The 144179-nt window shown below is 43.2% G+C and overlaps 1 protein-coding gene across 1 annotated transcript; it reads left to right on the top strand.

Moving 5' to 3' along the window:
• The first annotated feature begins 37854 nt into the window (after positions 1-37854).
• Positions 37855-96831, top strand: LOC124585186 (serine/arginine repetitive matrix protein 3-like). The gene is made up of 4 exons (XM_047131381.1): positions 37855-38438; positions 45005-45068; positions 57142-57378; positions 96691-96831. Exons 1-4 carry the CDS (start codon positions 37855-37857, stop codon positions 96829-96831), a joined length of 1026 nt encoding a protein of 341 aa, XP_046987337.1.
• The last annotated feature ends 47348 nt before the right edge of the window (positions 96832-144179 follow it).

The raw sequence follows: 144179 nt of genomic DNA, 5'->3' as shown, positions 1-144179 counted from the left end.
ACGGCTGTTTGTGTGTACAGCCTTGCAACAATCGTTGAGAGGGTACAGGCTGGAGGAGACAGTGTTATGGTCTGGGAAATGATTTCGTGGCTTTCTCTCAGTGATCCCGTCATTATAGAGGCACGATGTATCAACACCACGTCCGCCCCTATATGTATTTTGTTTCTCCACTGCACAACGACGCCAACCAGCAGGACAACGTAACGTGTCGTTTTTCGACTTACTGTGAGTCGGTCCGATCTTCTGTTATGTTCACTCTGTGCACATCTCTTGTAGATGAGTTTTCTCAGCCATTACCAAATATATTCTGCTGTGGTCTATTTCATGGGTAGTATAAGGGTAACGTAAGAGTTTACCGTCGTACCTGTTATTTCATCATGATAGTTATTGCGTTTCTCGTAACTCCCATGTACCAGATTTTGAATGGACAGTCAATTTGGCCTCCAGAATGCAAAGTACATCTCGATTAATAATTGGCTTGTCCCGCTATTTTTCCCTGTTTATATATTTTTCGAAATAGCGCTGCATATTGCCTTGGACCCTTTGAATGGTTCCACATGAACATTGCCTTTCGGAGAGGTTGTCGCACTCCTTTCGGCCAATATTTTCTGAGAAACAATTTTCACATCAACGCAAGTTCTACAGTTATCTGCAGCCTCAGTATACCCATATAACCACTAACAAATTTTCTGTATTTTGTCACATGAATAGGGTACAGTTCCTGCAAATGAATGAATAAAAACCACTGGATACATACTGTTTTCGTCTGGTGTAAATACATCAAATTTGTGATGCTGTGGCGGACCGGAGTGGCCGAGCGGTTCTAGGCGCTACAGTCTGGAACGGCGCGGCCGCTACGGTTGCAGGTTCGAATCCTGCCTCGGGCATGGATGTGTGTGATGTCCTTAGGTTAGTTAGATTTAAGTAGTTCTAAGTTCTATGGGACTGATGACCTCAGATGTTAAGTCCCATAGTGCTCAGAGCCATTTGAGCCATTTGTGATGCTGCGTAATGTTTTCTTCCATGGTCATATTTGCAATCAATGGAGTAATAATCATTCCATTCATGGCCTTATCGCCGGCCGGTGTGGCCGAGCGGTTCTAGGCGCGTCAGACTGGAACCGCGCGGCCGCTACGGTCGCAGGTTCGAATCCTGCCTCGGGTATGGATGTATGTGATGTCCTTAGGTTAGTTAGGTTTAAGTAGTTCTGTTCTAGGGGACTGATGACCTGAGATGTTAAGTCCAATAGTGCTGAGAGCCATTTGAACCATTTTGAACGATGGCCTTATCGTTGATTACAATACTGTGATTCGCTTGTGGAGCGGGTACGTCTCATGGTACAGACATGCAATATGGACCTGTTAAACTGTTACTGTAATTAATTTCTAATGATCTATTAGCTTCAGTCAGATGGCTTAATTTATTTCTATCCAGTTTTATGGTTTTGATTTCTTTTACTGCCTATTCAAGCCACTCCTTGAATCTGGAAGTAATTCAATCTTTCACCTCTGTAACATTTATAATTGAGATTTTCTACCAGAACACCTTGTCTTTTCATTTTGCACGAAATCTTTGGCTAGAATCTCACCTACGCATCTGTCTCGCCGGCCGCGGTGGTCTCGCGGTTCTAGGCGCGCAGTCCGGAACCGTGCGACTGCTACGGTCGCAGGTTCGAATCCTGCCTCGGGCATGGATGTGTGTGATGTCCTTAGGTTAGTTAGGTTTAAGTAGTTCTAAGTTCTAGGGGACTGATGACCACAGCAGTTGCGTCCCATTGTGCTCAGAGCCATTTGAACCATTTGCATCTGTCTCCAACATGCAGGAGACAATAAAAAAGCCGATATGATGATGGAAAGTCATCGAGGTCATATGCTTAGGAATTTATCTCTTCAGGGAGATATACAGTAGAAATTTGTCTTCCATCGTTGGTATAGCAGAAGATAATCATGGCAGGTGACACTGAAATCCTTGGAGTGCTGGAACACTCGTATTATTCCACGAGGAAAGAATCAGAAGACAGAAGTGATGAAGTTACCTGCTGACTGAGCATAGGACTCTGCTCCCTAGATGAATACTAGATCATAACTGCTGGCATGAGCCTCGAGTGGAAGATTTGGATTCACGATTTATCTGCCTTTACCAGTACGTCTGCAGACCAGTATGTGGCTGACATATTGCCCAAGACAAGGAGACTGACGTGGATGAATACCTTCGATTTTCATTCACGTTTCCAGTGCTCTCTCTTCTGACAGCACAGGAACCTTGTTGCCGATGAACCAGTGTTAGGAATGGATGTGCCAGAGGAGCACAAGAATGTAGAGTCACTTCCAGCAAGTGATGATTTATTGATCCTGCGTTCATTCGTGGGCCCCAACGATTCTGATTTATTTGATTATCGCTGTCCTTATCGTGAGGGTGACTCTGACTTTCGTTGCAACTTTCATCAACGCATGCGGTTGACATTGGGAAAGCACAAAATCCTATTGCCTCACACTGTTTCCACCAATGACAGATCATCGACATATCTTAACCCGTAAAATTATGGAACCCTCAAAAGCTGTTCATGTACATGTATTCACAGACAACCATTTTCGGTCATGTGACCATCTTCATGTCCCCCTACATATTCATGAAATGTATGAAAAATATTGTCTGGCAAAATAATTGTGGCGAACTGCTGAGTATAACGGATGCTCACGGAAAACCTCACATCAAGCTGAAAAACGTTCCTTGGTATCAAACACATACTGTTTTAGTTGCGGCATCAAAATGAACTACTGAAAATACACGTAAAACATTAAAATACATTGTACAATAATGTATACAAGTTATAGATATACGAAAGTCTAACACAAGAATCTGTCTTCAGATGCGACATGAAGTTGTAGAGAAGGCCAGCGACGAGACGTAAGCCTAAGGAGACTTTTGTCACTTGTTTTAGCGACCTATTCTGTAGTGGTATAAGTCTCCACGAGTATCTGTCAAATATACGTGAACCTTCGCTCTTACACATTTTTTATTGTCATGAAGTGCAAAAATCGTCTGTCCATTGCAGTGTTCAGGATAATGTATGGCCAGAGTCGTATCCCAAACCGACGGCCAGTTATACCAGTATATTGTAAGTTATGCATCTGTGACGAAGCTAAGATCGATTAATGTTGTGCAGCACTGTTTACAGTCAACTTACAGTTATACACTGAAGAGCCACCTGCATAATACAGTGTAGGGCTCCCGCGAGCACACAGACGTGCCGCAACAGGACGTGGTATGGACTCGACTAATGTCTGAAGTGAGATGATAATAAAATCAGACCCTACGCTGCTGACAGGCGTTGATATACATCAATGGGGACAGTTGAAAATGTGTGCCCCGACCGGGAGTCGAACCCGGGATCTACTGCTTACATGGCAGACGCTCAATCCATCTATTTTTTTTCTTTTTTGGCATTTTGTTCGCTGTTGATCGTTGTGTTTGGTCGTTGATGACGTCACATGACATCCGTTCAAGTTCGTTGTTGATCCTGTCACTCACTTTTTTATTACAGAGGCCAACCAACTCTGTGACCGAACACGCTGAGTTACCGCGTCGTCGTATCCATTTGAGCCACCGAGGGCACAGAGGACAGTGCGACTGCAGGGACTTATCCCTTGCACGCTCCACGTAAGACCCACATTCCCAACTTAGTGTCCACACACTACATTCGTCATACCCCTGCCCATTACACTCATTACAAGTGGCAGACAATCTTACCGAGTCCCGTAAGAGTTCGGGCAATACGTGTGCATCCGCACAGAAGAAGAAGGTCAATGGCTGGTTAGCCTTAACTGTATGACGATGGTATCTGTTCTTTCGGACATGTTCGAAAGAACAGATACCATCTTCATATAATGTATGAAGTAGTGCTGGAGGAAATTGACACCATGAATTCTGCAGGGCTGTCCATAAATCCGTAAGAGTACGAGGGGGTGGAGATCTCTTCTGAACAGCACGTTGCAGTCCATCCCGGATACGCTCAATATGTTCATGTCAGGAGAATTTGGTGGCCAGAAGAAGTGTTTAAACTTAGAAGTGTGTTCCTAGAGCAACTCTGTTACGCTCAATATGTTCATGTCAGGAGAATTTGGTGGCCAGAAGAAGTATTTAAACTTAGAAGTGTGTTCCTAGAGCAACTCTGTAGAAGGTCTGGATGTGTGGGGTGTCGCATTGTCCTGCTGAAATTTCTCAAGTCCAGCGGAATGCATAGTGGACATGAATGGATGCATGTGATCAGACAGGATGCTTACGTACGTGTCACCTGTCAGAGTCGTAGCTAGACGTATCAGGGGTCCCATATCACGCCAACTGAATACGCCCCACACCATTACAGAGTCTTCACCAGCTTGAACAGACTACTGCTGACATGCAGGGTCCATGGATTCAAGAGGTTGTCTCCATACCCATACACGTCCATCCGTTCGATATAATTTTAAACGAGACTCGTCCGACTAGTCCCTGGTTCCATTTCGGCGTGGTCAAGGACTTTCACCTGCCTCGACATACTGGGTGTTTGTGTTGTCCTCATCATTTCATCATCATTCATGAAAGTGGCGAGATTGGACTGAACAAAGGTTGGGAATTTCTACGGGTGCTGATAACCGCGCAGTTGAGCGCCCCACAAACCAAACATCATCATCACCATCGTCTGACTAGGCAACATGTTTCCAGTCATCAACAGTCCAGTGTCGGTATTGATGGGCCCAGGGGAGACGTAAAGCATTGTGTCGTGCAGTCATCAAGGGTACACGAGTGGACCTTGGGCTCCGAAAGCCCATATCGATGATGTTTCTTTGAATGGTTTGCACGCTGACACTTGTTGATGGCCCAGAATTGAAATCTGCAGCAATTAGCGAATGAATTGCTCTTCTGTCCCGTTGAACGATTCTTTTCAGTCGTCGTTGGTCCCGTTCTTGCAGGATCTTCTTGGGACTGCAGCGATGTAAGAGATTTGATGTTTTGACGGATTCCTGATGGTCACGGTACACTCGTGAAACGGTCGTACGGGAAAATCCCCACTTCATCGCTACCTCAGAGACGCTGTGTCCCATCGATCGTACGCCGACTATAACACTACATTGAAACTCAAATCCTGATACCCTGCCATTGAGCAGCAGTAACCGATCTAGAAACTGCGCCATACACTTCTCGTCTGGTATAGGCGAAGACGACCGCAGCGCCGTACACTGTCCGTTTACATATCTCTGTATTTGAATACGAATATCTATACAGTTTCTTTGGCGCTTCAGTGTAAATAATGTATCTGATGAAAGAGGAACTCAAACGGTTTTGCTTACATGCGTTCGATGTGTACACCATTCGTCACATGGCATACATTAAATAAATAGGCGAGTTCTTCCCAACCTTTATTAAGCATGTCTGAAGTAATTGTTGCAACGACTGCTTCATCTCCGTTTTTTAAGTCGGGTAGATCAGTTAGCAACGGGAATACATACACATGATACCTTATGGACACCCAAAATAAAGATCACATGGCTTCATATTGGGTGAATTTGGAGGCCACGTGAAACAAGCTCTGCCATTCAGTGCCTTGCCGCTAATGCAGCAGTCGTGTACAACATAGTTTAACCAATTGCGTACCGATTTACGCCAGTGAGACTGCACATAGAGTTCTGTGTTTCAGATTCTTTCAAGTGAGGAAAGAATCGTAGTTGTAGCACACCAAAATAAGAAATACGAATTAAAGTTGCTCCACGGAAAGAGAAAGGACTGTAAACCTTTCGCCGGTATGAGGTTCAAGAAACATTTAATTTAAAGGAGTTTCGTTGCAACTGTAAAACCTCGTAGGGATTTTATGACCTCCAGATGCATTCAGTTTGTGTGTTCGCTTTTCCACTTGGGTGAAATATTGATTCGTCGGTGAAAATTGTCATTTCTGTGCAGTAACATCCCGTTTGCAAAGTTGGCACACAAACCATATTATGTGGGCCTTAGAGATCGTAACAGGTGCAAATGATAAGGATGTAGTTGCAAGCATGTCCTCAAAAGTCTCCACACAGACGTCGCTGGAATTTTCAACAAAATCCTTGCCTTCTGATATAATTTCTTGGGGCTACACTTGAAAGACTCTCTCACTCCTTCTACACGCTCTTCAGTCACTGTTGATAGTCCCGTACTCTTCCCTTCGCAAAGACAGCGGGGGTCTTCAAACTGATAATGCCATCTATGGCCGTTATCATCACTTTGATGATGACAGTGTAACTTAATATGAAATGCACGTCGCACTGTAAGAACAAATTCAGTCCTTTGCAATCTGTAAAACAAAAAAACCTCTCTGTTCAGTAGTCGCTATCTTTGTTACTAGTCCTTTCTAACGGAAGATACGGGAAACAGTGCAAGCAAAAATTCTTAAGTATAAAAACAAAAGTATATGAATTTCTGTTTCATTTGACGTATTATTTGTAATTGTAATAAATGCTACAAAATCTTAAAACCTGATATTCATTTTGAAACATCCGGTATTTACCATCCCTTTCTTGGCAATGCAGCTACTTTCTGTCGTCAGGTTTAAATGCTCTCTTCTTGTAATCTGGCAACTTTAAATCAGGAACACGGCTCGCAGGTAGATACTTTCTTTCTTAATTACTGAGAGGCGTTCGATACACTTCCGCATTGCTGCCTAATGAGCAAACTACAGTGTACGGAATATAAGATCAGCTATGTGATTGGAGAGAACAATTTCGAGCATACAGAACACAGCATGTTGTTCTCAGCGGAAAGAAGTCTTCATACGTAAAAGTAAGTTATGGCGTTCCCCAAGGAAGTGTTATAAGACCATTACTTTCCGCAGTATGTATATCAATGGTCTAGGAGATAAAGCCGCAATTGCCATAAAGCTTTCCGCAGATGATACTGTTGCATGTGCAGACGTTGCAACACTAGAAAATTGCAATGAACGGAGGACGGCCTCACGGCTATCTGACACCTTTTCCACCGGTGTTGGTAGACACAGGATTGTATTTCGGTGCAGGTGCACGCGCTCTTCCGTTGCGTGGAAGGAGTGTCCACTATTGAAAATGAAGAGTAACTTGCTGACGCTATGAGACTTACAGTCGGTACGACGAGTGTCTGTGGGGTATTACCCACACGTCAGACTTCGCTGTCAACTCTCTTCATAGAATACTACACATACTTTGATAATGCGCGTTTGCAGGTGCCCGCTAGCATGGAAGCGAGCGATGTAAGCATCATTCGTCGTTCAGAGGCCGATAACTATCACTCTAAGCACCGCTTCCGCAAGAATAATGATAGTAACGGAAGGTAGTGGGAATAATTTTTTACTCCACCGAAGAGACAGCACCTTAGCGCTTTGCACTGTCAACTAGCAGTGGGCATTCGTTACCACACAGGACACTCAAGTGCAAGGACCTGCGAGCGGCCACTGCCTGGCGAGAGAGCCAGATGTGTCTATCAAGACGTTGCTACCCTCTGACGGCGGTTTTAAAAAATGTGGTAAACACCTGAATCTTTTCACCAATAGCTCTCCGTAAGGACTGTTTACGAATCGTTTTATGGTATTTTCTACGAGCACGCCAACAGCATGACTTGCGTTATCGATTTCCACGTTAGATAATTAAAATTATAGACGGACAAATTATATTCTACATTAGCTCCCACACTTGTCAAAGATAGTTCACTCAATTATCCGTAACAGTAGCAAAAACTTCTGAGTAAAGACCGAAGATGGCACCACTTTCAGTTACACTGTCTGAGTGTGGATGTGACTGCACTGTTTTATGTTTGTGCCGCAAAGTGAATAAGGTGGATGTGACTCTTTTTCTGTGTGGACGGTGTTACTCGACACACAAAAACGGATACTAATGGAGTTAAACGATTTAACGTCCCACAAGTCCACGTTACAGCAAGAGTGCAATCGCTTATTTTAAAAAATAATAACACATGACGCTAAAAAGTTATACGTTAAAACCATAGAACTATCACATGAACTTGCAGGCTAGCCGATGGAGCCATCAAACGACCCTGACACATCAACATTACAGCGCACAGCCTTCCACGCTGACGATGAGAAAAGGACAGCGTCTGCACTGACTTCATCTTCAACCATCTCTCTGAAATCTGCGTTCTCTCTCCTCTACAACACTCAGTTGTATACGTGTGGAAAGTAGTAACTGATACAGTATAACTGATACTGCCAGACAGAAAATTTAAAGAAACTTTTAAAAGCTAGACAAGTGGTTTTAAAAAATTAGACAAACGCCAAAGAACAGTACTAGGTAAAAATATAAGTCATGTAGATAAAATGTATGCTACCTGTAATCAGCAAACTTCTCGTGATTTCATCTGCAGTAATAGCGTAAATATGCAACGCGTGTTCGTTTCTGGAATCACACCACCTCACAATTCATCCAAATATTTTCACAATTTCCATTACATATGGCTTGAAACTCATATACATACATAAAAAATGTTTAGCATCACCTCGGTTCCGAGCGTTCCGGAATCTGTACAGAAAACTGGAATAGAGATCAACATAAACATCATTTCCATCATTTTGACTGCTTATGAAAACCACACATTGCGTGTTGTACCACCATACAGTGACGCCTTCAGAGGTGGTGGTCCAGATTGATGTACACACCGGTACGTCTAATACCCAGTAGCACGTCCTCTTCCGTTGATGCATGCCTATATTCTTCGTGGCATACTGTCTATAAGTTCATCAAGGCACTATTGGTCCACTTCTCAACGGCGATTCGGCGTAGATCTCTCAGAGAGGCTGGTGGGTCACGTCGTCCGTAAACAGCCCTTTACAGTCTACCCAAGGCATGTGCGAAAGAGTTCATGTCTGGAGAACATACTGACCACGCTAGTCCAGCGATGTCGTTATCCTGAAGGAAGCCCTTCACAAGATGTGCACGACGGGGTGCGAATTGTCGTCGATGAACATGAATGCCTCGCCAGTATGCTGCCGACACGGTTGCACTATCGGTCGGAGGATGGCATTCACGTATCGTACGTCTTCCATGACCACCAGCGGCGTACGTCAGCCTCACATAATGTCACCCCAAAACAGCAGGGAACCTCATCCTTGCTGCACTCGCTGGATGGTGTGTCTAAGGCGTGCAACCTAAACCGGGTTGCCTCCAAACACGTCTCCGACGATTGTCTGGTTGAAGGCAAATGCGACACTCATCAGTGAAGAGAACGTGATGCCAATCCTGAGCGGGCCATTCGGCATGTTGTTGGGCCCATCTGTACCGCACTACGTTGTGTCGTGTTTGCAAAGATGGACCTCTCCATGGACGTCGGGAGTGAAGTTGCGCATCATGCAGCCTGTTGCGCACAGTTTGAGTGGCAACACGACGTCCTGTGGCTGCGCGAAAAGCATTATTCAACATGGTGGCGTTGCTGTCAGGGTTCCTCCGATCCATAATTAGTAGGTAGTGGTCATCCACTGCAGTAGTAGCCCTTGGGCTTTGCCAGTGTATACACAGTTACGCCAAGGTGAATAATCAGCTAATGAGGGACGATGTGTAAAAGTCATCTGACGATTTAAATTACGTCCTTTACTTGAAGGTACGAGTAGCGATAGATGTTCAAGGGGTAAATCGCCAGACTGAAGGAAAAAATCCTTGATGTGGTTTCGAACGCTGGTGAGGAATAAGTTTCGGAGGTAGAGCCTGCATATCCCACCAATTTGTATGACATGTGCCACTATATCCGGAGCACCTGCTCCCGTCAAATGATTCCGTCCCGAAGTTGTTGACAACGCTGGCAAACAAGCGTAGATATATTGTGCATTACAGAAACGTCTCGCAGTCTCTCAGATGGGGGATGGAACATGCTAGAAACGACAGCGGCATCCTCTTCGAGCAGCGTTGTTTGTTGAAGGGGCACATTGATACAAACAACGAATAGATGGCTCTAGATACATGTGACTTAAGAAAAGATTTTTACAAATTTATGAACAACTCAGTTTTCGGAAAAATAATGGAAAATGTTACAGAATATCGCGAAATTCATTTAGTTTGCCGTTGGGTTGGGCTTTACGGCACAAGAGATTGCACTACCAGGATAAATTCCAAACTGTCCATCATCTTCAATGAAGGACTAATCACAGTAGAAGTGGCTAAGGGTTTAACGCAATTCAGGCAACCTGTCTATATTAGTATGTGTGTTCTGGACTACTCAAAACTCTACATGTACCGACTCCACTATGAGATTGCGAAGCGAAACTTCGTTGATCCCAAGTTATTTTAATGGATACAGACAGTTTCTTCTACTGGGTGAAAGGCTGCTGTCTAAATGGCGTAATAAAGACAATCACGAAGAATACGTCATGCCTGGATATTCAGCCCATGCTCCTTTCAAAATAACACCGACTCGGAGGAGCAACGCCTCTGAAGATGTTAGCGTAGGGACAGAAGAGTTTCATGGATCACCACCTTATACTCCGAAAGGTTCTCAAGCAGCAAGTAGGTTATTGGCCTGATAAAAGTCGAGGCGAATGGTTCGCAGATTGTGGAGTTTGTAGGGCTCAGGTCGAAACTGTACACATACAGCATAGATGTAGGTGCATCCCAGAGGTTCGCTGGAGTGTGAATCATACCACCTCAAAGACCATCTCGATAGAGGAATACAAGAGTTGCTTGTTCGAGGCCGATGGCGCTATTCCTCATATAGTGCGTCAGGTAGTCTTGCTATCGAGAGGTCATGAGGTACATACTGCACTGCAGAGAAAAGTAGGGCTATTACATCAGGACAACATACGGTTCATCTATCGGGAAGGGACTAGGACCCTCCTATACTGACACTACTTAGTGGGTGACTGAGTGGCCGGTTAATTTATTTGTAAATGATGGACGTGTGTGCGGAATAGCTCGATGAACTGTTTGTCATGGATGTGTATGTGGCAGTATGCATGTCTGATTGCACACTCTATATACACTCCTGGAAATGGAAAAAAGAACACATTGACACCGGTGTGTCAGACCCACCATACTTGCTCCGGACACTGCGAGAGGGCTGTACAAGCAATGATCACACGCACGCCACAGCGGCCACACCAGGAATCGCGGTGTTGGCCGTCGAATGGCGCTAGCTGCGCAGCATTTGTGCACCACCGCCGTCAGTGTCAGCCAGTTTGCCGTGGCATACGGAGCTCCATCGCAGTCTTTAACACTGGTAGCATGCCGCGACAGCGTGGACGTGAACCGTATGTGCAGTTGACGGACTTTGAGCGAGGGCGTACAGTGGGCATGCGGGAGGCCGGGTGGACGTACCGCCGAATTGCTCAACACGTGGGGCGTGAGGTCTCCACAGTACATCGATGTTGTCGCCAGTGGTCGGCGGAAGGTGCACGTGCCCGTCGACCTGGGACCGGACCGCAGCGACGCACGGATGCACGCCAAGACCGTAGGATCCTACGTAGTGCCGTAGGGGACCGCACCGCCACTTCCCAGCAAATTAGGGACACTGTTGCTCCTGGGGTATCGGCGATGACCATTCGCAACCATGAAGCTGGGCTACGGTCCCGCACACCGTTAGGCCGTCTTCCGCTCACGCCCCAACATCGTGCAGCCCGCCTCCAGTGGTGTCGCGACAGGCGTGAATGGAGGGACGAATGGAGACGTGTTGTCTTCAGCGATGAGAGTCGCTTCTGCCTTGGTGCCAATGATGGTCGTATGCGTGTTTGGCGCCGTGCAGGTGAGCGCCACAATCAGGACTGCATACGACCGAGGCACACAGGGCCAACACCCGGCATCATGGTGTGGGGAGCGATCTCCTACACTGGCCGTACACCACTGGTGATCGTCGAGGGGACACTGAATAGTGCACGGTACATCCAAACCGTCATCGAACCCATCGTTCTACCATTCCTAGACCGGCAAGGGAACTTGCTGTTCCAACAGGACAATGCACGTCCGCATGTATCCCGTGCCACCCAACGTGCTCTAGAAGGTGTAAGTCAACTACCCTGGCCAGCAAGATCTCCGGATCTGTCCCCCATTGAGCATGTTTGGGACTGGATGAAGCGTCGTCTCACGCGGTCTGCACGTCCAGCACGAACGCTGGTCCAACTGAGGCGCCAGGTGGAAATGGCATGGCAAGCCGTTCCACAGGACTACATCCAGCATCTCTACGATCGTCTCCATGGGAGAATAGCAGCCTGCATTGCTGCGAAAGGTGGATATACACTGTACTAGTGCCGACATTGGGCACGCTCTGTTGCCTGTGTCTATGTGCCTGTGGTTCTGTCAGTGTGATCATGTGATGTATCTGACCCCAGGAATGTGTCAATAAAGTTTCCCCTTCCTGGGACAATGAATTCACGGTGTTCTTATTTCAATTTCCAGGAGTGTACATTCAGTGCACACTGTGTGTGCATGTAAATATTGTATATATTTGTGTGCGTTTGCATATGTTTTTCAGTGTGAGTCTATGTGTGTCTTTGCATATATATACATATAGGGTGGTGCACTGATCGTGGCCGGGCCAAATATCTCACGAAATAAGCGTCAAACGAAAAAACTACAAAGCACGAAACTTGTCTTGCTGGAAGGGGGAAATCAAATGGCGCTATGGTTGGCCCACTAGAAGGCTCTGCCATAGGTCAAACGGATATCAACTGCGTTTTTTAAAATAGAAACCCCTATTTTTCATTACATATTCGTGTAGTACGTAAAGAAATTCGAATGTTTTAGTTGGACCACTTTTCGCTTTGTGATAGATGGCGCTGTAATAGTCACAAACATATGGCTCATAATTTTAGACAAGCAGTTGGTAACAGGTATGTTTTTTTAAATTAAAATAAAATGCTGTTACAGCGTGATTTCCTGTAAATACCTCATAAATGCAATAAATGCTCAAAATGATGTCCGTCAATCTCAGTGCATTTGGAAATACGTGTAACGACATTCCTCTCAACAGCGGGTAGTTCGCCTTCCGTAATGTTCGCACATGCATTGACAATGCGCTGTCTGTGGTGTCAGGTGTTGACGATGGCTCACGATAGCAAATACCCTTCAACTATCCCCACAGAAAGAAATTCGGGGACGTCAGAACGGTGAACGTGAGTGCTTCGACGACCAATCCACCTTTCATGAAATATGCTATTCAATACCGCTCCAACCGCAAGCGATCTATGTGCCGGAAATCCGTCATGTTGGAAGTACATCGCCAATCTGTCATGCAGTGAAACATCTTGTAGTAACATCGGTAGAACATTACGTAGGAAATCAGCATACATTGCACCATTTAGATTGCCATCGATAAAATGGGGGCCCATTATCCTTCCTCCCATAATGCCGCACCATATATTAACCCACCAAGGTCGCTGATGTTCCACTTGTCGCAGTCATCTTGGGTTTTCCGTTGCCCAATAGTGCATATTATGCCGGTTTACGTTACCGCTATTGGTGAAAGATGCTTAATCGCTAAATAAAATGCGTGCAACAAATTTGTCATCGTCCCGTAATTTCTCTTGTGCCCAGTGGCAGAACTGTATACGACGTTCAAAGTCGTCGCCATGCAATTCCTGGTGCATAGAAATTTGGTAAGGGTGCAATCGATGTTGATGTAGCATTCTCAGCATCGACGTTTTTGAGATCCCCGATTCTCGCGCAAGTTGTCTGCTACTGATGTGCGGGTTAGCCGCGACAGCAGCTAAAATACCTACATGGGCATCATCAATTGTTGCAGTTTGTGGTTGACGTTTCACATGTGGCTGAACACTTCCTGTTTCCTTAAATAACGTAACTATCCGGCGAACGGTCCGGACACTTGGATGATGTTTTCCAGGATACCGAGCAGCATACATAGCACACGCCCGTTGGGCATTTTGATCACAATAGCCATACACCAACACGATATCGACCTTTTCCGCAATTGGTAAACGGTCCATTTTAACATGGGTAATGTATCACGAAGCAAATGTCGTCTGCACTGGCGGAATGTTCTGTGATACCACGTACTTATACGTTTGTGACTATTACAGCGCCATTTGTCAGAAAGCGAAAAAAGTGGTTCAACTAAAACATTAATATTTCTTTACGTACTACAAGAATATGTAATAAAAATGGGGGTTCCTATTAAAAAAAAAACGCAGTTGATATCCGTTTGACCTATGGTAGCGCCATCTAGCGAGCCAACTATAGCGCCATCTGGTTTACTCCTTCAAGTTAAACGAGTTTCGTTCTTTGTAGTTTTTTCGTTTGATGCAATGAAAACTAAAAATTAAAATAGGATGAAAGGTCTCTGCTGGATTCATTTCATGTTAATTTCTTAAATCTGTTGTCATTTACGGCATAAATTCCTCTTCTAAATTTACTGTGGCGTTTCTGACTATCTGGGAGGGTACTGAGTAATGGAACATGTTACTTTTACACATAAACAAGAACGATCTGTCACACTACTACACTTTAAAACACAGTTTATACGTAATTCATGTCACACAGTCTCATACGGAACCTACATCCGCTTTCTTTTATATACTGTATGTGACAAGATACTGTCATCCCCCTTCCCTTCTGTGTGAGAGGATGAATGAGCAAATGTATTTCTAGTTGCATGCTTGAGGGTAGCAGACAAGCCTGTCTGCTAGAGAACAGTAGGACCAACGTCGGAACAGGTAGCTACGCTTTCTAGAAGCAGAGAGGTTTCTATTCTTAGTATGGTCCTGTCCGTCCCTTGTCATGTTGGTATAGGAAGCTGCCTCTCTGGCCACTTCCGTTTGTATTTGTGAGCCACACTCAGGAAGGGACCATGGCAGTCGGTCCGCGGCGAGCGTCTGAAGTGGTAAGATCTCCGGCTATGCGCGTGTTTGCTAAGTCCGTAGGACAATGGATTTCTTAAGTTCAGCCTAACTGAAAATTTAATCACCTTTATTTCAGGTTTAGCTCTAAAATATCTAATGTTATCTTAAATTGCAACGCAGTGTAATTCGCGTGTGAAGTTCAGAATATCTTCCAGTAGTTGCTTTGTCACTACTTTGTGAGTAAAGTGGAACCACGTGTTGATCAGTAACTCTAACTAAGATCATCAATCTTAAATGCGAATGTGCGTGGGATTATAACGTCTCGTCTTGACAATATTTTTCAATATAGCAACTTTTCTTTATGTTCAACCAACGTGGGGTGTACTTTGTGAGACCAGTACCACGGGCTTATACAATTGTTTGACCCATCAGGTTAATAGTAAGACGATAGTAACCAGTTCGAGGTTTTTCTTTTGTAAATTGCGTTTCGATGTAATTTATTTTAATTATCAAAATTATTGTGGAGTTACACTCCTTGTGTAAACCAAGTTGACCTCGTGAAGCATGTGGTGTAAGCATCAAAGTAGCCCTCAGCTATTCTTTTCGGGACGATTTCACGGAGAGTTAGTATGAATTTAGTATACCAGTGTGTGGTAATTTCATGACGGACAGGATTGCGCTACGAACGTAACTTCTTTGGGTGAAAATTGAATCGGTTGGTTGTGGTTAATTTCCTCTTGCATATGTTTCAACGTTATTTGTGTGTTATTTTATGAATGCAGTGTTGTATGCAGTCTCCCAATCTTGGCTCCATATTTGATGTGTTCTGTAAGATTACAAACTCACATTTTCACAATCCTAAATAAGGCACCAGTTTAGTTATGAATCAAGTTTAATATGCAGAAATTTCAATGATCAATGTTAAAATAAATTTCCATATATAAACTGATTTATTTCTTTTTATTTAAATTCTCATATATATATATATATATATATATATATATATATATATATATATATATATATATATATCACCAGTTGTCATATGACTATTAAAAGATTATAATAATGTTAGTCTGCTTGGGAATTTGGTAAGCTAGACTGGATACCAGGTGAAACAGTTGCTCAGTAATGCAAGGTTAACTTCCCCAGACAGCTCACAGCTTTTAACCCGCTTTTATTGTCTATCAGTACCGCTTTCAAAACAAAAATTAATGCAACAACATTACAAGGAAACATACTACGTTCATTAAGACAGCTATAATCAGCCACTCAATAATTCAGAAAACCTGATTGTAAGACATGGATAGCAAATTTTCCCATGATTTTAACTCGGTTTGCAATACATTCAGATAATTTTTATTAATTAGCTTGTTCTTGATCTTTTCAAATCAATGGTATTTATTTTATTTTGTAACTGGTGTACATAAATTATTTATGCTTGTTCAACTTTTCTAACTGTTGAGCCTTGAAATTATTTGATACAGGAGCAAAGTATTAGACTTTTCATTCAGTTTTGTTTTTAAGAAAAAATAATAGGTAATTTTAATTTGTTATGCTTTAATGTCTCCTGTGGTGTTCAATAAATAGCAGTTACTGGTTTTGGTACGTTATAACCATTGATTTTGTTTATATCTCTTTTTATAAACCAGTTTTTTTAAAATGATCGTAATACACCTGCATATTTGATAATCTGGCAACGACAGACCCAGGAGAATGCTTGGTTTTTTCATGTTATACTATATGTCTTTGTCATACCTGATAGTATTCATAATATAGATAAGTCTTCAAATAAATTATAACTTTGTAAATAAATTCAATGTATGTAAGCCAGGAAAAAAGGGTTGTATAAACACACCAACAAAAAATGTAAAAAGGAATTAGCTTTGCAAGGTTTTTGTACAGCAGAAAAAATACTATGCATATGTTATCAGAATCAAATAGCTTTGTAATTAAAAGAAAACAGTTGTTAATAAACTACAATAAATTTGTAAAATTTACTACAAAAACAAAATTGTTAATAATAAACTATTGGTTAATTTCATATATGATTTATTATTATGTTCCACACTATGTTACTGTAATAATTGTTAAATTGTTTAGAACAAAACTGAATCTCTCCCCTCGATACACAGACCTAGAGTGAAGACGCCTATGCATTGAGCTAGTTATGAAGGATAATAAGGAGAAGGGGGAGCTCGAATGTTATTGGTCCGTTCAAATGTGTGTGAAAACGTATGGGACTTAACTGCTAAGGTCATCAGTCCCTAAGCTTACACACTACTTAACCTAAATGATCCTAAGGACAAAGACACACACCCATGCCCGAGGGAGGACTCGAACCTCCGCCGCGATCAGCCGCACAGTTCATGACTGCAGCGCCCTAGACCGCTCGGCTAATCCCGCGCGGCGTTATTGGTCCATGAGGGAGGGGAGGATTTTCCCGCCGTTCTAATACGCTTCCTGGATTTTCCCACCCATTTTACTTCAGTTGACCAGAATAGAGTTATGTCATGAACTTGTACTCGTCTAAAGTGTGTGTGTAGAGGGTGGGGGTTAACTTGGGTGACCTAGGCCGGTATTGCTCCTGATTGTCTGAAGCCCCAGGAGTCAGGGCAAACTAACACTAAAACCTGGTGGTACGTTATTTCTGTTTTGAACTGCAATTTCCTTAACCTTTAATATAAAGGGAGTGGAAGGACTTGACCCATACAGTGACCATTTCATTTCAACACATTTATTTGCATCATAGATAAATCATTAAGATAATTACAATCATAAATCAGATAATAATTTGTTTAAGAAACGCCATTCAGGCAGACTTTACAACCTACTGGTTATATAAAACCACAAATGAATTAATCTCTTTAAACACATTTAAAAAACCGCCACTCTGGCCAAATAAATCATTTAAAATTAACTTTACATCAAATAACCAGGAAATCAAGTATTATTTCCACACAGATAAAAACCGCCCCTCCCGCGCAAGATATTACCAAACAACTTTACAAGGTTATAGACAGTTTGATCAATAATAACCCAGTTATTTCCCCATCAAAATTGACATACGCCACTAAGGCTGAATCGCACAGAAATTTTAGAAAACGGTTTCAATTAAGACACATTCTTCTAGAAATCCCTCAAAATTCCTAAGACAAATATTTGAAACATTTAACCCGGGCAACCTTGCAGAGCCACCACAAGTAGTTTTAGAAAACTGCAGCTTGTACAATAACTGAGGCCCGAGATTGTGAGGCCGCGACTTGGCCACGAACGGTGGAGGCGACTGAGTACTTATCTTCGAATTAAGATGTGGACTCCGTTTGTACTTCCACCCTGTTCAGAATATAGAATCGGAACCAAACAGCACACGCGAGCTCAGTCGAAGTCCACCGCCCGTACGCCCGCTAGTAATTTAAAAGGGGAGGCTGTGCACTTCGGTGGCCCACGGCTTCCGATCTCTGAAACATAAATCAGAAGCGACAACAGGGAACCAAAAAACCCTTCCTTCACCTTAATACTCAAACTTATACAGAAAACTACATCGATAAATTGACAATAACAAAACTGATTTCATTCCTTTAAGCAGAACCACGTACACGAATGATGCAAACGGAACTGGCTCACTAAAACCCAAGCATCACATGGGGCACCTTACGTGGGCCTGTAAAGTATCACACGGCAATCTTTAGACACGGAACATAGATCGTTCGGTAAGGCTGCGCATACGTATCAATGTTTTAGACACTTGCCAGCTGAAGTAAGAACAATACTATTAAGGAGCGTAGCACACACTTAATAAGAGGCATGAAATATCACATCATAGTCCTTGCAACGCTTTTCTGCCTCAAGAGCAATCATCATTATATTTCACTAATCGTTGGCAGGACTTGAATTACTTAACTTGATGCCAGCGGCTGGCTGATAGGAACAGCGTGTTCCTTCACGGCAGCGAGCACATGCATAGCTTCACGAGGTTGCCAAGAAGCCACAGCGCCGGCCTGCTGTTACTGACCCCAGCACGGTGAAGCACTAACTGCTGCCCGTACTCTGGCACACCGTGCTCGCTGCCGTCTCTCCAACGTCTCGCTAATACGCGCACTTCCGCGTGCCGTGCCCAACGTTGTTGTCCCTTTCCGCTCCGTACTGCCCGCTATCCTGAGCCGGCCCAGGCTCCAAAGACCAACTTCTGCCAGAGGGAATCGATAGTGCCCAACCAAATGCTAGCCCTGGCACCAGTCCCGCCACGGTTCACCTGGCTCCCTAACCCACTCCCTCCCTGTATGTCAGCCTAATGGCAGTCGTTTTTTCAAAGAGGCCGAAGACCCATGAAGTTCCACACAGCACTCGCGTAGCGACGACATGGCAGCCAAGTCAGTGGAACTGGCGAGCGGATGAAGGCACCCATGTCCCCCTCCAGTTAAGCATCACCTTCGAGAATTTCACGCTGCGGGCTGCGGGCCGGAGAGCGCCGAACGCACGCATGACCAACGCGACGTTATATTTAGCTGCCTTCTGCCGGTGTCACCAACCGGTGGCACCAGCCGACGATCTGCGCGTCGATGACATGCGCCACGCCATCCTTCGCTGCCACGATGTTGGGCCTGCGGACGTCCTCTGATGTGCGGAGATGGGGCTTGACAGTGGCGCCAAACCCCTGCTGAGCCAGCCCACGTGCGACTACTTTAGATGGCGTCATGCAGCCGCACATGGGATCTACTAGTGAGCCTGTAGCCCTGGGCGATGGGGTTGGAAGTCTAGATGGCATTACACCTCGCTTGACACTTATTCTACCTGTTGTGGACGCGACTCCTGCGAGCTCTCGAGGGCAGGGCGTTGATGTGGGTGTGCATGCAAGCCATGTAGTCGCAGCCCAACAGGAAGAGACTGGTGTCTTCAATCCAGTGGTGTTGGCCTGGTGTCTTGGCTGATGAGAGCAAGGCAGCTCTGTCAAAGGTGATACGCTGGCATACAGCCCACATCTCGTCGACCAGCGCAGCTGTCTTCAGCAGATGGCCCTTCACGTTAGATGCCACTCCAGCGCCGCCACCTCGTGCTGTACCTCCCCCAAGCCTGTGTTGATGGCACAGGGCCCGAGCTGCAGCTAGCCAAGGAATCTGTTCCCATACAGCGGGCAGACGGGATTACCAGAGCCCCCTGGGCTATAGGAGCATGAAAACAGCCCAGAGGAGTGTCCACTGGGAGATGGAACCATCTCCTCACCACAGCCCAAACGAAGATGTCCATAGCCTTGAGGGCACCGATGTGGGTGCAAATCAAGGTGAGGCCCTGGTACAGGTCTGGGAGAAGGACGCCTGAAAGTGCATAGAGCTGCTGCTGCAGCTTCAGCGGCCCCTGCATGATGACACCCAGTTGCTCCTCAATGTGGCACCTCGGAAGGAAGAGGTACTGGCCCAAAGAAGAGATCTGCAGTCCCTGGTAATGGAAGGTCCCACCTACGTGCAGTGCCTATTTGGTGGTTTCGCTGGCAGTGAAGGTAACGTCTGAATCGACCTTCCCCTCCCTTTCGCGGCCAGACGCCACCATCGCGAGGGTGAAATACTTCCGCAGGTTCACATGCAGCCCCAGCTCGTCGAGAGCTGCTGCAGCTGTGTTGATAATTGGCTGCAGACCCCCCTCGTCGAGGTGAAGAGCTGAATGTCATCCGCAAAGGCCACCACATTGACCTGGCTACCCAGCACCTTGGCACCTATGTGGGTGGGCACCCGGCCTAAAACATAGTCGACGGCGAAGCTAAAAAGGAGGCAGAGGATCTCCTTGCTGAACGCTGCTTGCTGGCCACACAGCAGGAGACACGTCCCCACCACCCACAGTGACCATTGCTCTACCGTCGTAGCATCCCTCGATATAGTCCACGAATTCGTCGAGAGGACCATGGGCCTTAAGCACAGGGCAGATAGCTGCAATGTCTAACGAATCAAACGCCTTAGACACATCGAGGGAGGCCACGAAAACAGAGTTCCTGGTCAAGGATGAAAGTATTCTCCAGCACCCCTTCCTAGGGGATGAACGCCTGTTGACGTTCGTCTGCAGCAGTCATCTGCATAAGGCGAGCCACTGGCTAACGCTGAGTAGACAGCAATGGCCTGAAAGTATTCTGGGGCGCCAGTCTTAGGCATCAAGGAAGTCATGGCTTGGAGGAGGGAGGAGGGAAGCTTATGGGAGAGGAGTTGAGTGATAATCTCCACGGGTAGACAGCGCAGCTACGCGAGTGAGAGGCCGTCAAGGGCGGCGGCACAGCCTCTAGGTGGCAAAGTGGTCGCGACCTCTTCAGTAGCGATCGGCCTCCAGAGGCGCTCTAAGTCGACTGGCTTGGAGCGCAGGAGAAGCCGATTAGGAATGGAGCCGGCGGTGGAGTGTGGCTACAAAATGATGTTTTTCAGCATAATCTCCATTCAATATCACAGCGTTACGCTATCTTATTGGGAGGGCCTGTGTGCCCGTATTGTACCTCTTTGCCAGTCGACGTCAGAGCCAACATCTTGTTGCATCAACAGCGTTCCCATCGTCCACATACTGCTTCATGCGGAGTGCATCCCTCATTTAGCCCAACAAGAGGAAGTCGGTAGATGCGAGATCCGGGCTGTAAGGTGGATGAGGTAAACGGTCCAATTAAGTTTTGTGAACTTTTCTCGTACCACTGAAGATCTTGCGTTGTCATGTAAAAGGAGAAGTTTGTTGTATTTTTATGGCAACGAACACGCTGAAGTCATTTCTTCACTTTCCTGAGGATAGTGCAATACACATTAGAGTTGATCGTTGCACCATGAGCGAAGACATCAAAAAGATTAACCCAAGCAGAAGTAGTAGGTAGATGGGGCTCCTGCCCAAATTTTCATTTCAAATTGATATAAAATTGAAATGAAAATTAATTAAATTGATCAATTAATTACCCCCACTCCCCACAGTCACCCACCCCGAACCCCAGATGACGTCATGTGTTTCCCTCAGCCTCCACGTGGATCTCTGCCCTCTCCCTCTCTCACCCTCCTTCCTTCTCCACTTATGTTATTGACGGGAATTTCGAAGTTTCGTGGGAAGATAGGCCATATTACACGCAAGGAAATGAAGAGAAGATGGAAGTAACTGATCGAAATAGAAACATTACAATAGAGCAAGAGAAATGTGCATTAATTAAAATGAAGAATGGCCGATCACCTGGTCCAGGAAACATTCCTGTTGATTTATTGAAGGATGGAGGAAGATATCTGAAGAAATGAATAACCTACCTGATGAACAACTGTTGTAATAGGATTGAAATTCCCTCAGAATGGAAAAAGACAGTCAACTGTATAATGAGCTGCTTATTTCGCAAGGTAATGTTTGAAAAAATTTGGCAAAATGTCTCCACGGGAGTAACTCCTTTTGAACTAATGTCTGATCAAGAAGAAGAAAATGAGTGGACGTGGCCTTTGCCTAAAATTAATGACCAACTATCTCGGGAAGATAGGTTGACAGAAGCTCATACCACACTGCAAAGACATAGGAAGGAACTTGGCGTTGTGCAAAAATACAATGTTGGCGATCTAGTACTAGTATGGCATCACCCAAAAACGTCAATTTTTAGAAAAGTGAACAAAAAGTGGTAACTGTTGCACACAGGGCTCTTTAAGATTGTTGACATACCACACCATGAAAGTTATCTGTTGGAAACAATAGACAACAAAAAATAAATAAAAGGAGTCTATCCTCACAATGATTTAAAACCATTTACAGGAAATGTAGAGAACCAGCTTGATATGCTGGGCGGGCTACTTGGTCAGAGTAATTAAGGATGAAAATTTAAATGGTGTTAACAGGATTATAATGTATTTCATTTATGTTTATTACAATTACCGTGTATCTCATTTGTGTTTTTACAATTACTGTGTATATGTGAAAATGTATGCAAGTGATAGCATGAGATGTATATACTAGTATATATCACTGACTACAAAGTCAAAGCATTGTTTCTGGAAAAAATAATTTCCTGGAGTCAGAGTTAACTGATAATGAAAAAAAGGACGTCATCAGGACTTAGAAGCTCTTCTTGGTAAATATAGTTAAGATAGTTAATGAAAAAACAAATTTATTTGTTTAAATTTCGCAATTTCCGTTAAAGATATTTTTTTGCAATTACTATTTTATGTTCTTTGTAAATGTATCTTGAAATTAAGTGTGAATAAGCGCACCTTGGGTGAATAAATATGCCATGCACCACAGGGGGGAACATGTTACCAATCTGGATTACGTGATAATATTACAAAGTTACATAGAATCCCATCTTGGGAACTTATAAGAATTTGAAATAATGTTTCGCCACCGCGAGCGTTTGGTTAGGGACTGGTAGCTGGTTGTACTTGGACTAATCTCCTACACACCATGAATAAACGTCAAAACATAAAAAAGAACAAGGGCTAAATCAGTAAATAATCTGGACAACAACATTGTAAACATGAACTGTTACCTCGCCCAGATGGCTATTTAGCTGATGCTTTTCTGAGACACTACGAAGGCTGTTTATTATGCGTAACGTTGGGATGACAATAAACAAACTGCACTTGATTATTGTCACTATTAAATGATTACAGTTTCAATTTGTGGGAGACTCATGTCTGCGGATTAGTGTATTTTGTAAAAGGACTGTTTCTGTTTCAAACGACGCAGTAGCGATCTGTAAAACGAACAGTGCTATATATAACTGTATTAAATGTTTTGGTTACCGTATATGACAATTTTCGGAAAAAGAAGTGCATCATCTGATGTGGTGGATCTGGATCAGTGATACAGATCAGTGCACGTTGTCATAGATGTCAGTGACGGTGTAGCTAATCACATCCGTTGTGTGTCAACATGGACTGGTGAAATATGTACAGGAAACATATATTTGACACCCACCACAGTGCCTGTGTGCGGAATGTACCCGCTTCCTTAAATTGTGCTGTGTGCAGTATGGAGAAAAATTGCTACACTTTTAAATAATTAAGTTATGTATAGACGAAAAGAACTGCACGAACTAAATACGTTCACAAACATACACGAACGGTAACTACACGGAAGGGTACACAATATGAAATGTGCTAATAGAACTTCTTTCCAGATGTAGGGTGCATAAGTGTGAATTCTAATGCGAGTGTGACTTACTTCAAAAACTTTTCATCATGAAAAATAAATAATGACTTTATTGTTTCTACAATTTTCATTTCTATGATGGCTACCTAACAATTTTCTACCTGTATTGTAATTGTGAAACGTTTCTATAATTGTACTTGCTCATATAGTATGTTACTTTTATACCAACTAAATTCATGGGAAATTAAAATATTTGTATTTGTATTGAAGGAAATCAGACGCTTGTTTAGTGCGTAGTCTGAGGCCCTGGGGTGGTTTTTTCCTGGGTTTTCCCACGCCCGGCTGGACCTGAATAGGAGGCCTTTATTCTTCTTAACCCATGGAATTTGTTGTCTTCGAAACAGACTACACGCAAGTCAAGCAGGGGAGTTGGAAAGATATCCGAAGTAACTTAGAGGGACAGGACCTGTTACTTATTACAACTTATTCTGGTAAAATACTAATGCCTAATTAAGAGAGAAATGTAATAATACAAATTTTGAATGGAATCTTGATCTAAAAATGTGGGTAGTGTTTGTAGTTTGCTATGAGACAAATAACTACCACATTTTGGGGGGGGGGGGAAGGGGCCAACCCCATGACGTTATTGTGAAAATTTACGAAACTAGTGCGACGATATAAAAATAATCGTAATCACGAAAAAGCCATAAAGACGATGTGTTGTGATTTTTGCAGTGAAATATTGTGAAAAATATAGAAAAAACAATGAAAATTACTATTAATACGAAAACTATGTATTTCAAGGATAATCAGTGAACAAAGATAGAAATGAAAAGACAGTCCTCTAACGAGAAGGAAAGAGAAAGAAACTAACGACTCTTCGATTTGTTCTTGATTGTTGAAGGACGCCATTGGCGATTCGTGATGAAAATGGTATGTGTTTGTTACTAATACTGTAAGAAAAAGCATTCTTATCATAACAATAATTAATTCTATAAATATGTCAACTTGTGATTTGCTTTCAATAGTGCAGGGAAAGGCATCCCATAATTATTACTGAATAATTTGCATATTTCATATACTGAGCTGATTTTGTTTCAAAGACGCGATTACGCTCGAGAACATAGTTTTAAGTTTTTTATTACTCCACACGGCTTAAAAATAGGAACTCGCTCGCTGATAATTATCTGCTTAAGTGTTTTACTCGAGAGTGAATTAATATTTCACTGCAGAAACAGTTTTTGTGTTAGCCTGAACCAGTCAGCACCTATCAGGTCTCACACGATTCACTACATAAAAAATAATTGTAATTCAGATGGAAATAGAAAACAGCTTTCAAAGAATTTTAATCAGTGCTATAACAAGATTTCAATGTGAACCTCACGGAAAGCCCAGAGTCTCTTCTCATTAACAGAACAATGAAGTTGGTCGTATTTTAATGTGCGCGACATTTGCTTTGCTACTTTTCATGTCTAATACGTTAAACACAAACATGATAGACTGCTTAAACCCGCAGTTGAAAAGAAATTAACATTACTTGCACAACAATCAAAGCCTTTCACGTAACCGTCAAAATTTTGATGCACTTTAACACAGCATTTCAGCTTCGTGTTGCACAGCGGCACTGCGCCTCTGCAAATGACGAAAGGCACGTGAAATATAATATTCTAATAACGACAGGCCCTCAGAAAACTAAAGTGTCTGAGGCCAAGGCGCACAGGATAAGTACATTTATTTTTATTGAAGACAGCAAAGCTCAATTAAAGTGGCTTTAATGATGTTGCACTTTCTAATTTGCAACCTTTCATATCAGAGAACATCACTACGTGTTAGAAGAATTGAGTATTCTGCATTTACAACTGCATTTATCATTGATACTGAGAATATGTCACCTTAATTATTTCTTGTGCTACAAAAACATTGACAAGAACATCATACAGTACGGAAGGTAGTACATAGGGAAGGAGCTACACATTACCTTTGTAGATTTAGCAAAAGCTTACGATACAGTCCCTAGATCTAAGCTGCGGGAAGCTATGAAAGAGGTAGGTATGGATGATCACCTTTTACTACTTATTATTGAAATGTACAGAGATAATATGGTACAGCTTAAACGAGGTTCAGAGTTATCAGAACCTATTAATGTCACTAAAGTTTTGCGACAAGGTTGCCGTATGTCACCTGTCTTGTTCAATTTATACGTAGAAGTGGCTCTCCGAAATTAGAAGAACAGCTGCAGAGGAATGGGAATAACTGTCAAGACGTGCAGATATTTTCATTACGTTTTTACTGACGATGAAGCTTTTATAGCACAAGATGTATATGACCGTGAGTTAATGATACGACGATTATATCAGGAACATAACAGATGGGGACTACAAACGAGTCTAACAAAAACAGAGTATCTGGTGGTGAATAGTGATGCTAAATTTGAAGTACACATCAATGACAAAGAAGTTATGTGACAGGTAGAGAAATTTAAATATCTCTGGGCACATATTGACAAAAATGGATTGGGCCATACAGAATTAAAATATAGAATACAGCAAAGCAGAAAAGTGTTAGGGTGTATGAATTCTTTTTGGTGGGATAAGAATAATTCCAACAGCAATAAGAAAAGAGTAGGTAAGATAACGGTTTAATCAGTGCTATGCTATGGTTCAGAAATATGGATCTTAAATGCAGATCTCAAAAGAACACCAATAGCTGTGGAAATGGAGTATTTGCGTAGGAGTGCCAGAATATCAAGAATCGAAAGGAAAACTAATGATGAAGTAAGATCTAGAATGAAGGAAAATGATACAGTGATAGACAGAATTGAAAGAAACCATTAAAATGGTACGGGCATATGATGAAAATTCCAAATCACCGGTGTCCAAAGAAGGTTTATGAATAGAAACCACCCGGAAGATTTAAGCGCGGAAGACCACGACGTTCTTGGACAGACCACATAAATGGAGTAATGGAACATCGCAGCACCGACAAGGAAGATGCGCTGGATAAAGAGGCTTGGCGGAGGATTACAGGAATACATTATGTTATTAACTGATCTTCGTATTGATTAATCCTGTAATAACAATAATAATAATAATAATAATGATAATAATAATAATAATTTCGAATTTTTGTAGGAATTTCAAAATTGGTGGGAATCTCTTTGTCCCAGGACTGTGATTTTTTTCAAATTATCTCTACCCCGCCGAAAAATACAAAGAAAAAGACTGCTATTTATGATGATCTGCTTACATGCGATTGGATAGTTGGATGACCTTGAAAAGTAGTTGAAACCATGTAGTTGAAGGCAAGGCAACCTTCGTTTCTTACCTATATGGGAAGGTATTTAGACGCCTGAAGCAAATGTACTATTTACACTTGTGTTTATTGAGTCGAGAATTAAGGAGGCGGGACGTGTTTTTGATCTAAACATATTGTTGATTATCAACTTCAGAGAAGAGCAGCATGTTTACAGGAACGTCAAGCTCAACTGCATATTTCGAAAAATGGAGTGGTCCAATTGTAGTATGACTGTCCTGCTCATCTGGATTGCTTTTCTGCTTCCTCTTCACGCCATAAACGTGAACTATTCGAGGATTTTATGTCTCCAATTTTGGTATGCCCTGAATATTTATGGGGAACTCAATACCATCAAAATTAGGGCCTCCAGGCATATCATTCTTCGGTAAATTGCATGGTTTTGTGCGCTCGGGATGGTATCTGTAATGGTAATTTGTCTCACAAGCCAGGTTTGACCATGCAAAACAAGAGTTATACTTTTCATTTTGGACGTTAATGGATGTCTTCTTATCAGTTATATCTTTAGGGAGTTCTAAATAACTGGACCCTCCATTCAACGGATCGTAGGCCTGAATATGGATGTTGAGGTGTGGTATTTGGCTGAATGCTTTAGCTGACCCTCTTACTTCCATCTCGGAAAACCAGCCCTGTGTAGCAGTATTCACGATACCACCCGGCGATTGATGGACCCCGAGATATAACGCCATTATCACCCCAGACGTAGTGCAAGCTCTCCTGTGCAGGAGCACCTTGGGTTTAGGGCGGGGGGGGGGGGGGGGAGGCGGGGAGGGGGGGGGGGGAATGAGAGAGTGAGTCATATCACAGCAGAAATGCGTTATATTTAATGGCATTACGTCTCGCATCATCTAGGGGGTTGAGGAACTCTGCTTCTAGCACCGGGAAACCTGACTGGGTCGTGAACCCCCATCCCCCACCCCCTCCAGCGAGATTCTAATTGTAGTAAATGAGATACGCCTATCAAAGGCCCTGCCAATCGCTGAATGTTCTAGACGGATCTGTCAGGGACTGATGATGATTATGCCTGCTTGCTGCTCCTTTTCTGACTTCCTCACTGTGAGGAGGTTCGGGTGGAAGTTTGTGGCCTGTTGGCCTTTACTCCCCTGGGAATCTTGATTAATCTTCTTTCTTTACTTGTAGGTTTTTCTGGACTGGCAGGGAGTGCCGATGACCTATTTTCTGTACTTGTCGGTATGACGATTTTTCTTTTTCTTCTTGGCTGTTGCTGAGGGCTCTTCCTCGGTTGGGATGTTGTGCAAAATGCATCCCGCTTTATCATACTCTCCGTTGACCAGAGCGATGATGATACAGCTCATTTGCCACTCTGTGAAGATAGGGTAGGAGTCAATCAGATTGAACTCCTCCCTAGAAAGACCAAGAAGGCCTTCTGGATACCCGAGTGGGCGATGTGGGAGTTGTGGTTTAGGATGGTTAGGTGGAACGAAAGGATAAGGGTTATCGTGGTGGGGGTACGTGCCATCGCGAAGCGATGCAGCGATCTTCTGCGTCACAGCACTTGCGCTGTACATGTCTGGAAGCGGGAGGAATAGGACTTCTTCCCACTCTTCTTCTTGCGCTGCTGCTTCGGTGTCCGTCTTGGGCTGTGTTGCCTCCCCTTCGGCAGGCACGTCGGTCTGCGTGGCCACCGTCGCGAACTTCTTCTCTCGTGGAGGAGTCATCTGGCTGGCGGTGTCGACTGCTGTGGCGGAAGCTGCTTTGGCTGAGCGAAGCTCCCGCGTCAGCTCAGCAATCTGACGCCGAGCCTCGCCCAGTTCCGCCTGCATGGCCGCCCTCTCTTCCGCCATGGCGGATTTGAAGGCGGACATGGCGTCTTGTACGGCTTCGTTAAGGCGCCTGGTGACGACGTCTTCTGTGCAAGTGACCACCTCTTCGTGTGTGGTGGTCACTTGCTTCTGCGTCTTCTTCTCCGGTCCGCGCCAGTTTCTTCTGTAGGCGCAGGAGCGGGCGTTGGCCGCGTGTGCGCCGCCGCAGTTGGCGCAGGTACATGGGGCGTCCTTCTGCTTCTTGCAGTCGCGTGTGTCGTGTGCTTGCGCACACTTCAAACACGCGACTGCTCCGCTGCAGAGCTTAGCGACGTGGCCAAGCTTTTGGCAGCGAAAGCACTGCGCTGCAGTCTTCCTCTTCTGCTTCCCGGCTGGTCCTGCTAGCGTGAGCAGCAACTCCGCCAAGGCAGCAGCTTTGCGTCCCCTTCCGCGTCCCGACATCTCGAGTAGCAACAGCGACAATCAGCTTATGCGTAACTCTCCGCGGCGTGAGCGGGAATCGATGATGATTATGGTGGAGGTTCAGCTTTATATACCATGAGACTCCACCCTCTATTTTGCAGAGGACCAGTAGGAGCTCAGAATGCCATACCAGCAAGTTATAACTTGCCTTCTTTTTCTTTAATCAGGATTGTGCAGGTGTTTTAGGAACAGAACACAGCTCTGAGGAAGAAAAAATTCTGAGACAAAGATCTTTTGTTTGCTGGCAAGCAACTGGAAAATTGACACAGTTGCTAGCCTTAGAAATATACTCTCTGTTCATTCTGAGGTAAACAGATAGCACGACACTTCTGACGTCAGCTGCATCCCTCAAAATTCATGTTTTTGTTAGTCAGGGTACAGCTGTGGGAGGATGATGTTAATCTCGCCTTCTTTTCCTTCTTAAGGCAGGCTTGGTGCAGGTGGCCGCCGCGTGGGAAAAAAAAATTCTGAGCAACAGATAGAGGCCTGCCGGCCACGGTGGTCTAGCGGTTCTAGGCGCGCAGTCCGGAACCGCGCAACTGCTACGGTCGCAGGTTCGAATTCTGCCTCGGGCATGGATGTGTGTGATGTCCTTAGGTTAGTTAGTTTTAAGTAGTCCTAAGTTAAAGGGGACTGATGACCACAGATGTTAAGTCCCATGATGCTCAGAGCCAGCCAGATAGAGGCCTACGGAACGATCTTCTGTTTCCTGGCAAGTAGACGTAAAATCAGATGCATCTGCTATCTTTAGAGAAATACCCTTTTGTTCATTCTGTAACAAATAGCAAGGAACTCCCTTGAAATACACCATGTGATCAAAAATATACGGACTAAAAATGCCTTACAAGTTCGTGGCGTTCTCCATCGGTAATGCTGGAATTCAATATGGTGTTGGCCCGCCCTTGGTCTTAATGACAGCTTCCACTCTCGCAGGCATACGTTCAATCAGATGCTGGAAGGTTTCTTGGGGAATGGCAGCCGATTCTTCAAGCGCTGCTGCCCTTAGGAGAGATATCGATGTCGGTCGGTGAGTCCTGGCACGAAGTCGGCGTTCCAGAACATCCCAAATGTGTTCTATAGGATTCAGGTCAGGACCGCGTGCAGGCCAGTCCATTACAGGGATGTTATTGTCGTGTAACAACTCCGCCACAGGCCGTGCATTATGAACAGGTGCTCGATCGCCATCCCCGAATTGATGTTCAAAAGTGGGAAGCAAGAAGATGCTTAAAACATCAATGCAGGCCTGTGCTGTGATAGTGCCAAGTAAAAGAACAAGGGGTGAAAGCCCTCTCCATGAAAAAGAACACCACACCATAACACTACCGCCTCCGAATGTTACTGTTGGCACTACACACGCTGGCAGATGACTTTCACCGGGCATTCGCCATACCCACACCCTGCCATCGGATCGCCACATTGTGCATCGTCATTTGTCACTCCATACAACGTTCTCCACTGTTCAGTCGTCCAATTTTTACGCTTCTTACACCAAGCGAGGCGTCGTTTGGCATTTACCGGCGTGATGTGTGGCTTATGAGCAGCCGCTCGACCATGAAATCCAAGTTTTCTCACCTCCCGCCAAACTGTCATAGTACTTGCAGTGGATTCTGATGCAGTTTTGGAATTCCTGTGTGATGGTCTTGATAGATGTCTGCCTATTACACATTACGACCGTCTTCAATTATCGGCGGACTCTGTCAGTCAACAGATGAGGTCGACCTGTACGCTTTTGTGTTGTACATGTCCCTTCACGTTTCGACTTCACTATCACATGGGAAACAGTGGACCCAGGGATGTTTAGGAGTGTGGAAATATCGCGTACAGACGTACGACACAAGTAATACGTTCGAAGCCCCTGAGTTCCGTGGAGCGCCCCATTCTGTTTACTCACGATGTCTAATGACTACTGTGGTCGCTGATATGAAGTACCTGACAGTAGGTGGCAGCACAATGCAGCTACTATGAAAAAGTATGTTTTTCTCGGTGTCCGGATACTTTTGATGGCATAGTGTATATGTTGTTGTTTTCATTAGGTCACAGTTGTAGAAGAAATACGCTAAGGTTCTAAAATAAAGTTTATTGTTCGTGTCAGATCCCCACCATCACCTGGAGAATGGCATCGTACATCATAAATTAGGGAGATTCGAGCGCGCACTGAGGCTTTCTGGCAGTCGTTCTTCCCGCGAACCATACGCGACTGGAACAGGAAAGGGAGGTAATGGCAGTGGGACATAAAGTGCCCTCCGCCACACACCATTGGGTGGCTTGAGGAGTATAAATGTAGATGTAGATAATCATCTGCCATTTTCCCTCTTTAGTTGCTAGCTGCTATCCCCCTTTGGCGTGGAAACTGAGGAGTGGGGGCTGCTAGTGGGTGGTCACTTCGTGGCCCGCCGGACACCTAGCCAAGCAGCGTTCGTGGTGCGGCGTGTGTCATCTGAGGCTGCTGGAGAGTTACGAGGATGTGTGATGCGGAGTGTTCACCGCCCTTTCGTGCCAAGCCCTGGAACAGAGCAGAAGGCAGGGACAGGTGGGACCAGCAATGTAGGTGAGGCGCGGCATTTGTGGCAGGTGTCATGAATGCAGCCAGTTCGAGGCAGACCCAGCCCCCAACATCAAGGAAGTTGGCTGCTACCTGATGTGGGAAAGGGATGAAGCCAGGCACACCACTAGTGCAGTCATGCCTGGCAGCACACCACGGAGTGTCTTAATGACCTTGTGATCACAGTATACATGACTGGATGTTAAACAAGAGAGTCCCTACGAGCTTCCATCATGCTGGAGTGGCTTGGGTCAAGAACTTCTGATGATCAGTAGAACGAAAAAACCATTCGGAGCTGCAAACTTGTACATTTTATTCTTCCAATGAATAGTTTGGACAGAGACCCATTTTCAAATCATTCTACAGGTCATTACATGATGTATAATACAGTCATCACAAATTTTTAAGCCAAAGATACTGAACTATCATTTCAAAACTTACGTAACGCAGTCAAAAATGGCATTTAGAAACATGTCAAAAATGTGCAATGAACATGTACGGCACACAGAGGTAACTGGCGGTTTACTCCTTCCACTGTCGTAAGGAAAACTCGGTAAGGGGGCGCCCTATGGTGTTATAGAAAACCTTTTTTATTTATTATAATATTCTCCAACCATCAAAAATACAACAATTCGTACAATAACTGTACAAGTCAACAACAATGTGGCGCTGCTATGTATTAATGGTCAGTGATTTTAAGAATTTGCCTGTGTTTGGTAAATATTTTAAAAAGTATTAATTTTATTGTGGATTTGTATGGTTATTGTATGAGTTGTTGTATTCTTGATGATTGGAAAACATTTTAGTAAATAAAGAAGGTTTCCTATATCCTGATATGGCGCCCCCTTTTCGAGGTTTCTTTATGACAGAGGAAGGAATAAGCTGCCAGTTATCAGTATGCACTGTAAATGTCCGCAGAAATTTTTGATAACTTTGGAAATGCCATTTTCGACTATGTGTAAGGTTTGAAAGATATGTTCTGTATCTTTGGTATACGCATAAAAATTTGGTAATAACTGTATTACACATGAGTGTAATTTGGTTTTCTACGCTGTATGATGATTTGAAACTAGGTCTTGGCCCAAAACTATTCATTAAATGAATAAAAAGTAAAAATTTGCAACTTGGACTGATTTTTCATTCTACTGAAGAGTTTCCCTTTTCTATGGAATGCAAATTGTATCCTCTGTAAAGCATAATTCACCGATTTCCGATCCTCTGAGTTTTTTTATTTCTATCACCTATTCCCATTTTATAAACAATTTTCATCAGCAATTATGTCCTCTGAATTGACAGTTGAACTGTACAGCCGGCCGAAGTGGCCGTGCGGTTAAAGGCGCTGCAGTCTGGAACCGCAGGACCGCTACGGTCGCAGGTTCGAATCCTGCCTCGGGCATGGATGTTTGTGATGTCCTTGGGTTAGTTAGGTTTAACTAGTTCTAAGTTCTGGGGGACTAATGACCTCAGCAGTTGAGTCCCATAGTGCTCAGAGCCATTTTTTGAACTGTACAGCGAAAATTCGAAATTGTGACCAATAGAGTCGGTGGGGGAGAGGGATGGGAAGAGGAGGATGCGGTGGGGATCCACATGCTGGCTGAGGGAAATACATGTTGGCACCAGAGGTGGGGGTGAGAATGGGTGTGAGTGACAGTGGAGTAATTAATTGATCAATTTTGGGGTAAGAGCCTCATATCCCTACTACTAGCAGACCCAGAATACTATTGCCATGACTTTACCGATTGAGGATGTGGCTTGAACATTTTTTTCGGAGGAGAGGTGTGTTGATGTAACTTCATGGGTTGCCGTTTTGTGTCCCGTTCGAAGTGAAGAACCCATGTTTCATCGCCTGTGTCGATGTTGACAGAACGTTGTCACGATGAGCCTCGTAACGCGCAAGTAATTCCTCACAGGTGGATCTTCGTTACTCTTTATAGTCTTCTGTTCGGCCGCGAAGAGCCCTGTGAGTACCCGAACTGGTGTACGAATGTGTCAGCGCTATCAACAGAGACGTCCAGTTGAGCAGAGAGATGTTCGGTTATGATCCGTCGATCATTTCGAATGAGAGTATCCGCAGGTTCCAACAATGCAGGCGTCTCAGCTGCTTGCGTTCAGCTGCACGACTTTGTTGTGATTATGACAGACGCCTCGCCCAACGACCCTCCGTGCTTTTGTTCCCTGCCACGTCACTGTTAACATTCTGCAAATAGTTATGAATGTGTGCGATGCTCTGGCTTTATTCCACAAGAAACTCAATGACAGCTTTCTGTCTGGAACACACCTCCTTGACAGACGTCATTTTGAAGACTACGTTTAGCGCTGCCTCCTATAGGAACCTCATGAAACTACAAGGGTTGAACCGGAAGTGGCTAAGAAAAAAGGTGTTGCACTTACTGAATGTCCCTCGTACAGCTCTTTCGTTGAACATGGGTGAGCTGTGTAGGTGGCAAGAATCAGTAACGGAGCGAGTGCGACCTCAATGTTGAGGGTTGCATACTTTAGAAATTAAGGCACCAGTGTTACGTCAGTCCTTTACTGACTTACTTCACTCCTCCTGTAGTATGTCGAGACTGAGTACAGTGTTAGCGTGGTCGCTTCCTACTCGTCGACTCGTGCCCCTTAGTAAAGCGTGCAGGAGTGTGAAGTCGTGACCTAACATGGAAGTTGAGTGCACAATATTACTATTGTAGTGTAGCCCTGACAGGGCGAAAGAGACCGACTCATAGGATCTAACGAAGTAGCGTTTCGAGAGACCTGGAGAATAAAATTGACACATTGGAAGCAACTGAAAATTTACTCTGTAGGAGGAAAAGCGGAGTTTACAAAAATTCGATGCTATATAATGAAAAACATACAGAGTTCGTGCGGACAAAAAGCCTGTATTCTTATTTAAATATACAACGCTCTTCAAAACATGCTAATGATCGGTCTATATATTGGTAAATAATAATCATCATTCCCAGTAGTTATGTAAGTAGTGACAACACAGCAAGCCTTGGCTATAGTTGAAATTCGTATACTCGCTCTCCTTTCTAGGCTATAATAGTCCACTTGTACCCAACAACAGACTCAATTACGATTTTTCAGTTAGCCTACATGGGCAGCAGCGGAGACAGGCGAGTGGAGTCTCCTAGCACTTGGAGACGTTGAAGTCCGAGATGACGTCACAGATCTACTGGCGAGCATAAAGCGAGTGTAAGACATCATTTCTGCTAGGCGGCACCTGTGCGGACCAAGCGTACTTTTGTCACATAAAGAATGTCTGAAATAGACGTCAGTTTGGTAGAAGCTATCTCTTTATGGTAATACTTGGACGAAACGGTAATGTGGAAAAGTTACTGTGACAACAGTCTGTGTTTAGAGTCACAGGCAGATACAAAGACTTTTTCTCTGCTTTCTGTTTCTTTTTCCTTTTTTATATTTTGCTCAGTTTTGGGGTTCCTTTGTGCCTGCGCACTTGGCAGTGGCCAATCTCGCCATCGGCTCACTGCGGCCCTGTCGCCAAGCATAAACACAGCCACTCCCTGTTGTTGAGTGCACTGCGGGTCACCACGGGGGGCAGCTAGTTTCATCTGATTCTTACCGGAGAATCACGTCAAAATGATGTAGCACATATGTCGACTGATATGGAGACTTTCCATTGACTGCAATTTCAGCAGTACTTTCAAATTCCGGCTAACCACACTCTCTAAAAGAGTGAGAGACCGAAGCGACGTAATCACCCCTGAGAGAGAGTGCTCTTATACACTCCTGGAAATGGAAAAAAGAACACATTGACACCGGTGTGTCAGACCCACCATACTTGCTCCGGACACTGCGAGAGGGCTGTACAAGCAATGATCACACGCACGGCACAGCGGACACACCAGGAACCGCGGTGTTGGCCGTCGAATGGCGCTAGCTGCGCAGCATTTGTGCACCGCCGCCGTCAGTGTCAGCCAGTTTGCCGTGGCATACGGAGCTCCATCGCAGTCCTTAACACTGGTAGCATGCCGCGACGGCGTGGACGTGAACCGTATGTGCAGTTGACGGACTTTGAGCGAGGGCGTATAGTGGGCATGCGGGAGGCCGGGTGGACGTACCGCCGAATTGCTCAACACGTGGGGCGTGAGGTCTCCACAGTACATCGATGTTGTCGCCAGTGGTCGGCGGAAGGTGCACGTGCCCGTCGACCTAGGACCGGACCGCACCGACGCACGGATGCACGCCAAGACCGTAGGATCCTACGCAGTGCCGTAGGGGACCGCACCGCCACTTCCCAGCAAATTAGGGACACTGTTGCTCCTGGGGTATCGGCGAGGACCATTCGCAACCGTCTCCATGAAGCTGGGCTACGGTCCCGCACACCGTTAGGCCGTCTTCCGCTCACGCCCCAACATCGTGCAGCCCGCCTCCAGTGGTGTCGCGACGTGCGTGAATGGAGGGCCGAATGGAGACGTGTCGTCTTCAGCGATGAGAGTCGCTTCTGCCTTGGTGCCAATGATGGTCGTATGCGTGTTTGGCGCCGTGCAGGTGGGGGCCACAATCAGGACTGCATACGACCGAGGCACACAGGGCCAACACCCGGCATCATGGTGTGGGGAGCGATCTCCTACACTGGCCGTACACCACTGGTGATCGTCGAGGGGACACTGAATAGTGCACGGTACATCCAAACCGTCATCGAACCCATCGTTCTACCATTCCTAGACCGGCAAGGGAACTTGCTGTTCCAACAGGACAATGCACGTCCGCATGTATCCCGTGCCACCCAACGTGCTCTAGAAGGTGTAAGTCAACTACCCTGGCCAGCAAGATCTCCGGATCTGTCCCCCATTGAGCATGTTTGGGACTGGATGAAGCGTCGTCTCACACGGTCTGCACGTCCAGCACGAACGCTGGTCCAACTGAGGCGCCAGGTGGAAATGGCATGGCAAGCCGTTCCACAGGACTACATCCAGCATCTCTACGATCGTCTCCATGGGAGAATAGCAGCCTGCATTGCTGCGAAAGGTGGATATACACTGTACTAGTGCCGACATTGTGCATGCTCTGTTGCCTGTGTCTATGTGCCTGTGGTTCTGTCAGTGTGATCATGTGATGTATCTGACCCCAGGAATGTGTCAATAAAGTTTCCCCTTCCTGGGACAATGAATTCACGGTGTTCTTATTTCAATTTCCAGGAGTGTATGTAAATAGCATCGAATGTTGCAGAACACATTTCTGTTACATTAACAGCAAAGTGACAGATACTTTTACGAACATGAAGATGTACACAAAAATATTTGAACCTAGCAAGTGCCGATCCTACTTCTTTCGAAGCTGTAACTGCACGCCGACCAGTGTGGCCGAGCGGTTCTAGGCGCTTCAGTCTGGAACCACGCGACCGCTACGATCGCAGGTTCGAATCCTGCCTCGGGCATGGATGTGTGTGATGTCCTTAGGTTAATTAGGTTTAAGTAGTTCTAAGTTCTAGGGGACCGATGACCTCAGATGTTAAGTCTCATAGTGCTCCGAGCCATTTGAACCATTTTTGTAACTGCACATGTCTAAATACTTCGTCACTGTTAACAATATACAAATTTTGACAATAGTGTCTTTCATCTTGGCATGTCCTGGAGGCTTTTACTGCTAGTGTTAATGGACATTTAATTGCAACAAATCATACCAAGAGCGAATCTCGTGGCATATATCTTAAATATGCCATTGTCTCGATATGGGATGCTGTCAGAGCACGCAAGTTATAGCACGAAATCGGCGAGATCTGGTATGCTGTCTCTGAAGTTCTTCATTTGTCGACTGCTATCGAGTTTCGTGTTATATTAAGTTTTATGGAAGACACGTCACTTTGACATCAGTCCACAGTAAGAATCGAGTTGAAGTAGCTTTTTCCATCACACATGTTGCGATGTTCGTACAAAACAAACCCGACAAAAATGTTGGAAATGTGGTATAATGGGTTCGAGCAACAGCTGTGGGTCAGCAATACTTGGGGCGCGGAAACACCTGGCGGTGCGCCCGGCAAGTGCCCGCGTCGCGTCACGTCAGCCCGGTTGAGCGCCGCCCCCGACTACGAGCTATCGATCGGCGCAGTCGGTCGCGGGGCGGCGCTGCTGCGTCGAGGCGTGCACCGCAACGCCGCCCTGCGCCGGCCGGGGGCACCAACTGGAGCGCGGCGCGGGCGCAGCGTCCCGGGCGGCGGACGCCGGCGGCGGCGGAGGCGGAGGCGGCGGCGGCGGTGGCCGCGCCAGTGCGCGCGACGCCCCCGACCGGCCAGCACGCGCGCAGCTGGACCGCCGCCACGTGCACCGTACAGACACTGCCCCCGCCCGACACACTCTCTCTCGGTCGCCGGCGCCGCCGTCTCCGCCTCCCCCGCCGCCTCCGCGGACGCCGCCGTGCGTCTCCCAGTGCGATCCCGCGCGACAGCCCGAGCCCCGTCCCCACGGACCGCACGCGGCTCTCGGCAGACAGACCCGCGCCCGCCGCCGCCGCCGGCGCTGCGCCCTCGTGCCCTGAGGTAACGGCGGGTCGCGATCTGCCCGACCTCGCGTCGTAACTCACGGCGCTCTTCCACTGCACCGCACTAGTACCACTCACGGTGACGCCGTTCACTACTTTACGAATTCTCAACTGTAATGTCAGCACCTTTTCAACAAAAATTGCACTACCACACCAACTTCGCAGGATCAACACAATCATATACTACGACGACATTCCGATAGTTCGCAGTGAAGTGAATTACCAGTTTGTTTTACGTTGGAATCGTGATTCCTCCGTGCTGCACAATTTTTATCAAAATTAAAAATGTATGTAAATTCACTACAGGCCCGTTTCGGCTTTTAAGCCATTGTCAAGTGAGTTTTTTCATGAACATGTGCGTCTAGAACAAATCTGCACGGACCACTTTTTCAATTTAGCATACTGTGAAAAAGTCGGTTAACTATTTGAAGTATTACTTTTATACTTCAAAACGACGTTTCATTGCACCAATGTAATATCTATTTGGGTTTCAGACCAGTTTCGCCTACCATGTTAGAGGCATCTTCATTCGATTTATCCCGGAAAATAAATGTCTGGTATTTATATTTGTAGATCCGATACGGTTCACGCAATACCTTTCACATGAATAAAATGTTACAATTACACGTCTATCATGCCATAATCGACACTTCATCTCAACTGGACATTGGTTAGAGGACGCACTTCGACTACAGTGACAGTAAACGCAGATTTTGCTAAGGCAGACGAATAATTGTAACTGACATTTTTACGGCTAACAAGTACGGTGTGGACTGTTTCGAATCTGTAAGTACAAACGAAATCAAAACTATATTTTCCAGAATAAAACCATTGAAGATGTTTAAAAATAAAAGGTGGAAAGCATTAGTAACGTAAATAAGTGTTATATTGAAGGAAGATAAAAGGTCTTTTGGAATTATAAAACTAAAATTTATGTACTTATTGCGGAAAAATTCTCATATAAGCATACTTGTTATACACTTGAAAACATTACTTGAAGGTGCCGTAAAAGCTGAAATGGGCCTGTAGCTAATGTAAATACATTTTAAGTTTTGACAAAAAGTTTACAATCAGGTGCAGTCATGGTTTTAACGTTCAAGAAATTCTTAGTGAATGTTTAACCTATCCAGAAGAAAATATTTGAAATAGTGGTATACAGCTGTCTTTCACTTATCTTAAAACTTATAAACTGCTGTGTTAGAATTAGCACTTAACGGCTGATATTAAATGTTACTCTTTTCGAGTTGTTGTCTTCTTTTCGACTTCCTCAAGCATTGGCGGTAGCAGTCAGTCGACGTCGTCGGGTAGCATCTGAAAGTAAACATCTGAAAGACCTCGATGATGTTGGAAGATGCTTGTTTGCCTTTGAATCCACGTCTCTGGCGTCCTGCTTCCACACGCTTTTTGTAATTCCCGGGCGAATTCGAATTCCATTGACAGAATTTCGGAGATTCACCAGGGATATTTTCTGATCAGTTTTTTATATTATACCTGTGGTCTCTTGCGGTTCGTAACAAACTTAATTATCATTTCTTCCATTTATTACGCAACTGCATTTTGTTTCCGTGCAAATGCATGTTGAAACAGTGATAAAGCATACCTCCCACGTCTAATGCTATCCATTCTAACACGGAAAGATCGAGCTTATTGTAGGCGAATATTTGAACGCGAAAAAGTACTGTGATGTGTTTACCGTCGCAAAGGAAACAGCGTAGTGTCGTTCTGCCGCTCTTCCATACAGCAGATGCCTATCGGCTGTCTTCTCAGCAGTAAGCTTATCAATATTGCTGTGTAGCGCTGTTTTACGTGCAATAAACACTACCAGAAGAAAAAAAAACCCAGAGACATAACTGAACATCGAGGACGTGCAGTGAATGGAATGAGTTTGTTTTGAAAACAAAAAGGTACAAAACTCGCGCCGTAGAGATTTGCACCGTTGTGAAAATATTTTCAGTGCAATACAACTATAAAAAATAATGGACGGTTACATATCAAACGAAATGCAAATACTCTGTAACCAGCCACTGGAGATCACGGGTTTCTCGTACGAAAACACTCAGAAAATATCCCCGAACAACGTCTGAAATTCTGTCAGCGGAATTCGAGTTCATCGTATATATCGGGAGTACTCTAGCTTCATAAACTTCAAACGCAGGCAGAGTGCACTAAGCAAACGACGTGTATTCGAAAAGCGAGGGAGGAAGCCACCGTTCTTCTAACTTAACAGAAAAAAATCGGTGCTGTACCAGTGATCTACGTACGTTATGTTGTCTGTATTCTGAGACCTGTGAAGATAGTGGAAAAAGTCTCGTGGATATTTTTTGTCAGCTTTTTCAAATTGTGAGAGAACTAATAATTAACGATGATCATCTCACAACAGGTGCGCGCTCCATTTGAATGTTGAAGAAGCAAATTTTGAACCATTACTGTTCTTAAAATCTCCCCGTAAGAAAGGACATTAAAAATTTACAGGCTATTGTAACGATTTAAAATCGTGAGGGGAAAAAAGAAATCGCAGTTCGAGGCCTCTACTTTATTTGACTTTCGTAATTTGCAGAATTATTTTTTCGCATCCTGTACACACTAGCATAACCAGTGGCGGCAGTTCTATATTGCTTCTTATGTGGCCCTTGTCGGTTCATACAGGCTTGCTAGAGATGACTCATCAGTTTAAAATAAAAAATGTTTTCTTTTAGATGGTTTACATTTTGTGTATTTAATGACACATGTCACAGTCTCAACCGTTCAACGTCTCGCACTGTATAATACGATCGTTCGGCGTGCTATCTTTTCCAACGAAATGGCGATTGACCTCAGCAGTTCGGTCGCGTAGAAATTCACACACATTCCTGCGAAAACAGTCTGATTGGAGTTACAGTGCAACGCTTACCAACTCGACCCTGTGGCTCCTGTTCGTAGTAAGGACAATAAGGGTACGCAGTCCCCGTGGAATAAACTGCATACCATCCGTGGTCAAAGCGCTATGACGATTTGGACAGGAAACAGAGCGGTCAGTTACAGCTCTCATTCCACTCTCAAGTACTCCCTCTGTCATTTAAAATTCACCTTTTCATCACAAATGCTTCTTAAAGTGAATGTTTCACTTTACATCATAGACTTGGCGATATTATATAAAATGACGTGAATTAGATATACAGCACGATTTCTAACTTGGTTCTGGATAATTGTCACACACTCTCAGATTGATGCAAAAACTGCACACAAAATGTGATAAGAAATAAATGCAACACTCATCACACTGAATCCGTGCGATAAGAAGCAACTGAACTTCAAGAGCTTGCAACAGGGCAGAATTAATACAGATCAGGGACTCAACAAAACATTATGATGGTGGAGAATAGCATAATATGATCAGTATCACTTGCTGTGGCAGCTATTTGGGGCGGAGCCTGTGGCGTAACGTAAACGCCACGTCACAGAACGGCGTCGTCTGATTAAAAACTTTTCGTGTCCACAGTGTGCCTAAAATAACAAAATATCGCATCACGTTGCGCAATGTTGAACAGCAGGAAATCTGAAGTTTAGTTCTTTCTCAACCTCGTTTCTTTCTCCAAATGTTGCCGATCCTCGCTATTTGACAACCAGGGATTTGGTTCACGTTGCATTTGCGTGAATGAGGGACTGATTTTATACCATTATTTTTTACGTATTTATCATAAACGTATGCACAAAATATCATAAAAAACATATTGACAATTTATTCAACTCGTACTTTCCAAATCTTCTTTATTACATGGAGGAAAAAGTTCGTGGTAAGGGAGAAAGGCATCATCCCTTAACAGAAAACATACATTTGCTTGATCTTTGCACGTTGAATTATAAGTTTTCCGCTCAGGTTGTTAAAATTCTTCACAGAAAGATAACGATCGGTTTCGCTTCTTAAAGTGCGTTATCAGGTGATATTATCTTTTAACTCGTTGTAGTATACAGAACAAACAGTTTTAGCCAGGTCCCATCGTTCATCGTCAAAGCAATAAAAGTAAGTAACTCGCTGTAAAGCGGTGGTACAAGTTAAAATGACTGGGGCTCGAAAGCAACCTTCTCCTTAGACGGTTGCTTTTCGCTCCCAATCATTTTAACTTGGACCACCGCTTTACAACGAGTTATTTATTTTTATTGCTTTGACGACGAACTGTGTGAGTTGCCTATACTTGTTCTTCCTGTATATTACAATGATTTAAAAAATAGTTTCACTTTCAATAAATGACTTTCACAGCCTGAGTAGAACACATGCACAATTTGGCTGTGGTTGTCCTCATTTCAATCTGTTTTCTCCAGTAGATTTGCGTTTCTTTTGCGTATCCTTGAAAACTTGCAGAGTCCACTTGAGACTGAGATCAAAATTATGTCGATTATATAAGCATAACAATGAATGAAAACTATCCACTTTTCTGACAGTAAAACCACAAAGCTTTAATATCTATTTGTCCTCTCAAAGGAATAACGGGTGCGAGGAATTCGTGGGCAACACGTAACTCATCCCTGTTGATGACCGCTAAATCCCGAGATCTTCCAGTCCGTGCTTTCTTTTTCTGTTGGTAAAGACAATTGATAATTTATATTACTGTCAAAACGCTACGGTACTCTTTTGTGCAAATTACTATTCCTCTACTATGATGACTATAAATGTCAGAGTATCTAAACTTACGAAAGACGACGGTGTTAGATATGTGTAATATTCTGAATGAAACACGAATAGCTACAGTTATCACTGAAGATAATTTCTGTAATCTACCAATACGTAGAGAACAACACTGTATCATATATTCGTTCTATCGTATGCTGAAATTCTGCAGTTTGGACTGGGCCCACCATTCTGTCTCGTGACGGGACTATTACTTGGCAATTACGATAAAAGCCTTGCTGGCGACGGAACTTCGTGTGCTGCTAAATTACAACCACGAATCACTCAGTGTATAACGTCAGTGCTGTGCGGATATAGAATGTCCACAGCTACCCTGTCCAGGTTTCGAAAACGTCCTGCGTCGTTTGTTTCACAAACAGCAAGATAGAGACTTTTACTGCTCGGCGGTGTATTTATGATGACAGTTGTTGTCTCGGAGAGCAGATATAGTGAATTAACTACTACAAGTCTGTTTGCTGTCCTCGGTAATTAAAAGTGGAACCAACTGAGGTACACACGATGTTGCTCGCCTCAACAACCAGTGGTGGAAAATTAATAACCTAATGAAGAAGCAAATTTACCTTCGCGTCAGTACTCCGGCTGTTCGTGGTTATATACAGCTAGGCCATTACGAGAGAATATTGCTCCATTACTTGATGCTGTTGACGTTCAGTTTATGGGCAATACACTTCAACGCAGGCGGGCAATTGCAACCACTGATGAAGTTGCAGGCTCCTCGACTCTAATCGCAGCATGCTGCAATCTAATCGTCTCCATGTTAAAACGTCTGGTCTTCTTTTTTCGTTTCTGTTTCTTTATATTTAGGGCGAGAATGCTCAGTTCGCTTTAAAGATGGTCAAGAGTTTCTCTATGAAGCAATCGGAAGAATGTTGCGCAACTGAATGTAATGGGTACGTTAAGAATGTGACACGAGACTACTTGCGCTGAAATACATACTACAGAAGCATCATGTGATGGCAGACCAGGCGATTGTACTGGTCTAATAGCGGATTTGAATTTTCTTAGGGTCTTTGACGGAACATTTATGGCTTCAGCTCATTTCTGTTATCACCATGAAGTCAAGTGCTTATTGTGCCTTCTATTCTTAGCGTGTAGACCCATATTTAGCGCCGCATTTAATTCCTATTACATCATGCATGTAACCTCACAACATGTAACAAACAAACCGCGATTTCTTCGATAAATATGAAATGATGTTCGAAGGTGGATATATACCCAAAACTAATTAACATTAAACTTAACTTTATGCCATTCTGTCGAAAACTGACATGTTGAGACCGTAGCTGTGTGAAAATACGGGCTAATTCTTACAATACAGTAAAAGAAAATACGTATTTTTTCGAAAGTAGCCAACAGTCCAGTAAAAAGACTCAGGATTTCCGTTGTAAGATGCATTACGAAATCATAGCTAGCAAAAAAGTGCCTAAAAGGTCTAAAACTGGTAGGTAAAATAGTATATTCCTGCATTACTTACAGTTCATTCTCTGTTGTTCATCTGCCAGGACCCGTAGGCTGGTAATTACTTTCTTGTAATCCCTAAACATTCGTGAGTATATTACGTTAGTTACTTAAAATTACGATAACTTGTTTAATAATTGAGAGTATATTGTCATTTTCCGTCAGTACACGGTTTACTTCTTACACTATAATTTAAAAGGCCACTTAATTTTTCCCTTATTATACAGAAATCGCGTCCGAGACGGATTAGTTCGACGTAGTTACAATCTGCAAAACTTCATCTCTGGACTATCTGCTTACTTTATAGTGTGACAAATTATTTTGAAGCACGGCAGCTAAGTACTAGCGGCTCCCAGTGACAGAAATATTCCCTTATTTATTTAGTTCCGCCTCATTGCTGTTGGCTTACTTTAATTATCAATTCAGACAATTACTTACAGAACATTAAATTGTGGCTGCTTCGATCTTGTCGTCTCTGGGGGCTGCCATGTTATGCGTATTCAGGTAAAGAATTTTTTATTGTTGGTTGCAGTCATTTGAGTGCAACTCACATTTCTTCGGGCACTTTAAACAACAAATTTTATATATTTGGTACAGATTATTAATGGTCATCTGGATTATTCGTGTCTTTGTCTTTGGAAAGACTGCCTCGAAAATTAATGAAAATATTATTTATTAATATTTTTCATAATTGTGTTTTTTCCTTAGTTATCAACTGCCTTTAGCTGTATTTACGTTATCAGCTGACTGATATATATAGGCTACACTGATTTTCTTGGTTGACAGACCCAAATCGCTGGAACCAGCTGTGATTACTCTGGTGTCTTGCATTCAACTTCTCAATAAATGAACATACTCTCCTCATACTGATAAACACTTATAATTTATACGGATAACGATTCTGGATCAACGATGATGTAATTTGTCTCGTACTGATCGTAATGGAGCTGATTTTGAGTTAAAAGAGGCGTGATTATATTTTGTAACACATTTTATTAGTAAACTGCGTGTTTCAGAATACCTTGATGTACACTATGTGAATTAAGAAAATTATTTTACAATTTCATTTTTATGTTGTTACAAGAAGGACGTTGAAAGATAACTATTCTGAAAAAAAAAGAGTAAAAGATTTCTTCTGCCAGTCGCTGGGTTTTCCTTGACGACGTCTCCATTACGCTGAGCTACGATTCAAATGTTGACGATTTACTGTAGGATCCCACTGTCTTATCTATCAGGAGAGGAAGCAACCAGGAGTCCAAAGTTAATGTGACTGGAAAAATCTTTCTAGTAAGGGGCTATATCTATGACGAGAGACGGTACGGTGAAAAGTTAGTTTGCATCTTCAGTATCAACACATAGGAATACGAGCACTGTGTTCAATGAAGGGCGACACAAAGCTACGCTGCTGACATAAAACGTAATGGAATCCTTCTGCAACTTCTCAGTAAAGGTAAGTACATGACATACATTTTCATAATTATTTATGAATTGTTGATGACATACAGCAACCAGCCGCGAACTTGTTTTACATTGCCTTATTAAAAGCAGACAGTTACCTGTTTCGAATTTTTCACAGTTCTTCATATACGTTCTTATTCAAAACTGGATATCTGACGGCAACTCACAGGAAACCAATCTACCTTTTGTTTTGATGAGAGCAAGAAAAATCGTCTGATGCAAAATTGTGAAAAATTCGAAACCGGTGACGTGACTTTTTTTTGATAAAGTAACTTAAAACCAATTTGTAGCTGGTTGCTGTACATCATCAACAATTTATTTCACATAATAAGCACGGTCTCCAACCAAGTCTTTACGTCACAAAATTGTATCATAATCATTTCTTTAAACATGGTTGTGACAGAACCGTGTAAATCGATAACAGTGGTTCAGAGTGCATATACGCCCTCCTGAGGGGAAGTAGTCTCATTAGAAAAGCTCTAAGGAACTGGAACTCGACTGTAACGTACTGTATACGCAAAAAGTTATATAAAATTCAGAGAGCTGTGATCCGTAAAATTATTGTGATTTCATACTGTAAGATTCCGGACGAGCTACTAAAATTACCGTACTACACTGTGGAAGAAATAAACTTGTAGATAAAAGGAGTTGAAAAAGTGATACAATGCAAGATCTACATAAAAAAAACTACAATAAAGAACGCTGCTAAGGTGATGAAAATTTCTGAGTAAAAATAAAAGGCGTGAAATGTTTACTGTTAATGTTTTACACAAAATTTTCATATAAAACTAGATGAATGGAAAGGTTCACTTTCGTCGATATGGGATTCGAGAAAGATCCCATTAACGCTTGGAATAGCTCTCTATATCGTTAGTATAACGGTATTAGACCGACGTACACGGAACGCATCGACATCCGTGTACATGGAATGCTGGTGTCAATTCCGTAGCCAAAATTTAGTCACAATGCTAATTATAAGATGATCAACCTCTTAGACGAATACTTAATTAATCTGGTTTGTAGTGTAGTGTGAGATGGCTGCGTGCATTTTGAAATAGAAAACAATAACAGTTTTGTACTAGAACAGTGTTACGGCGTCATGTGGAATGAATTTCAGTGCTTTACCCCTGAAAATTATTTTCTGAAAAACTGTGTTTGAGGCATAAACATGAATATTCTATTACCAATACTGTCAATCACTATCAAGTCTCTTTTAATGTAAAACGACCTTTCTAGCAACTCAACTATAAAGGATGCATATGGTAAACAGACATTAGTGGAAGTAGGTGCTAATGCTAATAATCGTTTCTTATCTAAAACTACATGTTTCCCAGTTTTCTTATGTGTTGGACATTGTAGTATGAATGTCTAAATCGTCTGATAGCTGTTGAATTTCTTTCAGTATATAAGGGATGCTTGCATAGTTCGAACTATTGTCACCGTCAGCTTTAATCGTTGGAATATATTTTCTGTAGATAACTTACTTTTACAGTTCACTTCTCATGTAATGTTTGAGAAATAGACAGGCTTATCATAAACAGTGTGAAAAGCTTGTATGGGTGTTGCAGGGGACAATGAGCTGAAATAATTATTAAGAAAAAAATTCGATAAGTTGCACCGTTTCCGAGTTATTTAGCAATGACGCTAGCCAGTCAGGTGATTGCGCGGGCAAATTCAGACTACTGCACTCGCTAAAATGTGGTAATGCACAGACTCTACCTCGTGATGGCTGGGTGTTGTGTGCTGTCCTTAGGTTAGTTAGGTTTAAGTAGTTCTAAGTTCTAGGGGACTTATGACCACAGCAGTTGAGTCCCATAGTGCTCAGAGCCATTTGAACCATTTTTTTGGTAATGCACAGACATCTGTGGTTCCGTGAGATACCATTTGTTGCAATGTTCATTTCCATTTAAAATGTGCCTTTTTCGGATAAATCTAAACTAGGCGAGCAAAAGCTAGATTTGTTAGGTTTGAGTAAGCCAAACGAATAAAATGTTTGAGGACACTATTCGTGGCAAACCGATTGACTTCGTGCAGGCGACGACCTGATTGCCTAACTTTAGTGCTAAATAGCTCGGAAACGGCGCAACGTATCGAACTTTTTCTTAACAGTTATTTCTCAGCGAAAACTCCCTTGCAACACCCGTACAAGCTTTTCAGACCGTTTCTGAAACCACGTATTAGCGTGACAGTGGGCACCTACCTTCTCAGCTTCAACAGCAACAAATGTTACACTTTACATTCTGAAGTAGTAAGGAAAATTAATAATTTTAATATAGATAAAAAGATTTAGAACAATACTTTGGTTAATATACTGTAAGTTCTCTTGATTTGTCATGGCGGGAAAGCTGTCACACAAATTTCGCTTTATTGTAACGAACTCGTTTGTTCGACTGACTTCACCCGTGACCATGTATGACATGTGATCGACAGACGGTATTTTCCGGGTGAGAACTTCACACCAAGTACAAATGTAGCGTATTGGACAACGTAACCAGTAACGATTTACAGACCACGAGTAAAAAATCAGGAAGTAACACCATTGCTGGTAACTTACACCATGAGAAAAAAATGGCAGTGATTTGACTGTTCGTATGCATCAGCTGACAGAAAAGCTGTTCTTTTATTTCTTAGACAGTTTATATTGATACTCGCATCTTCCTTATTAGCTGTGTGGAACTCGCAGTTGATTCAGCTGAATTACAGAAATTCAGTTGCTTTAGTAGATGTTTATTTCATTTAAACCCGTTAATATCTATTAGAACTTGTAGATTTAGCATCACAAGTTTGAGGTGCAGAATTCAAAATATTTTAGCTGTACTTGCTAAAGTTTCTTTATGTTATGCGATTTATATTTGCATTAATTCCTACATTATTAAAAACATTTTAAACTAAGAACCATTATCATCTGACGGATGATGTTCGCAATTGAAGACAAGAAACACCGAATGAAACTAAAAATCTTATTTATAAAAATAGGAATACTGTGAATCGAAGTCCAGTTCTTATGGCATAACATAAATTGGTGTATCTTCGCACGTAATGAACTGCGGTTTAAACCAAGTAGAAAATGTTTTCCGACACACTGCAGTGGGAAGAAAATCTAGATAATACTGCCACAGCTCATTACCAGGGAGCTTGCACAACTGAACAAGCAATATATACTGCATAAACTTAATTTTAATTTGGTTATTAGAAAACAAAACAAACTTCACGCACAGGACCATTTAGAAACATACAAACCATAAAGTAACCGCACATGACAGACTGATAGTTAATGTCGATGTCTAATTTTCCTGATTAATATTTAGCGTAGAGCATGGTGTCCGTAAAAGACCGATTTGATTCATTTTCCCTCTGCCTCTATCGCTTTGTTTTGTTTCTTTCCTTCTCTGTGACGTTAGCTACGAACCAGTAAATCCCCAACTCTTTAAAGAATCGAACTGTCGTGTATAAAACAGTTTCAAACGTCTGGTTATTTAACAAATGCGTTAATGTGTTAAGTGCGTGACGTGAAGCATGTAGGTGACAAAAAGTTTATAGAAGGATTGATATTGGTTTAAAGTTTGTTGAAAGTCACTAGGTGATCTCATTATCAAACGCTGTATCAGTATAGATTTAAGCAAAAGTTTGATTTTCACGCATCACAATGTTCAGTACGTCATATCTCCTGAACTACAGGCGTACAATGATACAATTCTGCAGGTACTTTTAATAATATACGTGGATAACGTCTGCGTGATGTGTTGCGATTAGAGTCAGTAGTAAAGAGGTAATAAACTAAAACGTAATGCCTGATGCTTCAGTTTTACTGCATGAACAGCGTAAATGCAGTAAGCTTCGTTTATCATTTTGCGGGGTTGGAGGGAGGGGACAGCAAGAAATATATCGTAAACGTTTGAAATTATGTTTAAAATTAGTTACAAGTCACTAAATGCTCTAATTCTCAATACTGGCTGAGTTTATTCTGCGTATTTTCGCGCGGTCAGTTACTCTACTCAAGACTTATACATAATTTCTAACTATAATACTTATTATCTTACACCTTTAACATACCTATCAATGAATTGATTAAGACAGCATTTTAAATTTTAAAGTACTGTCCGTAGTCGTGTGAAACACCATACTGAAAATCAAACTTTTGTTGCTCCTGGAAGTTGTTAGATAGGCACTTGGATGCGGAATCACGCGCCAAGCCATGAACCGGGTTAGCCGTTTAGTAGTAAAATAGTGATTGTCTTTATCGCCAGTTTTGCGTGAAATGGTGAAACTGAATGATGGCGGAATGACATCAAGTTCGCGAAAAGCCCGGATTTCCATGCGAGGTTCCGTCTGCGCCGATCTACAGGAATAGGTGTATTTCTTTCCCTGATTTCATAAATTGATACTTTAAATTATCTATTGTTAAAAACTATTAATTATCTTCTTTGGTTTAAGCTTTTTAAGCCTTCCCAAAGATGGACGAGGAATGCAGCAACTGCCAACGTGATGGTTGGAGTGCTGACACATAATCTGCCTATCCAGTAATGCTGGCAACTGATGTGATATATACAGGGATCATATCAAACAAAAGAAAAATTCGGAGTAGGAATTAAAATCCATGGAGAATAAAAAGTTTGAGGTTCACCGATGACACTGTAATTCTGTCAGAGACAGCAAAGGACCTGGAAGAGCAGCTGAACGGAATGGACAGTGTCTTGAAGGGAGGATATAAGATGAACATCAACAGAAGCAAAATGAGGATAATGGAATGTAGCCGAATTAAATCGGGTGATGCTGCGGGAATTAGATTAGAAAATGAGAGGCTTAAAGTAGTAAATGAGTTTTGCTATTTAGGGAGCAAAATAACTGATGATGGTCGAAGTAGAGAGGATATAAAATTTAGACTGTCAATGGCAAGGAAAGCATTTCTGAAGAAGAGGAATTTGTTAACATCGAGTATAGATTTAAGTGTCAGGAAGTCGTTTCTGAAAGTATTTGTATGGAGTGTAGCCATGTATGGAAGTGAAACGTGGACGATAAACAGTTTAGACAAGAAGAGAATAGAAGCTTTCGAAATGTGGTGCTACAGAAGAATGCTGAAGATTAGATGGGTAGATCACATAACTAATGAGGAGGCATTGAATAGAATTGGAGAGAAGAGAAATTTGTGGCACAACTTGACTAGGAGAAGGGATCGGTTGGTGGAGCATATACTGAGGCATCAAGGGATCACCAATTTAGTATTTGAGGGCAGTGTGGGGTGTAAAAATCGTGGAGAGAGACCAAGAGATGAATACACTGAACAGATTGAGAAGGGTGCAGGTTGCAGGAGGTACTGGGAGATGAAGAAGCTTGCATGGGATAGAGTAGCATGGAGAGCTGCATCAAACCAGTCTCAGGACTGAAGACCACAACAACAACAATCAGCGACAGCGTGAAGATGACGCATTGAAGCGTTGAAACTGGTTGCAACAAAATAAAATAAAATCATAAGGACGGCTGTATGTGTTTTATTTTGTCACAATGTAAATAAGTTGGATTACCTAATTGCTAACAGTGGAATACCGTTTTTCATAGCCGTAACGTTTCATAGGAGTAAATATAGTTGTTCATCTTTTAAATTTCATGTTCATACGGAACACCGTCGGTGGTTACAACATACTACAGAATTCATTTAAGTTTAATATATTGTAATGAGGACATTTATGTAAAGATAGTGCGCACATGATTCTCCATGGCTTCACACAGTTTTTGGAACACAAAAATTTACAAATATTGTATTCCGCAGACATTTCTCTACTACATTCACTGGAGCAGTAGTAGTGTAATGTGAAATCATAACACGTATGTTTTTGTGAATATCTCTCAGCTGTCGCTTCGTATACTAAACGGTATTTTCGCTAAGTCATGAAATCATGGTGGGATCGATAGCCTTATTGTCCCATTAATTTTGTGATAAAAATAAATCTGCTGTCAAAGTACGTGCTGTGCTTAAACATTTCTGCGTAGGTGATGATAATAAAGGTTCACCCTTGCCAAGGAGATGTAAGTACTGTCTTCCTCCCGAATGGAACAAATGGATTCCAAAATCCCTCCCAGTGCTAACCGCTTAAGTTTCAAATTCAACTACAGCATCTACAAGAAAGCGATCTGAGCACTGTTTTTGATAATCCTCTTGCCTATACGTAACAGTATCGAAATAACAATTACGTGCACTAGCCTCGGTTTGAATGTCAAACAAGCAGAAAAAGGTATTAAATTATAAGAGCTTGACGACTTGTTTTAGATTCTGACAGATTACTACCTTGCGTAGACTTTTAACGGTTAAGTCTGGATCGGTAACGTAGTTGGCTGTCGCAGATATCACGGAGATCTTCAAAGCCCGGCCCCGTTAGCTGAGTGGTCAACGCGGCGGAATGCCACGCGAAGGGGCCTGCGTTCGATTCCCGACTGGGGCAGGAGATTTTCTCCGCTCAGGGACTGGGTGCTGTGTGGTCCTCATCATCATTTCATCCCCATCTCCGACGCGCAAGTCGCCCAATGTGGCGTCGAATGCCATAAGTACTTGCCCTCGGCGGCCGAACTTCCCCGAATGGGGGACTCCCGGCCCACAATGCCGCACGCCCATTTCCATTTTTCCACGGACATCTTCACAAAATGATCGCTGCCCCCGTTGCCAAGTCCGTATTGCAAATTCTCGTTAGAGATCGAAAGGAAGCATCTGACAGCTCTGGTCTCTCGGGATTAGCCGAGCGGTCTTAGGCGCTGCAGTCATAGACTGCGCGGCTGTTCCCGGCGGAGGTTCGAGTCCTCCCTCGGGCATGGGTGTGTGTGTTTGTCCTTAGGATAATTTAGGTTAAGTAGTGTGTAAGCTTAGGGACTGATGACCTCAGCAGTTAAGTCCCATAAGATTTCACACACATTTGAAAATATTTTTTGAAAGTCGTACTAGGAAGCAAATCGCATTAGATTGGTCCCCTGTCTGAGACTACCTACTCATCTCTTATGGTCTGCATTGAGATTGTGGAAAAGGTGATTTATCTATAGCAGCGTCTCATAGAGTACAATCTCCCCTGTCATCTCTCTCTCTCTCTAAATACATGAAGTCACTTGCTCGCATCCGTCTTTACATGCAGGTTAACATCAAGAACTGCTTCAGGGATTTTGCTCCGGTATTGAAAAAATAAATACTCTGATTCATTAAGAACGTTTTTATATATAATTTACAAATATTTCGTAAAAACTGTCTAAATTTGAAGAATTAATGCGGAGTTGTGTAAGCGTTGGCATTGGCACCCAGCGAGCAGCCACCATAACGCGAGACAGCAGTGGCATTCCGAGAAAGCAGAAAACGAAATGTAGGTTGTATCTGCTTTAGAGGTCTGGTAGTAGAACGTGTGGCTGGAAACTGAAAAGTTGTGGAAGCGAATCCTGACGGGGTCACTTTTTCCCATTCTGCCTTTTAACCTAGCATTCACCTCTCAATAAATGTGACCAGTAACACACACACACACACACACACACACACACACAGGCAGGGATCCGAGACTTAACAGTTTTAAATAATCAAACGCATATAACCAATATTCCTGCAATCATTTGAGAACACTGTACAGCGAGAAAACATGCAAATCCAAAATATGCGGTGATTTATTTTTTATGCTAAAAATGAAACGTTTTCCGTAAAACTACTTCAGCAACTGCAACAACTTTGTTTCGTTTTCAGTAGCACACCTTTCTGTCTTCCTTGAATCGAAACGAGGTGTTGACAGGATTCATTCCTTGGTCTGCCGTAAAGAGACCACGACAAAGAACTGATGCAATGCATCGCGATACGTATTAAGCTCCACAACTGGAGTGGAGTAACGTGAGCAAAACATGTACATCATGCGCGTTTTTTCTTATTTTTTTCTTTTATTTGTCCCCCCTCAGGATACATATTTTGTCAGCCACACACATACACTCATGATGACAGCGTATCTGGGCAATACGATCGAACTGCTGCTACGAGATACATCCACCAGTCATCCGTTTATATTGAAGGAGGGTCCAGTCCTGGCAGTCTCACACCCACTGCAATCATAATGGATGATGTCAATGTGTCGACATCGGAACGCGTAAGAGGCCGACTTCTGGAGAGCCACAAGTTCAACAGTGAGAGCTGAATGGTGTACTCCAGCACACCTGTACCTGCACCATCATTGTCTAACATCTACAGCAGATCGCCTTCCTCCTCCACCAACCGTGCTTTACATTGCTGGCAAGATTCCGACGTCAACTTCCTCTCATGAGGCTTGAACGTTCAGCATCTCGTCGCCTACTCGTGGTTTCACCGTCCTTAAACCCATTTTCCGTAGATGTCCACGAGAATAGCATGTGAACGTCCGATCAGCTTCGCTGTTTCCTGTATGTTCTTTGCCATGCGCCGGGCCACAATAATGTGCCGTATATCGTAGTCACCTAGTGGGGTTCTCTATTTGCAGTGTGTACCGCCGCTAGAACGATTTCCCATTCGCCTCTGCTCCTCTAGTATCCTTTGAACGTAAATTGAAGGTGGAGGGAGGGAGAAAGGATAGGAGAAGGAAGGGACTAATGATGTCAGCTTATCAGGACTTCATGCGTAACATGTGGCGACGAGTGAAAATTAGTGCCGGACCTGCATTCGAACCCGTTACCTCCTGCTTACTAGGCAGTTGCATTTTCTTGTTTTTTTTTATTTTTTTATTTATATACACTCCTGGAAATGGAAAAAAGAACACATTGACAGCGGTGTGTCAGACCCACCATACTTGCTCCGGACACTGCGAGAGGGCTGTACAAGCAATGATCACACGCACGGCACAGCGGACACACCAGGAACCGCGGTGTTGGCCGTCGAATGGCGCTAGCTGCGCAGCATTTGTGCACCGCCGCCGTCAGTGTCAGCCAGTTTGCCGTGGCATACGGAGCTCCATCGCAGTCTTTAACAGTGGTAGCATGCCGCGACAGCGTGGACGTGAACCGTATGTGCAGTTGACGGACTTTGAGCGAGGGCGTATAGTGGGCATGCGGGAGGCCGGGTGGACGTACCGCCGAATTGCTCAACACGTGGGGCGTGAGGTCTCCACAGTACATCGATGTTGTCGCCAGTGGTCGGCGGAAGGTGCACGTGCCCGTCGACCTGGGACCGGACCGCAGCGACGCACGGATGCACGCCAAGACCGTAGGATCCTACGCAGTGCCGTAGGGGACCGCACCGCCACTTCCCAGCAAATTAGGGACACTGTTGCTCCTGGGGTATCGGCGAGGACCATTCGCAACCGTCTCCATGAAGCTGGGCTACGGTCCCGCACACCGTTAGGCCGTCTTCCGCTCACGCCCCAACATCGTGCAGCCCGCCTCCAGTGGTGTCGTGACAGGCGTGAATGGAGGGACGAATGGAGACGTGTCGTCTTCAGCGATGAGAGTCGCTTCTGCCTTGGTGCCAATGGTGGTCGTATGCGTGTTTGGCGCCGTGCAGGTGAGCGCCACAATCAGGACTGCATACGACCGAGGCACACAGGGCCAACACCCGGCATCATGGTGTGGGGAGCGATCTCCTACACTGGCCGTACACCACTGGTGATCGTCGAGGGGACACTGAATAGTGCACGGTACATCCAAACCGTCATCGAACCCATCGTTCTACCATTCCTAGACCGGCAAGGGAACTTGCTGTTCCAACAGGACAGTGCACGTCCGCATGTATCCCGTGCCACCCAACGTGCTCTAGAAGGTGTAAGTCAACTACCCTGGCCAGCAAGATCTCCGGATCTGTCCCCCATTGAGCATGTTTGGGACTGGATGAAGCGTTGTCTCACGCGGTCTGCACGCCCAGCACGAACGCTGGTCCAACTGAGGCGCCAGGTGGAAATGGCATGGCAAGCCGTTCCACAGGACTACATCCAGCACCTCTACGATCGTCTCCATGGGAGAATAGCAGCCTGCATTGCTGCAAAAGATGGATATACACTGTACTAGTGCCGACATTGTGCATGCTCTGTTGCCTGTGTCTATGTGCCTGTGGTTTTGTCAGTGTGATCATGTGATGTATCTGACCCCAGGAATGTGTCAATAAAGTTTCCCCTTCCTGGGACAATGAATTCACGGTGTTCTTATTTCAATTTCCAGGAGTGTAGATATCAATGTGCGAACAGTCATAGTTAATCAAGCCTGGAGAACTAAAACAGAATGAAGACACCATCGAAGATAGTAAACATAAAAAACATGAAAATAAAGCCACCACTTCGTAGTTAGGCTTCTCAGCGACTGCGTCCACTGGTAAAGATAGTTCAATATATGATCGTTTGCAATTCGTTCTGACCTCATCTACCACTGCCTGGAACATTCCAGCTACACGGCGGGCTGTGAAAGGCACTCCATAGGTAGTTGGCGGAGCATTGTCGATATCTGGTATGCATGATGTCTTTCTCGCAAATAGAGCCAGAAGTCAAGTAAATTCTTGTGTCCGTCACGATAGAGGTAATGGACCGCATGTCCACGAATCCAAGTGACGGAGTTGGTCCGAGTCTTGTCGTAAAATGTCTCATCCGGAAACAATAAAGTGCGTCATTAGCCGCTGCTCCACTCGGACACTGTTTATCCCCCCTATCTCGGCACGCCTCTTGGTCGAGCCACACCCCAACTAGCGTCACCTATCTGTGCAGCCCCTGTCCTTATCCGCCATGCTCGGTACTTTGAGGTTCCCACAGAATGTCAGACGTAATTGTGCATGCACAGAAGAAGGTGGATTCGTTGCCCATCGAGGCGAATCAGGTATATGGATGACTGGTGTCTGTCCTTTCGGACATGTCAGAAAGAACATGCACCATTAATTCATGTAATGATATATTTTTATTTGCTGCGTCGCGTGCCCACACCAGTGCCAGGCAGCATTCAACCTCCCAACGTGGAATAGTAGTTATGTTTATGGTCAACATCTCAACTACTGAGTTCCTTATAATAAACACATTACTCGTGCTGCTGATGATAGCAGAGAAGGTAGACATCGAATGGTGGCGAAATGCTGAAGGAAATAATACCGAAACGTGGCAAATGCGCCCCCATATTCTCCTCGTGATGTCTCAGAACCCCCGATGCTGTGTGTCTCTCTTACACTCAGACACACACGCACACCCACGGACCGGCCCGCAAGTTGTCGCCGTCATCGGCAGGGCAGGGCACGGTGCGGCGGCGCCAGAGAGATGAAAGCAGACTGGCACTGACAAGTCAGATCGAATTACGCGGCGTGGGAGGCGGCAGCCGGGGGCGGCTCCCGCCCACGCGACCTGCCGCCGCCCAGGGCCCTGTGAGCCAGCCGCACCGCTGCCCCGTCCTGCGAGAGCGTGTCTATCGCGCTGTCAGTAGCAGCGAGCCAGTGGACTCCCTCCTTCCGGCTCGCTCTGTGCGATGACAATGGTGATGTTACTGATGACAGTGCCATTAAAAAGAGCCACTAATCGCAGCTTTCTGAAATTCCATCACCAAAGAAGAGGAAATAAATATTCCTGAATTCAAATCAAGACCAACTGTCAACATCAGCAATTTAAAAGTAAACAGACTTTATGTGGCGAAATCACTTAATAAAGGCAAGGCCTTCAAAGTGTGCTAATACAATAGGTCCGAATTTAGTAATCATGTACAACCGCTCGGTTGACAAAAGTTGCTCAAGTCGCACCAATTCCCAAGAGAGGTTACCTCGAAGAAAAAGATTTGTTCACAAACAGCCAACACTAATTCAGAAAATACCGTTCTTGTGAAACTGAGCTAGCTCTTTATTCTCACGAAGTAATGAGTGCTATCGAGATGGGATGTCAAATTGTTCCACATTTTTAGATTTCCTTAAGGCTTTTGACACCGTTCCTCAAACGCGACTTCTAACCAAATTGCGGGCCTGTGCAAAATCGTCTCAGTTGTGCGAGTGGATTCTTGATTTTCTGCCAAAAATGTCACAGTTCTTAGTAACTGACGGAAAGTGATCAAGGAAGACAGAAGTAAAATTTTCCCCAAGGAGCCGTTATAGGCCCTCTGCTGCTCCTGATTTAAATAAATGATTTAGGAGATAGTCTGAGCAGCTCACTTAGTCTGTTTCCTGATCATGCTGTCATTTACCATCTTATAAAGTCATCATATTATCAAAATAAACTGCAAAACCACTGAGAAAAGATATTTGTACTATGCGAAAAGTGCCAATTGAATCTAAATTATGAAAACTGTGAAGGGATCCACATGAATAATAAAAGAAATTCACTAAATTTCGGTTACAGCATGAAACAAATCTCAAGGCTGTAAATCCCTGCCGGCCGCTGTGACCGAGTGGTTCTAGGCGCTTCAGTCCGGAACCGCGCTGCTGCTACGGTCGCAGGTTCGAATCCTGTCTCGGGCAGGGATGTGTGTGATGTCCTTAGGTTAGTTAGGTTTAAGTAGTTCCCAGTATAGGGGACTGTTGACCTTAGATGTTAAGTGCCATAGTTCTTAGAGCCATTTGAACAATTTTTTTGTAAATCCCGCTAAATACTTAGAGATTACAGTTAGGCATAACTTAAATTGGAGCGATCACAAACATAGTGTTGTGGGGAAAGCAAAGCAAAGACTGTATTTTATTGGCAGAACACTTAGAAAATGGAAGGTCTACTAAAGAGACTGCTTACGCTAAGGCTTGTTCTACCTCTTCTGGAGTGCTGCTGTGCGGTGTGGGATCTGTTTCAGATAGGAGTGACGGAGGACATCGAAGAAGCTCAAAGAAGAGCAGGTCGTTTGGTATTATCGCGAAACAGCGGAGAGAGTGCTACGGATCTGATACACGAATTGGGGTGGCAGTCACTAAAGCAAAGGCGGTTTACTTTGCGGCAGGATATACTAATGAAACCTCACTCATCAACTTTGTCCTCACAGTGTGAAAATATTTTGTGGCGCTCACCTGTGTAGAGAGGAATGATCACCATAATAAAATAAGAGAGATTAGGTCTCGCACGAAAAGATTAAAGCTTTCGTTTTTCCCGCGCGCTGCTCGATAGCGGAACGGTAGAGGAATAGCTTGAGGGCGGTTCGATGAACCCGTGCTAAGAAGTTAATTGTGATTTGCAGAGTAATTATGTAGATGTGGGTGTATCTCTGTATGCTAAACAAGTTCAGTTGTGATTTGGTATAGGTGATAATTATGAGAACGATACACAGACTATGAATATTGTGCTAGGATGAAAGTGCTAGAGTAGTACTACAGACGTAGACAGTGAGCGCAGGTCGTGACTCGTGTCCGGACAGCGCAATCAGTACAGGAGTTGCGAGCAAATAGGCAAAGGTTCCGATTTCGAGCACCTGCTTTAATACATCAGTTTCATAAGTAACGTGGATAGCAGAACAGAGCCACCGCGTATTTAAGCGGAGATGCGGTTAGTCTCCTATTTATTTTCAGGTTCTGTGAATAAAATTTTCACTTCATTTTGACGGCGCGACATCAAGTATGAAGCAGCATGTTTACTTCGTATTTCGGAGGGAAATTTGCAGCATCACTGTTTACAAGTTCAGTCGAGTTTTTCACTGCGGTCTGAGTGAGGTTACACTGTTAAATAAATACGTCTTTCCTATCAATTATGAACTTGCAAACCTTGAAGATGATGTTTCCGTTCCAAAATGCACATAATAAAATGAAGAAATGAAGTATAGACAGTTGACGGACATTTATTCGGAAAATGTGTATGACAAGAATATGGTTGCTGTGATAACCGAAACCAGTTATCCAATGCGATAATTGTAAATTGTGAGTCTATAGATTCAGTAAACATTTGTAAATAAACGTTCGATACCCCTTGAAACTAATAATCCTTTTTCCAGTAGCTGTTTCTGTAGTTGAGGTAGCTGTTTCATAGCATTCGACATGGAGGCAATCTTTTAGTATGCTATTGTTGAACAGAAGGTTAATCAGTAAAATAAGGCCTCAGGGTAAAGATAGAGTGTAGCGCAATTTTTCTGTTTTGATGTTCAGTCCTCTTCACAGCGGCTCATGGAGTGAGAACTTAGGCCGCAATGTTCATCGTTATCCGCCCATCAGATTCTTTCGGTTCTATTCAGAAGCTGCAGATTTTTTCATTCCACCTGGTTTTACTTTTCCATTTTCCCTCTCTGTCATTGTGATTAACGTGCTTATCACTGCCTTCTACCCACCTGAAGCCAAGAGACAACACACATTTCGTCAAGAAAGGACAGCAACGAAAGTGAATAGAGTTTAGGGGTTAGATCTGGAGAGGGACTTCATCATGTTGCAGATCTTTCTAGTTGCTCTCCCTCTCTGTTTTTAAAATTATTTTCGCTTCACCTCCATTTTTTCAGTTACAAAAATTATTGGTCATTGAGCATATCTGACGGCTACCATTTGACACAGCTGTAATTTGTTGAGTTTATTGCAAGTTACTGGCGACAAAAGATTTCTTACAAGGTCTTAGGTTGATACTGTGAGAAACATTGCAGTAGGGGTCGTGACTGCTCAAGACTGAAAGTTGCAGGTAGAGCGCTTTAACATTTTTAATTGGTTAAGTCAAACCCTGATACGGATATAACGGGTGATCAAAAAGTCAGTATAAATTTTAAAACTACATTATTCCGTGATTTATTCAGATAGGTACAAATTGACACACATGCTTGGAATGACATGGGTGGGGTTTTATTAGAACCAAAACAATACAAACGTTAAAAAAATGTCCAACAGATGGCGCTTCATCTGATCACAATAGCAATAATTAGCATAACAAAGTAAGACAAAGCAAAGATGATGTTCTTCACAGGAAATGCTCAATATGTCCACCATCATTCCTCAACAATAGCTGTAGTCGAGGAATAATGTTGGGAACAGCACTGTAAAGCACGTCCGGAGTAATGGTGAGGCATTGGCGTCGGATGTTGTCTTTCAGCATCCCTAGAGATGTCGGTCGATCACGATACACTTGCGACTTCAGGTAACCCCAAAGCCAATAACAGCACGGACTGAGGTCTGCGCACCTGGGAGGCCAAGCATGACGAAAGTGGCGGCTGAGCACACGATTATCACCAAACGACGCGCGCAAGAGATCTTTCACGCGTCTAGCAATACTTTGTTTTATTTTTGGTTCTAATAAAACCCCATGTCATTCCAAACATGTGTGTCAATTTTTACCTCTCTACCTATATTATTCCGTGGTTTATTGAGCTTTCAAATTTAAATTGACTTTTTGATCACTCGGTACCTAAAGCTACAGGTAATGCTTGGGACTGAGGTACAGAACATGATATGACAATGAATCTGCACATGATTTAATTCACTGGATATTTAATAGGAAATTTCTCATCAACTACAGCGATTCTCGCGTACATGTCATTAATTTTTCTGTAGTGCAGGTCTTGTAAGGTTGTTATCATGTTGAAGTAACGGCGAAGTTCACAACAGGAGAGAAGTTACTGAAATAATCAAAAAATGCGGCAAGACTACTAGGACGATGAGACGCTTTTTTTGAGTAGCCTGAAGTGTTGGTGGTGACTTAATTTATCAAGTACTCCAGAATTTTAGATTATTGTAACAATGGTGTATGTATGTTCAAATGGTTCTGAGCACTATGGGACCCAACATCTGAGGTCATCAGTCCCCTAGAACTTAGAACTACTTAAACCTAACTAAGGACATCACACACATCCATACCCGAGGCAGGATTCGAACCTGCGACCGTAGCGGTCGCGCGGTTCCAGACTGAAGCTCCTAGAACCGCTCGGCCACACCGCCGGCTGTATGTATGTAATCAGGTCCGGGTGTAGTAACCTTTATAAGCCTTATGCCAAGTGCTCTTCACCACAACGCTTATGGTCGCTACTACTGTTGCTTTGCGGTTTTATCGTCCCAGCATAGAACCATTTCTATTACTGTTGTTGCCATCAATAACATGGGAACCAAACAGCTTTCAGTGCAACTGTGGAAAACATGTGTAAAGACGCTTTAGCTAGACTAAGATTATCAAAGATAAAGAAATACTTTCGTAGTATATAAAAGGTGAAAGATTTTAATCTCAGTCACAATCCGCAGAGTCCAACTATTTCATCATAATTTAATTATGACGCGTTACGACTTTCTATTTTGTGAGGCTCCGAGCGCGTCGCAGAAAGGTAATGGCCTATTGTTCAATGTCAGCGAGTAGCAGCTGAAGAGAAATCTTCCGGGTTGTATGGCCGTGGTCCATGGAACTCTTCAGTACCTGGCGACTGTCAGTCGGCAAGACTCAGAGCAATCCGAAGTTGTACAACGTAGCCTTGGACGAAACGTCAGGGATTGAAGAGTTCCATGGACCACGGCCATACAACTCGGAAGAATTCTCTGCAGCTGAAACGTCCGGTCGTGAAAGCCTTCATTGTATGGTCAGCGAGTAGACCACCACTACGAGTCAGTTTCCTGGTCGTACAGCTGCATCACGTGCAACGGTTATCGAAACGTCAGTGACAGTTATTTTTTACATGACGCGGCTCTATACCCAGAAAGCTTTTATTAGTATCACTCACTCAGATTAACTTAACAGTTCTGTCTGACTTAGCAGTGCTAGATCACTTATAATGGATGTCTTACTTAACTGTAAAGTGCTATGTAAGAAGAGGAAGAAAGCGCTGTACTTGAAAAATAGTGTACATAGGAAGACATGTTGTTTCCTCTTCGGTGTTTCAATCTAATGGCTGATTTCAGAATAACTTGAAGCAACACGTGCTAGTGACCTCCATAAGCAGTATCCGGCATTTTTTGCTTTGTTTGTTGTGAGGCATGAGATCGTGTTTTGAGCAGTGTTGCAGATATTACGAGTTGTACATATTTAAGTACTGTGTAATATATTAAAGGTATTTGGAGGATATTTACTTCTTCAGTTACTGAGTTTTGTGGTGAGTAAAGATCTGTGCGACTTCGCAGTCGTACTGCATCTTGTAACTTTTCTTTCTTTTTTTTTAAAAAAAAGAAAGGTCTTTGACATGGAACACGTGATACTTACAGATGAACTGAGTTAATGTCTTAACAATTTTAATTGTCTTGAAAGTGGAAATTTATGTTTGTTTCCAATAGCTTCAGTTTCAAAATGTATTTAACTTGAAGCTAATTTTTGATAATACTGCCGCCTAATTTGATTTCACGTACCAGTTAATGCTGTGTAGTAGACTAATAATGTAACAGATCACTAAATAGAGTAAAGATTTTTTCAGTTGCAATGCTTTTAAATTTCGATAGAATATTTGTTCCTTGGTACATGACTATGTTGTACCATGGAACAGTTTTGGCGTTTGTAAATATCTTACTTGCCCAGGGTAATTTTTGTAATTCCTCAAAAGGAATGTAGCACACCAAGTAAACGCTATTACTTCTAAATAGAATAAGAAAATGTACTAAACTTTTATTACAGAGCAGGCTAGACGCGAAAGTGTGAAAAGTGTATCAAGATACAACGTTGTCCCCTAATGGAATTACTGATTGTCCATGGGACTAAAATTCGTATAACAGCGGCACTGATCACACACAACACGCTATATATGGAAACGAAGCATTCAGTTTTCTATGTCTCGTGTATTTCATTCGCTGACAGAAATCTTGCTATAGTTACTAATACTAATGACTTGCCGAAAGTCTTGAAGAATGTGAGTAGGAATCAAAAGCGTTCATAAAGAGTGAAGTGTAAGGCAAATTCCTAAGAATAAAATTATCATGTATATATAAAGACTGAACTGAAGCGTCGTGAGATAAAATGCGAACTGTACGCTGTACAACGTCTTAGATAACTGACGTCATTGTCAGAGCAACTATTCAGAAGATACTTTGGTTTGGAGATACGATGTATCACATTGAGGAAGCTAATTTTCAAACGAGGTAGACTTAAAATAGTCCTGAGCAACTAATCATCGCTAAAATATTTCAACATTTATCTGATTTTACTCCTGAGTCATATACCAATGTTTCGAAATTTTCATAGTTGTACCCTACAATTCTTTCAAGGAAAATCAGTTGTGTTCATCACACTGTGCCTGTGGAAACTTAGTAGTTTACTTCTGGGAGCTCCATATATACCCTACGTGCACGAACATCACCTTGATAAACATGAACTTCGGTTTAAAGGGAAACCATTATCCGATACACAGCAATTAATATCAGGCGAGTGACTGATTTAACTTGCTACAGACGGTAACACGTATACGGACATACAGTAGGCGTTCAAACCTTTGGTTCAGAAATAAAGTAAAAAATTTCTTTAATCCTCGGTTCTGTCCAAAGTTACCGGGAATTTTCCCTTCGTTTTAAGGCAAATTCGAAATTGGAAACTCCTCTAACCCATTGCGAGAATAGAGCTCTAGCCCACCTTGTGTTTTAGTGAAAGGAATAAAAAGTGTAAAAATGTTACCGAGTCTTAAAACTGTTTGAAAAAAGAAATTACTGATAAATTTGAAAAGTAAATAAATGAACCAGATTTCATTGCAGCTATGGTGTAATTATGCACTGGTCTCAAAATAAAGCAACAGCTCCTATTTTAATTTAGTTATTAAATAATTTAATTTAATTTCAAGTCCTCATATATCTTATCTGGATGTAAAACATCGTACAAAATCACAAAAGGTTGTGTTCAGCTATTGTCTGATACGTGTGACAATGTCATGTCTATGGACTTACTTTCTCGCGATCAGGCCCAAAGAACCGCGCGCCGTTACAGATATCCTTCTCTGTCTTCTTCTATCCGTCGCTGCCATCTGCCATCCGACCACATCTGTCTCTGACTGTTGTAGGTCAACACTTCCCTAGCTTTACCTGGGTGAGCCAACTAGGAAATTCCGTGGGCACCTTTCGTCTTCCAACGGAGTCATATGTCCAGCTCACTGCAGTCGCTTGCTGCTCATGATTTCTGTTATACTGAAGTATCGGTACGGTTCACCTAGCTCATGTTGTGTCTGAACCTCTATTCGCCCTTGCACTTGAAGTCCGGCAGCAGCTTGTGCATCTTTCGGTTGTTTCCACTACAAACGCTAAACGTTCTAACAGATATTACTGTCTTATAATGTCAACGTGTATCTTGAAATGATGCCGAGAGACATTTTCACTGCAGATTGCTCATGTGATAGGTGGTTACGTAACTAACAAACTACAGACCAAGAAAAGCAAGGCGGAGTAGCAGTGGTTTCTCAATCTCTTATTGGTATGGAAATCTGCAAATTCAAAATGGTTCGACGTAGAGCGCCGCTCTCGTGTTAGGGTTTACAGCAAAATGCGTTAGCAAGTCAAAACATGAAGGCCAGAAAGCATTTCATTAGGTAAAATAAACTAGGTTAGCAAATACAGTCATGCGAAGAACTGTGCGCGCTCGCCGCGCCTGAGACAAAGCGCGGTGTTAAGCTAATGGAAGTTCCGCGGCTCCGGGCCGCCTGTTCATTATGAAAAGCGTTTAACTTCCGCACTGGGGCTTCTGTAAGGAAATGGAGACTATCACAGGGAAGCTGCTAATAGGATTTAACGTGCGGCTGTTTTACACACGCTCCCTTCTGCTCTCAACTAACTGATTAAAAATGCTTTTTCATTCATTTGCTTCTTAAAATATTAATTTTTTTTCACTGCCAGAGAAAACAGGATTGCTTTAGTTTCTCCGACTGTGCTGAACCTTAGTGTCCAATATGGTAAAGCAGTTTCATGATTCTGGAGATATTCTTTTGAGGACAAAGGTACACAAATCGGACTGTGACACTGCAGCTGATTCAGTTATTCCAAATTTAATAATAAAGGTTTCATCTAGTTATGTTAGAGATCGCAGATAATGTTTATTTAGCACAAAGGTAAGTTGTGAAGTGTAGCTCATATATTTCAGTCATAGCTGTCGTACTGCACTCAACGTATCCTAAGTTCCAAATGTATTCGATGTTCTCTGGAGAAAGCGTAGAAAAAATAATTTCGCCTGTCACATACAATAGACTTTAACTTTTGCAGTTACAGCTGGAAGACCAGTATAGGCCGCTCTCTTCTTTGGAACAAGCTGATGTGTGAAGATGTCAAAAACATATGAAAATCATCTGTTACACCCATCATAGCGAAATGCAAACACAAAAACAGTTGAAACTTCCTGGCAGATTAAAACTGTGCGCCCGACTGAGACTCTAACTCGCGACCTTTTCCTTTCGCGGGCAAGTGCTCTACCGACTGACCTACCCAAGGACGACTCACGACTCGTCCTCATGGTTTTAATTCGGTCAATACCTCGTCTCCTACCTTCCAAACTTCCACAGAAGCTCTCCTGCGAATCTTGCAGGGGAAGAAAGGATATTGCAGAGACAAGGCCTACCTACAGCCTGGAGGATGATTCCAGAATGAAATTTTTACTCTGCAGTGGAGTTTGCGCCGATATGAAACTTCCTGGGAGGTTAAAAGTGTGTGCCTGACAGCGTCTCGAACTCGAAAACTCTGGCTTAAATCTGTGAGGACGCGTCCTCATTCGTGCTTGGAAGGCTCAGTCGGTAGAACAATTGCCGGCGAAAGACAAAGATCCCAAATTCGAGTCTCGGTCCGCACATGCATTTAAATTTCCAGGAAGTTTCATATCAGCGCACACTCCACTGCAGAGTGAAAATTTCATTATGATGAAAAACGTTAAAAAAATTGAAAAATCCGGCTACACATTTTGATCTTTACGTGGCGTACAGCGTCAAAATTTCGTTCAGTCTATCTTCATCCACAACAAGGAACTCCACGCTGTTAGTATTATTTTCAAGCATAACTGCTATTTCTTGCGAAGACTGTGAACTTGATATGTAGGTCCGAACAGCTGTACCGAATGCGACAAATCATTCTACACGATTCCTTAAATGGTGAACGGAGGGGCTCCACAGAATAGAAAAAATTGTGAATGCATTTAGGAAACAGGGAATATGACGTGGGACTCTGGTGGTAGAGAGTGGGGTTATCAGATGTTTTAGTTGACAGTGAACAAGTGTATGGGCTACTGTTGCTCTATGTGGCAGAGTCACAGCAAAGAGTTACTTGGAACCTCGGAACAGTACCTCGGAAACTAGAACTGTTATTATCGACAACAAACTAACGTAAGAGGGGTTTCGTGAAAATTTCTTGTCAAGCAATGGTTCATGTGGCTTGAGTTTAAGCTTACTCAAGTATCAGATTGCTGATGGGCTACATGGAGAGCAGAAACTGTGCTGAAAAACATAGATCGGGGCGCCAATACTTGTCCATCTTTCCCATCATGGTAACAAGGTAATTTGAACTGGGGGTTCGTGGGGACATGAAGAAAAAGAAGAAGAAGTAGAACGTGGTGATGGTAATCATCTTCATTCACCTCTTTCCATGACTTTTATAACCCTAAACGTGCTGGTGAAGAATAATTTCAGAAGTTCATGTTATTATGAAACCTTTTTCTAAATATGAAGTGCTGACATGTATTTTTGCTTATTCGTTGGTGATGGAACCCCCGCGGCATACTCTTAATTTCGTTGTCCACAAACAATCGGCTGAAATTATGAATCTTTCTGAGCCAGTTTTATTGCACGAAACTTATTCGGTGAACTATCATGTAAAAATTTCAATATTTAAAGAATACCTTTGATTTTCTACGTCAGGAAAGCAACTGACAGACTAGAGATGGAAATTCAAAGCTATAAATGACGTCCTGGATCCTCCAGCGACTACAGCGTACATCGACTCTAACGATGAGACATCATTCAAAGCGTCGTCTTCATCGTACGATATAAAATATCCTCTATCCTCAGCATATACCACTCGAATATACGTGTTCGTATAACCACAGGTGATTTCAGCTGTCACGGATTTTAGCCTTCTCTTCAAATTAATGAGACTCAAAGCGTCTGTGAAAACAACTTTAGTAGAAATACGGGCAACGTTCTCAGCAATATGTGGAAACGTTTGAGATGTAAATAATCTGTGTATGTATGGGTGTATATACAGTGGGTCTGGAACATGGAGAAATTTCGATCCAGCTTGATACACTTTCGACTTTCTACCTGGGAGAAAGAAGAAATATTGACAAATTAGAATGCTTTTAATACACCAAGGCATTTCGGTTCGCTAGCGCCGGTCTTCAGTCTACAGACTGGTTTGATGTAGCTCTTCATCCTACTCTATCCTGTGCAGGACTCTTCATCTTCGAATAACTGCTGCAACTTGCATCCTTCTGAATGTACTTATTTTTTCATTTCTTGGTCTCACTTCACGACTTTTACTCCCTCCTTACCCCTTCCCCCCTCCCCCCTCCCCCCCAACGTTCCATCTAATACTTAATTGCTGTTCCAATGATGTCTCAGAATGTGTCTCTGTCAATCGATTCCTTCTTCTAGTCAAGTTGTGCCAAAAATTTCTTCTCCCCAGTTTTGTTCAGTATCTCCTCATTAGTTATGTGATCTGCCCATCTAAACTTCAGCATTATTCTGTAACACCAAATTTCAAAAACTTCTGGTCTCTTCTTGTCTAAACTTTTTATCGTCCATGTTTCATTTCCATACATGGCTACACTCCATACAAATTGTTTCAGGAAAGACTTCCTAACACTGAAATCTATATTCGAAGTTAACAAACTTCTCTTCTTCAGAAATGCCTTTCTTACCATTGCCACTCTACATTTTATATCGTCTCTACTTCGGCCATCATCAGTTATTTTATTGCCCAGTTAGCAAAAGCCATCTACTACTTTCAGGGTATCGTTTCCTACTCTAATTCCCACAGCGTCATCTGATTTAATTCGCCTACTTTCCAGTGTGTTGATGTTAATCTTGTATCTCCCTTTCAAGACACTGTCTTCCAAGTCCTTTGATGTCTCTAACAGAATTACGATATCATCAACAAATCTCAGAGTTTTTATTTATTTTCTCTGAACTTTAATTCTTGGTCCACATTTTTCTTCGTTTCCAGTGCTGTTTGCTAAATGTACATGTTGATGATATTTAAATATGCCTCTGGAAAGTCTGATGTATCTTGAACCAAGCTTAGTACATATATGACGCACTATCGTAAACATGCTGTTGCGCTAGTACACGACTAGTACTCTTGAGGTGATGTGACGGTGTCAGAGGAGTGAGATGTTAAAATAGTGGAAAAACCGATAAATGTGGAAAATTGATAACTTTCGGTGTTGTTTGCCAGATCTGTGTTTGTTTTTAGACAGGTGTGTAAGCAGACAACGTCTAGTAACTAGCTATTTAATTTTAATAATGTGTGTGTGTGTGTGTGTGTGTGTGTGTGTGTGTGTGTGTGTGCGTGGAGAGAACCGCCGTTTAGAATGTAACAGCCGACGATACTGTTGTTCATCGAAAGTGTCCATTCAGTTGACGTGGGCAATTTTTGTATTCTCACCACACGTTCTCCCAACCACCGTTGATGACTCTGAACTGCAAGGACGCAGACATGTCGTCACTGCAACATACTGCTACCATTTCTATTGTTTCATCTGTAGAGTGCTAATCATGAAACTAAGCCATCGGTGTCCAGTTAAACCAACGCTTCTCGCGTAACCAGTCCTGCTACGAACACGATGCCTGCGCCCCTGCCTGCGGTTTGTGAAATAACTCAGAGCTGTTTCGAGAGCTACTCTCTGTAATTACTTCCGCAGAATGAAGTTATAATTGGTGGACGAGTTAACAGCCGCTGCATTGTGGACGTCGCGCCGCTACCAGAAGTCACGCCGCGCTGTCACCATTAGCAACTCGTATACAGGCGAATCCCATTATTAGTACGTCGGTAATACTTAGTCCACGAAGTATGTCACATGTTGCGAGTTATCTTGTAGATATAAATAAAAGTCCCATACTAGTTACTCTCAGTGGTGTATAATGGAAAGTATTAATTCAACAGTTAGTTGACTGATGTGCAGTCCCACTTTCTTCCTGTTCTGCACCGATTTCTCTGTTTCTGCATACATGCTACACACAATGTAACCAAAAACTGGTCGCATACGCGAAAGTTTCATTTCCCCGCATATCATTAAGTCCCCAAATAACAAACCTAAGTTTCCAGCCCAGTCAAATAAGCTGAACAGCACGAACGTTCGGCTAGTTAGTCCTTGATCATAGCCAGGGAGAAATTGCCGATTGCCATGTGCTTGATGGCATTGTGCAACTACCGTGCGAGGTGGCGCAGTGGTTAGCACACTGGACTCGCATTCGGTAGGACGACGGCTCAATCCCGCGTCCGGCCAACCTAATTTAGATTTCCGTGATTTCCCTCAATCGCTCCAGGCAAATTCCGGGATGGTTCCTTTCAAAGGGCACGGCTGACTTCCTTCCCCATCCTTCACTAATCCGATGAGACCGATACCCTGCTGTCTGGTCTCCTCCCCCAAAATAACCCCAACAACCCCTCGCACTGTGCTACAGTGGGGCTACCATATTACCGATGTACCGGTTGTGAAGTCATTCCTTTCATGTCCACTGTCGTAAGTTATTTCAGAATGAATGTTTTATTCTGAACAGGAATATGAGCTGTTATAAAGCTCCTTGATAGACCATAGTTTTATAGTCGACAAGGAATCGAACTCAGATCATTTTCTTTCAGTGGTGACAATAGTGGGACAAAACTGATCCTGAGCCCGTTTTTTTTTTTTTGCAGGTGGGCATATATTTGGGGGCAATATACCTCTCCCAAGCCCTTAACCTACTATTATGCCAATTGGTTTATGACCCTCTCTGGTTAATTTATGACCCTCATGTGATAGTCTGTCCTTCTGAGGAACCCTCCCCCTCCCACCCCTCTGGGAAAACCCAACTACTGCTCTCTCCTCCTCATCCATATGAGCACGCTTTTGATATCAAACTAACTTACTAATTAATTAAATTGATCAATTAATTATTCTCTCCTACCTCTGGGAAATCCCCAGTGCTTTCCTCCCCTACACCACTTCCCCCTCCCCTCCTTCGTCTCCTTTCCACCTGGGTGTTGTTGGGAAAAACACGCAGTCTGAGCTGTGTTGCTGCAGAGGAAGAATCTGACAACACAAAATAAAAATGAGTGTCAACTGACGTACTAATATGTCGTTCAATTCAACTTGCATATTCTTTATTTATTCTCAAGAAGAGAAATTTGTTAACATCGAGTATAGATTTAAGTGTCAGGAAGTCGTTTCTGAAAGTATTTGTATGGAATGTAGCCATGTATGGAAGTGAAACATGGACGATAAATAGTTTGGACAAGAAGAGAATAGAAACTTTCGAAATGTGGTGCTACAGAAGAATGCTGAAGATAACATGGGTAGTTCACATAACTAATGAGGGGGTATTGAATAGAACTGGGGAGAAGAGAAGTTTGTGGCACAACTTGACAAGAAGAAGGGACCGGTTGGGGTAGGACATGTTCTGAGGCATCAAGGGATCACAAATTTAGCAATGGAGGGAAACGTGAAGGGTAAAAATCGCGGAGGGAGCCCAAGAGATGAATACACTAAGCAGATTCAGAAGGATGTAGGTTGTAGTAAGTACTGGGAGATGAAGAAGCTTGCACAGGATAGAGTAGCATGGATAGCTGCATCAAACCAGTCTCAGGACTGAAGACCACAACAACAACAACATTCTTTATTTAATTAGTTTGAGGAGACAAGGCTGCTCCCCTCCCTGCCCCCACTTCCCATGACATAGTAGCTGTAAGTACTATGGGATGGAATGAAGTGCACTATATTAGCTGCCATTTTGGGTACATTCATATGTGTCTGCTAGCTGAGTTGTGGAACGCCAAGCATGCACAGCCACATGCTGTGAAGGTCAGGACACATCTGCTGGGTGGTAGCCGCCAGCCACTGGGCAGAGCACCGAGCACAAACATGTCTCATGGGATGAATAATATTCTACAAATAATTGCAGTGCAGTGGAATGCATTTCGCAACTCATAGAGACTACTGCCTGTACTGGAGCTATTCATGTGTTCTGATATGGCCAGTCAATCTCCCTGCAGGAGACAACTTTCTTCTATTCCAACGCTCCAGACGATATGAACCAGAGGTGCTGGCCTTGATGTATGGGGCTCACCTGAGGACTGAAATTACAATGAAACCCAGACCATTAGCTGCTTACAGGAGTTGATAAATATCAACAGGGACAGTTGAAAATGTTTGCCCCGACAGGGACTCCAATCTGAGATCTCCTGCTTGCGTGGCAGACACTTTATTCGCCTGAGCCATCGAAGACGCAGAGGATAGTGTACTGCAGGGACTTAGCTCTGACACACTCTCCGTGAGACCCACATTTCCGACTTACTGTCCACACACTACGTTTGTAGTGCCCCTGCCCACAATAGTCATTACTTGCGGTCAGGGCGCCCACATTTTCAACTGTCCCCATTGATATTTATCAACGCCTGTAAGCAGTTAGTGGTCTGGATTTCATTGCAATTACATTCTTTGAGAGCTGCAAGGTCTGGTATCTGTACTTTCAGACATGACCGAAAGAACAGATACAATCTTCATATAATATATTCATATAACAACTGAGGACAGTTGATCGAAGTGTACCTCCCACATTGTGCATTTGTATATGGTCATACTGATGTATGCTCTAGTCCACAGTACCATTGAGAATTGGTGGGGAACTGCCCTACAACAAGTATCAGAAGCATTGTATCCTATCGATCTACAAGTGTATAGCTGCTGAGGAACTTGTACACAGACACAGGGCAGGAATGGATAGGGTAACAAACTATCACTGACGTATAGGAAGGCCAATGCATGCTACCACAACTGATGGAAAATGCTAATTAAACATCGAAATTGTCATGGAAAAAAACCATCATCCGTAAACAATGTGTCATAATGCAACACAAGTACCGCTAAAACCAACTCCCAAAACATCTCATCAAGGGAGAGTGGCAGAAGCTGCATGTGTGTTCACTTTAACTTGTGGATACAGACTAACCAGCCTAAAACCAATCGTACATCACTTCTACCACCCATTATTCTCTCCCTCTCCTCCAGGATACTCGTTTTACAGACCTGTTCTAACCTATCGCTGATGGTAGACAAAGAGATCCAGGTGAAGCTCTTTATAAATATGTAATATGTGATTACACAAGCACTCTCCTCAGTTGGCGGCATTCCTTTGATCAGAAAATTCCAGACTTACTTCCTGTCTGTTTGTCTGTCTGTCTGTCTCTCTCTCTCTTCTCTCTCTCTTAAGTGGTTACTTTCTAGTGAACAGTCTGCATTGCTTTTGATTTACAGATCAGTCACACAACACAAACAGATGTGGTCTCACAGGATTGGTAGACAGCGACTATGTAGCGTCAAGCTGTCAAATCAATGTTATGGTTCACCAGTATGTATCATTTAATCACAGATGGGTCTATGTGTGTAAATGACATGATAGCAGCTGACAATGACCTCATGGAAATTGAGAACGTATAGCGAGGCGTGAAGTTGGGGCTCATTGAAATAGAATGAGGGAAGCTGTACACCAAACTGAAATATCTATTTAGGGGCAGTTGACAGCTAAGTACATCACATTTTGTCTCGGCATTCCTGTCTCTGACAACAGTGGTGGTAGTGCATCAATACTCATTGTGGTGGTGTGGCTATGTTAAAATTAACAGCTTGAGAGGCATCACTGGACATATTTCCAGAATAAGTGCTTTGAACACACATGATCTGCAAGAAGTGCTGCAGTGGAGTGAGAGTAGGTCCATGGTATTACTTTGATTAAGAGAGTGGTGCATTGAGATGGACATGTGCTGTTCTTGATTCTGGTCACTCGGTCAACGTAAGATCAATGAAATTTCTTTGCAACATGGTATAGCTGCTCCAACAAGTTCTTCATACAATGAATGTGAAATACAAAACATACAAAAAAATTATTTGTGGAGTACTGTTACGTAGTTTACAAACATCTGTCAAGGCTATTTAGGTTAAGTGATGTCATGTGTGGCATTTCATCCCATCATTAACAAACATTCCATTAAAACTAGGGCTTTCCACGTCATATATATGCATATAGACTCCATTATAATCTCTAAAAGTAATTTGGCGAAGCAGAAAAAAACCGTAGCAATCATATGGCGCTCTGGAATCAGATGCATGTAACATAGGTCCTAAATGACTGTCATGGCTATTTAAGTATGATGATCTGTGTGGGCTAGTACCTTCCATAATTGACAAACGTTCCCTTAAACCTACAGTCTTCTGCACCATATACATCCTATAACAAATTCTGAAATGTATTTCTATATCACTAGCATTAAAACATTCCATTTCCCATAACTATCCAGTGCTTAAAGGCTTGGTTCTTTTTAGCCAAGGAAGATGGAAATATTACTCCCAAATGTTATATAGTTGCACATATCTATCCCGATTATAGAATCCATAAACTAGTAATTATCCACAAAAGGCCTTCGTAGTAGTACATGCTGATGGTCCATTTCAGCATCAACCAGTTGTGCCTGAGATGGATTTCTTATATTCCTACTGCATCCATACCAATTTCTCCTAATACACATCATGCTCCTGTCTGCTGAATGTAATACAATGTATGTAATGTGCATAGACTCCCCTTCCGAAAGTACTGATATATGACACCACCCTTCCATCCAGCATACAGTGTATACATTAAGAAACTAACCACCTTCAACCACTAATTTTGATTGCATCTGCTGTGTAATGCTTTATACTGAAGTAATGTGACACATGGCCATAGGAAGCACTCTGATTTTATTTTTCTCCCTGCAACGCACCCCTATACAGAGTCTAGCCTCTAGTAACTTAGTAAGATGTACATATCATGTGTCAATCAAATTGGTGTGGATGCAGTGGGAGTATAAAAATTCATCTCAAGCAGAACTGGTTGACGCTGAAATGGACCATAAGGCTGTACTTTCCCGAGGGCCTTCTATGAGTGACTAATAGTTGATGGATTCTGATAATCAGAATGGATATATGCGATTACATAATGTTTGGGAGCAACATTTACATCTTCCTTTGCTAAAACGAACCTTGTTGTTAAGCTCTGATTTACAACTATGGAAATGGAATGTCCAAGTTTGATCCTGTCTAAATGTTATTGATATAGAAGTATATTTCAAAAATTATTATGAGATGTATATGGTGCAGAAGACTGTAGTTTCAATGGAATGTTTGTTGATCGTGAAAGGGAATACCAACACAGCGTGATTGTTCTTAAACAACCGTGACCTATGTTACATGCATCAAATTCCGATGCAGCATAGGATTACTGGGTATTTTTTTCTGCATAGGCAAATTACATTTTGAAATTAGACACACACACACACACACACACACACACACACACACACACTCACACTCATGGGCGACACAGAATGGCGAATAATATACTGCACTTCATTCCAGTCTTTAGTGCTTACAGTTATTGTGTGATGGAAAGCGGAGATGGAGAGGGGAGGAGCCTTATCTCCTCCAAACTGATTGAATAATATGCAAACTGAATTGAACTATACATCATTAAGTCAACTGACATTGACCCGAATTTAATGTCATGAAATTCTTCCTCTCCAGCAGTTCAGTTTTACCGCCAATTTCTACATGGGAAGGGAAGAGGTAAGTGGGAGAGGGAAGGGGAGGGATGGAGGATTGCCTGGAGGGAGAGGGGTAATTAATTTATAAATTTAATTAATTAGTCAATTAATTTGGTGTAAAAATATGGTTCTATCTGCGAAGGGGAGTGGGGAAGGATTGGGAATTTCCCAGAGAATAATGGGAGGAAGGATGAAGGGTTTGTCAGAAGATTGGACTATCCTGAGGGGTCATAATCCCATGGAGTAATAAATGAATTATTATAGCAATAGGTTATGGGGAGTGGGTGGTGGATGGTTTACCCCTGAATGTATGCTTGTCCCTGAATGCATGCAAACTGCACAAAAAAATAGCTCAGGATTGATGTCCCATTACTGGTGGTGCACACACATTTGAGTCGGTTACAACAAAATACTCGTTAGCACAAGGGTCAAATGAGCTCGTTGGCAAAAGATTATACCTACTTCGAAAGGAGCTTCAATAGAAGCTCAAACGAAAAACTCGGAAACGGTGTCGCAGGGTACGTTTCTCTGAAAGAACAGGCAGGTTAGTTCGTTCGTTTGGGTAGTAAAGGGAAAGAACAGGTCTACAGCTCGGGGTTGTAGGTGAAGTGGTGGCTACTTTTATCAGCTGTTGGACTGTAAGGTACAATGATAAATGTGTATCGACATCTATATGATATTTATGCAATTAACAATTGAGTTCCTGGCAAAGGGTTCATCGAATCACCACTAAACTATTTATCTGCCGTTCTGCTCTCGAATAGCACGTAGGAAAAACGAATACTTAAATCTTCCAGTGTGAGTTCTGATATCTCTTATTTTATTATGATGATCAATTCTCCCCATGTAGGTGAACGCCAACAAAAATTTTCACTCTGTGAAGAAAGTTGATGATTGAAATTTCATGAGAAGATCCTACAGCAACAGAAAACGCTTTTTTCATTAACGATTGCCACCCCAATTTTTATACCATATCCAGGGAACGGTTTCCACTGGGTCGCAGTAATACAAAACGAGCTACTCTTCTTACGACTTTTTCGATGTCGTCCGTTAGTCCTAATAGATGTGGATTACACAACACATAGCAAAATTTCAAAGAGGGCGGACAAGCATAATGTGAGCAGTTTCTTTAGTAGACCTGTTAGAAGTCTGGACCATCCTGAAGGATCACAAATCAACCCCAGGGAGTAATAAATGAATTAGCGGAATAATAGGTTTAGTGAAGGGGGTGGAGTATAATTTACCCCAATACATCTCAGTCTTTGGTATTTTAGAATGAAACATTTATTCCGAAGAGGGGTGTGAGCTGTTATAAAATCCCTTGATAGATATTAGCTGTATCCTCGACAAGGAATTGGAGAGAGTTCCTTTTCTTTTGATGATGAAGCACACACTTTGGAATCAATCACAACAACAAGAAATACTCAATAGGATTATAGTCAGATGAGCTCCGTGGGAACGATCATACCTTCTCCCGAAGGAGCTACACATGAGCCAAATGAAAAATTCAGAAACGATGTCGTAAAGTACGCTTTTAGGAGAAAACAAACGTATTTGTGCCGACAAAATGATACGTTTTTCTCTTGGACGATTCGAGGACATTCTGTACTTCTTCGGTGCTTCCATTATGTGCTGCACTTTTTTGTACTTTTTTATTTGCTTTATCGGCTTTTCACCTATAACCCGCAATATTGTGTTGCTACGCCCTACGTCTCTTTTTGCAGAGGCTGGGCGCTGGTTAATGTGCCCTGTACAGTGAAGAAAGCAGGTAAACGTCTGGCTGCTCTCTGGTTTCTCTTCATTATTCATAACCCGAGAGAGGCAGTGGCAAATTTAGAAATAAATGCTATACACTGTGCGAGGGTACTGATTGAAATATATAAATTGGTAGCATAAACGTTGTATGTAATCAGAGGTCATATACCAAGCACGGTAAGAGTCCTAAGTTTCCAGTAAACTTAACGACAATTGTAGGTAACCCAAATGCAAAATCAGCAACAGTACCTTTCTAGACACTTGATCAAGTAACAAAAATACCCCAAATTTGTGAGATGTACGCTGCATCTGTAACTCTTTAGTCTTGACAAGGTAAAATAAGACTAACGTATACTTACAAGTAACATTCACACAACGTTGAACCACATATCGACAGACTGAGAGATGCGGATCATTGTGCTCTTCTCTCATGGTTCGCCACATACAATAAATATGAACACAAACAGAAAATCCTCACTGTATCACAGTTCTGTGATAGAAAAGCGTTGTTTATAAAAGCAAGGAGCAATCGATGAACTGAACCTCCATCTGCTGAACAGTGGCGGGGAGTGGTTGGGAGCTGTGCAGCCACGCCGCTTTCAAAATTGTCATCACCTGGGATCATCAGTCTGCAGCTAACAAAATCAGCTCTTGGAGAGCCTTTCAGCCTTTCAGCATGCTAATGGGACCGACCACAAGGCGATTATAATAGGTTTGTTGTATCCTGGTGTATAACGAAGGAGTATGGGACAGGAAAACAATCAGCTTCTATATAATTTTTAAATGGCAAACTGCGAAAAACTAAGTGCAGAAATTGGCCTTCTTATACCAGAAGATGCGGACTGCAGTATAGAATACATGACACGGACACTTGTAACTGTCCTAGAAAACGCACGAAATGTAGCCATTCCAGTACAGAAAACGTCTAGACATTGTGGTATGCCATGGAGTACAGACCTTGCAAATCGAAAAAAAGTGTACAACAACTGTCCAAATTTATCAAAGAGCTTTACACCACGGGGAAAAACGACTAATCTATTATTGTACAGATCAGTGGAATCCAAATACCATGCCCTCATTCATATCACGAAGAAATGGCACTGGGAAGAATACGTTCAAAGAATACGTGGTACTACTTATAGAACAGTAACAGAGAAAGCAAAAAACACCGAGCTACCGACATTGCGTAAATTGAATGGGCTGTTACGAAAGGATGGCGAGACGCCACTGAAAACCTGCTGAAGTCACTTCTTCCAGACCGTAAGAGCGAAAATGATCAGGATCTTCAAAGATAGGCACGAGAAAATACGTATATCTCGTATAAAAATCTATTTGTACAAGAAGAAGTTGTAGTTACTATCACTCAGCGAAAGAATGGTAAAGCTCTCGATCCTGATTACGTTTATCATGAAACACTGAAAGCCGCAAAGAACAAAATTGTTCGTTTCTTCACACACTGAAAGAATGAATCATCACAAGAAAGAATTCCTGCACTCTGGAAGTCTGCGCAATCTATAATAATTCGGAGGAGCGTGGATAGAGTTCCAGTGGCTCCTAAGAGCTACAGAACAATGTCGTCTTTCTTTTAGCACACTGAGTAAAGTACAGGACCGCTTGCTGAGCAACAGACCATAGGCCCACAGGGTACTACAAGGCATCAGCCAGAGGAAGTTAGTCTTCAAAAGGCCATATCCATAGACGGCGCAATTAACTGTTCTCCCAGCATTGTGGAAATACTGCGCACGAATTTGACAAGCTGTGCTGGCCCACAACGTTTTCCCGCCTGAGACAACTGCACGACCCAAAAGTTTGTTGCAGAACTCCTTACATTATTGTGAAGGGTACACTGTGGAATGGTGCATAATATCCAGTAAAGTATTGAAGCGAAACAGAGTTTTCCACAGGGATATACGTGAGCCAATTTCCTGGGGCTTTAGCCTTGAATCATTTCCAACGATACTGAATGATTTTAAAATTTTGTGAATAGCTGGAGCACCAACTGTAGAATGAAATCTTTTTGTAGAAATACTAAACAGCCAATCAGATGCAGATTGGAAGGTTTATTAAAAACACCCTTACCATGGTTTAAACGTTTATAAAAGCGTCTTCTTCAGAAGGAAATATTGACAACTACATTACATGTTTTGCCAGTGATACGTTAAAACTATTTTAGATATATTTTAACGTACCTCTGTCACAACATGTAATCCAGTTGCCAATATTTCGTTCTTAAGAAGACTTTGAAAGCGTCTTAATAAACATTCCAATTTGCAGATGATTGGCTATTTGCTATTTCTACAAGAATACTCTGAATAAAAACGCTCATGGTCAAATACTCTACGACGACGGTATTTTGGCTATGGTGGTAGAGACGTCATGATCCAAGCTTGAAAGAAAAAGGAGTGACATGCTTGGTCAGTTGCAAAATTGTTGGTTAGATATCCGGTGCGACGCAGTGAAGTATGCAAGTATTTGACCTATACGAGTACTTACACAAGAAGCGTAACTTTCGCACACATATCTCTAAGATATGTCAGAAAGTTGACAAAGTTATGGACAAATTGTCAAGACTATGCACCGTTGACTTCATGAGCCCATTGCAGCTGCTTAGAATCTATTATGATGCTATCCTTACTGCTAGGATTTGCACACAATCTGGGATACAATCAATCCTAAGGCTTAGACAGAGGACTGTGCTGCTGAGGCTCACAGGCACCCTCGAAACCACACCGGTGGATGTACGGTTCGTCACACTAGGCGTGTTCACAATAGATATTATTGTTAAGCACAGAGGGTCTCTCTATTGGCTTCGAAAACGGAGTCCTTCCCGGGTGAAAGAAGTTATGAGTCAGGAAATAATAAGCAAACTAGGTCTACAATTATGGCAAAGGTGTTGGGACAATACCACAACAGGACGCATAGTACATGGCATATTTCTAAACAGAAAGGGAAGTATGCTTATGAGTCATGTAAATCCATCTACAACTACGACTCACTATCCAAGGGCGTAGATACGATGCTAAGTATTTATACAGGATAAAGAAATGTCCAACAAACTGTAGCATATGGCTCGGTACACCAGACCATACCATACTACAGTGCCCCGCTTGTGAAGATTTACTACTGACTCAAATAACAGGCATTGATATATTAAGTGACACTGTGACAGAAAAAGACAAACGACACCTGGTAAACGAAACAGCAAATAAGGTATCTGGGAGGGAAAAAAAGGTTCAGGCTCTGTAGAAGAACACCCAATTGTAAGTGATAACGCTGAAGTGAGTATTGTGATTGAAGCAGTATCACAGACGATCCACCAACTCTGGAATTAACTCCTACACGGAGGGCGACCGAAAGCAGTGGAAATGTGGCCAGGAACATGGAAGCTATGGCTGAACCAGCAGGACGAATGGGAACCAGGGGAGGCGTTCTGGTGGTGAGCGAGCAGTCGAGTATCGTCTTTTGGTATCTGCTTTGCTCACCCAAGCTCCTCGTGGTTGTGTTCCTTCCAGGTGTATTCCTAATGGAGTTGTAGACACAGCATAGAATATTGTCCAGGATTCTAATACGTGGTGCTATCCAAAATTTCTGGACTGGTGCTGCCATCTGTTGAAAACCTTACCTTTGGACCAATGGTCATCATCACCCTCGAAGTACTTCAGATCCACACGTACACACTGATCCCAGCGCTTCTGCCACTGGTCAAACGTTTTCTGGAAGTCCTATTCTTTGAGGGTGTTTATCACTGCCAGCGATGCTTCTTGACTTGTCCTACAGTGTCAAACCGAGGGCCTTTCAACTTGAGTTTAAGTTTTGGGAATAGCGCGAAGTCGCAAGGTGCAAAATCTGGCGAGTACGGTGGTTGGGGTACAACGACTATGTTGTTTTTTGCCAAAAAGGTCCTGGTGAGCAATAACGTGTGACAGCTCGCGTTGTCGTGATGCAGCAGCCAGTTCCCTTGACGCCAAAGTTCGGGCTGTCATCGCTGCACGTTTTCACGGAGCCGTTGCAGAATGTCACAGTAGTACGTGGAATTCACTGTTTGGTTGGGCGTGACGAGTTCTTTGCGCACAATTCCCTTGGTATCAGAGAAAACGATGATCACGCTCTTCACTTTGCTCTTTACCTGTCTTAGTCTTTTGGGTCATGCAGATCCCAGGCTCTTCCGCTGGGACGATTGTCGCTTTGTCTCTGAGTCATAACCGTAAATCCAGCTCTCGTGGCCGGTAATAACCCGTGACAAGAAGGTTGGAACATCAGATGCGGTGTGACGAAGGTCTGTACACACTTCAACACGCTGTGCCTTCTGATCGGCAGTCAAGATCCTTGGCACAAATTCTGTGGCGACACGATGCATGCCCAATTGATCTGTCAACATTCGTTGACATATCCCATAACCAATGCCTACTTCATCCTCAAGGTCTTCAATGGTTCGACGTCGATCCACACAAACCAATTGTTGAATTTTAGCAACAGTGTCTGGCGTTGTGCGGCTAACGGGCCTTCCAGTGTGAACATCATCTTCGACGTCAGTACGGCTGGCTCTGAACCGAGCATGCCACTCAAACACACGCGTACGGCTCATGCTCTGCCCCCCAAACACTTGTTGAATCATTGCAAGGGTTTCCGTAGCACTTTTCCCGAGATTCACACAGAATTTGTTACACACGTGCTGTTCCGTCCACGGATTCATCGTAAAATCACCACACACCAGACTATTACGGAAATCACTGTGGACACGCAACATGTCCTCCCAGCTGAATGCCACTCCGCACACTGACTCATCAGATATGCAGCCCTCGCCACCTAGCGGTGCAAAGATCTAATACTCCTACTTTCCAGATGGCAGCACCAGTACCGAAAATTTTGAATTCCACCTCGTAAAAATCACTACTACATCAAATAACAATTATAAGCTCACTGGACAAAAAAATTAGTCACCCAAGTCTGTATGCACAGATGAAGCGTTAAGCCTTTGCAGATGGCGCAGCGATCGAATCATGAGCTCAACCACGCTTGTACTGTCTCTCTGTGAGATAAGGCAGTAGCGATCATTGAGACACTCGTGTTTTATGCGGACATTGTACGTAAACATGGGTAAATGTAAGGACGTGACAGAGTGGCAAAAAGGGGTAATTATGTTTGGCCATGCTCATGGCAATATGGTATGCGAAGTTACTGTATTTGCTGGGTTTCATGACGGACTCCTCAGCGTGTCTACAAGCAGTGGTGTAACACACGTGGCTAAGAAACACAACGTCAGAACTGTGGTCGGAAAAATATCATGAGAGGGACCTGAGAGGCTTCTGAAGCAAACCAGACAGGATCTGGTGCTGGCAGTGAATGAAGATGTTGTTCAAATGTGTGTGAAATCTTATGGAACTTAACTGCTGAGGTCACCAGTCCCTAAGCCTACACACTACTTAACCTAAATTATCCTAAGGACAAACACACACACCCATGCCCGAGGGAGGACTCGAACCTCCGCCGGTACCAGCCGCACAGTCCATGACTGCAGCACTTCAGACCGCTCGGCTAAACCCGCGCGGCTGTGAATGAAGATCCTTCTCATTCAGTTAGCGACATGTCATTGCGACGGGAACTGGATGCAATATATGTTTGGAGTCAGTCATCTCGCAAGAGCCCATTGTCCGTACGGGTACATTAGGACAACATCACCAAAGTTCATTAGCCTACAAGAATTAGTGACTGGCTTTCTGAATACTCCCCGCCCTATTACATCTAGATTGGCCTGCAGAACCATCTGACTTGAACCCCATAGAAAATCTGTGGGACATGTTGGAACAGATAGTAAACTACAGACACAATCACGAACGCAGTTTGGTGGAATTGCGCGATCAAACGAGTGGCTTTATCCTGGATTCGACGTAGCTGCACAGTCTATGTACTCACTTTCTAACCGAATCCAGGTGGTTATCAAGGCTACGGGTGGGATTTCATGGTATTCAATGTTATCTCTTACAATAAACCTCTCCATTTGAACACAATTGTTTGCCATACTTTTTAATCCTTACGCGTTTCAGCATTAAGCCATTTTAAAAGGAAACTAACAGAAAGAGATAACACATATCGAGAAACAAATGAGCAATACCATATTGAACACAACACCATATTGAATACAATAGGAACACAAGAGAACTTGCGTCAAAGGTAATCACTTTAAGCATAAGTGGTAAGTGGCTTACGTGTGGGCATGGAAAGTTAAGGAAAACAGTTCCGCCAGATGACGCTAACGTACATTGGTTTTGGAAAGTGTGTCTCCTGGTGTTAAAAATGGTTCAAATGGCTCTGAGCACTATGGGACTTAACATCTGAGGTCATCAGTCCCCTAGCACTTAGAACTACTTACACCTAACTAACCTAAGGACATCACACACATCAATGCCCGAGGCAGGATTCGAACCTGCGACCGTAGCGGTCGCGCGGTTCGAGACTGAAGCACCTAGAACCGCTCGGCCACGCCGACCGACTCTCCAGTAGGTATTGAACGTATGTTTTTCAGTGCGTTCTTCCTCTTTCTCGATTAGTTCCTTTGAACATAGCTTAACGCTGAAACGCCTAAGAATTAAAGACACACAATAAATACTTGTGGTCAAGACGAGAGTTTCATTTGGACGTAGAGTACGGCCGCCAAGTCTTACAAATGGTTTTATGCAATATGTGTTAATAACCCTTATTTATCTTGACCATCAATTTTTTTGACATACCACCCCATACACAATGTGATTCTACATCTACATCATACTCCGCAAGACACCCAAATGGTGTGTGGAGGAGGGTACTTTCGGTACCAGTACCTGATCTCTCCAACCCTGTTCCACGTGCGAATAGTGCATGGGAAGAATGACTGTCAGTAAGCCTCTGTATTGGCTCTAATTTCTCGAATTTTCTCCTCGTAGACAATATGCGAGATCATCAAATCTGTGGCACAACAACAGCAGCGACCGGAAATATGAAAAATTCTTAATTTTGTGTTTTAGGAATACCACCCGGAAAAATATACCAAACTACATCAATACAAATTATCGCGACATTCAGGACATTCAGTACCACAGGTCCTACTGTACAAGGTGATGCTATGTATTCATGTATTTTTGCACGCTTTCCCGGGTGCTATTTCTTGTCCACTAACTTTAGTATTTTCATAAATTGCCAGTTATAGATATTGTTTTGCTACAGATGTGATGATGGGTTAACCTAAACCGTGTAATGAATGGTGAGGCAACAACTGAAAGTTGAAAAAAAAGTAACCTACTGATATTAGAAATATGTTATTTGATGTAGGAGTTTACGTAAAGAGTGATTCTGATTGGTCACCCAGACATTCTTTTTATGAGCAACCATTCATTGTCCACTTCCCAAATGAAGAGCCACATTTCAGATGCGGTGCCTGCAATGGCGGTAGGGATATCAGTTACAATGAAGCTGAACAATGAGGTTAGTATTTCGTGGTCATAGACCACTTAAGACTACGTCTGTCAGCTCACACAGTTTTGAGAATACACCCCATATTCAGTTATGTGTAACAAATATTCGTAGCATAAATTAATGTACCACACGCACAGGAGACATTAAACAGAGCAGACTGCTCGAACCTTTTGGATGTAGCCTACATACTGATGAAAACGTAAACTGGAAGAAGCATATTACTAAGCTGCTTAGTATTATTGCTAGTCTTAGAAACAGATGAGTCAACTTCATAACATTTTAGTATATTTCTACCCGATTATGTATTTTGAGATGATTTTCTGCGGGTAACTCATCAAAAAATGTTTCAAATGGCTCTAAGCACTCTGGGACGTAACATCTGAGGTCATCAGTCCCCTAAACTTAGAACTACTTAAACCTAACTAACCTAAGGACATCACGCACATCCATGCCCGATGCAGGATTCGAACCGTGGTTCCAGACTGAAGTGCCCTAACCGCTCACCACAGTGGCCGGCGGTAACTCATCATTTAGAAAGAAAGCATTGATTGCACGAAAGCGAACAGTAATAATAATATGTTGTGTCACCCTCAGACATGTGGTATGTACCTCTTCAAAGAGTTGAACATTTTAACTGTACTTTCACAGCAGACAATGTCTTTCACAGTTCCTATTACAGGTTTCTAGGGCTTTCAGAGAGGACTTAGTAAACAAAAGTCTGATAAGGAATCCCTGACGGGAAATGTGTCGTTGGGACATAATATAAGTTTGAAGAAAGAATCACTTTCAAATCTCCAGCTTCACGTTCCTTTCACGGAATAGACACTAATGAGCTCTAACCAGGGTGCTCTACTCGACCCAGATGCACGGACACTGTTTCCAGTACTGGTCGTCGGGTTCTCTTTTTCCTGACGAAGGACGTCCTCTTCAATGCCGAAACTGCGGCGCTTCTACCGGCCACCCCAGTGAACCGTCCTAACTGGGATCGTACCAGTCACTCGCAGCCGTTGTTGCAGTCGGAAAAGTCTAACGCTGGCACCGTCTTCTCAAATTTAAAAGTGAACCGATCTTCAAACTTGCAGTCAAATCTTTAAAGAAGCGCTTGAGTTACGAATTCACGACATCTAGGAACATATGACTCCAGTTATGGCAATATAAATTATCTTTGAGAGAAGCATACGGGGCCTGAAGATGGCATAATGAATTGGCGAAGCTGTTAGCGAAAATAAAATAAAATAACATCTCGATTGAAGGCTGTTTGGTGAATTTCATCTTTAAATATCTGACCAGGTGCTATCCCATATCCACAATGGATCAACGGAGACTCTGTCCACTAAGTCACCTCTACAACCCCTAAAAGTCTCTAACCGGAAATGTGAATCACCCTGTATATAATCACTAATGAAGTTCGCCATAAGTAATTCGTCACAGATTGAGAACGAATAGTAATGTGCACCCCTAGAATACTAGAAGAAAACTGAAGTTTCTCATATGAAGAACTTAGAAGGAGCGATCTGTGTTTTACTCAGGGAAAACCTTACGTAGCCAAGGTCGCATAAATTATTCATTATTGTTGACAACCGGTTTCGACAGCTGCCTTCAAAAAATTTTTGTTATAAAACGTGTTTCATTCCATGCTAGATGAAAAAGATGACCTTTATCGCCCATTACTGATGCTGTCAGTGGCGCAGAAAAGTGTTTAACATACATCAACAAAAACTGTTGATCACTTATGCAATAGTAAAAAATGTCAGAGAGATAGATAACCAAGTAAGTTTTGAATTTAACCGAAAACCATTTCCTCTGGACAACTCCTTCTACTGCTTGACGAATTTTTATCTAAAAGAACAAACCGCACCAATGAGAAGGCTTCTGGCATAGAGTAACAAAAAGATTACAAACTGTCACTGAGTTTTCCAAAGGAAGAATGTTCAGTTTGTTTATCTTTAACGGAGGTTCCTGCATTGACCAAAATCATTCTTCGGTTAGGCGCACAAGTGGTTCAAATGGCCCTAAGCACTATGGGACTCAACATCTGATGTCATCAGTCCCATAGACTACTTAATCGGTCCCATAGACTAATTAAGCGCAACTAACCTAAGGAAATCACACACATCCATACCCGAGGCAGGATTCGAACCTGCGACTGTAGCAGCAGCGCGGTTACAGACTGAAGCGCCTAGAACCGCACAGCCACGGCGGCCGGCGTTTAGGTGCACACGTCATATGTTATCCACAGCAGCAACACCCGCATCTGATTTGTTAGACACATGTCAGGTTTACTCATGAAAAAAAGGTCTCTAGATGAGTTTGTAGATGGCCCCCGATAACCTGGTGGCGATAAAACGCATTGTCATGTCGTGTTTATCGGACACTGCCCGCTACGACCAATGAGAGGACATATGTCACAGGCTCCCGCGAAGTATTCCGCGCGTCGAGGTGACGAGAGCGCTGTACCTGAAACACGGCTGCCATTTTATACGGATAACTCGCATGTTGAATTCCTCGTTGTCATCTACGAAAATTTCGTTGTACAGGGTACGAATGTTTAAATGATGTTTTCCCGCCGAACGTTTTCCAAAAAGGAAAAGAAAAGATGACTAGCCTTTAACGTCTCGCCGGTAACGAGATGATTGGATGCTGAGCGCCAACTATGACCCGGAAGTAAATTAGCAGCGTACTTTTCAAAGAAACCATAGCAATATAGGGAAACCACGGGAAATCTAAATCTATCGAGTGGTTGTAATTAAAGTGCAGCTACTCGCAGAGATCCAGTGGGAGATTTTAATTATCGTATGTCAGCGAAACCTGGTAGATATGATAATGCCTTAATGCGGATCCGATATATGCTGGAAAAATAAATTAGTTCCAATTTTGGCCATTAGGTGCAAATCTAGCTCTGTCGACATCTCCGATGCTCGTATTGAACAAATTGTGAAATTGTGTAAGCAGTGGTTAATAATAAAACCAACATTATTCTTTTATCACTTGCTTCTCTGCTACGGAAACATTTCTGTACACATTTCTTGCATGTACAGCGCCAGATTTGCTCCAGGTGGCTAAAACTGCAACAAATTTCTTCCAGCGTAAATAGGTTGCATATCAACACAATAGAATATCTACCATGTTTCACTGCCAAACGATAACTGCAGCCAACACTTGACCTCTATGAGTAACTGTACTTTAATTATAAATATCCGGTAGGCGGCCAGTCAGGGATTTTAACCGCCGTCCCCCGGAGTATGACTCCACTCTCTTATCAAATGGTTCAAATGGCTCTGAGTACTATGGGACTTAACATCTGAGGTCATCAGTCCCCTAGAACTTAGAACTACTTACACCTAACTAACCTAAGGACATCACACACACTTATGCCCGAGGCAGGATTCGAACCTGCGACCTTAGCGGTCACGTGGTTCCAGACTGAAGCGCCTAGAACCGCTTGGACACTTCGTCCGGTACTCTCTTATCACTGCTGCACCTCGCATTCGATTTATTTCGTAATAGCACAAAGTATGACACTTCCTGATAGATAAAAATCGTGGAGAAATTGGGCTGGAACCCCGACTTTGGCCCTTCGCCGGCAACACACGTACCAATTTAAGGATACACACAAACTTGACTGCCTCAGTGTGCCATTCCTGAGGCAGTCTTAACTCACCATATTCTAGCGGTAATGTGTGTCAGAACATCTTAATTGTTCTTTCCTTTGCTGGAAGTAAAGTCAGAATTGTTTGTTGTGTACTTTTTTCTTAAATTCAGTACTTCAAAAGAAGCAGTTTATTGGAGTTACATTTTCTATGTGGCGTTATTGCTGAGTACATCGTATGAATTGTTTGCGTCGTGGTATCATGATACTAGTGTGTTGATAGAGGGCCCAGTTTCGTTACGAAGAACTGAGTTGAAAAAGCTTTAATAAAAACTTATTGGTGTTGCATTTTCTATGTGACGTTATTGCTGAGTACATCGTATGATTTGTTTGCGTCTTGGTGTCATGATACCAGTGTGTTGAGAGAGGGCCCAGGTTTGTTACGAAGAACTGAGTTGAAAATGTATTAATAAAATCTAAAAGACTGCTTAACGTGGCAACTTGCATTTCGGTTTCACTTAGTTTACTGTTTTCAATTCATAACTTGCGTAATCCTGTTCGAGTCATAGCATTAAAAATAGCCTCAGTCTACCATCACTATTTTTCAGTATAGTAGCTAACAACAATCCCACACAACTAAAGCTGCGAAAAATGCTTTCAGTTCATTAGCAGCAACGTCTAGCTGTGTACTTCACCCTTTTCCTTTGCTAAGTCCAGGTATACACGCCGACGTCGAAAGCTGAAGATAAAGAGATAAAATGTATAAGGATACTGAAAAGGTAATACAGTACGTAAAGGGAGATGAAAATACAGTTGAAGACGAATGGACATATCTAAAAAGGCAATCACAGAAGTTGGAAAGAAAACCATCGGTACAAACAAGGTAACTGCGAAGAACCCGTGAGTAACAGAAGAAATACTTCAGTTGATCGATGAAAGAAGGAAGTACAAATATGTTCAGGGAAATTTAGGAATGCAGAAATACAAAGAAATGATTGTCGTAAGGACTGACTCAGCATACAGGAAAGTCAACCTTCGATGAAATTGGAAACAAGGAGTGCAAGGAGTGCAACGGGAATTCCACTGATAAATTCAAAGGACCGAGCGGATAGCTGGAAACGGTACGTTGAAGGCCTCTATGATGGGGAAGACTTGTCTAATGTGACAGAAGAAGAAACACGAGTCGATTTAGAAGAGATAGGGATCCAGTATTAGAATGAGAATTTAAGATAGCTTTGAAGGTTCAAATGGTTCAAATGGCTCTGAGCACTATGCGACTTAACTTCTGAGGTCATCAGTCGCCTAGAACTTAGAACTAATTAAACCTAACTAACCTAAGGACATCACATACATCCATGCCCGAGGCAGGATTCGAACCTGAGACCGTATCGGTCACGCGGTTCCAGACTGAAGCGCCTTTAACCGCACGGCCACACCGGCCGGCAGCTTTGGAGGACTTAAGATCATATAAGTCAAAAGGCATAGACAATATTCTATCAGAATTTCTAAAATAATTGGGGGAAGTGGTAACAAAATGATTATTCAGTTTGGTGTGTAGAATGTATGAGTCTGGCGACATACCGTCTGACTTTCAGAAAAATATCATCCACACAGTTCCGAAGATTACAAGAACTGACATGTGCGAGAATCAGCCTAACAACATCAAAGTTGCTGATAAAAATAATGTACAGAAGAATGGAAAAGTAAATAGAGGATGTCTTAGATGACGATCAGTTTGGCCTTAGGAAAGGTAAAGACAGGAGAGAGGCAATTCTGACGCTGCAGCTGGCGCCGGGTAGCCGCGCGGTCTTGGGCGCCTTGCCACGGTACGTGCGGCTTCCCCCCCCTGGAGGTTCGAGTCCTCCCTTGGGCATGAGTGTGTGTGTTGTCCATAGCGTAAGTCAGTTTAAGTTAGATTACGTAGCGTGTAGGCTTAGGGACCGATGACCTCAGCAGTTTTGTCCCATAAAACCTTACCACAAATTTCAAAATTTCCGCTGGGAGCAAGACTAAAGAAAAATCAAGACACGTTTTTAGGATTTGTCGACCTAGTTCAACAATATAAAATGGCGCAAGATATTCGAAATCCTGAGAAAAATAGGGATAAGCTATAAAGAGAGAGTCCGCAGCTCGTAGTCTTCCTGTAGCGTTCTCGCTTACCGCGCAGGGGGCCGGGTTCTATTCCCGGAGGGGATTTTTCCCTGCCTCGATATGACTGGGTGTTGTTGTGTCGTCTTCATCATCATCTTTCATCCTCATTACGGCAGGAGGAAGGAAACGGCAAACCATCTCCTCTAGGATCTTGCCTAGCACGGCGGTACGGGTCACCCGCATCGTCCCCTACGCTCCTTGGAGTACGGGACCTCATCATCATCACAGAGAGACGTGTAATATATATGTACGAGAGCCAATAGGTAAGAGTGGGTGACCAAGAACGAAGTGCTCGGAGTAAAAAAGGGTATAAGACGGGGATGTCTTTCGCCCCTACTGTTTAATCTGTATATCAAAGTAGCAATGATGGAAAAAAAGAATTAAATTTCAATGTGAAAGGATATCAGCGAAACGATTGGCTGATGACATTGCTATCCTGAGTTAAAGTGAAGAAGCATTACATGATCTACTGAACGGAATGAACAGTTTAATGAGTACAGAATAGTGAGTGAGAGCAAATTGAAGAAAGACGAAAGTATTGAGAAGTAGCAGAAACGAGAATAGAGACAAACTTAACATCAGCTCTCTCGGAGACTTGCAACCGCTCTTCCATCACACCATTAGTGACTGAAACACGAAAAGAGGGAAGTGAAAGTGGTACTGACCCTCCTCCACACACCATAAGACGGTCTCTGTGATATAAATGTAAATGTAATTGGAGTATGTGCTCATTAGCAGATTTGATTTAAGGACACCAGCAAATCCCCGCGGTGTAGAATTACCCTTAATCCTAAAAAACTAACTGTGGGCAGGCCACCTCTTCAAGAAATAATCTCCAAATGTTTGTGGGCAAAGTTGAACTGATAACGCGGAAGTAACGGCCCTAACCAGGACTCTGAAAGTGGGGAATTAGCGTAAAATTTCAGTCTGACTAACACTATCTGACTGGAGAAATATTGGTTGTAATTTAGACCTGATTGCTAATATGTTCTGGAATATACGCTAACTAAAAGTCTACAACTTAATGTATATGAATGGGCGAACATAAACGATCAGCAAATTGAAGACGTTTATCCATAAAAGCATTTATGGGACCAATGTATAAATGAGTAATCAAATTCTGTGATAATTATTTCTGCCTAAATTTATATGAAGATTAAATGGAAAGCAGTGCACTCCCATATCAGTTAAATTACTTCTTGCTATCTTAAGAATTTACTTTCGGCCGGTGTTCAATGTTAACTGACAACTACTTAATCCTGTAACTCTCCGTTGTTACAGTCATGAAAGTTAATGACTAAAACCCAGAAGCCTACACATTCACTACTAGTACGAAAGGAGATGAGACAGGAGATAGTTCTGGATTCCACAAGTTTGAAATAAAACTCAACTACTCTGCCGGTGCTGCGAATTATACTCACCGTAAGCATGAGTGGACTGCGCCAACTGTGTCCTGCAGACGTGCTGGCCCCTTCTTGAAGACGGAGTCCTGAGCACTTTTGTGGGACTTCAGGATGTGGGAGGCCCTACCGCACTGCTACACCCAGTCGACCAGGACACTCTCATATCCTTCAGGAAGTCGAACTGGACACTCTTGCATTCTACCTCCTAAGCCTCCGCCGCCGCCGAAAGGTGCCTGTCGTCAGTTGCAATCGCGACGATTCCACCCAACAGAGAATCCCGCCAAAAAATAGCACCTTCTTTTCCAGTCTCCATTGACAACTTGGAATTCTCCCATACTGTCAAGAAGCATTCATTTCAAAGGCCCGATCTGACGTCACATATCATTGCACCCACCGCACATTCTCTCGCCAATGTTTTTAACCTCGAAACTGGGTACGAGAAATTCAGAGAGGACCGCTACAGGGCTAGAGTTTGTTTCCTGTGGCCTACGCTTTCTATAAACTGATAATCTTCAAAACAAGTTAGAAAACATGGAAAGGCGCCACCGACTCCCGCACATGGCGCCGTACTGCCGTTGGCCTGGCCTCAGCTGGAAGCAGTCTTGTGGGAAGACAACGCTTACCACCGACCTCATTTCTAAGAATCTTACGCCACCCAGGCCGCAGTCCCACCCACCGGTTTCCATCCTGCTTGGCCGAAGCGTTTCCTGTTGCTCTGTCTCAAGTCCACTGATCTGCACATTCGCATGCATCCCAGAATCCTTCATAATCCATTAAAGGCCGTTACCAGGTTGTTAACGAGAGACATGGAAATTATAGTGACAGAAAAAATCGCAACACAAAAAATAATTGATATAGAATAATGAATTTTGCGAATACCTTTGTCTGGGTAACATATTTAACTGATTAACATTGCAAGATCAAAGGTTAACGTAAACGCGAGATAAGCCATTACAACTGTGAAATGCTGGTACATTAATGACTGGTGTAACCGCCAGAATGTAGAATGCCAGCATGAAAACGTGCATGCATCGTGTTGTACAGGTGCCGCCTTCAGTCTGTGGGTGGAGCTCCATGCCTGTTGCACTTGGTCGGTCGATACAAAATGGCTCTGAGCACTATGGGACTTAACATCTGAGGTCATCAGTCCCCTAGAACTTAGAATTACTTAAATCTAACCAACCTAAGGACATCACACACGTCCATGCCCGAGGCAGGATTCAAACCTGCGACCGTAGCGGTAGTGCGGTTCCGTACTCGGTCGATACAGGGATGGTTAATGCTGTATCTGGAAGACGCTTGAGTTGTCGTCCCATGGTGTCCCACATGTGCTCTATTGGAGACAGATTTGATGATCCAGCCGGCCAAGGCACCATTTCGACACGCTGTAGAGTATGTTGGTTTACAACAGCGGTATGTGGGCGAGCGTTATCCTGGATTTCTGTTCATGAGTGGTTGCACAACAGGTCCAATCACCAGACTGACGTATAAAAAATTTTCAGACAGGGTGCTTGGGATAACCACGAGAGTGCTCCTGCTGTCATACGAAGTCTCACTGCAGACCGAAACTCCAGGTGCAGGTCCAGTGTGTCCAGCACACAGACAGGCTGGTTGCAGGACCTCCACTGGCTTCCTTCTAACCAACACACAGCCGTCATTGGCACCAAGGCGGAACCAGTTTTCATCGGAAACACAGTACACTTCCACCGTGCCCTCTAATGATCTCTCGCTTGACACCAATAAAGCCTCAAATGGCGCTGGTGTGGGGTCAGAGGACTGACTTTACGATGCGGTGGAGCTCCTCTCTTGGTAACGCCACGTGGGCGTCCAGAGCCCGATCTTCCTGCCACTCTACATTTTCGTAATCACCGCTGCCAGCAATCGTGTACAGTGGTTACATTCCTGGTTAGCCATACTGCAATATCGTAGGACGAACATCCAGCTTCTCGTAGCCCAATTTCACAACCTCGCTTAAACTCACAAGTCAGTGAAGTGTTTATAAATGATGTCTTACTTGCCTTAGAGGTATTCTTGACTAACATCATCTCGCCACGTCCAGTCTCCAAGGTAACTAACACTCACGACCGTTACGGTGCGTATTTACAGCAAATCTTATCTGCATCCTCATGGTGGTGCTACTAGCGCCACTCATATGCGGTGTGTAACGAAAATGTACAGCCCAAGTTGGAGGACACATTCCTCACACGTGTTACACGAATCTGGGCCTGGAAACGCTTTGTTTCCATCCTACAACTCATTATCTCCAACTCATTAATCACTGGAAACACATTCGAAAAGAACGCACCGACATACCACATGAAACTCTTTCTCACAGGAGACGGTCAATATGAGCTCCGTGGGCACTGATACATGCATCAACCCGCCGTCATACTGAATCTCGGACGCGCCGATGTATCCTTGGATTGTTGCATATGATTTCGCAGCGTACCGTAATATGGACACGGAGACAATGAACGTCTTGTACTGGGGTTTCATACACAAGAGCTTTCAAATGCCCTTACAAATGTAAGTCCAATGGGTTTAGCTCCGGAGAGCGTGGAGGCCTATCTATCTGTGGCCGGCTATGTTATTTAGAAGCCGATGGACATGAAAACGTAAAAGAAGATATGCTTCATCGTGCTTGAAGTAGATGTTTTCTTGCACAGCTAAAGGCATATCTGCTAACAGATCAGATAGAATGTTCTCTTCGAAATTATGTTAACTTTGTCCGTTGAATCCGGGTGGAAGAAAGTGAGGCCCTACCAAACCATCACCAACAATGCCGCCCAAACATTGTCAGAAATGACTTGCTTCAACGTTGCGTAGGAATTGACTTCTGACCACACATGCAGATTGTGAAAATTTACTATATGATCTCGTTGAATCGACGCCTCATCTGTGCACAGCACCGTTGCACTATAATTAGGGTTGAAACTTTGTTGAATAAAACATTCGCAGAAGAGTACCAGTGCAGGAAAATCAGCTGCTGATAGTGTCTCCACATGCTGTAAATGGTACAGATAGAGCTGGTCTTCCTGTCGTGTGGACAACATTCAATGTTGTGGCTGCAGGTCTTGTACTGACAAGAGTCGTCATCAGTTGCAAGAAGAACTGCCGCCTCCCGTTGCTCTGTCCTTGTCCTGCTACGCCTCGCCCGGTCGCGAGTATGAGGTTCGAATGGTTCAAATGGCTCTGAGCACTATGGGACTTAACTTCTGAGGTCATCAGTCCCCTAGAACTCAGAACTACTTAAACATAACTAACCTAAGGACATCACACACACATCCATGCCCAAGGCAGGATTCGAACCTGCGACCGTTGCGGTCTCGCGGTTCCAGACTGTAGCGCCTAGAACCGCTCGGCCACTCCGACCGGCCGCGAGTACGAGGCTCAAATGCCGAAATCACTTATTTCTCTTGAGGACGTACACATGGGTCATTTGTTATTTGATTTCCTTGACGTTCATTCAAATGATATCGACATTCCTTTTGAAATCGTGGATATCTTAGAAGAAACAGGAAATGTCACGATTCCATGACAATCAATGGCTTCAGATGTTTTCCTGTCGGGGCACCTTTGCACTCTCTCCCGGTACAAACGTTGAGGTCGAGCGCCATTGCGGCCAACTAATCCATACATCAAAGGGGCGTCTGCCCTGTCTGCATTTGGGAACACTGCCGTTGCACGAGCCAAGTCTGTCGTTAACTCTACATAGAACACGCGTGCATGCAACGGTCGTACTGATCTCTGGAACAGTTGATGTTACCTGTAAACAAACAACGACATACGTGGCATGGGAACAGGGACATGTAGAACAAAACACTGACGGTGCACAATGTAACTACAAGTCACCATGAGTGCATGTTCCCCCTGATTCTAACGTTTTGTTCTCGTACATTCCCCATGATTAACGAGTTGGAGTAAAGGAGTTGTAATATGGAAACAAAGCATTTCGGGATAAATGTTCGTATAACATAATTTCTTCGTCTACGTGTGTGGAAGGTGTCCCGAAATTTGTGCCGTACATTTTTGTTTCACCCCGTATGATCCGCGCGAAATCTGAACAGACATCATCTTCCTTATGTAGAAACACGCTAACCGACTTTCGTTTATGTCGCACAGCGCCTTCTTGGTGTTGGGATTTTTTTATTCCGTCAGTATATGCTGGGAACCCTGCTGCCAGTCACCGCACCGTGTTTTATATCAGTAATATTTTTTGTAGGCATTTTTCCTGTTGTCAGCATCAGAATAATAAACACATTCTAGTTACTGATGAAATCAGCACGCAAGATGCTCACGGTACCGTGCAATAAACAATGGAGAAAGCACTTCCAGCCGGCCGAAGTGGCCGTGCGGTTAAAGGCGCTGCAGTCGGGAACCGCAAGACCGCTACGGTCGCAGGTTCGAATCCTGCCTCGGGCATGGATGTTTGTCATGTCCTTAGGTTAGTTAGGTTTAAGTAGTTCTAAGTTCTAGGGGACTAATGACCTCAGCAGTTGAGTCCCATAGTGCTCAGAGCCATTTGAAAGCACTTCCAGCTAATCCTTGCCTCCCTGCTACTCCACCCGAGCGCGCTATCGCCGACCTGGCGACGGACTGCCTCGGGGGCCTCCGCAGACGGAGCAGGCAGGTGGCAGATTGGAGGCAGTGCCGTCGGCCTCCGGAGGTGCGCCCTGGCCGGCGAGCTGGCGCGCCGGGGACAAAGGCGGCAGCGGACGGCGCGCTCACCCGGCTTAATAATCGAACAGGCGCGCGCCGCCAAGTTGGGCCCGCTGGCGTGCACCACTAGACGCTAAGCGGCCGAAATAATCGCATTAGGACGGCGGCGGCGGCGGCGGCGGGCTGCCAGCAAATCTCGCGACGCCGGCCGCCCAGGGGCGCCCCCATTACGGCCCGCGACAAATACCCCAGCAGCGCACTTCTCACCGCCCGTCCAGCTGCGCCGCTGTCAGGTTGTAAACTACTCCCTCTGAGACATTTACCCATACTCCACAATGAGCAGGCGTCAGATAGCAATATGGGATATTGCGCGACGCTCACTTCTGCGTATTTACTGTGCGAATCTCTATCAGGTGCGTGGCACTGTGTGCATTTACAAGCAGATAACAAGGTTACCGGCCTTTTACGAGGTGACTGAGAAAAGTAGACTGACAACATTGCTAGCGATATGGTAACGCTGCATTCATCTCTTCCAGATGCTCAATCAGAGTTTCCCGTGAAGCCATCGCGAGTGTTTTTTAAGCGCTATCAATGAAGTTGTGTTTTTGTTGCGTGTTACGAAAATGGAATAACGGAATTTAGAACAACGTTATGAAAGAAAGCTTTGTGTTAAACTTAGGGAATCGGCGGGTGTGGCCTTTGAAAACGTGAAACAGATCTCTGGCGAACATTCCTTATCAAGGACACAACTGTTTCGCTGGCACATATCATTTCTGGAAGGCTGAGAAAATACTAAAGCCACACCCCGCCCAGGGAGACCTTGAGCTTCATAAACATGCGCGTGCTCTTGTGAGATCAGACCTAAAATAATGGTTCAAATGGCTCTGAGCACTATGGGACTTAACTTCTGAGGTCATAAGTCCCCTAGAACTTAGAACTACTTAAACCTAACCTAAGGACATCATACACATCCATGTCCGAGCCAGGATTCGAACCTGCGATGGTAGCGGTCGCGCGGTTTCAGACTAAAGCACCTAGAACCGCTCGTCCACAGCGGCCGGCTGCCAAACTTTCAACCTAGTGCTTTGCAATGATGTGTGCTTCACAATGATGTCCTTCAAAGGCTCAGGAAAAGGGTGAATCGAGTGAGACCGGACAATTCAGACAAGTGGATGCTGCGTCATGACAACGTCCCGTGTCACACGGCTACTTCCATCACACAATTTTTGATTTCGAAAGGGATTATTGTTGTTCCACAGTCCCCATATTCACCTGTTTTGATTCCTTTTTTTCCCGAAATTGAATACTGTCTTACAAGGACGTCACCCTGAGACTCTGGAGAACACTCCGCAGAATGTAACCGACATATTGAGGGCTCTAATAGCTGAAGGGTGTCAGTGCTGCTACAAAGACTGCGAACAGCGACTTCGCATGTATACAACTGTTACAGGGAGCTACATTCAAAAAAAAAAAAAAAAAAAAGAAACGTTGGTAGACAAAAAATCCCGTTTAAGGTACGTCAATTTCAGGACTCAAATATCTGGTCACCAAAGTTGTTGGATGGAACTCTCAAAAATTCACGAGAAATCTGACTTTCAAGTTTCCAGAGCACATTTCATCCGTTAAATTTAGGGTGAATTTGTTCAGTCGGTAACGTGGCGCTGGAAGAATGCTCGCCAGTCATGTATGTGGTATGCATTCGACTCTCAGCCAATACAAATTTTTAAACAGTAGTGTTGTTCCGGAGTAACGTCAAGCGCCGGCACGTCGGCCTGCAACGTAAAAGCAAAGAGGGCTGTGAGACGACGTCAGATTGGAACCGCACCACGACAAGAGCGACATCCATACGAAAGAACATAAGCGCCGCTGCGCATAGCAACGGCCGCACTAGAAGGCTAGCTGTGGTCCAAACGCCTTAGGCGTGACTTGTGGTCTGTACATTGGCTTGCATGGAAATTGTATATATCGAAGGACATTATTATTTGCATGTCGCCATTTGTTAGCCATCCATCTATGTAAAAACGCAAACTTAAGTATTGTCAATTTTATTTACTGTAATAAACTCCATTAATAAGATTTGCTTGAATTGTTGTCTAGCTATCCGAGGAAACAGCTTCCTAGACACATTGTATTAGACAAGTGGGCAGGACACGACGTGTGCTTGTTCTTTAAGCATTTCTATGAAGTGTAAAATACATATCTACATATACGTCCACATGGCTATTTTGCAGATCACACTTAAGTGCCTGGCAGAGGGCTCATCAACCGACTTACGCACTAATTCTCGATTATTCCACTCAGCGCCCGTGAAAAAAGGAACAAATATATATTTGCGTGCGAGCTCTGATTTCCTTGTTTTATCGTGATGATCGTTACTCCCGGTGTGCATATCGGCGTGTATATCGGAGCCACATTCGGAGTAGAAAGTTGGTGATTGAAATTCCGTGAGAAGATCCCACTTCAACAAAAATGGTTTTCTCTTAATGGTTTCGATTCGAAATCTTGTATCATGTCAGTGACACTCTTTCTTCCATTTCTCTACAAAACGTGATGGCTTTCTTTGAACTTTCTCCGTAACTTTCTATGTAATCCGTTAATCCCATCCGGTGGGGATCCCAAACCGCACTGCAGTACGCCAAAAGAGGACGGACAAGCGTAGTGTAGGCAGTCTCTTTAGCAGATATATTGCATTTGATAAGTGTTCTGCAAATAAAACGCATAAACATAAAAAAAATTAATCTCTAACTTTTTAAAATTCAAATAATAATTTCTTATAAAAACCAGTAACAAGAATTTATGTTTCCAATAAAATCTGGAATTTTTTGTGCGACATGTAATTAGAAATAAGAGGATGTGGATGTGTCACACAATTGACAATTACAAAATTGCTAAGTGTCATGCATTTGATGAATTTTATATTTAAATAATGTATGTATTCGAACAGCACGAAAAAAGAATAAAAATTACCAAAGTAAGACTCGAAACAGTGATTACGCGTCTCGAGCGCTACCCGTTTTGCTCACATTTATGTATTTTACGCTTCATGAAAATGATCGTAGGGCATGCACTTTTTTTAAAAAAAAAAATTAGGTTTGGCTGGAAATCGAACCCCACATGGCAAGTGAGCATGAGACATGTTGCCCAACAAAGAACGTTATACCCTTAGTGAACTAAAGATGATCGGAAAACCTGACGGTAGACTTCCTCGAGAATTTTTGAGACGGATCCAACAGCTTTGGGAGACATATTGGAATCTTGAATTTCACGTAGGATAAATACAAAATCTCACAAAAACGCGATTGCCATGTGCTATCATAGTTGGGATGGGTCCTGGTAGGAATTGTTGGTTTGTTCCCCCCCTCCCCCTTTCCCCCATGCATGCTGCTATCAGTCTAATTTTATTTTCACCGTCCCTGCATATTCCTACTATATTTTTGTTCATTAAGTTTTTGCAAGTGTTCAGTGTGAGCATTTCCGCAAGCCTATTTTTTTTTATATGCTGGATATGCCAATTAGTCTGACCTGAACTAGGGGCAGCACTTCAGTAGTTATCCACTATCGGGCATAAAAGGGTTTTTGTTAGGAATATCAGTCGTAGGCAAACGGAGGGTTCCTAGTATACCAGTACTACAAACGAATCGGAGCCTTCCATTTACTTAATTTACATTTGAGTCTTTATGATCCTTCTGTGTCATATCTACGCACATTCTAAGTATCACGCCTTAAGTGACTGATTCATTAATTTTCTAGCCAAATTTTACTGTCTTTTATGTTTCAAGAAGCGTACAATTTGACCTTTATCGACTTTGGACTCTAGTTGGGTGACTTTACTCAAGATTGACATTTGGTCCTGGTGAGACTGGATAGGAGTAATGGTTCAGTATTCATAGAAATACATTTCCTTGTAATTAACCATCTGTGAAAATCTCAGGTCGAAACCAATAGAGTTTGCTAAATCATCATTTATATCACGAAAAGTAATGAGCCTATGACATTTTCATTGTTGAAATTGGTCCTGTACCAGTTCTGTGATAATGTACTGTGTTCGAGCTTTTAGATCTCTCTAGAATTTATTTCCTACATTAGGACTCGTTAGATATGTAGAGATTGGATGTACTAGATTGAGGAAGCATAGCCCGTACCCTCTCCCAGCATGTTCGATAGTGTTAATATTCATTTCTATGAGATCCACAACAAGCGAATATCATTCTTGACGCAAATCGGCTCTAACGTCTACAGCAAAGCTTTTGTCTTCCTTGCAAGCGTCTTGAAAGTTCTGCAATCGATAACGTGTCTCCCGTATGAATTTCTGACAGTCGCCTTTCAATTATCGAGACAAAGTTAATTACTCCGTATTAAAATGATTGTTATTCGAAATACATAAAGAGCACTGAAAAGTGTTAAATTCTCTATACAGTCATCAGGAGCAAACTGCAGGCATTTTCTGTAAAATGCATTTGTAAACCAAACAAAAGCTTCCTGGATATTGCATTAAATTCTCGAACGTCTGAACCATGAGAAAATAATACACTTGCATAGTGCTTCTGCATATGATTTTAGGCTAGTTGCCGTTCAAGTACTGGTAATGCATACAAAATAATTGAGACTTGCTTATATGAATGAAGGTAAAATACTGTCGAAATGTAGTTACCAATTAAAAGCTACTACAAATTATTTAATAAGAAGGAATTTTTTCTATAGAGAAAGGACACCAGTGTTTATTTTCAAAGAGCAGAATTATGTAATAGACATTTGTCAGCGGTTACCTTATTTCAAATTAAAATTGTCAGTGGAATTAAATTAAATCAAAATTTCTGGCAGGGAAAAGAATTGTACCTTGAATGCTTACTGCTGTATCGTAGCCTTCCAATAAAGTCTGTTGTGAGTTATATGGTGTTTGTAATCACCATTTAAATGACTGGTGCCCTTAGTTTAAACGTGAGCTCAAATGGAAATGTGACACACATTTCAATTTTCGCAACAGATTACTCTAGTATTATTTTTTGTCCTTTCAGGGACGACGCTGGCATGAGGATTATTAAAAATAAATCTCCGCGCAGCCTCGCTCTCTGGCGAAACAGTCACCGTGGAGGCAGAAATCTGCGAGGCACCCGTTCTGCTCCGCGTGAGGCGCGGCGTGTTGAGGCGTGGGTTTGTCTGCCTCTCCAGTCGCGCAATTTAATTTGTCACTACATCTTATTCCGCCGCTTACTGCCGGCGCGAGGGAAAATTGTTTTCTCCGTCCATGTCGGTGAAGGCAAGCTTCAACGTGAGCGAATCTTAAAGTCGAGAGGGCACGGTAGTCTGTTTCCGTCCCCCTTCCATTCGTATTAAATATACCAGCTAATATGATTTATTCTGCACCTACGTATGATAGAAAGTGGATTATCGACACAAAAAGAATATCAAACTAGGTTGGTATCATAATTCAAAAGAAATGGCATTGATTACAAATTTATCCTAAAATACCAGAACTAAAGTATGCTTTAAAGGTATTCCAGAACATGAATCACGTTGGCGACCATTATTGGGCCCCTCCAATATTTTCAAGGAATGCCTTCAAATAAGGATCAATGAACAGTGCGAAACACTTAATGCTTCACCACTACTATTTCCAACTGCGTTATTAAGATTGCAGCTGTGGATGAGGGAGTCTGCAACGCGAAGCTGGTTGCAGTTTTCCCCTGAGAAACCATTTGTTTCGCAAAGGGGCCACACTCTGGAACTCGCGAGTCAGAGTCGTTAGATACGCTGCCACGTATACATGGCGATATGAAAATCCAACGCAAATTGAATTTGACTCTAGCACAAAATTTAGGTTCCAGTGTGACGTAACTCGTCCACTTGATAAAGTTGACTATAAACAAATGGAAACATAAGGAAAATGCAGACCACTCACTCGGTCCAATTCCTTCAGTTGAACATCTGTAGACCAACGGAGAGGAGGTAGAAATGCTACTCATCTACGGGCAATGTAAGTTAGTAGAACAGTATGACTGTAGTAAAATGTGTACTACGTTTAAACAATGCGTTTTGTACAGTAAAAGCAACCCTTAATTAAAATCCGCATCATCATTACCTTCAACTGAAGACGGTTGAGTGAATGACTGAGGTGTATTTTTATTCTATTGAGAAGAGATTACCGAGTAAAGTTTTCAAAAAGTCAGGCATGTTGGTTATTGTCCCCGTGGTAGACAGCAACATCTGCTTGAAAGAACTTTTATTTTTCTTGTGGACTTCTGGACAAGAAATTATTGGGGTTAGTTAAGATAAATAGTGCACCATGTGTGCAACGTCTGTCTTAATTAACAGGAATCTCTTTACAAAGCTTATTTTCACTTTTATGTTCTATATTTAATACCACTTTGAAAAATAGGTCACGTCACTAAGGTTGTTGTAAGATCGACTACAATTCCAATAACCATTTCATCAGTGAGTATGCACTGTTACAGATCAACAGCTAACAGGTTGCTGGTGCACACTAGAGTTCAGCCCCCGGCCCGCATCTCGTGGTCGTGCGGTAGCGTTCTCGCTTCCCACGCCCGGGTTCCCGGGTTCGATTCCCGGCGGGGTCAGGGATTTTCTCTGCCTCGTGATGGCTGGGTGTTGTGTGCTGTCCTTAGGTTAGTTAGGTTTAAGTAGTTCTAAGTTCTAGGGGACTGATGACCATAGATGTTAAGTCCCATAGTGCTCAGAGCCATTTGAACCAAGTTCAGCCCCCTTCCCCCACGCCACGAACTGCGACGTAGGCTACTCCCTTGAGGGCTACCATGAGCACGGTAGTAAAGCTGGTTAAGGTTCTGTGGTCGTAAATAACGGAGTTGCACCGATGTACAATGACTATACGACGTCATAAATACACTGTAGAGCCAAAGAAACTGGTACACCTCCCTAATATCGCGTAGGGCTCCTGCGAACACGCAGAAGTGCCGCAACACGACGTGGCATCGACTCGACTAATGTCTGAAGTAGTGCTGGTGGGAAGTGACAGTATGAATCCTACAGGACTGTACGAGGGGGTGGAGATCCCTCATATCCCATATATGGTCAATAATGTTCATGTTTGGGGAGTCTGATGGCCAGCGGAAGTGTTTAAACTCAGAGGAGTGTTCGTGGACCCACTCTGTAGCAATTATGGACGTGTGGGGTGTCGCATTGTCCTGCTGTTACTGCCCAAGTCCGTCAGAATGCAGAATGGACATCAATGGATGCGGGTGATCAGGCGTATCTAGACGTGTCAGGGGTACCATACCACTCCAATTGCACACGCCCCATACCGCTACAGAGCGTCCACAGGCTTCCTGCTTACATGCAGGGGCCATAGATTAATGAGGTTGTCTCAATACCCGTAGAGGTTAATCCGCTCGAAACAATTTGAAACAAGACACGTCCGACCAGGCAGCATGTTTCTAGTCGTCAGTGGTCAAATTTCGATGTTGACGGGCCCAGGCGAGACGTAAAGCTCTTCATCATGCAGTCATGAAGGGTACACGAGTGGGAGTTCGCTTCGAAAGCCCAAATCGTTCCCTTGAATGGTTTGCAGGCTGAACTTTTAAATCTTGATAACCTGCGATTGTAGCATCAGTAACCGATCTAACAACTGCACCAGACACTCGTTGTCTTGTATAGGCGCTGGAAACCACAGCGCATGCCTGCTTACATATCTCTGTATTTGAATACATATGCCTATACCAGTTTCTTTGGCACTTCAGCGTATATCCATGACTAAATACCAAGTTTAAATGAATGAAGGGGCGACTCCATACGAAGGAAAACGTCATAAAACTGTTGTAACTTATCTAATGTATTAAACAGGGTTTTGAATAAATTCATTTCGCACACAAACGTCATAGTTTGCATTCTTTAGACATCTCTCGCTACATTTCGGTTGGTCGTTTATTTTTATACCACTGAAATGCATATCCAGATTTTTTAAAGAGTATTACTCCGATCTCTGATACATGCGTCGTAGAAACTATATAATTTTGCCGGCATACTCAGTGGTATATGTTTATACCATCTGCAAAATGTGTTGTAAATTAAGTTAGTAGTAAAGCAGTAATACAATAAAATGTCATGTGTGACGTTTCAGTTTTAATGTATTAACATCGAAAAAAGTTTCCAACGTGGTGTGAGAACAGGACCAGCAAATTGGACAACAGTAGTTGTGTATTGTCATTCGATTATAGTTGCGTTTCGTTATGCTGGCGACTAGTTTCGAACTACCAAGTTCTTTTTCAAGCCAGGCCTATTAAAGCTGCACTAACGATGCTTGGTTAAGTGAAAACCAGTTCACACATAGGTAATATACACGTAATACATAGTCAAATGGAATGGAAGACCAATTTCACAATGTAGATGATTACGTCTAAGACGCAATGGTGATGGAATTAGAAGAAAAGAATATTTTTCCATTACCTATTTGCCAGGGGTTGGGGGTGGGGGTGCGGAGGGGGGGGGGGGTGGAACGAGTGATGAAAAGTTTCGAAAATTTTTTGAAATTATGTCTACAGTTCGTTGGATGTCGCTAAGTCTTCTCATTCTCAAATAATGGTTGCGTATAGTATGGGTACGAGGGTTGTTCAATAGGTAATGCAACACTTTTTTTCCGGAAACAGGTTAGTTTTATTCGGGATTCCGATACACTGTACTATTTCCTACTCTTTTGAGTACGAAACTCTGTTTTCAACATGATCTCCATTCAATGTGACTGCCTTACGCCTCCCTCCTTGGAGTACTTGTAGGTCCGCATGGTACCATTGTACTGGGCGACGTCGGAGCCAAAAACTTGTTGTATCAAAAACACCCCCATCATCGACGTAATGCTTCCCGCGGACTGCATCCTTCACTGAGCCAAACAAATGGAAGTCTGAAAATGAGGGATGCGGGCTGTAGGGTGGACGAGGAAGAACAGTACAATGAAGTTTTGTGCGCTCCTCTCGGATGCGCAGACTTATACTATCTGATCAAAACTATTTGGACACCTGGCAGAAAATAACTTACAAGTTCGTAGCACCCTCTGTCGATTCTGGAATTCAATATGGTGTTGGCCCACCGTTAGCCTCGATGACAGCTTCTACTCTCGCAGCCATACGTTCAATCAGGCGCTGGAAGATTTCTTGGGGAACGGCAGCCCATTCTTCTCGGAATGATGCACTGAGGAGAGATATCGATTTTGGTCGTTGAGGCCTGGCACGAAGTCGTCGTTCCAAAACATCCCAAAGGTGTTCTGTTGGATTCAGGTCAGGACACCGTGCAGGTCAGTCCATTACAGGGATGTTTTGCCGTGTAACCACTCCGCCACAGGCCGTGCATTATAAACAGGTATTCAATCGTGTTGAAAGATGAAATCCCCATCCCCGTATTGCTTTTCAGCAGTGGGAAGCAAGAAAGTGCTTAGAACATGAATGTAGGCCTTTGCTGTGATAGTTCCACGTAAAACAACAAGGGGTGCAAGCCCTCTCCATGAAAAACGCAACCACACCGTAACACCACCGCCTTCGAATTTTGTTGCTGGCACTTCACACGATGGCAGATGACGTTCACCAGACATTCGCCATACCCACACCCTGCCATCGTATCGCCACATTTTGTACCGAGATTCGTCACTCCACACAACATATTCCACTGTTCAACCGTCCAATGTTTATGCTCCTTACACCAATCGAGGCGTCGTTTGGAGTTTACCGGCATGTTGTGTGGCTTATGAGCAGCCACTCGATCATGAAATCCAAGTTTTCTCACCTCCCGCCTAACTGTCATAGTACTTGCCGTGGACCCTCATGCCGTTTGGTATTCCTGTGTGATGATCTGAATGGTTGTCCGCGTACTATACATCACGGCCCTCTTCAACTGTTGGCGGTCTCTGTCAATCAACAGACGAGGTCGGAGTGTACGCGTCCCTTCACATTTCCACCTCACTTTCATATCGGAAACAGTGGGCCGAGAGATGTATAGAAGTGTGGAAATCTCGCGTACAGACGTATGACACAAGTGACACCCAATCTCTTGACCACGTTCGAAGTCCGCGAGTTCCGCGGAGGTCTCCATTCTGCTCTCTCACGATGTCTAATGACTAGTGAGGCCGCTGATATGGAGTATCTGGCAGTAGGTGGCAGCACAAATTTGTGGTAAGCTCTATCGGACCAAACTTGCTGAAGTCATCGGTTCCTAAGCTTACACACTACTTAATCTAACTTAACCCAACTTGCGCTAAGGATCATGCCTATGGGAGGACTCGAACCTCCGACTGAGGCAGCCTCGCGAACCGTGACTAGGCGCCTCAGTTCGCACGGCTACCAGCGCGGCCAGTCTAATATGAAAAACGTATGTTTTTGCGGGCGTCCGGATACTTTTGATCTCATAGTGTAAGTGAGCTCTCGTTGTCATGGAGAAGAGGGTTCGTTTGAATTTTTGTGTCAACGAAAGCAATGCAGAAGTCACAGATGCGTGCGGTAGGCTGGCACACACGAGATCGAACATGTTTAAGCTATCCTGTTGCGAAGACAAGAGACACCAGTCTGACGGTGCTTTTGTTCTCTGACAGGTCTTCGTAGACCTTCTGCAAGTTCCTGTGAACATCTGCGGTGCTCTGGCTTTCCTTCAAAAGATACAGCTCTCTGCTCGGAGCGAACCTCAGCTACACACTCCAATTTGAAGATTACCTATAGCGCCGTCACCTATCGTAACTTCATGGAACTGTGGGGGCTAAAGGGAGAATGTTCCACGAAGTCACACAACAAATTCCACGTTTTTTCAATCGAAAATGGACTAGTGTTGCACTACCTATTGAACGTCCATCATAATACGCGCGCCTTGAGTTATGCTTTTGAAGGCATACATGTAATACTTGACCTATTTTGTAAACGCTGAAGAAGAGGTTATGTATCTTAACTATAAGGTTGTGGACTGCTGGAACCTGTTACGAAGGCAACCTGCAACTGGGACAGAACCCCTGGATTAGCCGTGTAGTAACGTAGAGGTACCAGTGAAATCAAGGCCAGTTATCTGAAAAGACATCGCTGGTGGCTCCTCGGCCGTCAAAACGCCAGACGCGTCCTCTTCAGTCGGGTAGCGTTAGAGTCGCTTTTCTCTCCCTTTTTTCAGAATTATACTGCCTGGGGGCTGCTTGTGGTTGCTCTCTAGTATTATAAAGGAATTCGTGGAATGTCGCCGTTGAGATCGCAGAAGGGCTGTTTGCCGGTGCGCGCAGCCTTCTTATTAGGACGGGCTGGAGGTGTTGACGGTGGCGGCGCTGCAGGCTTGTTCCGCGTCGTGTTCGCCTTTGCTGCCGCCGCGCGCTCCGTGTCGCCGCGCTGCCGGAGGCGGCGTCGCGACGCTCAAAGGAGCCGCCTCGCCTGCCGCCTCCGCCTGCTGGCTGCTGCCTGCTGGCTGCCGGTTACGTACAGACAGACGCGCGCCGCACGCCTCTGTCTGCCGCGCACTGCGCTGCCCCGCCTACACACGCCGCGGATTCTGCCCGCCACGATACGTGCAGCCAGCCTATTCGTTATTCACCTGAGAGCAGGTGTTAATTACACATGGAACAAGCACTCGCACGATTACCAACGACGGGCTGAATTGAGCTTTATAGAGCTTGACTTTCTGTACATTTCAAAGAGCAAACAATGTATCCTCACGCAAATCATTCACGAGTGAATGAACTGATGCGGCTCATTGCCTTCTGAAAGCCATTTCCAATTGCCACCATCCGGAGGAATAGCATGTTAGCTGTCGTGTGTGTGTGTGTGTGTGTGTGTGTGTGTGTGTGTGTGTTCAAATGGTTCAAATGGCTCTGAGCACTATGGGACTTAACTTCTAAGGTCATCAGTCCCCTATAGCTTAGAACTACTTAAACCTAGCTAACCTAAGGACATCACACACATCCATGCCCGAGGGAGGATTCGAACCTGCGACCGTAGCAGTCCCGCGGTTCCGGACTGCAGCGCCTAGAACCGCACGGCCACCGCGGCCGGCGTGTGTGTGTGTGTGTGTTTGTTTTAATGGTTATTAGTGGGTGAATGGTTATCTGGAGAGTGAAATGCAAACAGAAACTGGGCGAAGTTGGACAATGTGGAACTCTGCAGTCTACGGTAAGCTTCAAGTGCCAAAAATTTTTCTGGGTCACCAGCCAATTTAATTAAAACTGGAAAAACTTAGTACAGCCGGCCGGAGTGGTCGAGCGGTTCTAGGCACTACAGTCTGGAACCGCGCGACCGCTACTGTCGCAGGTTCGAATTCCACCTCGGGATGGATGTGTGTGACATCATTATGTTAGTTAGGTTTAAATAGTTCTAAATTCTAGGGGACTGATGACCTCAGAAGTTAAGTCCCATAGTGCTCAGAGCCATTTGAACCATATTCTAAATTGTGATCTGTCGTTGCCTTTTCCTTATTTAATTACCTCATACTATATGGTTGACTGAGTGTTAACATTGCGCTGATAAATGAAAAGGAAATCTTAGGCGCGCACGGGAAAAGCTAACACACACACACACACACACACACACACACACACACACACACACACACAAACACGATTCAATAATACGGGCATAGAGAGAAAAAGAATTTTGTGCATCACAGTAAGTCAAAGGCTCAGAGGTTCATCCCTGTCACTGTGATTCAATTATTATGAATAAGGATAGCATGGAACACTTTCCGACAAGGAATTTTATCTGCATCACCTTGCAAATGAAACTAAGTTACGCTGGAGTGAAACATCTGCAAATGCCGTAAATATTCATGAACAAGGCAAAATTATTAAGACTCGTAAAAACTTCAGCAACACAGATGTAAACCGTTTAGACACAAATAGCAAAAAAATATCACGCGGAATTAAGAATAAGGCTTATTCGAGATGGTACTGAAACTACATACGGTGAAGTCACCACCATGCAGTATAAAAAAAGCTACACAATCGTAAAATTGAATCTGTGTGAAAAGTAGAAGAAATAAAACACACACACACACACACACACACACACACACACACACACACACACGAGAGAAGTTTACACATACATTCCAGTTAAAAGAGAAGTCAGACAACTGAATTTTGCTTGCGTAACGACACCACCACCTGTTATGCTTACACAAAGCGTGGCCCGCAAAAACTAATTACATGCAGAAAAATAAAGTATACCCCTGACTACACTCTGAAAAGTATAAGAACTCGACATCCGAACTTGAAAATGAACTAGCAGATCAAACTTATACATCAGTTGGGATAGCTACACACCACCACACATTAACACGCTCACCAGCAATAAGTCAGTCTTAAGAGTACCGTCTTCAATCACCAAAGGTCCAGTCAGGAGTGACAAGACCACGCTTTCCCTGCAGCGAACTTCCCCCAGGTAGCCGGAAGAGACCAGAGAATTCCTTTTCGCTACCAAATTAACAATTGTCGAGTGACTACCCTAGGCGTACAAACCTCTTTGCCTTTAGACAGCCAGATGCTGTGTTGCTACCATACATAAGACAAACTCAGCATACACGCTCATTCATACAGATGATAAAGAGAAAAACGAAATTTGGGAGCAGAAGATGTAGGTAATGCACATAGAATTAAATGCTTACTGCAAAAATTGATACTTTAATCTGATCAACTGAATGGGGACAAACACGAAGAACAAAACTAAATTACAAATAACTGAGAATGAAAGCACGAAATACAAGTTAAGTAATATGAAACGAATTTAACAGAGACGTTTCATTTTGTGTGTTTGTGTGTGTGTGTGTGTGTGTGTGTGTGTGTGTGTGTGAGTGTGTGTCTGCGTGTGCGCGCGCGCACTGCGGCTGTAGTTCCAATTATTGTCTTATAAATTTTTATTCTCTCTTCGTAGGCTTGTCATGCGAAATACAGCTTATGATAAGAGACTTTATTAACTATTCTAGAAAATACACCAGTTTTTACTCAGAATAATCGAATATAAAATCTATCAAAATACCGACAGTTCATCAATGGAACGCATAAAAATAGAAAAAAACTCATACAGTGTTAGCTCACGTTAAAACACAAACGCTCTTAAATGTACGAAGTGCTTTTGTGCCCCACACGATTTGAAAATGTTCAGAGTGCCACACTTGAACTCGTCTAATCAAAATTATTTGAAATTTAGTTTCGACGTAACGATTCACAATCACTGTCCAGCAAACCTGGGAAAACTGTAATAAGCGGTGCAGTTCGCACCATAGATTCACTCTGTCTCCACTTGGTGCAACTCTCCACAGAAAATCGTCCTAAACTCGCAGTAAAATTTTCTAAAGATTTCTACACTTGCTGCCTGGCTAAAAGTCTCCTAGATTAGAGAATAGAGTGCCGTGGACTCGGTGTAGCTTCAATGCCGCCTAACTCCAGTGCTCAAATTCCTGCGCCTTATATAGTATGTGATCAAAAGTGGACATTAATATGTTGGGGGGGGGGGGTCGACTCTTCACCTTGAAGGCAGCTCGAGCTTTTAACAAGCAGCATGATCATCCAGACATGGAGAAAGGCTTGAATTCTGCTTGGGACCTTGGGATCCTTTCAGGTAGGTGTCTGAATTAGGGACAGGGAAAACAGACTAGTTAAAACCGATACCGTAGTTTAGTTCTGAAAAACCGATATTTTTCTATATTTGTGTTGTCTCTATTATAACAGGTTCTTTGTTTTTACTAATAATCGAATAGAAAAATCGAAATATCAGTTAGCCAAGGCAGCAGCATTAAATTTTTTCGTTTTTAGTTAATTATTTTTTTTTTTTTTTTTTTTTTTAAAACAAAGAGTAGTTTTTATCCGTAAAGTCTGCATTGTCTTCCAATACTGCTTTGTTACAGGAAATGGGAAAAGCGATCAGTGCTATATATATATATATATATATATATATATATATATATATATACGGTGGTTTCTTGTTGTGGTCGCCAGACATACGTTGTATTGTAGAATGGCACCAACCCTAGGCTGGAATAATAAATTAAAAACTTAACAACAGTTCATTCATAGTATGCAATACAAATTCAAAGTGCGTGATCTGTTGTCTATGTCTACATAACATGTCTTTATTTGCTTTTAGCATTTGAAGGTCCGCTCACGGTAGCTGAGTGGTCAGCGCGACAGAATGTCAATCCTACGGGCCCGGGTTCGATTCCAGGATGGGTCGGAGGTTTTCTCCACTCAGGGACTGGGTGTTGTGTTGTCCTAATCATCATCATTTCATCCCCATCGACGCGCAAGTCGCCGAAGTGGCGCGAAATCGAAAGACTTGCGAACGGTCTACCCGACGGGACGCCCTAGTCACACGACATTTCATTTCCTTTCAGCCTTTGAAAACCGACAAATTAAAACGAAAAACAGAGTTCTTCAGCATCAGTTTTCATGCTTTAGCACTGACCATTCTTAATGCGCAAATAGTGTTATAAGCCCCAATTATAGCATGATTTTTGAGAAGAGTTTCAAAAAAGTAGAATCAATAGGAGAATACTCTTTCTTTTTTGTAGTATTCAACCACTTATCACTTTTGGAGAAAAGTAGAGAACAGGCAATGTATTAACTTTCTTTTTATTTGCGTAGTTAATTTAATATTTCGATTCTATGCGTCTTGAAACTGAGAGAGCAAAACTTTTTCAGTCTTACTTCGATTTCTAAGATTATTACAGGAAATAATACAAATAACAAAACGAAAATCTATTATTTCAGAAACCGGTTATTCTGAGCGATTTTGACAGTCAGGTTAAACTGGCGTGAGACAAAACCCATACAAAAGAAAGCCGGTTGTTTCAGCGCTGACAGCCTTCCCTAGCTGTCTGTGGATGAATGGCAGCCCATTCTTCCTCAAGAGGCGACACCAGACAATTTAGTGATGCTGCAGGCTGCGGTGTGAAGTGAAATTGATGTAGTAATTGATCCCAAAGATATTCCATTCGGCTTAGATCATTGGGCTGCGCAGGCCAGGCCGTTTCAGGAATTTTATCGTCCACGAACCTTTCCCTCACAGATGCTGCTTTATGAAACAGTACATTGTCATAATAATACAATCATCGTCCCCGAACTGTTCCTCTGCTGTGCGCAAAAGCCGGCCGGGGTGGCCGAGCGGTTCTAGGCGCTACAGTCTGGAGCCGCGCGACTGCTACAGTCGCAGGTTCGAATCCTACCTCGGGCATGGATGTGTGTGATGTCCTTAGGTTAGTTAGGTTTAAGTAGTTCTAAGTTCTAGGGGACTGATGACCTCGGCAGTTAAGCCCCATAGTGCTCAGAGCCATTTGAACCATTTTTTTGTGCGCAAAACACACTGCTATGAAACTCCTTCCGCCTTAAGTGTCCTCTTAAGCGTGATAAGGGGACCACTTTATAACCACGGAAAACATCCCCACAACCTCCTCTGTACCTCGCTTTTGGCACTACGCGATCAAGTTCCGTAGGCATTAGCTAAACACAGGCTCTTCCAACGGATTGCCACTGGTATAGCGTAAATAATCATTCCCTCATTAATACTCGTTTGTGGTCATCCACAGTTAAGTGACGTAGCCCTATACGCCACCTCCTCTGTCGATTAGCACTGACAACAGAATTGTGTGGCTAATGAGGAGCTACTCAAAAACATGGTTCAAATGGCTCTGAGCACTATGGGACTGAACTTCTGAGGTCATCAGTCCCCTAGAACTTAGAACTACTTAAACCTAACTAACCTAAGGACATCACACACACCCATGCCCGAGGCAGCATTCGAACCTGCGACCGTAGCGGTCGCGCGGTTCCAGACTGTAGCGCCTAGAACCGCTCGGCCACCCCGGCCGGCGAGGAGCAACTCAACCAATGAAGCCTATTCTTTGTAACTGCCTATGCACATCACCGTGCTAACTGGAACTAAGGTGTGATTCCTCCTCTGATTTCATGCGACATTTTACAACCACCCTTCGCAATGCTCAAGAGTCCCTGTCTAGTGGTTATCTGCGCATTACATTGGGAGCCCAGACACATTCGATCAGATATTGTGTGTGTGACGAATGCGGGCCGCTTGCATGACGCTTGTGATTTTTACACTTGCGCACAACTCAGTGAGCAAGGGTTTGCCTGATGAAGCAGTCAGTCGCTGCCCGCTACTCAATTCGGGAATCTGTAAAGTCCTTGTTTTTTTTTCATTCGAATGATATAACTTTATTCAGTGCAAAGCGTATCTTCCAATTTAAAAAAAACTATTCCTATGAGAATTTTAATGACAAAATATTGTTTTTATGACTTAGAAATCCTTACAAAATTCCTACTCTCTATGTTAACTGTATAAAGAACCTCAAACTCCTACAAATTCATTATATGAAATGTCTTACTCACTGCTATTAATAGTTTTGGGTCCTGAACAAAAAAATCCTTGTTAATCTAATATGATTCCATCAAAAACGGAAACATGCACGAATTACTCAAACACTACTACTCCAGTCATAAAACTGCTCTAATCTCTCGAATATAATGTCTGTCCAGATACTCATTCCAAATTTTACTCCTGAGTCGCTCTAAAATTCAAATAAATTTCGATGAAACAGTGATAACTACCGAATTTTTGCTCACAAGAACTTGTAATTCTGGATCTTGGGGCAGTTAAACGTCGCGAGCTCAGACTCACAGTGAAAACGATAGTTCACCTAGCAACACAGTTTCAATAACTAGAAAATGCTTTAAAAGTAGTCTCGCGAGTAACGACTTGATTCTTGTCTGCAGCGGCCGGACACTTCGCACGAACTGTGTGTGTGTGTGTGTGTGTGTGTGTGTGTGTGCGTGTGCATGTGCGTGTGGAGGGGGAGAGAGGTGTCGTGCTGTGTTACATGTTGTGTCGGTGATAACGATGACACGAGAAGTGGGAAAGTTATACGCAGATGTCACACGTAGGCTGTTTCTCTCGAAAAGCACAAAAAGAGTCCACCGAATTTAACGTGTTCCCATTTGATGCACGCGTTATCATTAACAGATTCACGTGTCTTTCCTCAGTGGAACATTGAGGAGAGTTTTTGAATGTAATCCAGAAGATTGGCACCAAGTCTGGCAATCAGGAAGCAGGCGCCAATTTTGAGTTTTGTTCTTGGAGGGGAGGGGGCGGTCATAGAAATAAATTTACGGCTTGGTTCTGGGCGGGGGTGGTCATAGTAATAAATTTGCGTCAGCGGTTAGAACATTTCTTTAGTATAGCGCCCAAGAAATTGAGATAATCATTCTTAAAGCACTCATCCGAGAATTTTGCAAACATACGTGGTGTATGTTACTCTTACAGTTTTGTCAACTTCATAATTCATGCAATACAGGGCGATTCCGTTATGATGTTACAAACTTTCAAGGATGATGGAGAAGTATAAGTGTATCAATTTGAGGTAAGGGAGTCTGGTCCAGAAACGACCGAGGCGAAGGTTGTAAACGAAATTCATTCTGACACCTCTGACAGTGGAATACATGTAAGGGAGCTGCTCTTGCTAAGGCTGTAGGGTAGCCAATCCCAACGAACACCTACGTGTAGAATTTGGAATACTAACTCAACTAATCCAATGCAGATGGCTTTCTGTGTATTGACGTGAGCAGTCATGGTGTACAATGTTTGTATCGTAGTAGACTGCAATCTACGTTTACAAGTTGAAGTATTGCCGCCAATCAGTCCTAATCAAACGGAATTCCACCCGGCGAAGGAAATTGCAGACTTGATTTTCGTATATGGGCATGGAAATGGAAGTAGCAGAGAAACTGAAAAATTGTGCAGGACGAAATATCCACGTAGAAAAAATACAGCTCGGAATAAATATCCACGTAGAGCATATCCAGCTCATATCATGCTTCCAAGACTGCTCCGACGATTAAGAGAAACATGGCGACTTGTACCACAGTACAACGATCGAGGAGAACGACGAACTACACGGACTCCCTACTTAGAAGATGCGGGGCTTACTCAAGTGGATGAGACATCTGCAGTCAGAACGCGAACAGTTTCACGTGAAAAGAATGTTTCGCAGCGTACTGTGTGGCGAGTACTACGGGAAATTCAGCTGCACCTCTACCATCCAAAGAAAGTGCATGTTTTGACCCCTGCTGACTTCAGACCTCGCGTCGTGTTCAGCCAATAGTCCTTGCAGTGTCTTACAGTCAATCCCCACTTTCCTGCATATGTACTTTTCACGGATGAAGCCTGTTTCACCAGTGAAGAAATGCTAAATAGTCACAATCGTCCGTTTGGAGCCGGTGAGGATCCCCATGCTACAGTGGCGAAGAGCCATCAACACCCATCAACAATATCCGTCGGCGCGTGGGCAGGATAGTGAATGATTACATACTAGGCCGTTTCTCCTTCCTCCCCGCTTGAATATACGGGTGTACACAGCGTTTATCGGAGACACAGCACCCAGTCCCTGGAAGGTATTTCACTAGGTTTTCGTCAACGGATGTGGTTCTTGTGGTTCTGATATTATTGAGTACCAACTCATTTTCGATTGATGGTTCGTGAACACCTGTATCAGACATTTTCTTAAAAGTGCACAGGCAGAGGAGCTCTTGTTTAGTGGACAGCAAATTCACCTGATCCTATCCCACCTGATTTCTTCTTGCAAATCCATGCGAAAAGTGTTGTGTACCAGATACTTGTCAAGAATGAAGGGTATCTCCTGGCAAGAATTCTCGCTCCCTGCGACACTGTTGAAACGACGCTGGCGATTTTGGAACGGATACGATAGATCTCTGTGCAACAATTCCCTCTCTACATCTACGCCGGCGATGGCATTTCAACAGATGTTGTAAATGTAGCAGCTCGTCGATCTTGTGCAAGTAAGTGGAAATCGTTATTACTATATTGCAACCAACAGGGGGCTTATCTGAGGGTATTTCGGGGTATTCAGCCGGAATTCTCTACGTCGTGATCAAATTTCGGAACTTGTGGCCCTTAGTTTGAGCACTGGGTGTTGCTAAGGCGGAATTTGAGTAGATTTTCCCGTACACCTTTCGACTCAGTAGTTTACGGACTAGGATTACTCACCTCAACTTAGTACATTTACCCATCTAAATATTTGTAACGTCATCACGGAATCATGCTGTATAATATCTAAATCTGCGCTCAACACTATTTCTCTTAGCACTGCAATTGGGAACACAGGTTCACAGACTATCGACTGTGTAAAGTAGGGATAGATCTGTTTGTTTCAATCGTTTGCGTCTGTGTTCACGAAAGCTTTTCTGTTGTGCTTCCCTCTTCAGTGAAGAATCTTTTCCTTTTTGTTTTGCTTAACTCTTCTTGTTATGATGTGACGGTTCAAGCTGTACAGCCAGGAACAGCGTCGAGTTTGTCGTTGACAGCTGGTACGGCAAGCCTGTCGGTAGGCGCCATTAGGTGGCACGCAAATTGTCTGCAGGTGTTCAGGCCGCAACTCCATCCGAGCTGGAAGTCTCTATGCAATCACGTGAAAAATATTCTGTGCTAAACACAGCTTGTAACTTCCACAATTCCTGACTATTTTCGTAACTCTTTGTTTTCGTATTACCTTATTCTCCGCAATTTAGATGAAAATTTAGTAAGGTTATATTTTGAAGGTACAAAAGCAACTACTAACAATGTTCTATTTTTGAGGGGTCATGACCTCCATCAGTACTCATTCCCCCCCTCCACACCTCCATCCGCAACCCTTGGATTTGCACCTGTTTGGAAGTTCTGAGTATGTTTCCCTGTTCCAGATTGAATTTTCATTCTATATTGGAGTGAGTGCTGATTAGAAACTTCCTGTTATGTTAAAACTATATGCCTGACTATGAATCGAAAATGTGAATTCTGCATTTCGCGGGCCATGTTCTACCGAGTGTACTATCCGAGCTACCAAGCACGACTCACGCCCTGCGCTCACCGCCTCACTGCCGGCACTACCTCGTCTCCTGCCTCCCTGATTTCTAGAAAATTCTCCTGTGTACCTTGACGGGCCAGCCTCGTGACAGAAACGATATCGCCGGGACATGGCTTGTTTTCAGAATTAGTTTTCACTCTGCAACGCAGTGTGTACTGATTTCAAAATTCCTTGCAGGTTAAAACCGTTTGCTGGACAGTGTCTCGAACCATGGACCTTTCCCTTTTGCGGGCAAATGTTCTACCGACCGAGCTATCCAAATACGACTAACGACCCGGCTTCACAGCTTTATTTCCGCTCGTACCTCGTCTGCTACCTTCCGAATTATTCCCAAATTCGAGTCCGGAATAGAGTTTTAATCTGCCGGGAAGTTATTATTCCCTTGCAGTCGCATTGAACATTGTTTTCGTATCCATGTTTCCAAGCGGATACTTCAGCAAAGTGCCGTCACACTTAGCTGTCTGGCTTCGGGAGGGAGTGTTAATCCACAGGAAGTACGAATAAGAACACCTTCAGACTTATTTCTTTCGTGTTTTTTGAATCACGCGATGCATTTCGGAACTTGTGGGTCCATCGTTAGGTGCAAGTGGCTGTAATACTTTATTTACTTCTGTTCTTGAATAATGTGATGCGAAAACTATGTTCTCACTGTGAGAAGGTTAGATGCTATGTTTTGAAGTTCGCGAATCAAATGATGACTAATATGGTGAAGAACAGTGAAAAAACGTACTGTAAGATCCAGGAAGTACGTTTTTAACGTTTTAATCCCAGCAGACGTTGGTTTGTCCATTCTGTAATCAAACATCACTTCATTCAAGACGCATACTTGTTTATGCATTTCAAAAACTGCACAGATGCATTTTAACATGAAATGATCAAAAATGACGTTTATTATGTAGCGTCAGATATCAGTTTTAAATACATTCAAATATGTAAGGAAGCGTAGTGTGTTACTACAGCATGGATAAACCCATGACTGCTGGTTAAATATTCTTCTATTTCATTATTTGTCATCGTATTTTTCGAGATTTGATTCATGAATTACAAAACCTAGCATCCAACCTTCTCATAGCAGGAACATACATTTCATATGCCATCATTAAAGATGAAAATAAGGTATTAAAACGATTGGCAGCTGATGATGGATCCACAGGGTCCGAAATGCCTCGTGTGTTTCAATGAAACATGAAAAAATTGTGCATGCAGGCCTTCTGAGTACTGAACGCAATCACGTCCTAAAATGTAAAATATGTATGAAACTAAAGCGGAATATTAATCACTCGTAAAATAAGACAACAGTTTGTGCTCCTATGAGGTGATTACCGATGGAGATGTAGCCTAAAGTATTGAGGTTATACACTCCTGGAAATTGAAATAAGAACACCGTGAATTCATTGTCCCAGGAAGGGGAAACTTTATTGACACATTGCTGGGGTCAGATACATCACATGATCACACTGACAGAACCACAGGCACATAGACACAGGCAACAGAGCATGCACAATGTCGGCACTAGTACAGTGTATATCCACCTTTCGCAGCAATGCAGGTTGCTATTCTCCCATGGAGACGATCGTAGAGATGCTGGATGTAGTCCTGTGGAACGGCTTGCCATGCCATTTCCACCTGGCGCCTCAGTTGGACCAGCGTTCGTGCTGGACGTGCAGACCGCGTGAGACGACGCTTCATCCAGTCCCAAACATGCTCAATGGGGGACAGATCCGGAGATCTTGCTGGCGAGGGTAGTTGACTTACACCTTCTAGAGCACGTTGGGTGGCACGGGATACATGCGGACGTGCATTGTCCTGTTGGAACAGCAAGTTCCCTTGCCGGTCTAGGAATGGAAGAACGATGGGTTCGATGACGGTTTGGATGTACCGTGCACTATTCAGTGTCCCCTCGACGATCACCAGTGGTGTACGGCCAGTGTAGGAGATCGCTCCCCACACCATGATGCCGGGTGTTGGCCCTGTGTGCCTCGGTCGTATGCAGTCCTGATTGTGGCGCTCACCTGCACGGGGGCAAACACGCATACGACCATCATTGGCACCAAGGCAGAAGCGACTCTCATCGCTGAAGACGACACGTCTCCATTCGTCCCTCCACTCACGCCTGTCGCGACACCACTGGAGGCGGGCTGCACGATGTTGGGGCGTGAGCGGAAGGCGGCCTAACGGTGTGCGGGACCGTAGCCCAGCTTCATGGAGACGGTTGCGAATGGTCCTCGCCGATACCCCAGGAGCAACAGTGTCCCTGATTTGCTGGGAAGTGGCGGTGCGGTCTCCTACGGCACTGCGTAGGATGCTACGGTCTTGGCGTGCATCCGTGCGTCGCTGCGGTCCGGTCCCAGGTCGACGGGCACGTGCACCTTCCGCCGACCACTGGCGACAACATCGATGTACTGTGGAGACCTCACGCCCCACGTGTTGAACAATTCGGCGGTACGTCCACCCGGCCTCCCGCATGCCCACTATACGCCCTCGCTCAAAGTCCGTCAACTGCACATACGGTTCACGTCCACGCTGTCGCGGCATGCTACCAGTGTTAAAGACTGCGATGGAGCTCCGTATGCCACGGCAAACTGGTTGACACTGACGGCGGCGGTGCACAAATGCTGCGCAGCTAGCGCCATTCGACGGCCAACACTGCGGTTCCTGGTGTGTCCGCTGTGCCGTGCGTGTGATCATTGCTTGCACAGCCCTCTCGCAGTGTCCGGAGCAAGTATGGTGGGTCTGGCACACCGGTGTCAATGTGTTCTTTTTTCCATTTCCAGGAGTGTGTTTCCCAGCCTTGCCGCATCTTCTACGGATAAGCAAGTACGGGATTGAAGTGAAATTTTATTCGCCTGCAAGAGACCTTGCATTGAAAAGTATGAAAGTTAGGTTTTGTTCTTTTAATGCACTTTGTTCACTCTCGCACGTGTCAGCCGGATCTGCGGAATAGTGCTGATTATAAGGCTCTTAAAAGAAGTGGTCTGGTACGTACACAGATAAAAATGATAACATGGAATACCACACCGATAAAATTTTTGGTTTCGACAATATACCGTGAAAGTGTGGTGACCACTTAAATGACACTTTGCTTTTACTTGAAATAGTTAAAATCAGACTATTGAATTCGAACGTAGCAGCTCCTATGCTGAAGATGATATATGTGTAGACCTTATCAAAACTGAAACCACATGTGCAAACAAAAAGAAAGAAATATCCCAATATACTATGAGCGATCACCGATTAAAGATGTATGCAACGGCTGGCATCTCAGTAAAAGGAAAAATATATTTTACGTGAAGGAAAAATTGTGGACAGTAGGCACCACATTTCTTGAATACTGATCGAAAGCAAATCGAAAACTATATTTCTGCAGTACCCGACCCTTTAAAACGGAATACAAATGCTTGTGTGCACCGAGCTGTAATTGTGCATGAATCTTGTGTTCAGAACATCGAATCAGAAAATGAATAGCAGTCAAACCAGTGAATGAAACCCGATAGCTCTGCACCAGACAAGATCATCTCGATTTAACTTGCTTAGGGCCAACTGAAAAAAAAACTATTACTCATACTGATTACCTCAAAGGATAGACAATAAGTTATATGCTTCCTGAGCAAATGGGTAAATACTTGGAGTTCTGGGATAGCAAAAGAAAGAAAATCATCTACCTTCAGCGCAAAGTATCACCCCACAAAGTTTCTTCCGTAACGGGAAAACTGGGCGATTTGGTATGAATTGTCGCGAAATCTCCCTTATAAGCCAGATGTCTTTATCGTCTGTCCACATATTACTTTATCTAGTAAATGTTTTTGTCTGTATAGAAGAGTTTATGCCACACATTTATGGGTATTTTCCAGCAATAAGTCGTGTCCGCAATGTAAAAAAAAAAAAAAAAAAAAAATCCTTGGGCAAAACCATTTGCCTATATGTAGATCACGCTCAAAGATAAAAGAAATTTTGATCTTTTCAGGTGGAGGACTTGTCATTTTGCCTTCTTATTGACTACATCAACATACCTGACGTTTGCATTAGAAGTTTGGCGGGTGATACAGTTAAAAACTATGCACCCTTTGCCTTGTTGACCAGAGTTTAAATCACTGACTCACATTCGGAAGGAGTGGATTTCATGTCACTGTATTGCTATTTGATACATAGGGTTTCCCTGGATTTCCTTAAATCATTTCAGAAGAACTGAAGGAAGGTTACTTAATGAAAATCCACGTTTGATATTCTCTCCAGTGCTTACTCACACCGAACTTATGTTGTGCCTCTAATTACCTCAATGAGCGAGACTATGCAGGAATTTTGACATACAGGATTCGTATTCAGGGACTGAAGGGGTAAAACCCAAGAGTGGTCGTCCTAACATATTTTTTCCTTCAGATAAATGACGGAACTGTTGCTTGAAATTATATCGGTCAATTTTCAACTCAGTCCTTGTTGAGTCCTAGGTTTTGCCCCAACTCTAATGACATGGATGATGAGCAGATGTCGATGGATATCCGGGAAATACCTCCGTTTTCACATTGCATGGCAAGTAGGTGGTCGATTGTCCGTCACACTAACCTAATGTACGTAGAACTGCGATACTGAGAATTGGCATTCATTCTCGTTCTTCTACAATATCTGTTAAAATGAGGATACGATTGAAAATTCCGCCAAATGGAAAATTCTATCTATAATATGGTTTTCCTAACAAAAACTTTCAAAGGTGTTACTTCTTTTCGCATTTTTTCCCGTATATGCACAAACTTTTATGAGTGAAGACGTTGTGCGTCAATGGTTTCTTTTGTTTAAGGGTATAAGAGTGGAAGAACGAACGTTCATGATGCCAATAGTACCGTCCGTTTGTGGTGGTGGTGGTGATAATCACGATGGTGGATTTAGGCGCTCAACAGCATAGGTGTCAGCGCTGTTACTGGATCTCAACATGCACATCTCGTGGTTCAAACGATGTCTGTTCACACAAGCGAAATTGCTACGAGGTTGCCCAGGAACACGTTAACAGAATTCCTGAGAATGTCTGGGTATGGCGACTCAAATATGCAGTTCGTATGTATTAAAATCTTCCAATCGTTTGTAAAAGCTTCTTATTAACACTCTGTCTGTTACATGAGTGACTGAATACTTACACGAAAAACAGTTACTAAGCCATTAACTGAGAGCACTTTGACATACTCTCCCCAACACATTAGATAGGAAGTTTGACACATAAAAATTTATAAAATATGTGTTATACAGCAGCCGATGTGTACTCGGCTAGAGAACTGTCTACCATACTGAGGGTTGTCCATGCGTCAGCATATAAAACGTTGTTGAAATTTGTTATACCACAAGTGGTATTACAAGTGATTTACATATTGGCGAATCATCCCTTCCAAGGCAGCCGGGGTGGCCGAGCGGTTCTAGGCGTTACAGTCTGGAACCGCGCGACCGCTACAGTCGCAGGTTCGAATCCTGCCTTGGGCATGGGTGTGTGTGCTGTCCTTAGGTTAGTTAGGTTTAAGTAGTTCTAACTTCTAGGGGACTGACCTCAGAAGTTAAGTCCCATAGTGTTCAGAGCCATTTGAATCATTTGAGCCATCCCTTCCGAGAAGGAAACGGTGTGCCAATGGACATTGTGGAATTGTTAAATATCGAGCATCATTTCATACCATCGATGTGGCTGGCATGAGGTTCGCCACATCTAGGTGGTCGATTTGAATGATCACAACTTGTTACTTACCACGTCCGACCACTCATATTCCCACAGGCGATTGTAGGTTGCGTATGCTAGCGAGATGACAGCACGCAGTGGGACAGAAAACAGAATCACAAGGCCTCCTCTAAACACTTCTTTGCCTGTGTCGATTGCTTCATTTATCGTGTATTTGTATCAATACATGTTCTAGTAGCTTCATTGCTTACGTTTTGAATTTGCTGTAAGGCATCTTGAAGAGCCAGCATCATTTTTTGTAACGGGCACACTTTTTGTATGAGATTACAAGGCTGAGAGAGAGAACAGACGAGACTTTCTGCTGTAATGGTGTCTCACCCCCCCCCCCCCCCCCTCCCCCCAAACCCACAGGTGAGCTGTGCACAGCTCATGTTCATAACATTTATTGCTTGATTGCTTGACATCTAGTCCTTGTGGTATTGCCGTCTCGTTTCTTATTCGATATACTGGCGTCACTAAGTTGCTGGCTTGCCTGCCGGTAAGTGGCAGCAGCAGCGGTTATCGATAAGAGTACTGTCGATCTATCTTTGGAGTGACCGCTAGTATTTCCGGGTGATCGTGTGTCGGGACGAAGCAGCAGTGAGGTCCGGGCAGCCATGACTCACCCGACCGTTGCCGAGACAAGTGACTTGAGTGGGGACGACCTTGGTTGGTCATTCAATCGGTCGTCTCATGGGACGACGTGTATTTGGTCGCGGACCGCTTCTGGGTTCTCCGTGTGTGTCGACTTGTGATTCGTCGTTGTTGTTCCACAGTCACTGGTTTTGATATTGTATGAGTTGTTTGTGGAAGTTTTTTCGTGGAACTTGTGTGGTTTCGATCGAGCAGCTATTTTAATGCTGTCTGCATGCTGCATGTAGTCAGTCCGTTGGGACGGAGCAGCGAGGAAGTCTCCGCGGCGCGAGGCCAGGCCGGGACCCCTGGCAGATTGCACGTGCTGTTGGATCGTGAGGCACTAGCTGCGAGAGCGACAAAGTTCGTTGCCCACCGAACTTGGACGCTGAAGCTGAGTGATCAGTTAACCAGTTATGAAACCTCAACTATTGTGACACCTCTTTGGTCATTTGCGGGTTGTTGCGCCCTGGGCCGTTCGGGCTAGCAGCAACGTTTATGTGTTGGAATCAGCGAAAGTTTGCAGCCGTCTTCCAATATTGTGATTAACTATTAAATTGACTGTTACTTACCAGGGAAGTGCACGAGCAGTATTTTCTGCCCTGTGGCCCTTAACGCCCCAGTTACCTGCCCTGGTCGTTAGCGTAGTTTTCTGGCAGTGTGCCTTTCCTCATCGTGTTGATGCTGTCCAGCAGGGCGTGTAGTTCGACAGCCTTTTAAGTTGTTTGGTTCATATTTTGCTTAGAGTGGTTATTGTTCCCTTGGCTGTTTTAGATGCCAATTTCTGAAGATGTAGTGCTGCTCATATCCTCGTCCTCGGCCGGTATTTCCCATTGTTGTGCCATTGGTCTGGCATAAAGGAATTGGTCAAATTGTTGGTAGGTCCTTGGGCCATCCCTAGTTTGGGTTGCCATCTGCTTATTTAACTACAACTCTTGGCTGCCAGTCTCACCTCACCTTACGTTAGAGCTACGTTCTCAGGTCGATCCCTGGAGCACTTGTTAGCACCACTTGTTTTGTTTATTTTAGACTGTGATTTTCATGTTGGTTGGAAGTATTGTGCGAGGCCTTCGACTGTCTATTAATTCAGTTCTTTTACATTTTATATAAAGGCCTTCAGCCATGTTAAATTAAAATTTTGAAGGTTGACTTTATTTTATAAAAAAAAAATGATCCTTAAAATTGGTTCTATCTGAAATTGTTTGTAATCCAGGCCCGAAGCCATTAGTTGTTTGATATGTTATGTGTGGCCTTCAGCCGAGTATTTACGTTAACCTCTTTTAATAAGACCTTCAGCCGTGTGTATTCTTTAAAGGAAAATATTTTTATAAGAAGGAAGGAGTTTATTTTAAATTATTTGTTGACTTGTTGTTCAGGCCTTCAGCCGTTGTTTCAAATTTTTTGTGGCCTTCAGCCATGCACTAAGTTAATACTTCTTTAATTAGGCCTTTGGAAATTTTCTGCTTAGTGAAATTGTTTATTAATGTGTTTCAATTATAGTTGTCCTTCAGACGTGTAGTATAGGCCTTCAATCGCTAATTGTTTCAATTGCATGTTTTTTTTTAATTTTTACCTTCTATTTTTAATTGCTTTTGATTTCTAAGCCCGGCCTTCAGCCGTTCTTGTTTCTCGTGTGGTTTTGGGCCTTCAGCCCGGGAAGCATCTCAAGTTTTCTTTAACTAGGCCATCAGCCGTATTGTTAATTGTGATCTTTAAAGCAATGTGTAAATAAGTGATTTTTAGAAAAATAAAGTTGTGTATTTGATTGTGCAACTCACAGTAACTATTTACGGCCCCATCCACAACCGGAACCTTATCCTGTGTGCTCTCGGAGTACCTACCAACCAGATTTCAACAGGATTCACCATTCTTCAGCGTCATAATTAGCTAGTTGTCCCTGGAGGCGAAAAAGACAGAAAACTGAACTGCTGAGTTTATTCTACTGCTTAGATTTGTACGTATGTATGAAATATTGATACAGTTTTAAAAGTGAAGAAAGTTTTTTAATAAATCGTCAGTACTGAACTGGCGCAGAAAATTAGCGAAAAATCGTGAAACCGGTCTACAGCCTAGACTTGGTTTCAAGTGATTTCTAATTATTTATATACATGAATTAATGGCTTGGCTCCAAAGTTGAGAATTGATTAGGCGAAAATATAATATCTTTGATTTGTTGTGATGGTAACGTCTAAGTTCTGACCTACTGTAAACTTGTTGCACTGTAAGCTCTGGGACTGTAAGTTAAATTAGTGTTACCTCCATTCTAGAATGAGATTTTCATTCTGCAGCGGAGTGTGCGCTGATATGAAACTTTCCTGGCAGATTAAAACTATGTTGTCACACTGGAATCACCGTCTACTTCTGCCATCACAACAGACCCAGACGAAGAACTTCGATACACCGTCATGGGCTGGCTACAGTCTCAAGCGGCAGAATTTTTACGAACGATTGGAGGATTTTAATATGCATGCAGGATCCTGTACTGCATGCATATACAGTATTTTGGCTTTTTGTACTGATGATCGAAAGTATTCGCCTGATCTACATCTACATCTACATTTATACTCCGCAAGCCACCCAACGGTGTGTGGCGGAGGGCACTTTACGTATCACTGTCATTACCTCCCTTTCCTGTACCAGTCGCGTATGGTTCGCGGGAAGAACGACTGTCTGAAAGCCTCCGTGCGCGCTCTAATCTCTCTAATTTTACATTCGTGATCTCCTCGGGAGGTATAAGTAGGGGGAAGCAATATATTCGATACCTCATCCAGAAACGCACCCTCTCGAAACCTGGCGAGCAAGCTACACCACGATGCAGAGCGCCTCTCTAGCAGAGTCTGCCACTTGAGTTTATTAAACATCTCCGTAACGCTATCACGGTTACCAAATAACCCTGTGACGAAACGCGCCGCTCTTCTTTGGATCTTCTCTATCTCCTCCGTCAAACCGATCTGGTACGGATCCCACACTGATGAGCAATACTCAAGTATGGGTCGAACGAGTGTTTTGTAAGCCACCTCCTTTGTTGATGGACTACATTTTCTAAGCACTCTCCCAATGAATCTCAACCTGGTACCCGCCTTACCAACAATTAATTTTATATGATCATTCCACTTCAAATCGTTCCGCACGCATACTCCCAGATATTTTACAGAAGTAACTGCTACCAGTGTTTGTCCCGCTATCATATAATCATACAATAAAGGATCCTTCTTTCTATGTATTCGCAATACATTACATTTGTCTATGTTAAGGGACAGTTGCCACTCCCTGCACCAAGTGCCTATCCGCTGCAGATCTTCCTGCATTTCGTTACGATTTGAAGTGCGGCGCGTTTCGTCACAGGGTTATTTGGTAACCGTGATAGCGTTACGGTTTTGACATGCTGAATTGTATTTTTAACTACGAGTATTTGTGTGTGCATTATGAAATTAGTTTGACAACCGTGAAATTAAGGTTCATTAACGGATTCGTTCACCTAATATTATTGAAAGTTATTTAATTTTTGCGAAATAGCAGAATTCCATAGTTACTTATAGATAAATAACATTTATCTTTCACGTAACCTGTTAAATAAAACTTTTATTATCTCGTCCAGAATGCTGTAATCTTACTTTCCAAAGTTTTTCCATCTATTTTGGCAGGGAATACAATTGCACACAATAAAGTCTGGCCAAAATTTAGCTGAAAAATAACCCCAACCTTCTGCAATTTAAAGCCCTGCGTTGGGGTCTTTACACAGCAACGTTTTGCTGTCACAAATATTGCCACCTCTAGACGATGATGCAATCATAACTCGGAAAAACAATATTTGTATTCATGCATGCAATTAGCGCGACTTCTGATTCACATTCCAAGAGGAATTTCCTCTTTTAATTGCACTCTTACATGAATTATTTTAGATGTAACTGTAGACTCATTCAGTTACGATGTTAGATTTTTCTGAAGTAGTTGCATTTGATTAAATTATTCCATATGGCCGATTTGCATCCTAATCCCCCGCGCAGTTCATAGCTTTTTCTTTTTTATTCTGCGCTTCCAGTAGCGTGTGCTGTGTTTCTCCCGATCTTAACCGAATATCTTTTTGTTTTAGTTAGTCGTTATAACAGATTGGAACACTAAATTCTCAAAAACACTTGCTGAGGAAACTGCAGTAAGAGAAGAAGTCTGAGATTCACGTTAGATGTCCATAATGAGGACTTACTGCATGTAAGCTAAGAAGAAGCTCTTAAATGCCATCACTTTTAGTATTCCCATTGTTAAAAAAATACCCATACACTTATCGCGGTCGGCAGTACGATAAATGAAATTAATAAAGCTACTTCCATGCACCGACACAGATCGCTTAATACGCCTGAATAAGTTGTAAGTCGATGAAAAATACAGTAAAGAAATTAATCAAAAAATCACTTGCTGACGTACTATATAACTTTAAATGTGTCAGAAGATCTGGCGAAACTGGTCAAAATCAAGGCAAATGGCAAACGAGGTTCTAGCTTGTCCTCGTTACTGTTCTTTTTAGTTCCGAAAACAAAGTGATTGGGAACTTGGAAAGTAGAACATATGGTGTAAACCTTGGTTGCTGCAAAGTAAAACTCGCACCAGTAACGTGGAACTGCAACTATATCTATTAAATGATAAAGAGCTCTCCCATCTGAAGAAAAATTTCAATAAACTGTAGTAAAAACCGGGCTCTTGATTTCATTTGAAAAGACACAGTACAAAGGAGATCAGGATTCAAAAATCATCTTTTAGCAGAAAATTTTGGAAAATATCCTCAGTGGAGGGATCCGAATAGCTGTGCATTAACCGATGTCAACTGCATGTAGAACATTATACTTTGAATTCAGGTGCGGTCGATAAATATGAGAAAAAGAGTTTACTTAGCGTGTGTAAAAATAAAAGTAAACACAGCAAGAAGCTCTGAAATGTTCTTTAATGGCCTAGAAAGCTTTTCTAAGGGTCATAGTTATAAGAAAATAATGCGCTAAATTGCAGGACGATTTTCAACAATCATTTTAAGTATTTTGCGGCGATTTTATATTCATGATTACCAATTAAATTCCTGTAAAGCGATTACTATATGTGGAAAAAAAAATCAGGCCGTTGAATGCTGCTGCGTAATGAAAACAAAACATCGGGTTTTCATTTATCGGCAGTTATTCAACGGTAGGTGAAATATTTTAATCTGTTACCGAACACCTTTTGTCTGTAAATAAGTGAAAGGTAAGGTTTTACGTTGTGGCCAAAGACGAACCAATCGGGCCTGACCGATTACCGTGTCGTCCTCTGCCAATTGTGTCACTGCATGTGCTGTGGAGGAGCATGTGGTCAGCACACCGCTCTCTCCGCCGTTGTCGGATTTCTTGATCTCGGAGCCGCCAGTACTCGGTCGAATAGCTCCTCAGTTGATTTCAAGAGGCTTAGTGCACCCAGTACCAGTTCTCTCACCAAGGAAAAAGCCACTGACAAAACCTTAAATCGAACCCGAATGTTCCGCATGGGACTCAACTGCATTGACTATGCAGCTATTGAGGTGAACAGTTTGTACAGAGAGCAAAAGAAATCAGTGAAGGGAAACACACGGGAATTTATCAATACCTTTCGATATACTGCATGGAAAGGATAGTGTTCCTTTAAGAAAATGGGAAAAAAGAAAAAAATGTTCTTTTGGTAAACTGGCAAATAAAGAAAGAAATTTAACAAACAGATAGATACCAGATTCAGAGACATGAAAAATTTGGAATTATTTGAAGGAACGTTTTGGAAACATTCTTCCACAATACAGGTAATGGACAGGAGTGAACACGATGTCCACTGACTCGTCATTGTGTTTCGTAATTTAAATTAAGCATTGTTTTGTTTACGAAGGATTTTATTGTTTTGAATCCTAATGCCTTGGCATCACAGTAAAGTGAGACAGTTGGCAATCACAACTGTAAATCTCAGCAACCACCAAGATCAGATCGACTCAGAAAATTGCGATTTAGACAAGTTGTGTGTTTATTTCTGAGCTGTAGAAGTAGTGCCACAATCACGGCCATACAGAATCTCAACGGGCTCATGCTGCTAGTACCCGACGAGACAGGCATATCGCTCACTCCGCCGTGAAGGACTGTACATCCACATTTCGGACAGTTAGTCAGGAACTGGACTTGATTGCAACAAGACAAATAAATATCCGAGCAGAGTGTGAGATGTTTCCATGACAACCACAGTACCGACTTTCCTTGACGTGGCTGCCGTCAATGGTGTGCCGAGCCACAACACCGTACACAGGTGTAGTACCATCTTGTCGAACGACTCCGGTTCTGCGCGCAGTATCATAATGGAATATCCGTTTTCTCAGCCTCCGAGGAGGACAAACTTTTCCAGACTGCAGTTGCATCGCCATATGTGCTGAGCATCAAGCGTGATTTTATGTGGTGCCGTTGGGTACACAACACGACCACCTCTGTTTCACATAGCCAGTAATTTGGACAGCAGCTATTACATTTCTGACTTGTTAAGGCCGGTAACTATACTCTGTCCTGGAAGTCTCCGTTAAGTTATCTTTCGAGAAGGCAGCTCAAGATCACACGCTTCTCTCCCGACCTCCCTCAATAGTGTGTGTGTTTCACTGTTGCCATGGCAGCACGTTTCCCAGAAGACACCCACTAAAAACAACATATGGTCACGGGATCCACAGACTAGCTCGTCACTGCTCACCATCCACTAAGATTGATAATGATGATTTTATCCAGGCTGAAGGGAATGACGTACCCGTATCTGTCATCCGAGCTGAGTTCGACTCGATGCCTATTCGGGCTAGGGCTGTTGATGCTACCAGAGGTGACAGATCTTTATAGCTTAACTCACAGCTTGAAACCCACAATTCACCTGTAAAGCTAATCGTGGCATCTTCATACAATTTGCATACAATAAACTAAATTTTCTTATTTGCTATCCTTCGTAATTTTGCAGTTTTCATGGTCAATAGTTTATACAACCTGATGTCATATTTTATGCCAAGAAACACAGCACTGAACTTTTGTGTTGTCAGGTACGACCTGTATTGATCTAATTGTCGACAGGTTGTTGCAGCTTAATGGTTGGTGCGATGAACGTGCTGTAGCGCAGCCGACAGAATAACCGACTGCTAACCTAGTACACATTATGTAATGTCCACCAATATGTGTTTCATTTATGATTACGATTATGTTTATTGAGAGCGACGGAATATCCTATTAGCTGATATTAGGTGGAGTTTGACAACCAACAGGGCAGAACAGTCTGGGTAATTTCCATTAGCTGTCGTTATTTCTCTCTGCCCCTCTGACCTCTGCTTTCAGTGTGTGTGTGTGTGTGTGTGTGTGTGTGTGTGTGTGTGCGCGCTTGCATTTATGTTATCTAAACCTGAGAGCATTTTTGTTCCTATCGTGTCTCACTCAATCTTGAACCTTACCAAGATAAACAAATTCAGATTTTACAGATTTTATGAGAAGGACATGAGGATCTATAAATAAATATCACCCAATATCTACCTTTCCAGTTAAATAATTTGTGTATTTAACTTGAGCGACATATTTTGTATGCGGTACAGCATGTATAAATTCTCAAGCATTACATGAATGACCCATGTGGAAATTGTGGCCCTCTTTACTCTGTGGTAGAGGGTGCACCGTAATTAACACAGTCCAAGGAAGGATATTAGAAAGATGGGCATGGAGTTCTATATTCTACGGGTTGTGTGTTTCACGTGATAATACCGTAGCACAACACAGGTCGAAACTGTTCAGACGCTCCTCAATATGCCGCCTGTTTCACAACAGGCACAACTGTAAGGAGGATTAATACTATGACCAAATCCTTTCGTTGTAGCTTTGTTCAGATTATAAATCATCTTAGAGAAAAGCGTCAATACGAATACACGATCGCTAGTTGTATTTAACGTATTTTATTTTAGTATTGGTTAAAAACAGTCTTGGTTGCAATTTTATTTTTTTATTTTTCAACGACGAGTTGAAATTGCAACCAAGACTGTTTTTAACCAATACGGTTAAGCACTGGTTTGCTGCATGCCACATATGGATTGGAAGAATTCCTATTTTATTTTAAATACTGTCCTGATTACAACGATGCATCACAGCAATACTGACACTGATAACATTACTACATATACACTGATGTCCTAAACTAAAGCAAGAAAACGTTCTACTTACTTTCCCACAAAAATGTATAAACAGGCGATAGTAAAGTAGAAAAAATATAAAGAATACATAACGTACACAACTGCAACATGGGTAACGTTAATGTGCTCAGTATGGTGCTTGACTACCTACGGCAGCAATACAGACCTGACATCGACAGGGCATGTTGTGAATGATGTCGTCAATCTGATGTTGAGTTAATAACGCCAATTCTTCCTGCACAGTTTTCGCAAGTCTTAAAGAGTCGTTGGTGGATGCTGGACTGTTGCAACCCGTCTCCCTAGCGCATACCAGACGTGCTCTACGGGATCCAAATCGGAAGAGCGATCAGGCAACGCCATTCCATCTCCAAGAAAATATAAACCACCTGTGCTCTTTGAGGTCGAGCAGTACCCTCCATCAATGCGCAGTCTGGTACCACAGCACCTCGCAACAACCACACGTGAGGTCCCAAGATCTCGTCACGATACCCAACAGCTGTTAAAACTCGCCGATTCATCAGTATAGTTCCAAAAAGAGGTGTTCTAGTGATCAACATAATCCCTGCCAAAATCATCAGGGATCCTCCTCGATATTTGTTTCTTTCCATAACGTTTGGATCCAGAAATACCACGTTCCCTCCAGATGCGAATCCTCCAGACAATATAGGAAATCATCTGCGGAAAGAACACTGGCCCACAGTTCGATCGTCCATGTGGCATGTTGATGTCTCCACCCTAGACGTTTCCTTCTGTGAAGACGCGTCAGCGGTACACACACAGCAGGTCTTCGACAGTAAAGGCCACTCTGACGAAGCCTTGTGTACACCCTTTGACTCGGTATAACGCATCCCGTGAATGCTGCGAGGAGAGATGCCAGATGCCATGCAATACTAAGGGGGTACCGTCCTACCTTTACAGCCAAATAACGGCCCTCCCTTTCTGATGTCAAACATGGCCGGATACAATCGCGGTCTCTATAAACTGTCGCCACACCCGAGAAACGATTCACATTAAGCCACCACAGAGAGTCTGCAAGGCGTTTGCTCTGTGCCACGCTGCACCGTCTGTGAGTGTGTACACAGCGATTGTGGATATGTGACCAACCGACAAGCACCACCCCGTTTTATAGGTGCCCTGACGTCATCGTTGGCGTCGTTGTCTATTGCCGAAATGCCATATTCCGCGCAGAACATGATCGTACAGACATCTGTTGACAGTTTGTATGATTACATCGTGAATGAGATACAGGGTGGGAAAGCAGCAGTTTGTTGCTTTAATTCTGAACACTAGTGTACTTTCTTTGTGAAACACATACACAAAAACCTAGCTAAAAACTCAGTAATGTAATTTTCGAGGTCTGTTCATTGCTGAAATCTTAATTATTCCCCTTTGGGAAACGTTCATTACAGGCACGTCGAGGTGAAGGGATCCATTAACTGCAATTTGTCACGTTGAAATACGAGTATACGTGCTTTCATTCGAAGCAAACAGTGTCCCCTCTTAAGTGTGTTTACTATGAACTTGCTGCTGTCCATTTAGATAATTTTCATTTCTGATGCTAAAGTGCTAAATACATAGAAGTTCACGGAAATGAAATGTTCAGTAACTCATCTAAACTCAATTTCTTATGGTTCATTATCCTCCTTACCGAAACCAATATTAGTCTCAGTAGAGTTGCATATTTACGTCACTGAACAAACTTCTCATTACTTCTACAACAAATTATTTGCTGTCATTGCCAGCTCAGGAGTAAAAGCACAAATTGTCTAAATTACACTTTTTGAGTCGAGATAATGTTTTGTTGCTGCGATTTATTGTTGTAACTGCCAATAGCGCCGCTTCATTGTGAAGCCACTAAAACCAGTAAACATGTTTATAAACGAAAAAAATGCTTCATTACACATTATGAAACACACCGACGAAATAAAAAGAAGATTCATTTATCATTGCGTCTCAGAATCGACACATACTATTTATCTGTGGGCAACAAGATATCTTACACAAAGAGATGAGCGCTCTCATACCACAAAAATTCTTATGTAGAGTGAGACTTTGTTTTCACTGCTAGGAAATTTAACAGCTTTAAGGTAATGTGACTTCGCTGGAAAGTAATTAAACTTTGATTTCGATTTCAGCAATATGACTCCTGTGTCCCGATCACTAATGTCCACTAACACAGGAGTTTTCTATCTAGCTAGTTACATCTAACACAGTGAATAATTGCCCTTACGATTATATGAAACACAATTTCCAACTCTAGCGAATGGAAGTGGCATTACATGGGAGAACGAATACTAGAACATCTACATCACATCAATACGCCACCAGCCACCTGACGGTGTGTGGCGGAGGGTACTTCTGGTACCACTAACTGATTCCCCCTTTCCTGTTTAACTTCAGTGTGGCACATGGGATGAAGGGTCGGTAAGCTCTCGAATTTTTCATCGTAATGCTTTCGCAAGATATACGCGAGAGGAAGTAATATGTTGTACGACTCTTCCCGGAAACTAGCCTTTCGAAATTTCAGTAATATACCTCTCCGTGATGCACAATATGTCTGTTGTTGCTTTTGCAACTGGAGTTTATTCAGCATCTTTGTAACGTTCTCGTGCCGACTAAGCTATCTCGTGACGAAGGCGTCGCTCCTCGTAGGATCTCTGCTATGAGCTGCTGACTGATGAACAATGCTCAAGGAATAAGCGCATTGTAAGCCATTCCTTGTGTGAATGGGTTACATTTCCTGCTTTTCCTACCGTTTGTTTTATGTGGTCAGACTACGTGAGGTCGTTCTGGATAGTTGCTCCTAGATTTTTACGATACTGTTTCCAGAAATTTTTCGTTAGTAGTGCAGTAGTGGATTTATTTTGCTATGTATGTGCAATATGTTATATTTATTTACGTTGAGGGTCAACTGCCAGAGACAGCATTATTCATCAGTCTTCTGTAGATAATTTTACCAATCGATATTGTCTTCTGGCGTTGATACTTTCTTATAGACAACCACTTCATCTGTGAACAGTCTTAAAGAGCTCCCAACGCTTTCCACTAGATCATTTACATACACTGTAAACAGGAACGGTCCTACCACACTTCCTTGGCGTACTGCTGAAATTGCATTGCACATGTTGATTTTGTTCCGTTAAGAACGTCATGTTCTGTCAGCAGGCAAGTCCTGAATCCAGTCGCAAATCTGATCCGATATTCGGTAAGCTGGTACTTTTTTTTTTTTACTAGCCGCCACTGCGGGACAGTGTCAAACGCCTAGCTGAAATCAAGGAACACGGCATCATCCAATACGCCGTTGTCTACGGTGATATGGATCTCACGAAGAAACGGAGAAAGTTGAGTTTCGCAGCCGGCCAGGGTGGCCGAGCGGTTCTAGGCGCTACAGTCTGGAACCGCGCGACCGCTACGGTCGCAGGTTCGAATCCTGCCTCGGGCATGGATGTGTGTGATGTCCTTAGGTTAGTTCGGTATAAATAGTTCTAAGTTCTAGGGGACTGATGACCTCAGAAGTTAAGTCCCATAGAGCTCAGAGCCATTTCAACCATTTTTTTTTTTTTTTTTTGAATTGCGCAAGATGTCTATTTGTGGAATAAATATTGTTTTTCTACTGGAGACTTTCCGTTCTCCAAAAACCTTATAATTATTGAGCATAAAACGCGTTCCAAAATTCTACAACAGACTGACGTCAACGATATAGGCCTGTGCTTATGTGCATCCATCCTACCACCCTTCTTGAAAAAGGGAATGACTTGTACTCCAGCGAACTACGATAAACTGCTACTAGAAGATGAGCAAGTCCTTTCGCATAATCTCTGTAGAATCTGAAAGTTATCCCATCTACTCCTAATGTCTTTCCACTACCGAGCGATTGTAGTTGCTTTCCTATTCCCCAATCGGTTCTCTCAATATTTGTTATTTCGACGTTCGTAGGATGGTTGAAATGAGGGACCCTATCACGATTTTGCAAAAATATTCAAATGTGTGTGAAATCTTATGGGACTTAACTGCTAAGGTCATCAGTCCCTAACCTTACACCCCACTTAACCTAAATTATCCTATGGACAAACACACACACCCATGCCCGAGGGAGGACTCGAACCTCCGCCGGGACCAGCCCACAGTCCATGACTGCAGCACCTTAGCCCGCTCGGCCAATCCCGCGCGGCACACGATTTTGCACGCTCAAACAAATTATGAAGACCGAATTCAATATTTCGACCTTCTCTGTTTTATCTTCTGATACGGTGCCTGTGTGGTCACTAAGTGGCTAAATAGATCATTTCGATCCGATTTTAAGTAAGACCAAAACCTCATAGTGTTTCCAGTTAGATCTGTCAATAAAATTTTACTTTCAGAGTCATTCAATGCTTCTTTCGTAGGTCTCCTTGCCTTCATTTCCGCTTTGTTCAGCTCTTGTTTGTCTGCTACGTTTTGATTGCTTTTGAATATGTGATGAAGTTCTCTTTGTTGACATAGCAGTTCTCTGGCTATGAAACCGCGGCGGGGCTTACCCATTCCTGAAGACCCTGCTCGGAACATATTTGTCTAAGTCATTGTGTATTTAAACCGGGGACCTAGAAGCGATGGAGAGGCTTCGTCCCGCCGTAGACCTCAGTGGTTCACAACCCCACAACAGGCTACAGCAGTCAACCCACCCCACCCAGGCTTATTGTGCTGTTCGGACCCCAATGGACCCTCCACCCCCCCCCCCCCCCCACACCCCCTCCCGACATGGGAACGTCTCTTGCCAGACGAGTGAAACCCCAAATGTTTGCGTGGTAGGGTAATTATGGTGTACCTGTACTTCGAGACAGTGTTTGTGCAGCAATAGCCGACATACTGTAACTAGGCGGAATAAGGGGAACCAGCCCGCATTCGCCGAGGAAGATGGAAAACCGCCTTAAAAACAATTCACAGGCTGGCCGGCACACCGGACCTCAACGTTAATCAGCCGGGGAGCGGCACGCTTCCCCCGCTCGGGAAGCAGTGCGGCAGACCGCGCGGCTAGCCGGTCTAAGGCATAGTCAACGATGCTACCGAATTTTTTTCCATTTGTTCCTCACATCTTTGTCCTCGGCAGTTGTCGTCGATTACTCGGATACTCTTCAAATTTGTATCCTGTTACTCTTCCTAAGCAAAATTTTTTCCTAGCTTTCTTAAAAGTTCCTGTGATAACCATAATCATAGTTGCTATCGTAGCGTTATGATCACTGATAACTTCCTACACCGATGAACCTAAACATTATGACTACCTGCTTAACAGCATGTGAGCTCGGCTTTAGAACGTAATACAGTATATATTCTACGTGGCATACATTCGAAAAGTCCTTCACAGGTTTACGCAACCACCTGGCACCAGATTTCTACATACTGGTTACGCAATACCCGTAAATTGTAAGCTGGTGGTTCGTGGGCGTAGAGTTGGTGCCCGATAGTGTCCCAGGTGTGTTCCATCGGGATCATATTATGCGTGTTTGGTGGACAAAAAATTGCTAGAATTCACTATCACGCTCATCAAAACATTGTAGCACATTTTTGCCCTTATCACATGTGCACTTATCCCGCTGGAATATGCCAACTCTGTCGGGAAGGACGTGAAGCTTGATGGGATGCAGACGGTCCGCAATAACGTAGTCCACAGCTGTCATGGTACCTTCAGTTCCTATCGGAGGTCCCATGGAAGCTCATAGCGTAGAACTGCTCTTTGTGGGATGTGCTTGTGGGGCAGCCGTTTACCTGAATGACTGCGTATCCTGACACAACTACCGACCTGATGCAATAAAAATCGTTAATTCATCCGACCAGACGATAAGTTTCTATTGATCCACGATCTAATCTCGATGATCCCTTGCCGGCCGCAATCGTGACTGACTGTGTCGTGGGGTCGAGTGGGGTCGTCCCCTGTCGAGCAGAGTGCGCTGAGCACTGTGCTCCAGAACACTTGCGTCCGCGCTGCCACTGTAGTCAGTCGTCCAATCAGTTACACATCGCCATTCGTCCTGCTTTACAGAGCGGGCAAGCCTCCAGCCTTCCCGTTCGGGTGATGACGCTTGTACGTCCAACAGCTTGTCGTGTAATCGTGGTTTTATCGCCCTTCAAGCAATTTGCAGAGATGCCCACGACAGCAGTATGCTGACAGAAGACTAGGTTCTCCGTTTCCCAGATGCTCGTTCCTAGGCCGGCCGCTTTGGCCGAGTGGTTCTAGGCGCTTCAGTCCGGAACCCGCTGCTGCTACGGTCGCAGGTTCGAATCCTGCCTCGGGCATGGATGTGTGTGATGTCCTTAAGTTAGTTAGATTTAAGTAGTTCTAAGTTCTAGGGGACTGATGACCTCAGATGTTAAGTCCCATAGTGCTCAGAGCCATTTGAACCATTGTTTTGCTCGTTCCTAGGCCCTGCGCATTAACAATTTGCCTTTTGTCCGATGTGCTTTTTTCAGAGGATTTCCACATTATCAGCCCACATCCTATACCGAATAATTGCGTATTCGTTGTAATGTTGATGCATTAAGTTGTTCTAAAAGCGGTGCTGATATTCAAGATAATAAAAGCTGGTTAAAAGCTGTGAGCTATCTGAGGAAGTTATCCTTGCATTACTGAGCAACTGTTTCACCAGGTATCCAGTCTAGTTTCCCAAATTGCCAACCAGACCAACATTGATTATAATCTTTTAATAGTCATCTTACGACAACCGGTGATATATATATATATATATATATATATATATATATATATATAATTTAAATAAAAAGAAATAAATAGACATTTATTTTAACATTTACCGTTAAAATTTCAGTATATTAAACTTGATTCAAATCTAAACTGGTTCCTTATTTGGGATTGTCAAAATGTGAGTTTGTAAGTTTACGGAACACATCAAATATGGAGCAAAGATTGGGAGACTGCATACAGCACTGCATTCATAAAATAACACACGAAGAACGTTGAAACATATGGTTCAAAATGGTTCAAATGGCTCTGAGCACTATGGGACTTAACTTCTAAGGTCATCAGTCCCCTAGAACTTAGAACTACTTAAACCTAACTAACTTAAGGACATCACACACATCCATGCCCGAGGCAGGATTCGAACCTGCGACCGTAGCGGTCACGTGGTTCCAGACTGTAGCGCCTTTAACCGCTTGGCCACACAGGCCGGCTGAAACATATGCAAGAGGAAATTAACCACAACCAACCAATTCAATTTTCACCCAAAGAAGTTATGGTCGTAGCACAATCCTGTCCGTCATAAAATTACCACACACTGGTATACTAAATTCATACTAATTGTCTGTGAAATCTTCTCGAAAAGAATAGTTGAAGGCTACTTTGATGATTACACCACATGCTTCATGTGGTCAACTCGGTTTACACAACTCCTCAATAATTTTGATAATTAAAATAAATTACATCGAAACGCAATTTACAATGGAAAAACCCCAAACTGGTTACTATCGTCTTACTGTTAACCTGATGGGTCAAACAATTGTATAAGCACGTTGTACTGGTCTCACAAAGTACACCCCACGTGGGTTGAACATAAAGAAAAGTTGCTATATTGAAAAATATTCTCAAGACCAGATGTTATAATCTCACGTGCATTCGCATTTGAGATTGATGATCTTAGTTAGAATTACAGATCATCAACACGTGGTTGCACTATACTCACAAAGTAGTGACAAAACAACTACTGGAAGATATTCTGAACTTCACAATCGAATTACACTGCGTTGCAATTTAAGATAACATAAGATATTTTAGATCTAAACCTGAAATAAAGAGGATTAAATTTTCGGTTAGGCTGAACTTAAGAAATCCATTGTGCTACAGACTTAGCAGGGACGCGCTTAGCCGGAGATCTCACCACTTCAGACACTCGCTGCAGAACGACTGCCCTGGGCCCCTACTGAGGGTGCTTCACAGATACAAACGGAAGTGACCAGAGATGCAGCTTCCTATACCAACATGACAAGGGATGGACAGGACAATACTAAGAATAGAACCCTCTTTGCTTTTAGAAAGCGTAGCTACCTGTTCCGACGTTCGTCCTGCTGTTCTCTACCAGACAGGCTTGTCTGCTACCATGAAGCATGCAACTACATTTGCTCATTCATCCTTTCACACAGAAGGGAAGGGGGATGACAGTATCTTATCATATACACTACATAACATAAAGCGCATGTAGGTTCCATATGAGACTGTGTGGCATGAATTACATATAAACTGTACTTTAAAGTGTAGTAGTGTGACAGATCGTTCTTGTTTATGTGTAAAAGTAACACGTTCCACTGCTCAGTCTCCTCCCAGATAGAGTCACCAACACCACTGTAAATTTATAAGAGGAATTTATGCCGTAAATGACAACAGATTTAAGAAATTAACATGAAACGAATCCAACAGACACATTTCATCGTCTCTATTGTGCTTGTACACTTTCCGAACCGCCTGAAGTGCCTGCAACGTCAACAGGTGGCGTTCCGCCACGCTGTGGATGATGAACATAATCTTTTGACTCATCAGTGTGTACGTTAAATGATCGAAATCCGTGATAAACTCGCTAGATCTGATTGAATTACTTACTGCAATAAATGGTTCTAAGGTAGCTAGTAGTTTATATGTTAATGAAGAGAAAAAAAATGAACACGAGATATTTCCATTTTGACGATCCATGTTGTTGGGTACTCGATGATCAGTTACATCATGCATTAAAATGAGTTCTTAGGAAGTTCGAATATCGGATCTCACTGAGAATAACTGCATTAAATTCAATTATCTCGTAACAAAGGCAAGTCTAATATTTTCACAAGCTGCTACATGGTCGCGAATTGAACAGAGACCCGAATATAGAATATATTTCCTTTACTTCAGGTCTACGGTGACAAACTGTTTGCCATCAGACTACCTCTTTCTGTCTATAATGCCCATCTTCAGATCTGCAGAGCAATATGGGAAAAACACAAATGCAAGTAGCAGATTGCCTACAGTTTAAAACAATAAAATAGACCAAAATGAAAAGTATTACTGACATACTGGTGCATTTGTGCGCTTTACATATGGAGAGGCATACCTTATATGGAGAGGCATAAAAACTGGTCCTAATATACTGGAGCCATAGTGACATCGTAATGATAAATACAAAATCAGCGCCAGCATCGTCAAATGTACATGAATAATAGCGTACACAAGAGTTATCTTGTCAACAGCACTACTGTTCAAAAAGTATGTCAGTAATAGTTTTCATTACGGTCTATTTTATTATATCAAGCTGTAGACAATCTGCTAGTTGTATTTGTGTTTTCCCCACATTTTGCTGAAGATCTGAAGATTGTCATTACAGACCGAAAACGGTAGTCTGATTACAAAAAATTTGTGACCATAGACGTGAAGTAAAGGAAATTAATGTTTAACATGTTTAGCTAAGGGTAAACAATTACGTCAAATAAATCGTTATATATCCAAACTAGGCTACTTAAAACTGGCTAATTTATGTACACGATTGACAGTTAATACTGCATACATAACCACTTCACTTCAAAAGTTATTTCTTTAAATTAACCTGTACAGCAGTTATACACAGATCAAAAAAAGTTTTCCATCACCTCGCTTCCGAGAGTTCCGAGACCTGTACAGAAAATTGGAATAGAAATCAACATAAACATCATTTCCGCCCTTTATATTGCGCATGATAACCACACATTCCATGTTGTACCATCATACAGCGAGACCTTCAGAGGTTGTGGTCCGGTTTGCTGTACACACCGGTGCCTCTAATACCCAGTAACACGTCCTCTTGCATTCACGACTGCCTGTATTCGTCGTGGCATACTGTCCACAAGTTCATCAAGCACTGTTGGTCCAGATTGTCCCACTCCTCAACGGCGATTTGGCGTAGATCCCTCAGAGTGGTTGGTGGGTCACATCGTCCGTAAACAGCCCTTTTCAATCTATCCCAGGCATGTTCGATAGGGCTCATGTCTGGAGAACATGCTGGCCACCCTAGTCGAGCGATGTCGTTATTCTGAAGGAAGTCACACACAAGGTGTACAAGATGGGGGCGCTAATTGTCGTCCATGAAAACGAATGCCTCGCCAATATGCTGCCGATATGGTTGCACTATCGGTCGGAGAATGACATTCACGTATCGTACAGCCATTACAGCGCCTTCCATGACCACAAGCGGCGTACGTCGGCCCCACATAATGCCTCTCCAAAAAAGCAAGGAACTTCCAACTTGCTGCATAAGCTGGACAGTGTGTCTAAGGCGTTCAGCCTGACAGGGTCGCCTCCAAACACGTCTCTGACGATTGTCTGGTTGAAGGCATATGCGAAACTCATTGGCGAAGAGAGCTTGATGCCAATCCTGAGCGGACCATTAGGATTGTTGTTGGGCCCATCTGCACCGCGCTGCATGGTATCGTGCTTGCAAAATGGACCTCACCGTGAAGGTCGGGAGTCACGTTGCGCATCATGCAGCCTATTGCACACAGTTTGGGTCGTAACATGACATCCTGTGGCTGCACGGAAAGCGTTATTCAACATGGTGCCGTTCCTGTCGGGGTTCCTCTGAACCATAATCCGTAGGTAGCGGTCATCCACTGCAGTAGTAGCCCTTGGTTGGCCTCAGCGAGGCATGTCATCGACAGTTCCTGTCTCTCTCTATCTCCTCTATGTCCGACCAACATCGCTTTGGTTCACTCCAAGACGCCTGGGCACTTCCTTTGTGGAGAGTCCTTGCTGGCACAAAGTAACAATGCGGACGCGATCGAACCGCGGTATTGAACGTCTAGGCACCGTAGAACTGCAGACGACAATAGCCGTGTACCTCCTTCCAGATGGAATGATTGGAAGTGATCGGCCGTCGGACACCCCCTCCGTCTAATAGGCGCTGCTCATGCATGGTTATTTACATCTTTGGGCGGGTTTAGTGATATCCCTGAACAATCAAAGGGACTGTGTCTCTGATAACCACAGTGAAACTTCTGTCTTCAGGAGTTCTGGGAACCGGGGTGATGCAAAAGGTTTTTTGATGAGTTTAAATAAAATGTTGCTCTTCTCTCATAGTTAGCAACAGAAATTTCTTTTAGGAAACACTACTTCATCTAAATGATAAGGCAATTCCTAACGTGATAGCTCTTAATTTATCTTGAGCTGATGATATAGGTGTATTTAGAGTTCCCATAAGAAAAACTGTTATCACAGCATGTGCAAAATCTACCGTCCTTCAAATCTATGTAATTCGTTCGTTACAGAGCAGTTACTGAGGTAATGTTGACAGATTTCGTTATTGTTAATTATAGAGACTTTCCCTACACATCTGCATATTTTCTGGTTAATAAGAAGCACTAATATCTAACGTAGCTAACCATGTGCGCCCGTAATTTCCGGTCAGTGACTGCAGATACTATTCACATTGACAGTAACCCACTAATAATTAAATGAAAGCTCTGATGATCAAGAAAGTTGACCATATCACTAAACAGGTAGTATAATAATAATAATAATAATAATAATAATAATAATAATAATAATGATTATGATGGTGACAAAAATATGGAATTTTTAATATCCAAACATGGACGATGTACTCTATGTTATTTGTTTTGACAGATGCTTCGTTTCTGTCTAACAGTGGTGGAGGTGATGTTGGTGGTGATGTCTGCAACACCGAACATACTGCTGTGGCATCCTAGAGAGACTTACTTGTTCTCAGATTGCTTTTTCTTGTGTACATTAATGATCTCTCATCAGTTACACTGCCAGAAGCTGAGTTCGTTTTGTTTGCAGATGACACAAGTATTGCAATAAATAGTATGTCGAGTGTAGTTCTAGAAAGATCTGCTAATGATATTTTCATGGATATTAATAAATGGTTTAAAGCCAACTCACTGACATTAAACTTCGAAAAGACTCACTATATGCAATTCAGACCCTGTAAGAGGTTTCCACCCAGCATATGCATAAAATATGAAGAAGAGCAGATAGAAGAGGTTGACCGTCTTAAATTCCTGGGATTACAACTTGATAATAAATTCAGTTGGGAGGAGCACACCACAGAACTGCAGAAACGCCTTAACAAATCTGTATTTGCAATTTAAGTGTTAGCAGACATAGGCGACATAAAAATGGAAAAGCTAGCATACTTTGCCTACTTTCATTCCATAATGTCATATGGTATAATATTTTGGGGTAACTTCTCAAGCAAACAAATGTTTTCAGACTCCAAAAGCGTGTAATACGTATTATTTGTGGAGTAAATTCACGGACGTCCTGTAGAAACCTCTTCAAATAACTGGGTATACTAACTACTGGCT

Source organism: Schistocerca americana, chromosome 1, assembly GCF_021461395.2.
Source record: "Schistocerca americana isolate TAMUIC-IGC-003095 chromosome 1, iqSchAmer2.1, whole genome shotgun sequence".
Taxonomy (NCBI): Eukaryota; Metazoa; Arthropoda; class Insecta; order Orthoptera; family Acrididae; genus Schistocerca; species Schistocerca americana.
Note: the sequence above shows the minus strand (reverse complement) of the source record. Positions and strands in the feature narration are given on the sequence as shown.

Bases quoted from the DNA above. Each gene is read 5' to 3' on its own strand.
- LOC124585186 (XM_047131381.1), top strand. From the start codon at position 37,855: ATGTTGGAAATGTGGTATAATGGGTTCGAGCAACAGCTGTGGGTCAGC. The intron at 45,069-57,141 runs GTAAAGAATTTT...TCTTACACTCAG, and splicing joins GCCATGTTATGCGTATTCAG to ACACACACGCACACCCACGG. The intron at 57,379-96,690 runs GTCAGTAGCAGC...TAATCGCATTAG, and splicing joins GAGAGCGTGTCTATCGCGCT to GACGGCGGCGGCGGCGGCGG.